This window comes from Mus caroli, unplaced genomic scaffold (assembly GCF_978045245.1).
Source record: "Mus caroli unplaced genomic scaffold, Mus_caroli_1 scaffold_3, whole genome shotgun sequence".
In the NCBI taxonomy this organism is placed as follows: domain Eukaryota; kingdom Metazoa; phylum Chordata; class Mammalia; order Rodentia; family Muridae; genus Mus; species Mus caroli.
This window is the reverse complement of record NW_028227258.1, coordinates 51,613,780-51,730,291: the sequence shown is the minus strand read 5'-3', so window position 1 is coordinate 51,730,291 and position 116,512 is coordinate 51,613,780. Positions and strand designations below refer to the sequence as shown.

The 116,512-nt window shown below is 44.7% G+C and overlaps 2 protein-coding genes across 5 annotated transcripts; both read left to right on the top strand.

Annotated features, from left to right (window-relative positions):
* Nucleotides 1-7,630: 7,630 nt before the first annotated feature.
* Nucleotides 7,631-29,795, top strand: Psma5 (proteasome 20S subunit alpha 5). The gene is made up of 9 exons (XM_021157860.2): nucleotides 7,631-7,795; nucleotides 11,694-11,760; nucleotides 14,587-14,713; nucleotides 15,975-16,042; nucleotides 17,540-17,647; nucleotides 17,780-17,838; nucleotides 18,577-18,679; nucleotides 22,057-22,143; nucleotides 29,556-29,795. Exons 1-9 carry the CDS (start codon nucleotides 7,767-7,769, stop codon nucleotides 29,631-29,633), a joined length of 726 nt encoding a protein of 241 aa, XP_021013519.1. The 5' UTR covers nucleotides 7,631-7,766; the 3' UTR covers nucleotides 29,634-29,795.
* Nucleotides 29,796-34,118: 4,323 nt separating this feature from the next.
* Nucleotides 34,119-114,279, top strand: Sort1 (sortilin 1). Of its 4 annotated transcripts, none has more exons than XM_029475194.2 (21): nucleotides 34,119-34,604; nucleotides 60,640-60,699; nucleotides 62,290-62,363; nucleotides 76,844-76,946; nucleotides 77,923-78,087; nucleotides 80,065-80,138; nucleotides 84,145-84,194; nucleotides 86,764-86,891; nucleotides 90,010-90,154; nucleotides 91,068-91,223; nucleotides 93,111-93,217; nucleotides 97,299-97,401; nucleotides 98,164-98,332; nucleotides 99,115-99,305; nucleotides 101,251-101,440; nucleotides 104,353-104,469; nucleotides 106,805-106,913; nucleotides 108,153-108,251; nucleotides 108,907-109,013; nucleotides 109,242-109,353; nucleotides 109,903-114,279. In XM_029475194.2, the coding sequence occupies exons 1-21, from the start codon at nucleotides 34,134-34,136 to the stop codon at nucleotides 109,915-109,917; spliced, it is 2,745 nt and encodes a 914-aa protein (XP_029331054.2). In that variant the 5' UTR covers nucleotides 34,119-34,133; the 3' UTR covers nucleotides 109,918-114,279. The 4 variants fall into 4 exon arrangements, with proteins under 4 accessions (XP_029331054.2, XP_021013395.2, XP_029331055.2 ...); XM_021157736.3 differs by having other exon boundaries at nucleotides 86,761-86,891; XM_029475195.2 differs by lacking the exon at nucleotides 108,153-108,251.
* The last annotated feature ends 2,233 nt before the right edge of the window (nucleotides 114,280-116,512 follow it).

The following is a 116,512-nucleotide window of genomic DNA, read 5'->3' as shown; positions in this document are numbered from 1 at the left end:
CAGTGTCTAATTGACTCCTGTCTTAAAACAAGAACTGGGAGGATCAATGGCTTAAGTCTGAGTCTGAAAGCTGGAAATCCTGAGAACCAAGAAGAGCTGATGTGGGGGCTGGAGAGATGGCTCAGTGGGTAAGAGCACCCGACTGCTCTTCCGAAGGTCCAGAGTTCAAATCCCAGCAACCACATGGTGGCTCACAACCATCCGTAACGAGATCTGGCGCCCTCTTCTGGAGTGTCTGAAGACAGCTACAGTGTACTTACATGTAATAAATAAATCTTTAAAAAAAAAAAAAAAAAAAAAAAAAAAGAAGAGCTGATGTTTCAGTTCAAACCTAAAGGCAGATTCTCACCCTTAAGCAGCCAGGTCATGGCTCCCTCTTATCGGCCTTTTTGTTCTAGTCAGGTTTTCCACTGATGAGGGTGGTGGGGAGGTTCATCACAGAGGGAAGGCAAAGTACTGTACTGGGTCTACCAATTCAGATGTTAATCTTATTCAGAAACACCCTCACTGATACTCTTCTAATAGTATTTTATTGTATATCTGGGAACTCAATGGCCCAGTCACACACAACAATAGGCGCCACAAATTTCAAAGTGCATCTTTTCACACCTCTGATGCCTTCCGTATAAACACTCCTGGAAAATATGGCCAAAGTGGGGATGAATCTCTAACAGACAGTAGGATAGCTTGGACATTTCTACTTTGTTTCACTGGCCAGATCTTGCTGGTCTTTCTGGGACCTCGAATTCTGGGACCTAGAATCTGGTGAATCAACAGTACCATCTGGTCTCCAGAACATGGACAGAGGAGTGACACCACTCCCATAATTATGCATGGGTCCCAGCTCTGTCAGGGGTTCCCCAGTTATTGGCCTAGGACAGGAGAGAACTTAGTGATACTGATGTTCCTCTTACCAGGACATTTTTAGTGGCCTTGATAAATAGGTATCTTTTGGACTCTTCTATGAAACAATGATCTAGTCTTATGTAAATACTAATTCCTGCACAGCAAACCCTCCTATGTTTCTATTTATTCCTTTGTGAAGTATTAGGGTGTCTTAGTTAGGGTTTCATTGCTGTGAATAGACACCATGACCAAGCTCTTATAAGGACAACATTTGATGGGGGCTGGCTTACAGGTTCAGAGGTTCAGTCCATTATAATCAAACCAGGTACATGGCAGCATCCAGACAGTCATGGTGCAGGAGGAGCTGAGAGTTCTACATCTTCATCTGAAAACTGCTAGCAGAATATTTGCTTCCAGGCAGTTAGGATGAAGGTTTTAGGCCCACACCCACAATGACACACCTACTCCATCAAGGCTATACCTTCTAAGTGTGCCACTCCCTGGGCGGAGCATATACAAACCATCACATGGGGCAACTCAAAAACATTTCTACTTTGATCATAATTTCTCTGGGCTTCTATGGCAGATCTACTAGAGACTTTCATTCCCTGGCCCTTGTTAGGGTATTAAATCCTATGTCTGAAAAAATGCCCCCAAGTCAATGAATCTTGATTGTCAAGTTTTAATTTCCAGCTTTTTTGATCAAATGACCTCAAAATTCTGGAATATTTCCTTGTTTTCTGCACATTAGTTAACTCACCTAGTTCTTTGGTAGAAAATCTCCTGTATCAGGTCCCAGCTGGGTTTCACTTGTGTTTGGCTATTAATCTGGCAGCCAGGAGAGGAGGGAGGGACAACTCCTGTGGTTTTATTTGTGGGAGAGTGACTCTGTAGTCATCCTTATGACAGCTGTTTTAGAGAGGCAGACAATTTCTGCCATCTTTGGAAGTATACAGGGACCTGTAGAGCAAGTATAAGGTTGTTCACCTAGGCATCCTAGCCATTGTTTCAGGGTCTCTGGCTTTTTCAAATAGGGGTCTAACCTGCCTTAGCTTCTGATTATATGTCTGAAGCTCTGTGACTATCATGTCTTGAGTCTGAGGCTCATCTGTCTCAACTCTTCAATTACAAGGATAAAATCTCTTTTATCCTTACGAGCGACTTAAGAGTTTCTCAGTAACCTGGAGGGAGTAGGGACTCTAAAGGAAGACCAACAGTCAACTAACCACTTGTGGGCTCCCAGAGACTGAACCACCAACCAAAGAGTGCATACAGGGGCTGGAGCTAGGCCCCCCTCATATATGGAACAGATGTGTAGCTTGGTCTTTATGACCAACTGGAGTGGGGGCCTACCCTGACTCTGTTGTCTGCTTGTGGATCCTGTTTCCTGAACTGGGGTGCCTTGTATGGCTTCAGTGGGAGAAGATGTGCCTTGTCCTGCAGTGGCTTGAGGTGCCAGGGTGGATTGGTATCAGGGGTGGGGCATAGGGGGTGCATTCCCCTTTTCAAAGGTGAAGAGGAGGGGTAGGTGGAGGGGTCCTGTGAAGGGGGTACAGGGAGGGGGCTGCACTCAAGATGGAAAGTGGAGAAATAATTTAATAGGAAGAGTTCCTCAGCCTTTCAAACTTGGTCATTCACCAAAGGAGATTAGTTTTTTCATTATTCCTCTTCAGAGCCTGGTTAGCAGTCGCCAGACAACCCCACTGTCCTTATAACTACTACCTGCCAATGTATTTCACATTCCTGAAATATACTTACAAGGGCTTTCCCTCTACTGGAATATTCTCCAAGTGAGTTACCACCTTGTGCTAGGGACCACTTATCTTCCAATGCTGCTTAGCATGGTGTCCTCTTTACCCAGCAGGAGAAAAACAGTCATTCAACTTAAATTTTTTTTTATTAATTTACTTATTTACATCTCAATCACAGTCCCCCACCCCTTCCTCCCAGTACCTTTCTCACTCTCCTCAACAAAACCATCCCACAGGCTGCCATTTTTTTTTGTTTTGTTTATTGACAATGTCCTTTACCTTACAGAAGCTTTTGTTTCATGAGGTCCCATTTATTAATTGTTGCTCTTCATGTCTGAGCTGTAGATGTTCTGTTCAGGAAGTTGTTTTGTGTGCCAATGCATTCAAAGCTATCTCCCACTTTCTCCTTTATCAGATTCAGTGTTTCTGGTTTTATGTTGAGGTCTTTTTTCCACTTGGGCTTGAGTTTTGTACAAGATGATAACATGGATCTATTTGCATTTTTCTATGTGAAGACATCCAGTTTTACCAGCACCATTTGTTGAAGATGCGTTTTTTTTCCATCGTATAGTTGGCTTCTTTGTCAAAAAATCAAGAGTCTGTAGGTGTGTGGAATTACTTCTGGGTCTTTGATTTGATCCCATTGGTCAATCTGGCTATTTTTATGCAAATACCATGCAGTTTTTATTACCATTGCTCTGTAGTACAACTTGAAATGAGGGATGGTGATATCTCCAGAAGTTCTTTTATTATACAGGATTGCTTTAGCTATCCTGGGATTTTTGTGTTTCCATATGAAATTGAGCATTGTTCTTTCAAGGTCTGTAAAAAAATTGTGTTGGAATTCTGATGGGAATTCCATTGACTTTGTAGATTGCTTTTAGTAAGATGGCCATTTTTACTATTGTTGGGGTTCAGGAGTCACCCCCACAAACCACACAAACACTGATCTTAGTCAGACAGGCTGTTTTAAAAGCTCTATATCCAAAGACAGCCACATCTGAGGCACTGAAGTCTAGGGTTAAATTTGGAGGACTCAGTTCAGTTCATAACAACTGCTATTACATATACTGTGGAGAATATATGTGCAAGGTAAAGGGAAGAGAACAGAAAATGCAAGATCCTGCAGACCATGATCCAAGTCTGATTTGTATGAAAGAAGCAATGGTGGTTTGTCTTCAGCCAATGGCCTCAAAATCACGGAGCCACAAGTTTGTGTGAGTTCTCCTGCTACACTCAGTCACCAGCGAGGAGTGTCAATGACTATTTCTGAAGAAATTTGCAATAATCAAAGCTAAATAAAACTCCCAATGTCCTTGCATTAAAGCAGTTATTTTTAAGTATTCCTACAAAATGATTGAGGTTAAAAAAAAATCTCATATAGGGAGGCAGCCAAATTTAAAATGTCTTATTATGTAAATAACAAATCGTAGCTAGAGATAAATGTGGACAGATGGATTTGCAGAACATAATATTTAAGAAGAGCAAAGAGATTTCAATTGATTTGAAATCACTTAAAAAATTCCCTGCATATTTCCTGCATTTTGCCCAGAACTATCTGACACCAAGTGATCCTGTTATTAATAAATGTTTTTCTCTAATATTTACTGAGCAATCAGCTTGAGAAAAGTATGTACTTTCAGTGGAATGACAAGGCGTCTAGTGTGTACTTGGAAAGGTGCCATGCTTTACTGTAACAGTGCAGATCTTAGACTGTGTCTTCAAGTGGGAACTTAAAGGTTCTTTGGAAAGTCAGATGGATGGTGTTTTGCTGGGGCAAACATGTGAAGGAAACATTTAGCTGAAGCAGACACAGGGAAAAGGATGTTTTGCTAAAGCAAGCATGTGAAAGGACACGTGATGAAGGATTCTTTGCTAACACCATACATGTATTGGTCTGCCTTACTTTGTGTAGTTGAGCTGCATTTGTCGGAACTCCATAGAAAGAAAATACACCAAAAAACTTCTGGTGGTGTGCTGCAGTTTCTTGCTGAGTTTCTTCAGACTTGGGCTGATTGGCAGAGTGATGTCAGCTGAGACAGATTCAAGTGCTGAGGCAAGACCAAGGAGGACACCTGATGTTTAGAGGGATATAAATAGGACTTGATGGACAATGAAGGAGGCTGAACTTCTCCTGGTGTCCCTCAGGGTCCTTCCTGCTGCCTTGTGCTGAGGTTTGGCTGTTCCTAATAAGTAGTGCCACCGCTACTGATTTGTGTTTGCTATCCTGACTCTACTGAACTGGACTGCTGGTGTATCCCTGAAGTGTTTTCAAGTGGATCGAGCTGCCGCTGCCAATCTGTGAACTGAACTGCTGATTTCCAGACAACACAGATGGGAATTGCTCCACAGGACCTTTCTAAACAGATCCACTTCCCCCATATCCTTTCTTTCACACTACCTCTGTGGGTGGTGGGCTAAAAGGGAGGTTATAGCGTTTAAGAACCATCATTAAAAAGGCAACTTGGGGAAGAAAGGGTTTATTTGGTTTATACTTCCAGGTAATAATTGATCACTGAGAGAAGTCAGGACAGAAACTTAAGCAAGTAGAAGCAGAATCATATTAAGAATGCAGCTTGCTGGCTCGCTCACTCTCAAGCTCAAGCTCAGCCAGCTCTATTACATAGTGTTCTACAGACATAGCTATGGGCCAGTTTGATTTAGGCAATTCTTCAGTGGAGGGTCGTCTTCCCTGGAGACTATAGGCTGTGTCAAGTAGACAATAAGTGTGTGTAGAGGTCAGAGGAAAATCTGCAGGAGTTGGTTCTCTCCTTTAACCATGTAGGTCTTGGGGATGGATCTCAGGTTGTCAGGACAGTGGTAGTGGTAAAACTAGACCATCATATTCCTGGTCTCCGTGACTGTAGGTTTTAGCCAATAAGAAAGTAAGGATACAAACCAAACCTCTACACCGTAAAAGTTATTTTGCCAGGCCTTCCTTGGATTCACATATATACTATCACTCTATACGACATTCAGACTTGGAGACCCATGCATGGTTCAGGACCCAGGATCCAGACTTGACCCTTGACTTTTCTGCTACTCATCAATGAGAATCTTTCCCTTCCCATCTACCTTCTTCTGGCTCCTTCATTACTTTCCTGAGAAGGACATCTGGCTCCACTGTCCACGAGGGAGTCATTTATTGAATAATTATAGGCAAGACATTCTGTGATGTACTACAGTACAAAAACGATGTGACTATGTGTGTGAGAGCACATACAGATTCTGTGACATCCCCGTCCTCCTCGATTACCTCCCACTTTATTTTTTTGATATACAGTCTCTCACTGAACTCAGAGGTTGAAAGAAAATAAGCTTTCCTTTTTTTTTTTTTTTTTAACCCACAATTAGCTAGAGTTACATTTGGTGTTGCCCATCTATAACCCCAGAATTTGGGAGGCTGAGACAGGAAAATGGCCTGGTGTTCTAAGACAACCTAAGCTACATGGTTTCAAGGTGGAGTAGGCTAAAAGTAAGTACTTTCACTAAAAGCAAAACAGAGAACTAGCTTTCCCTTTCAGACAAATATGGCTCATTACACGGCCTCTCCCTCCCTCCTATGCCTTCTCCTTTATGAAGGTATAATTGACGAACAGTAGTTACTTACATTTACATTATAAAAAATGATGTTTAAAAATATTATTTTTGAGACAGGGTCTCTCAACATAGCCCTGGCTGGCCTGGAACTCACTTGGTATACCAGGCTGGTCTTGAACTCACAGAGATCCCCTGCCTCCCGAGTGCTGGGATTAAAGGAACTATCACACCCAACCCAGAATGGTATTTTTAAAAAGACTTTTCAATGTGTGTGTGTGTGTTATATGTGACACATATATAGCGGCCAGCAGAGACCAGAAAAAGGCAGTGGATCCCCTAGAGCTAGAATAAAGGGTAGTTATGAGCAGCCCGACTAGGATGCTGAGAACAAATTTGGGCATCTAGAAGGGAATCAGGTGCTAAGCTATCTCTCCAGCCACCAGAATTATGTTTTGATATAGGTATATATCATGATTAAGTTAACTTTCACTAACATTTGCCCTTTTTGGTAGTGATTAAAATCTACCTTCTTAGAAAAATTTCAAGTGTAAGATTTCAACTCTAGTCATCCTGGTGTATCATATATCTCCATTAGGTATTAATCTTACCTGAAACTTTGTACTCTGACCACCTCACACCCCACCCCGCCAAGCCTGAGCAGAGGTTCATGCACGCTATGAAAGTACTCTGTCACGGAGTTACATGCCTAGAGAGTCAGGACTTCTTAACCACCTAACTTTCTTTGATAAATGATTCATTTACAATGTTTCTTTTAAAAAGCTCTCAAGTTGCTCTTCTACCTTTAGGAAGAGAAAACAAGAAGCACACACACAAATGAAGGTCCTTAAAAGCAGTGACTAATCTGAAGCTCAGATACTGAACTCCGGGTCTGGGTCTGAAACTTGGATAGTTAGGGTGGTGGTGGTGAAGTGTACGAATCCAGGAAAGACTTGATAAAATAATCGTACCTATGCAAGAAACTGAAACACGTTCTTGCTGATTAGAACCTATCAGCTTTTAAAACTTTTTCTTCAACAAGCCCGGCTGGCAGAACTGCCGGGCACGCTGGTAGAGGCGCACACATCTCTCTACCCAAGTCAAAAAGTCCTCAGCAAAGCTGGTTCCGGCTGCCACCGAGCCGGGAAGACAGCGAAGAGTTGGGCAGGCGAGCGCGAAGTCTCTCTTAAGACCAGTGTCCCCCGGCTGCAATTATGCGAGCTGGCGAGACTTACGTCACGATTCCACACCCCAGCTATCAGGCCAAGTCTTCAGCCGTCCAAAGCGCGGCGTGCTCACTCCTCGACGACGAGGCTCACTCTCACCGGTTGCCTCGAGTCCCGGCGCCCGTAGCAACCAAGGGTGACGGAAAGCGGAAGTGCGCTCTAGTCCCGCCCTCCCTGTTAAGCCAGGTCCGGTGAGGAAGCTTGTTAGCCCAATCATTGCGGCGAGAATATCAATCAGCCAATAAAAGGGAAGCACGGGAGGGCGGGCTGAAAAGGTCGCGTGCGCACGCGCAGAGGGCTGCAGGGTCCTTGGTGCTGTGGCGGTGTGGTTGATTAGGGTGCTGCTTTCAATCGTGTGGCCTTTGGGAACCCCGCGTAGCCACTGCCGCCTCCTTCTGTCCTCGCCATGTTCCTCACTCGATCCGAGTACGACAGGTTCGTACGGCGGGAAGCAACAGGGTCGAGATTTGGGTGGGCGGGCCTGGGGCCCGCGCCGCGGCCTGGGTTCTGCAGTGTCATGGGGCGCCCGGAGAACCTAAGTCTGGCGGGACCCGGGGAATCTGGTTCCCGAGGCGCCTGGCGAGATTCCCCAAGCTACACTGCAGCGGACCCGTTGCACTTGTCCCGCTGAGTCACCGCTAATCCTGACTCCCCGCGGAAGCGAGAGGCTGGGGCTGCTTGGGGCAGGCGGCGGAGAGGGGTCGGGACCTTTAACCTGGAGTAGATTAGGGGGACACCAGCCTTGCGTCGGTCTTTTCAACCTAAGTATGACTGCTTAAGAAAAAGAAAAGTGAAAGGAGTTTCCTTGAATAGAAGCTACCAGAGACTATTGGATGAGTTTGTAGGAAACCGTGCTGTGCTGTACATTTTAATCTTTTTTGAAGAGCGAAGGCAGTTATCAGCTATGCTCGGATATATTGCCTACAATCTGGTTTTGTGGGAACTAGAATGTACAGTGGTTCTCAGAAGAGTTTTAATACGCTGATTCCATTTGACCAAAGTGTGTGTGTGTGAGGGGGTTTGAAAGCAAGTTAATTTTAGTGTTGTGTTGAAAGCTAAATGTTTTGTAAAGTCAAAGCTGTGTGGCTGTGTTTATTAAAAGAGCAGACAACCTAAAAACTTTCAAGTCTCGAAAATGCTAACTAATACTGTCATAAATGTTGTATATACTGTAACTTTCAGTTTCTGTTTTGAGCAGTTTTGCAAACCACTGGGTTCCTTTAAAAGTTAGGGAAAGCAGACATTTTCTTAGTTCCAGGTTACCACCTGAGAAATTACTTTTCTTGGCAAGTATGTATTGAGCCTGTCAAAATTGTGGCACCTGGAATGGCACACACACACACACACACACACACACATATATATATAATCTCCATCCTTTTGCTGACTCAGAAAATATCGGTGACGTTTTAAAACTATTTCCTGTTGTCAAGTAAAATGGTGGTTAACACTTGGCTTCCAGAGTATTGAAGAGAGTCATCTTTAGGTGATAAAATGTTAAGAAAACAAAACTGTGATCCTCATCTGAAAGGCTTTATTGAGCTTTGCCCATTTATTTATATGAACTAGTTGCTTTGTGGATTTTTTTCTTTTGTATTTGCTAAGACTAAATAAAGCCCAGGCCTCTATTTAGCTAATGTTCTTGAGCGTTGGTTGTGTTCAAGGAGCGCTGTGTAGGGAGCTGGTTTTACAGCAGTGAGCAGAATCAATATCTCTGCCCTCCTGTTTGCAACAGTAACTGTAATATGAGACAGAAATGTATTGATGTTACTAGAGGAATCTAAGGCAGCACTGGACATTCTGATGAGAGGCTGCATTCATTGTTGGAGGTTGGGGAAAGCTTCACAAAGAAGCTGATAATTCAAATAGGTCCAGGGAGAGTAGAATTTCTAGTAAACCAAGACCATGAGAACGAACAGATAATAAAGGATGAACAAAGGGGGACCAGTGGGGAAAAGGCATAACACATTTGATGCATGTTATGGGACAAGTAGGTGCTATGGAAAAACCAGGATGGTGCCAGATACTGACAGTTCAATAGACTTAGAATTTGGACCTTACTCTGTAGGCACTGTGTGCTATCAGTTGGGGGTGACCATGTACCATGTATATGCCTGGTGTCCTTTGAGGCCAGAGGGTGTTGGATCTCCTAGAGCTGGAGTGACAGGTGGGTTTTAGCCAAGATGTCAGTGCTGGGAGTCAGAGCAGCAGCTTCCTCTGGAAGAGCCCCTAGAGCTCCTAACTGCTGACCCAGCTCTCCAGCTCGCTCGCTCGCTCTCTCTCTCTCTCTTTTTTTTTTTTTTTGATCTTTTTTGGTTTTTGTTTTAAAAGACAAGGTTTCATCTATAGCCCAGGGTGACCTAGAGATACGAGGCCTGGAGTTTGGGACGATCTTTTCTGCCTGAGTGTTGTGAGTTCTGGAGTTACACTCATGAGCTGTGTCAGTCTCTCATATTTTCTTTAAGGAGTTGCCTCATGACAGTTGTTTTTTATAAAGATTAATTGATTGGAAGAACGAGTTGGCACCAGTCAGGAGGCTTTTACAATAGTTAGGTAAAGGGTAACAAGGACATAGGGATGGAAGTGATGTTACCATGGAGGAGGAGCTGATATGAGTTAGTATGACTTAGCATATGGCAGGACAAAGGGGAAGGCAGGGAGAGTGAGTCACCATCCAGAACATTCTATGGTGGAGGAGCTGAGAAGCTGGGGCTGTTTTAAAATGATGGGAATGGTATGGATGAGTTGATTTTACGGAATGATTAGACTTAAAGGGTTCTATTTCAGATTGGAAAATGTTGGATGTTGGTTGTAATTGGGCTATTCAAGGGGACTTGTTTCAAATTTAGATTAACTGAGTAAAAGTCAAACTGGAAGTAGAAATTTGGAATGATTGGTTTTAATTTATATGCAGCAACCCAAGTAAGCAGGAAATTTGGGAGGATGAAGGCAGAGCTTACTCGGATGATGCTTCCAAGGCAGGGTACGGCAACATTTAGTCACATACATTTATAGGGTTCTTTCATGTCTCTGCAGTTTACTTAGATTAGCACAAAGGCAGGGCCATTTCTTATTTTTCCTGAAAGCTAGTGGTGAGTCTGGTTCTCAGTGTCGGGCGTGCGTGCGTGCGTGCGTGCGTGTGTGTGTGTGTGTGTGTGTGTGTGTGTGTGTGTGTAACCTGGGGCTTATACGTAGTGGGCAAGAGCAGAGCTCTACAACTGAACTGGTCCCCAGCTCCATCTCAGATTTTTCTGACACAGTTTTTCTCTCAGTGAGCTTTCAGCTGTGCTTTAGAACCTCCAACTTCCTTCTATGGTGTTAGCGATCTGTTGGCTGAGGAGAGAGTGAGGAGCTGGGTGGGGAGAATAATTCTCAGTGAAGTAGAATAGTTGAAACCTTGGTCTAAGTAGGATTTCTTGAACTGATTCTGCTTTTATGCTGAGGAGTAACTTTGAGCAGTTTATTTGATTCTCTCTCTCTCTCTCTCTCTCTCTCACACACACACACACACACACACACAATTCTTTTGAAGAAAGTTTTGGTTAAACAGATTTTGGAAGCTGGGCATGGTGGCACACACCTTTAATCCCAGCACTTGGGAGGCAGAGGCAGGCGGATTTCTGAGTTCGAGTCCAGCCTGGTCTACAGAGTGAGTTCCAGGACAGCCAGGGCTATACAGAGAAACCCTGTCTTGAAAAAACTCAAAAAACAAAACAAGAAAACATAATTTGGAAACAGTAGTATATGTATACTGTTGTGAAGTTTAGAATTCATGAACTAAGAATTACAGTTATTTGTATTAATTTACTCACAAACTTTTAAAATTGTAATTGTGTGCTGAAAGCTTCTATAGCTAACAGTATGCTTGTGTCTCTTCTCTGCAGGGATCAGCAACCCTAGTGTAAAGGAGGGGTGCATTAATGTAGTTAGTATAGTAGTCTGGCATAGCTGTATAGACTTTAGCACCTATGGATCTCAGTTTGCAGTGATACTATCTCATACGAATAGGTAGAAAAACGTACATTAACTACTACAAAAAATAGCAACATCAAATGCACATAATGGGAAGGGTGAAAAAAGTCCATTTTCTTGGAAATTACCTGATAGCTTTGGGGCACACATTTATCAAAGGAATTGGTTGGTTGGCTCAGAATTCATCCCGATTGATTCAAGTCACCTGCTTTCATTTGTTCAGTTTGGTAAAACTTTGGTCAGGTGTGGGAATTGGACAGATTTGTGGACCTTGAAAACAGTTGGTACACCAAAAGACTGAAAGGTTTGCTGGATACTTCTGACAGTTTCTAATATAGTTTTTATTCTTTTTTAATTACAGGGGTGTGAATACTTTTTCTCCTGAAGGAAGATTATTTCAAGTGGAATATGCCATTGAGGCTATCAAGGTATAGTAGCCAGTAGTATATTTTTGGAAATTTCATAACAGCCTTACATAGTGCTAAAAGGAGTGTTTTAGCCATTCTTTTAGAAAATAGTCTCACATTCCTTTAACCAACTACTGTTTTTATAACAGTTGTAATTACTCCTTCCTTCCTCCCTCCCTCCCTTTCTCTCTTTCTTTCTTTCTTTTTTAATTTTTAGGACATTCACATATGTAGTTTTAGAATCAAAGATTAAGATGTCTCTATAAATTATGTAATAAAAACAGAGTCCTGTAGGCTACACCATCTAATTTCAACTTCTCTGAGGCAGCACTTAAAGCTTCTTTTTTTTTTTAAGATTAATTTTTATTTTTTATGAGTATGGGTGTTTTTCCTCACCTATATTTACATGTGTAGTGTGCCTTCAAAGGCAAGAAGAGGACACTGGGACCCTTGGAGTGCTGATTATGTATGGTTCTGTTCCACCCAGCGTTTGGATGCTGCCAACTGAGCCCAGGTCCTCTGCAAGAACAGCAGGTTCTCTGACCGCTGAGCTATCTCTCCAGCCCCCCTCTCAGTTCCTTTATCACCTTCTATTGAGAACTGGGGCATCATCTGATAGGCATCATCTACACACTTTTCATAATGGAATAAATTTCTGCATATCTGTTCTCTGGCCACCCACAGATGCCTAGAGGATTGGAAATAGTCACTGCAACCTCTCAAATAGCTTACACATAGCAATTTCTGTCAAATTTATCAGTAGTTGTGTTGGTAGAACTGTTCATTCATGGTTGAGCCATTCTGTGAGCATTTGAGAGTAATATATATGCATGAGACATGATGTACTTGTTAACAGGTCTAGAATTACTGAGGAGGAAAGCCTCCAGTTAACTGTGGTGGGGAGGCCTGCCCTCACTGAGGGACACAGTAGCTGGGCTTTGCTCTTGTGCTTGATAAAAAGAGAAAGCTTGCTGTGCACTAGCACTCACTGTCTGTCCTTCCTGATGGTGTGCGCAGTGTGACCAGCAGCTGCCCTTTCCTGCCACCAGGACTTCCTCCTTTAAGGTGCTTCATGTCATGTATTTTGACTGGGGCTGGAGAGATGGCTCAGCAGTTAAGAGCAGTGACTGCTCTTCCAGAGGTTCTGAGTTTAATACCCAGCAAGCACATGGTGGCTCACAACCATCTGTTATGGGTTCCGATGCCCTCTTCTGACATGCAGGTGTGCATGCAGATAAGAGTGTTCATATACATAAAATAAATTTTTAAAAAATCAGAACTATTTTGAGCACATTCAGTCTAAAACATGCTTTTTGTGTGGATTCCTGGAGGGGCTGGAGAACTCTTCTAGAGTTCTCTAGGCCTCAGGATCTGACATCTTCTGGCCTCTGCAGGAATTTCACACAAGGGAATGTACACACTAAGTAACACATAAATAAAAGTGAATTAAAACTTTTAAAAAGATTTATGGAATTCTGTGGGTTTTTTTTTTTTTAACAATATCAGGTTTAATCAGTGTTCACAGTTGGCGGGTCATTGTTGTATAGAAATAAGTAGATGTAGTGGGAATCCAGAGAATAAAGCATGGTCTTAGGACACTTTATGACAAGTGGATACATTTGGAGAGGCAGAAGGAGAGTACATTCCACAGGAGACAGCTCCAGGAAAGGTGGTAGTGTTGCTGCTAGTAATGTAATACTTTGAACAGTTGTGTTGAGTTGTACCTAAGGGGTTAGTTAGTCAGTTAGTAGTGAGTAATAAAGTTGGAGGTGAAAGATAGCATTAGATCATGAGAAGCTCATTTGGTTTTTAATTAAAGGCAATACAGAGAGCATCAGTTCTTAAGAGAAATACAGTAAAAATCACAGTTTTCCCCTCAGTGTATCAATAAAAGATACATTCAGAGCAAAAGACTAAAGATGAGACAAAGATGCTAAATGTGGCTCATGCCTTAGGAGGCAGAAACAAACCTAGTCTACACAGAAAATTTCAGCCTGGCTAGAATTCTATGAGACCATTTCACAAGGAATAGATTGGGCGGTGGGGGCATGGAACAGGAACACTTGTTTATTATGTGGTAGACACCATTTTCTCTATGGAGCTGTCAGGACTGTCTTCATTCTGCAGATAGTTGAGTTCATAGTGCTGAGGTTATGGGTGACACAGGCGAAACGGTGACTTTACTACACTGGACTGCTAGTGACTTTGCGTTGTTAGTATTTCTCTGTGGTTACTGAGGGTGGTCGTCTGTTCTGTCCCTGGGTGACGTGGGTTTGGGGAGCATAACTAACTATTGGATAGACTCGTATAGCTGGCAGAGGTAAAAGCCACCAGTTCCAGAGGAAAACAAACAAAAACCTATGATTAGAACTTTAGAATTCTTCCTCCCAGTGCTAGTGTTAACATAGATAATTTTTCAGATGTGTTCTGGCCTTATTGGATTGCCCCTTTTTTTTTTTTTTTTTGTTTTTTTTTTTTTGGTTTTTTGAGACAGGGTTTCTCTGTGTAGCCCTGGCTGTCCTGGCACTCACTTTGTAGACCAGGCTGGCCTCGAACTCAGAAATCCGCCTGCCTCTGCCTCCCAAGTGCTGGGATTAAAGGCGTGCGCCACCACGCCCGGCCTGGATTGCCCCATTTTTGACTGGGGACCAATCCTTGCTCATTCGAGGTAAGCACATGTACAGGATTCTGTAAATGCTTTTGCTATTCAAGGGGACAGTTAGGTGCTTTCTGTTCTTCCTGCATCCTAGGTATGGATAACTGAGTTTCTGCTTATGAAGGTGTGCAAGGATTTCTTTAAGCTGTATGTGATAACCACAGCATGGTTTTTGTTTTGTTTCATTTTAGCTTGGTTCTACAGCCATTGGCATCCAGACCTCAGAGGGCGTATGTCTAGCTGTGGAGAAGAGAATTACCTCTCCACTAATGGAGCCTAGCAGCATTGAGAAAATTGTAGAGATTGATGCTCATATAGGTAAGTGATGAGTGGAAGCTACTATAGGGTCTGGTGTGGGTTAGTTAGTCTTCTGTGATCCAAGGGAGGTCACACAGTACATGGGTTATCTTTTGATTTGCTCTTCTGTTGAAGGCAGGAGGCCAGGACGTAAATTTAGGCAGTGGAAGGCAGCCTCAGGACCCAACAGAGGCTTAACCTACTCCCAGAAAGTCTTTCCGTCTTTCTGTCTGTTTTACCTTTTGTAGTGCTTGGGATTGGACTCAGGATACTCTCACAAGCTGGGCAAGCACTCTACCACTGAAACATAACCCGATCTTTGGCAAATATTATATTTAAATACATAAAGGTTGGATCTTTGGCTAGTTCCTGTGATGGCTGTGTTTTAATTCATGCATGTTACCCTAGTAGTAAGCTAGTTGGAGCGGAAATAGTGTTGAAAAATGTAATGTCCACTGAGAAACAAGTAATTCTCAAAGATTTCAGAGTGTATAAGGTTCAGAGTGTTAAAGGAGTCATGTTAGACCAGCCTGTTCTGTGTGAGAGACTTGACTGATCTCCTCCTGCCCTCTCTGCCTTTTCTCTTGTCTTTAGTATAATTTTCTTGTTTGGCTCTTGACAATGTAACATTAAAAGATGCATACTTTTACAGTTACAGCTTTATGTTGTAAATGGCTATCCAGATTTGCTTATCTTACTTACTCAACCCATTGCTACAACATTTGCAAAGTAATTAATTGCTCAAAGGCCATAAGAGCTAAATGCTTTGGTAACTGGGAGCTTAGTATTCCCTTTCATAGCTGGAGAAACAGATCTTACAGTTGGAATGTTGTCTGCCGTATCTCAGGTCGACTGTCTTTTGGAGGTAGGTTAGTGTCACTTCATTCAACAGAGAAAGATTTTGTTAGACTCCGTGGATATATAGAGGGAGGCATGGTCCGTGTCTTCCGGGAACTGATGGTCTTATTTATGGCGGTGCACAGTGTGTACTCAGTGAGGATGTGATGAAGGAAAGAGTTTTGTCTGGGTCCAGTGGTCATGAGTTCTAGTTACTTTTACTACACTGTGACCAGCTATCTGACATCTTAAGAGAAGGAACTTTTCTTGTGGCTTGCTCACAGTTTTAGAGGGTTTACTATCATCGTGATGAATCCATCGGTGAGCATCTGTGTCCACAGCAGAGAAGACCAGGAGTAGAGAAAGGAGAGTGTTTACTTCGTGGATGGGCATGAAAAACTCTAGAGGGTTTGGCTGATTGGCCACTGTTGCTTTTATATTGCAGGTTGTGCCATGAGTGGGCTAATTGCTGATGCTAAAACTTTAATTGATAAAGCCAGAGTGGAGACACAGGTAAAATCAACATCTTCTCTGCTTTTCATTGTGATGCATGCAGTCCTTGTTTAGTGATGACAGAGCTACCAAGGCTACATTGCAATGTCTGTGCCCGTATTAGACGTGGCTCTTGAGAGTTTTGGGTCCATTACCCTGCTAAAACACCTCGGGACTTAGGATTTAGCTCTCCAGCCATTGCAACAGAAAGCAAGCTCTGGTTAATAGGGCCTACAGTCTCTTACTTCTTCTAGGCTTACCTTGCATAAAGCATACACTGTATCCTCTGATTAACTATCTGTGGGACCATCATAGAGGGATGTGGTCATAGAAAGAGGATATCCTGGCAGCTGCCTTTTCTGCCAGGCTTATAAAATTGTTCTCATCTGGTAAGCAATGATTTGTACCAGGTGACAAGTTCAGGTTAGGAATGCTGGGTTGTTTTGGTTTTTTTAATAAAACAACAAAAACCCATATGCAAATCCTTGGCTATCTGTGCTTTGACTGTAGTAGGCTAATAAGGGAAACAACCAATCACAAGGTAGTTTTTGCACATATTTCCAAGTTTGTCCTTTATACTTAGTAATAATTGAACATAAACTCTTGACAGGGTAAGGTGAGTGTCTAAAGAAAATTGACACTTGGATATTTACACTGACTTTGTGAAAGAACTAAACTTGCTGCCTTGTTTTTAGGTGTCACTGTTTTGCATGGGTAGCGGCCTCTAAGTCATCCTTATTTCCAGAGCTTATCAGTGTGTACCCTCTCCCTCTGTCCTCCTCCTCTTCATTTTCCCCTGCTCCCTCTTAAGACATGGTCTTTCTGTGACCAGCTCAGATTGGCTTTAAAGTCACCATCCTCCTGAGGGTGGGGATCATGGGCATGTGCCATAGTATCTGGCAGTCAGAGCTGTTCCTCTTCTGATATAATCCCAAGCACTCAGTGGCTAGTGTTAATCAAGAAAAGCATGTTGGGCTGGTGAGGTGGCTCAGTGGATAAGAGCACCCGACTGCTCTTCCGAAGGTCCAGAGTTCTAATCCCAGCAACCACATGGTGGCTCACAACCATCCGTAACGAGATCTGGCGCCCTCTTCTGGAGTGTCTGAAGATAGCTACAGTGAACTTACATATAATAAATAAATAAATCTTTAAAAAAAAAAAAAAAAGAAAAGCATGTTAAGCTGGGCAGTGGTGGCGCACGCCTTTAATCCTAGCACAGGGAAGGCAGAGGCAGAGGCAGGTGGATTTTTAAGTTCGAGGCCAGCCTGGTCTACAAAGTGAGCTCCAGGACAGCCAGGGCTACACAGAGAAACCCTGTCTCAAAAAACAAAAACATGTTGATCTGGGCAGGTGGTCTGTCTTAGCTCTTGGGAGGCTGAGGTGGGAGGATTGTAAGTTCTGGGTCTGATATTCAGAGAGACCCTGTCCCAAACAGAAGAGGCATGTGAGCCTGAGGTGATGGTTGGTGTGAGTTTCCTTTTTACCAAGAAGCAGTATCATTCTGTATCCTTTTTATAGAACCACTGGTTCACCTATAATGAGACAATGACAGTCGAGAGTGTGACCCAGGCTGTGTCCAATCTGGCTCTGCAGTTTGGAGAAGAAGATGCAGATCCAGGTGCTATGGTGAGTTAGTTCTGATGCTTTTGTTGAGCCTGCTTGCTGTTCTGTAGGACTGAGAACATTTGTCCTCTGCACACATATCTGAGGACTCTCATTATTTGTAGCCTCTTCTAAATTAATTCTTTTTGGTTCCAGTCTCGCCCCTTTGGAGTAGCATTGTTGTTTGGAGGAGTTGATGAGAAAGGACCCCAACTGTAAGTACCATTTCCCACCCCAGCTTTGGGATGGCAGGGCAGGTGGATCTACGTGAGTTCGATTCCAGCCAGGGCTACACGGAGAAACTTTGTTCAAAAAAGCAACCAACCAGTGAATGAATAAATGAGATAAAAAAATAAAAGGAAAGAAGCAAAAATTGATGAAAAGTAGGACTTCTGAGCCAGTGTTTCTGTGCTGTTTATACCAGCGTTGGGGGTCCATGAAGAAGCCTCTGTCTTAGCCAGCGCTAATTCTCTAAAGACGTAGACATTACCTCATTGCTGTTACCATGTGGTGCTCACTCTCACACTGGTGTAGCACAGATAAGATTGACATAGGTATACATGGTCATTCTCCTGTTGATGTCTTAGGTGGACATAGGTGCCATGGTGATGTATACCCTCTGTCATTCTCTCACCCAAGATCCTGAGGAAGTTCATGATTTTATTAATGTTTTCTTTTTCAAAAAATTAGTTTAATGTTTAAATTTTAATGTTAAATTTGAATTTTTTGTTTAGCACATAAAATAGGTTTTATTGTAACATTTCCATATGTACACAGATGTGTATATCATTAGTCAGGACCCTTTAAAAGAACTGTTTTTTCAAAATAAAAAGTCTTTAGGGGCTGTGCCTCGGTATTGCAGTGGCATGTCCTGGCTCCAGGGTAACATGCTTATACTTCTTCTAGTGAGGTATTTGTGGCTTAACACCTCTTAAACACTGATGTCTTTTCAGGTTTCACATGGACCCATCTGGGACCTTTGTACAGTGTGATGCTCGAGCAATTGGCTCTGCTTCTGAGGGTGCCCAGAGCTCCTTGCAAGAAGTTTACCATAAGGTAATCAATCATTCTCACTGTTCTTGTTATCTCTAAAGTCAGTGTTTAGCATCTGTGTGAGTAAAACTATAGACCTGGAATCACAACCTAAAACAAGACGCAGAACACAATTTATCTGCCAAAGTGCTTATTCATCTTTCTCCTCATTTGCAACTATTTACCAGTATAGATTTGTCTGTTCTTGACCTTTTCATAAGTGAAATTAATACAGCTTTGTCACTTTGGTTGTTGTGAGTTTATGCTGGAATTGAAGCCAAGGCTTTCCACACTAATGTGCTTTACCGCTGATCTGTTTTAGTTCCTGAGACAGGGTCTCTCTTTGTGGTTCTAGATGTACTGGTACTTGCTAAGTAGACCTGGCTGGTCTCAAACTCATTGGGATCCTCTTACTTCTGCTTTCCTAACTCTGGGATTAAAGGCAAATGCCACCAAACCTAGCTTTCTTTTTGTGCTGTTAGGTTAGCTTTTATTTTTTTTGCTGAATAATATGCCATGCTATGACTATAGCACAATGTTTGTCCTCTATCCTGACAGCTTCACTTAGCAGTTAATAATGCCTAGTGTGGATATTGAGGCAAGTGAGTAGTTGGTACTTCCTTTCTAGAATAGGAAGATTTGGGTTTTTGTAGTTCATTTCTATGGTTGAAGGCTGCCACGCCCAGGTGGGTCACATAGGGAATGTCTGCTCACATTAGCACCTAACATAGGCATATTTAAGAGGTATTTTGGGTTTGGCATATAAATAAGTCTATACAAAAATTAGGTTTTCATTATACTGTAACTTTTAGTTACTTTTCTGTCACCATGATAGAACATCATGACCAAGGCAGTTTATAGAAGGAAGGATTTACTTGGGCTTGTGACTCCAGAGGGTTAAGAGTCCATCATTGTGGGAATACATGGCAGCAAGTGGCATGCAAGGCTCCAGGAGCAGGAGAGCTCACATCTTCAATGCAAGCACAAAGAAGAGAAAGCAAACTGGAAGTAGGGTGATGCTTTAAGCTCTCAAAGCCTGCCCCCAGGGAATATTTGCTTCAGCAAGGCTACCTCTCCTAAGCCTCCCCAAATAGACCACCAACTGAGCACCAAGTACTCAGATATCAGAACCTGTGGGAACATTGCTCATTTAAATCACCACAGTGTGTAGTAAGTAGCATTATGTCTGAAAGCTTTTCATAATTTAATTGCAATTTTTTCCCACTACAATGATAAGCAAATTGTAACTCTTCTGCTGTGGTGCTTCTTACCTTTGTGTTGACGGCTTTTAAAGGTTGGGTAGCTGTGACAGCTTCTTAAAGGGACACAGGAGCGTCTGTGGCATCAACAAACTGTTGTTTTCATGAAAAATTAGGTGTAGTATATGATAGTGTGTGATAGTGTCTATGCACAGAATTTTCATTCCAAATTGTGATTGATGCTCAGGCTTTTCTATGCTTTATCAGCTAAACTTATGTTAATATAAACAGGAAAAGGAGGACTGGGACTATAGCTCCCTGGAAGATCACTTGCACAAATACATGAGGCTGTACACTGTTAAAATTGCTTTTCAAAAAGGGGCCTTTTCTTTCCCTTTTCACAGCTTGCTTAACTATTTGGCACAAGAGGCCTAGCTTTCAGCCTAACTCAAATCTTGATAAACTGTACTAAGCTTTCTCATTTTCAGGTTTTGGTTTAAAGCGGGAAGCATGGGACTCTTCCTTTTACTGTAATAACACCCTTAGATTGACCTCGTTCAGTATTATTGTCTTGGGGATGTAGAAAAATCCCTCCAAAAGATGGGCAGTACAGCAGTGAGGACATGTGCTACATTTGTCAAGGTTGATTCCTGTACTGTGGCTTGTGGGACTCCAGCAATTACGGCATTAGCACCACAAGTGACTTGCTAGGTTTCCAGGATCTGTCTTAGTATAGTGCTTCTCTTATAAGCATGATCCCCAGAAACCACATTAATAAAGCCACGGGAGCTGTAAATATGCCTCAGTGGGTAAGAACAAACTGCTCTTACAGAGGACTGGAGTTTGGTTCGCAGAACCCATGTCACCTGTAACTGCAGCTCTAGGAAATCTGATACCCTTTTTTGGTCTCTGAAGGCACCTGCACTCCTGTGTATACCCACACAAAGATGGACATCGTTAAAAAAAATTCTTGGAAAATGGAGGGGGCAGCCAGGCGTTTGTAGTACAAGCTTTTAATCCCAGTGCTGGGGAGGCAGAGACAGGTGGATCACTGGAGCTGACTTGGTCGGCAGCCTAGCCTGCTTGGTGAATTCCAGACCAGAGAGAGATTGATTTCAAAAAGGTATCTGAGGAGTAACATCCAAGTTGTCCTCTGACTTCCACTTGGGTGCATGTGCAAACCCCCCACCCCCCAACACACACACACGCACACCCCACATCTGCACATACCTGAAAATACAGACACTAAAGAGAGGAAAAAATGGCTACCAAACAGATCACACTGTTGTGAGAATTAATCAGAAATAACAGAGACACAAAATAATCCTATGCTTTTAGAAAATGTTACCAGTAAGCTTGTTCAATATAAGGTTGCCACTGACCTGCAGTATTTGCTAAGTGCAGCAGAACAAAACACAATAAAATGCAGTTTGCTTGTAATGTAGCTCTCATATGTAGATAAAATTAAATGTTAGTTGGTGCTGTGTGTGCGTGTGTGTACACAAGTGAGAGCTATATAGGAAGAGGAATTTGAAATGAGAGAATACCTCATCAAATTAGCTTTCGGGCAAATCTGTAGGATGTTTTCTTGATTAGTGATTAGTACGGGAGGGTCTAGCTCACTACAGGTGGTGCCACCTCTGTGCAGGTGGTTCTGGGATGTATAAGATAGCAAACTGAGCAAGCCAGGAAGCAGCATTCCTCCATAGCCTCTGCTACCTTTCCTTCCTCTACTTCCCTCAGTGACGGAGTGTGGCCTGAGAGTTCTAAGATGAAATAAATCCTTTCTTCCAAAGTTACTGTTGGTCATGGTGTTTATCACCGCAATAGGAACCCTAAGACAGGAAATAAAATGAAAAGTGAATTTTCTGAATCATTGGATTGCCCTCTTTAGGTCACTTGGGTATTACTAGGCTGTTCACCAGGTTATATCATCCTCTAAATCGTGGAATTGAGATAAACATATACTAGGGATGCACAGCCCTTTCCTCTTTCTCAAAGATGATTTACTAGATGAGCGTTAGTGAGACATTTTTCTTCTAAGTATATATCCTTGAATATTTGCATTATTATATAATGTACTACATTATACAAATAAAGGTGTAAGGTTTATTAATATCAGCTAAGTTGTTTCTGCAGAGAGATACGGGGAGGGTTAAAGGAAGGAATCACGTTCAACTAACAGCTCCTCTCTCTCTGAAGTCTATGACTCTGAAGGAGGCCATCAAGTCCTCGCTCATCATCCTCAAGCAAGTCATGGAGGAGAAGCTGAATGCGACCAACATCGAGGTACTGCTCCCACCCGCCCGCCTCGCACCCTTGCTGAGACGACTGTGTCCAAAAACAGTTGGCCTGATCTGTGTTTTCATCATTGATAGCATTTGCATCCTAATCAGTGCTAATGAAGTGGTGATGATGGGAGCCAAGTACAGTGGATTTAAGAATGAAGGAAAGGACTGGGTCTGCTTCTTTCTTAGGACTGATTAATGTCAGCAGAAACACTGACAAAAGCCGGGCAGTGGTGGCGCACACCTTTAATCCCAGCACTTGAGAGGCAGAGGCAGGCGAATTTCTGAGTTCGAGGCCAGCCTGGTCTACAGAGTGAGTTCCAGGTCAGCCAGGGCTACAAAGAGAAACCCTGTCTCAAAAACAACAACAACAACAAAATTTATTGTTCTTGAGACACTAATATATGTAGCTAGCTTTGTTTTAGGTAGTATGACAGGTACAGGGAAAGAGTATAAGAAATCCAGTCCCTAGCTAAGAGCTGTGCTATGCTACACATAGGTAATAAGGGTGTGGGTAGAACTTCTGGACTCATCAGTAAGAACAGCTTTCCATGTGAACATGGGCCTAGAGAAGGATGTGAGGAAGCATCCTGAAGAGCTGATGTCTGGAAGAGGGAGCCAAAGTGCTACCCCAGGAAAAGAGACCAATAGCATTGCCAAAGGTCACAGGACTGGGTGTGGCTTTACAGTAAAGTGCACAAGGCCCTGGGTTCTCACCCCAGCCTAGTAAAATCAAACAGGATTTTTTTCTTTTCTCTCTTTGGTTGTGGAATAGGGGATGTGGCAAATAATAAAAATTAGGAAGGCTCACAGGGCCCCCAATGGAGGAACTAAAGAAAGTACCCAAGTAGCTAAAGGGGTCTGCAACCCTATAGGTGGAACAATATTCACTAACCAGTACCCCCTGGAGCTCGTGTCTCTAGCTGCATATGTAGCAGAAGATGGCCTAGTCGGCCATCATTGGAAAGAGAGGCCCCTTGGTCTTGCAAACTTTATATGCCTCAGTACAGGGGAACGCCAGGGCCAAGAAGTGGGAATGGGTGGGTTGGGGGCGGGGTATTGGGGACTTTTGGGATAGCATTGGAAATATAAGTGAAGAAAATACCTAATTAAAAAAAATTGGGAAGGCATGGGTCGGTTTCTGAATGTTGTTATTACAGTGTTAACAGATAGGAAAGGAAGCAATGGCCAGTACACATGTAGGTTTTGAAATAAAGCGGAAGAAATGTCCTGTATTTGCCTAGAAATTTTGGGGTCATTTGCTGAGTGGGTGAGTGTAACTATGAAGGAGAGTGGGGAACATTGAGGTACAGGGCATTTCAGGTAGGAAAAGGGAGATAAGAATGAGGGAAATGGGGGGCTGGAGAGATGGCTCAGCGAGTAAGAGCACTGACTGCTTGCTCCTCCAGAGGTCCTGAGTTCAATTCCCAGCAACCACTATGTGGCTCACAACCATCTGAAATGGGAGCTGATGCCCTCTTCTGGTGTCTGAAGAGAGCAATAGTGTACTCACATACATATAAATAAATGAATGAATGAATGAATGAATAAGTAAATCTTAAAAAAAAAAAAGAATGAGGGAAATGATTGCTGGACTACACTTAAATACTAGCTCAAGCTAGAATAGCAATTACCCCGAGAGACATAATATATATGTGTATTTCTGATTTTTAAAAAAGTTTAAAAGGCACTGACTATTATAACTGATGCTGTAGTCACAAGTTAATAACTAAACCAAATCAGCACCAACCAGGATGTTTGTTGGGCTGAGTGGTAGAATTAATCCCATATGAGCAATTGATCAGTTAAAGACAGGCATGGGAGTCTTGGGATCTTGTTGGTGTCATAGACTGCCATAAAAGGGGAAAGGTGGGTACTAGAAATGGAGTCCAAGGAAGATGAGGGACCACTTTATCTCTGAGCAGAAGTAGAAAGGAGCTTTAATTTAACATGGTTCCTAGGTGGAAAATGTATGGAAATTGCATTCTAGAATCCATATAACGGAGGTTGTATAGTGTGTCCTTGTGTCTTGACTCAGCATAGTTTTAAGGTCACCTGGTTGTATTAGTTGTCTCTTCACTGCTATGGGGATCCTTGGTGGTTTTAAAATTTACATTTTAAAATCCTTCCTTTTGCTAGTCTCTGAGATGTGAGATTCAATAACTCACGATGATCTTGACCCTTAGGAGAGCGATCAGTGCCTTTCTGATGTTCTTGGTCCTGGATGAGCATCTTGGCACCTCAGCAGAATTCAGATGTTAGCTCTTGGTTTCACAGCGAAAGCCTTGAGGCTATGGGGATAGCTCTTTGTTCTTTCAGTGTAGTGCTTTGAAAAGAGTGTCAGTCTGCCTGGTCTGGGCTCAGTGAACACAGTAACTCCCGGTCAGACAGTCAGACTCCTTCCTCTTCCACTGCAGCTACGCTCTTACTGCAGGCTTCTGAGCCCTGAGTGTCTTTGGAAAAGAGGCCTGAGACTTAGAGCTTCAAATCTCTGATTCTGATGGCCCTGTAATGTCAGCTGTGAGAGAGCTAAAAAGAACGTGGTCGGACACAGCTACAACCTCAGCCTGGTACCCTGTAATCACAGCACCTGAGGCAGAGACACAGTGATCCAACAGTCCAGTCCAGTCCAGTCCAGTCCAGTCTGCGTAGCATGTTCCAGGTTGGTGAGGACTATAATAAGACCCTGTTTCCAAAAACAACAGAAAGTCTTCCGTTTAATGTATGTCCTGTCTTTTTATAGATCTCATCTTGATGTACAACCCTTTCATCTCTGCAGTTAGTTCATGGAGCTTTGACAACTGTAACTGCCACTGTAGTTAAGAGAGAAGCATTTTGTCCCCCTCTCCAAAGCTCCTCCAGCCCTGCTGTACTCATTGTCCCAACACTGACCTCTACTCTTGGAACATTCTAGAATTTTATACAAGCTGGGTTGTTTAATGTGTGCTGCTTTGCACCTTGATGGGCATAATTTTGAAGTTTACTTGGTCATATCAGTTGCCTTAGCTTTTTATAGCTGTGGGGTATTCCTTGTAGCCTGCTTTTTAACATTTATTGCTAAGTCTTTTTTTTCCAAACAGAAGCTATATTGAGTATCTTTTTTCTCTTTATTTATTTCTTAGTTATTACCATTCTCCAGACTGCTCTTGGCTGTGGTAAATCCAGCTTGTCAATGGTTTTCTGACCAACTCTAGAATTATCATTTGGCCATCTAACATTGTCACTCCTGCTCGACAATCCTAAATTAAAACCATTATCTTTCCAAACAAACAATTTTCTTGTCTTAATTTCTCTCTCTCTCTCTCTCTCTCTCTCTCTCTGATTTATTTATATGAGTACATTGTCCCTCTTCATGCCAGAAGAAGTGTTTGGATCCCATTACAGATGTGGTTGTGAGCCACCATGTGGTTGCTGGGACTTGAACTCAGAACCTCTGGAAGAGCAGGGCCATCTCTCCAGCCTCTCCTAATTTTTTTAAACATGTTTTTTGTTGTTTTTGTTTGTTTGTTAGTTTTTTATTTATTATATGTAAGTACACCGTAGCTGTCTTCAGACACTTAAGAAGAGGGCATCAGATCTCATTATGGATAGCTGTGAGCCATCATGTGGTTGCTGGGATTTGAACTCAGGACCTTCAGAAGAGCAGTCAGTGTTCTTAACCACTGAGCCATCTCGCCAGCCCCCTAATTATTTATTTACTTTATTTTTATTTATCTATTTATTTATAAGATTTATTTATTATATTTGAGTACACTGTAGCTGTCTTCATACACTCCAGAAGATGGCATCCCATTACAGAAGGTTGTGAGCCACCATGTGGTTGCTGGGAATTGAACTCAGGACCTCTAGATGCGCAGTCAGTGCTCTTAACTATTGAGCCATCTCTCCAGCTCTCTAATATTTCTAATCCTGGTTGGTAACACCAGCCTATGTACTTGTCATTCACACTAGAACCTCCAAGACTTTGACCTCGTAAGCAAATCTAGTCTCTGGTGCCTTGTAATATCTGTGTGGGTGGTTCTTCCCTTCCGCAGTGTGTAGTACATCCCCTGCTTCATGACGGGTGTTCCCAGGTCTATTTTAAGTCCTGAGTGTTTTGTTTTGTTTGTTGTTGTTGTTGTTGTTTTTTCCAGACCAGGTTTCTTTCTCTGTGTAGCCCTGGCTGTTCTGGATCTCATGCTGTAGACCAGGCTGGCTTCGAACTCAGAGATCCTCTTGCTTCTGCCTCCCAAGTTCTAGGATTAAAGGCATGTGCCACCATGCCTGGCTGTTTTGTTTTTGATAGGGTCTTGTTAGTTGGGCCAGGCTGTCCTGGAATTCTGTGTCGCCTAGGCTAGTCAAAGTTACTGTCTTGCTGACTCAGGAGCTGAGTGATTGAGTTTATAGATGGTTTCCACCACAGCTTGGGTTCTGTACTTTAGACTGCTATAATATAACTGCTTGAGATGTGAGCCAGTATTCCTCTTCACTTCACCTATCCTTAATGGAGTTACCTTGTCATAGTCTCTCCAGTTAATACACAACTCATAAATCCTTCCTTCCGGGACTCCTCCCAGGACTCTTGGAGCTCTCCTTTCTGAACACTCAGCACTCCTGTTCTAACAGTAGGTGACATTGAAAGCCTCTGGCATACTTAGTAAGTGAAGAGCAGGACTTTATCTGGAGTCCTATTTTCTAGCACCCATAACTAGTATACACATGAATTATTGATGAGCAAAAGAAAGCATCTGTGTACCTGCTTCCTGGAGGTTTTATAAAAGTAAAGGGAAGTAACTAGGAAAGAATCTTATTCGTTATGTAAATGCATATCATTGTGCGAATGATATGGGGTATTTTTACTTGAGTAGTGATGAGTAACTTCCTGAAGGCAGCACAGGCTTCAGAAGCCCCCTGCTTCTGGAGGGTCTTCTTGTTCAGTTTGCCAAGTTTCTGTTTTTAGTTCCAGTAATCTTTTGGGAGCATGAGTGACCTCACAAAACAATCCTGTAGTCTTGATTCCATTTATTGATACTGCATCTCTGTCCTCACTGACATTGTTTAAGCAATGCTCCATCTTAAGAGAAGTGGCAATGCTATTTATATTTATAGCACCTGTATAATGGAATTCATAGGCTATAGTGATAGTACTCTATCACTAGAGTATTTTGCCTAATACAGGCTTGTAAATTATTTTTGAAATTCTTCTAGCGTTTTGTGTGATTAGATATATCTTTTAGGAGACTCTACTAGACAGGCTTTGTGAGAAAAGCATTTCTTTTCATCTTTTCCAGATCAGTTTATTAGATGTCTTCACCCTCTCCCACCCCCAAATTTTACTTACTTAAAAAGAATAATAATTGTAGACTAGATTGTGCTAATTTTGTCTGCAAACTTTCAAAGCAATCCTATTTTTAAATGCTGTAGACTGGGGTTGGGAGCTAGCTAGTAAAATGCTTACAAAGATTTGAGTTTGATCTTCAGAATCCATGTAAAATTGCCAGGCATGATGGTGTGTGCTTGTAATCCCAATGTTTAGGAAGTAGATTTGAGGACAGACTCAAATCTGTTCCCAGAGGACAGACAGACAGACATTCTAGCCTACTTGGTGCATTCCCAGCCAGTAGATCCCATGTCTGAGCAAAAACACGATAGACAGCACCGAAGGAACACCAGCCAAGGCTGCACTGCCGCCCTCTGCACATGCACCTAAATACATGAACACACATGTCCACACATACAGAATACACTTGTGTCTAATTTTAAAATTAAAAATGACAAAAAGATTTTAAAACAAGCACACATGCCTGGAAAGATGGCTAAGCAGTTGAGAACATCTTACTGGTCTTGCAGAGAACCTGGACTGGGTTCCCAGAAACCATATGATGGCTTCCAGCTGCCTATAACTGCACTTTCAGGCGGTCTGACTCTGACTTCTGGCCTCCAGGCTCCTACACATGTGGTGCACATATAATCATGCGGGCCCACACACATTAGCATACATTTTAAAAAATAAATCTTTTTTAATTAAACAAGCACCAGAACCCTTTGAGGCAAATGTGAAGTAACGCCTCTTTGTCAGGGTTGTTCCCAAACACGGGAGTCCATGCTGTGTAGGGATAATGGTGTCAGTTGAGTGAGTGTGTGTGTGTGTGTGTCTGTCTGTCTGTCTCTCTCTCTCTCTCTCTCACTCTCTCTCTCTCACACACACACACACACACACACACAGAGGAATGCTTGAACTTGCTGCTGGTTATTGCTGATACTCAGAATGCTTCCCCACTGTACTGCTACTGGATTCTCTTCATTCTCCCCTTAACCAAAATAACTGGGTTTTGGTTGTTAGGTTGCCACAAAGATAGCTATAGAGAAAATACCTAACAATGATAGCTAACAATTATTTGTTCCTTATTAATATCCTAAGCACTGTTTAATCCTCACTGCTACTCTGGATATTTAGTGTTCCTATTTCACAAGTAAGGAAATAACGACACAGGATGGGCAAGTAACTCATTGTCACACAAGTTCATTTGGGGAGTTTATAAATATGCTTTAAATGTGTTTCTTTGAAGCTGGAAATAATAGCTCAGTGGTAGGGTACTTGCCAAGTACATGTTGGATCCTAAGTTCAATTTTTATGTTCAAGTGTGTGTGTGTGTGTGTGTGCGCGTGCGTGCGTGCGCACGTGCTTGTGTATTATATATACATTTATTTTCTATGTATGGTATGTATCTAGGCAGGCAGACATACCACGGCATGCTTGTGAAGGGCAGAGAAAAACTCTTGAGTCAGTTCTGCCCTTCCATAGCAGGATCTGAGGTCCAGAGTCTGGCAGTCAGGCTTGGGTGACAGGTGCCTTCACTTCCTGAGCCATCCTGAGGGCTGGGCCCTACTTTAAACATACTCCTAGGGGCTAGAGAGATGGCTCAGAGGTTAAGGGCATTAGCTGTTCTTCCAGAGGTCCTGAGTTCAATTCCCAGCACCCACATGTAAGCTCACCACCTATAATGGGATCTGATGCCCTCTTCTGACATGCATGCATGCAGACAGAGCACTCATGTACATGAAATACAGAAATCTTTTAAAAACAACAAAGTTTTGTATGTGTGTGTATGTATGTGTGTATGTATGTATGTATGTGTGTATGTACATTGCTGCTGCTTTGTAAGCTTACTGAAGTAACTTTTAAGAAGTAGCAATGATGTCAGTTTGATTGTTACATGGTGGATTAACCTTAAAATAGAAAAGTTGGTCAATAAGAATTTTTATTTTTGAGTCAAGAGTTATTTTAGGGACCTGCTGGCTGTAAAGGATATCCCAGGACAGCAGATCCCTTAGTTCCTAACAAACAGCTGCCTCACTAACACTTTTGACCGAGCTAGGGCCATCGGCAAGGAGCCCAGCCAAGCTTATTAACCCCTTTCTGTTTCTCTGCAGCTAGCCACGGTGCAGCCTGGTCAGAATTTCCACATGTTCACAAAGGAAGAACTGGAGGAGGTGATCAAGGACATTTAAGAAGGAGCCGTTCTCAAACTTCTGTGGGACACTTTCAGTTCCAATTGCCCTTAGACTTTATTTCCAGCTCTTACGTCATGGAAAATATCCAGTATATGTGTTTGTGTTTTTTTATGAAGTCTGTACATAACAGCAATTCTGAAATAAAAAAATTTAAAAATATTTGTTAGTAGTCTGTGATCTTTAATTTTAAATGTTTATGTTGGTAGGCAAAAATGATAGTAATTAATGCCCTTAACGCCTTTCCTGTGAGCATGACTATCCTAAACACATTGTGGTAGTTCTCTGCAACTCAGACAGCTGTAGCCTTAGATACTGGAAGATTAATTCAGACTAGTCCAGCTCCTCCCAGTGGTTAGTCGATGTTAATACGACTGGCAATCCATTTTAAGTCTTTGAGTGGGTTGGTGTTGTTGGTTAGTTGGTTGGTTGGTTTTTGAGAAAGAGTTTCTCTATGTAGCCCAAGCTATCCTGGAACTAGCTCTGTAGCCTAGGCTGGCCTTGAACTCCGAGATCTGCCTCCCGAATGCTGGGACTAGAGGTGTACACCAGCACTGCCTGGCCCTTGAGTGTCTTTTAAGGAAACATACACTCTTGCTTCCTTTATATGAGAACACTGCTCATTGACCATCAAAAGACAACTGGGGCTACTTCTTTGTGTAGGAAGAGTACCCTTTGTATGAAGTTAAGAGCTGCAAAAAAACTTAGAAAGGGGACTTAAAAAAAAAAAAAAAAAAAGGAATGACCTTGGTTTTGATCTCAGTCGCAATGAGAGTTACATACCTAAGCTGTATAAGTAAGAGAACTGTAAAATTCAGAAGGAGTTTCTGTTGGACTTTGGAATGCACTATAAACTTCCTCCACTGGAGCTGTTCCCGTATGGCTGCCACACATAGTCATTCCATTTGAACCTCCGAACACTCCTAACAGATAAAGAGCTAAGTCGTTGGACATAGAAAATTAAGTTGTTGCTGGAGAGATGGCTCAGTGGTTAAAAGCATTTACTGCTCTTCTCGAGGACCCAGGTGTGGTTCTTAGCCACCACGTGGTAACTCAGCATCATCTATAACTCCAGTTGCAGGGATTCGCTCTCTCCTGGCTCCTCAGTTGCAGGGATGCACTCTCTCCTGGCTCCTCAGTTGCAGGGATGCACTCTCTCCTGGCTCCTCAGTTGCAGGGATGCACTCTCTCCTGGCCTCAGACACCAAGCATACACCCGCTATGTAGACATGAAGACAATATCCACAGGAGTTTTAAAAATTTAAAAATTGTTTTAAATTAGCAAAAACCTGTTGGGACTTGAGCTCAAGATTTTCAAGGTTTCAGATCACCAAGTCTTGAGTAACCAGAAAGTCTCAACAGCAATTTGAGATGTGGTTTGCTTTGGTTGAAGCATGGCTAGTCCTCTAAAGAGTCAATTGTGATTCATTTGATGGCTTAGGAATTATTTGCTGGGCTTTGTGTAATCTTTCATTAGGAAATTGTACTCTGATATTAAATAGTAATAATATGGGGAGCTGATTTTATACAAAATTCATAGTGAGGTGTAAAGTAGCGTGTGCTGAAACACATTTGAAAACATCAGTTCAGCAAAGGAAGTTTTGCCTACACACAATGAAAGCAACTTGGGTTTATTTTCAACATTCTGCAGATTTCTACTGATGCTAATCCTGTTATAAAGTATGATGTGAGATTTAGCCCCTGGAATCTTGTATCAACTTAGTCATTGTCTTACGGTTTCACTGCTATAAAGAGACACTATGACCAAGGCAACTCTTATAAGGACATTTAATCAGGGTTGACTTACAGGTTCAGAGGTTCGAGCATGGCAGCATCCAGACAGGAATGGTGCAGGAGGCCTTTATTTAAAGGCCACTAGAGAAGACTGACTTCAAGGCAGCTAGGATGAGGTCTTAAAGCCCACACCCACAATGACACACTCCAAGGCCACATCTCCTAATAGTGCCACTCACTGGACCAAGCATATTCTAACCACCAGTCATTTAAGAATTTTATTGGGAAGCTGTCATAGCTGTGAAAGGCCATCTGTAGTCCCTCACAGTCTAAGAAAAGTACCTCTAATGGGAAAAAGAGGCAATCATCTCTAATTTGTGTGTCTGTGTGTGTGTGTGTGTGTGTGTGTGTGCGCGCACACACATGTACCCAAGTATATATGAGGAGCCTGAGGAGGTCAGAAGAATGCATTGGATCCCCTGGAACTGGAGTTACAGGTGGCTGTGAGCTGCCACGTGGGTGCTGGGATCTAAACCCGGGTTATCCTGTAAGTTCTTAACTGCTGAGCTGTTGCTTCAGGTCCAGTACTTCTTTTAACACTATGGATTAATGCAGATGTGGAAAAGAATACGTTGCTTTGAAGAGGTGTGTCACTCAAGAATATACAGAGGAAGGGAAAATATAGTGTACCTCTCCAGCTTACAGTTCCTCCTATTGCTAAGGCAGGATGTCTGTATCTTATAACTGAGAACAGTATCATTATCTGCTATAATTACAATGTGAATAATTCAAAGAGATGGTTACTTTTCTTTAAATGTTAAGGTTGTGTTCAAGAAATGATCTTACATACAAAAAGGTATGGCTTTGTGATAATTACTTCATATTGATATTTTTGCGACAGATAAATTTGGGGGAGATACAGTTTTTAGTAACTACATATTTGTAAAATGTACATACTTCTGGGGGCAAAGTAAGATCTCATGTATAGTATTTCACATATCGAGTGCAGAAGTACAGGGCTTGCCCAGTATGGGTAAGATTCTGGGTTAATCTCAGGTGTTGCAAAAACAAAAACAAAAACAAAACAAAACCGGTGTGGGCAGGTTACCAGTTTGAGAAAACTCCAGGATCCTGTTAAGTATATAACTGAAACAACACATTACAAAGTGGAGGCTGAGCCAGGAGTGTTAGCACATATCTAACTTGAGAGGCTGGTGAAGGAGGATCAAAGACTCTAAGCCACCCTGGGCTACAAAAAAGACTCCCCAGTTCAACAAACTGACAAAATCTAAACGTTAATTGAACTAAATAGCTAAAAGATGTATCTGGTAGTCTCTCCAGCAGGTAGCACTGTTGAGTTAGCTTTCTTCTTTCCCCATAGTAAGACAATAGACCATTCATCTTTGTCACCCAAACAAAGAAATATTCCTTTGTAGCCCCCCTTTTCCCCTCCGTAACTGGTCACATGCTACTGTAACTGACTGCCTTGTGATCTAATCCATACTTGGCACGAATTAAAAATAAGTTGTGCTTTAAAAAAATAATGTGGTGTTTATATTTCTGGAAAGAAAACACACTCATCAGTTTTTCATCTTGTTCAGTGGCTCAGAAACTGAAGGGCTTTTCTGTTGATTTGCCACCCTGCTCCGCTTTCCAAAGTTTCACATCTCCCCTCTTCCTGTGGTTTTGGGGAGAGGAAAAACTCCTGAGTACGTAAATAGTTTTGTTTGTACTATTCCATGTGCATACTCGGGTAGGCTTGCCATTTGAGGTTTCTGTTAAAGTTAAAAGTAACTTCCAATGGCTTCCACTCTGGTATAACATTTTGCATACTTTGTATCTTTTTATCTGGCTTCCTGAGTTCCTACTGAACAACTTGAAATGTTGGGAAGAGGTGGAGCGAAGTTAAGGATTTAGAACTGGTTTTACCAGCACTGCGTGTTCTAAAAGTTGTGTGAGCAGCTCCTGCGGTGTAGGGAACAGTGGGGAGGTTATTTACTGGAGGTGGGTATTAATTTAGGAGGCATCATATTCAGTGAGGGAATTGGTGTGATGCACTTACTGCAGGGTTAAGGGTGCTTTAGGTAACTAAAATCAGTATGTGTCTGTACTGAAATGATAATATATAAAGTGGGCTTTAGGCAATTCTCTTCCCGTATACCTACACTTGGTGGCAAAGCTACCTACATTTCCAAGTCCGGGGAAGCCAAAAAGTACTTTCGCCTCTGGACTACCTCCCTGCAGATGAGGAAGGTGACTGAGGCCAAACATGTTGGAAAGACTTCTGCGGCTTCCATGAGTCACGGGTGTAATGATGTTCATCTGCCCCATAGGATTTTCGCATTCACCTTCTTGGTTCCTTCAGCAGACAATGGGCGAGCCAGCGAGCCGGGGTTAAAATCCTAATGTACCAGTTTATGTCGGAGCCCCCTTTTCAACTGAGAGTAGTTCAGGGATTCCCTGGCTTTTCCAGGCGCGGTTTCCACCGAAGGAAATTTTTAGGAACGTTTGGAGGGGGGTTGGGAGGAGAGTGGAGAAGGCAACGTGACCCAATCCTAACCCGAGGGTCTCCGGAGGCGCCGCAAACCTGCAGGCTGAGCGGGGAGGGGAGAGGGGTAACCCCTAGGCCAACTCCGGGAGCCCAGCCCGCAGACGCCGAGCGACGGTGGAGAATGACCTCAGCCGTCCCTGCCACGTTCCAGCCAATCAGTCCCGCATCTTGGCATCCGAATCCAGGACCCCCGAAGCCGGAGGCGACGCGAGCCAATGAGGAGTGGGCCGGGGAAGAAGGACAGGCGGCCAGCCTATTGGGGAGGAGAGGCCCGGCTGCGCGTATCCAAGCAGCGCCGGGCTGAGCTCGGGGGTGTGGCGCAGCGCCGGCGGGGGTGGGCGGGCGCGCCGGGTGGCAGGTGTCAGCGGCGTCTGCATTCGGCAGCGATGGAGCGGCCCCGGGGAGCTGCGGACGGCCTTTTGCGCTGGCCCCTCGGCCTCCTCCTGCTCCTTCAACTGCTGCCTCCGGCCGCCGTCGGCCAGGACCGGCTGGACGCGCCGCCGCCGCCCGCGCCTCCTCTGCTGCGCTGGGCCGGTCCGGTCGGGGTGAGCTGGGGGCTGCGCGCCGCCGCGCCCGGGGGCCCCGTCCCCCGCGCTGGCCGTTGGCGCCGCGGCGCGCCCGCCGAGGACCAGGACTGCGGCCGCCTCCCGGACTTCATCGCCAAGCTGACCAACAATACGCACCAGGTGAGCGCGCGAGGCCCGGGCGCCCGCCCCGGTTGGGTCGCCCCTCCGGGCCCGCGGCCCCAGGCGGCCGCTCCGCTCCCGTTGCACGCTTCGAGGCTAGCGCGAGACCCCGGTTGCGGGAGGGCGGCGAGGCGCGGGGGCGGCGGGGGCCGGGGTGGCTGCGGCCCGCGGGGCTGTGTGTCGTCATAGCCGAGGCAATCCGAGACTTTGACTCGCTGCATTCTTTGCTTCTGCTTAAGTTGTCAGAATCTCCCGGTCATCCCCGTCCCCCCCCCCCCAACCCCCACCCCGAATATAGAACGTCGGGTCCACCAACGCTGGTACCTACCAGGAAGCTGGAGGCATAATTACCCCTTGAGTGATCGCAGAAGTTGGACAGCCCAGAAGCAGAGGTGTGCCCTCCCTGGGTCGGTACTTTTGAGGTTGACGTCCAGAAATCCCACAGCAGTTGTTAGGTCACGGCTTGTGTTTCCATAGTTAAAGGAACACGCATGGAAACGAAAATGACATTGAAACCCACCGTGAAATGACATCTCCGCTGCTCCCTAAAATTAAAAACAAAAACAAGCAAACAAAAAACTAGTTCAAGATGTTTCCTCAGGATGCAGGCTCAGAACCCTCTAACCTGACCCAAAACGACCTTGAGAGGCATTCCGAACCAAGATCCTGTGTGCAGAACCCAGAGAACAGAAAACGGCCTCTAGGACCTAGATTAGAAGCAATTGCAGAACAGCTCGAATCATCCAGAAGTTCCATCAAATGGCTTTACAGAGTTGCCAGCTGTCCCAAACAAGAGTCTGGGTTGTAACCAGTCAGCCCCCTCTTTCTGCACACTACAGGCTCTTTAAATCCCTTTGCTCCAGACCCATTCTGGAGATTGGCTTCGGTGTGCTTTGTTTCCTTGTAAGTTGACCTAGGAGACTCTTTTTGCACAAGAACTGGTATTGGCTTCTGTGTGTGACCCGCAGCCAGCTGAGATCCTGTCATCTGTCTCATTCCTTCAAAATTGACTTATAACCTTGTGTTGAACCCTTACCGGGACACCTCTATCCTGTCCTAATTTCTAATAACTATGAAACACTGCAGATAACCACTTTAAGCCTGCTCTTGTCAAGACTTTCAAAGATTTGGTGCTTCTGTTTTGGGCACAAGAGTCTGAACCTTGACACACTGCTGCATTGAGAAATTGTTAGGAAAGTCTTGGTTTCAGCAACTAGGACATCTTCCTCCTCCTCCTCCTCCTCTTCCTCCTCCTCCTCCTCCTCCTCTTTTTTTTTTTTCCCTAAAATTAACAATTGTTGCAACCCATGCATGAGAAAGGCATTTTCAGTTCAGTGTATTTTCTGTGTTATGTCTTTCCTTTTTTTCCAAAGAAAGACTGTTCATGGAGGTGGCCGTGGGTGGCTGGAGTTCTGTACCTGTTCTTTGTTTACATTCCATTCCATTCCATCCCCCCAAATCTCAGTGTCCCCTTGGGCTTTCTTTTGAGATCCATACTTGTTAGTTGTGACCTAATTCTCCAATCAGAGAGAGTGGAATGAGTACTGGAAAGTCTTCCTATTTAATGAAAAAATAAAATAAGCTTGTGTAGACCTCTCTCTCTCTCTCTCTCTCTCTCTCTCTCTCTCTCTCTCTCTCTCTCTCTCTCTCTCTCTCTGTAGGGTGTTGAGAAAGGATTTACCTTTGCCACTGATACTTCATGCCCATTATCCCTGGCTCACAGCTCCCTGCACCAGCAAGCCCCGACATTCTTCAATTCTTCTCTTGCTGGATGACCCATCTTCAAATCCGCAACAGTTGAATGTCACTTAGAGTATACCAGTTCCAAAGAAAGGGATGGAGAAACCTGATTCTCCTTTGAAGTGCTTACGCAGAGGACTTTCTCGAGTTCATTTAACTTAGTTACAGCTTGTTTTCTCCCCTTCAGTCTTTATTTCAAATGATTTTCCCACCCCAGTTGTTACCCTTCCAGAGTGGAGCCTTCAGCGTAGAAACCATTGCATTAGTTTTCGAAGGTTCTGCTTCCTCTCAGGAATTGGGAAATAATCTACTGTTTTCAGATGTCATAATTCATCTTTATACATCAGACTGAAGAGACCTGGTGTTGGGGGATCATTTGTAACAAGGAGAGACAAAATCATCAGCGTCCCAGAATAGCGTGTTTACTTATCATCAGAGACACTGTATGGTCTCAGACAGTTGAAGTAGGAAGGTGTTCTTTGGAGTAATTTTTTTTACCTTTCCCTAAAAAAGCAGAAGTTCTTATTTCCCACAGCCTGGTGTTCTTTTTGTGTCCTATCATGAGTGTACCTGAATGCTTTCCAAAGGCCCAGAGATGGGGTGGGGAAAGGGGCTGCCAAGTTATAAAGGTAGTTCAGACTTGACAGTACATAGCCGCTAAAGATTTCAGCATGCGCTGGGGATTGAATCCCATGCCTTGCTCATACTAGGCAAGTGCTTGTTCTACCACCAAGCCAGATGTTCAGCCCTGGCATTTAATCTTAAGAAATCCACAAAACAAAGTGTATGCCTGTCTAATGACTTTCGGAGACTTCCACCCTATGCTGTGGGATGGGCTCTGTCACTCATGAAATCCTCTTCCCGGAAGCTCCCTTGCTTCTCTCTAGGTCTCCTTTCAGCCTTTCAAGTGGGCCAGTGTTTATTTTCAAGGCGTGTGTTGTTCGCAGTGAGGTCGTAATGATTCAGTTCTCTGTGGGATTTGAGGGAGCAGAGAAAATACTTTTTTCTAGTTACAGTATTAACAATAGGAACAGGAGACTCGTAAGAAAGTGACAGAAGAGCTGGATGTCACTAAAACAGGAAAAAGAATGGTAAAAAGACGCAGGCCGATGGTCACCATTTACATCTTACAAAAAAAAAAAAAAAAAAAGATACTTCCTGATCTCTTTCTGAGGGTTCGGCATGACAGGGAAAGGCACTGAGTGCCACGGGGCTTTCTGTGAGGCCAGCCCTGCCTGCATGTGGGTCCTCGCTGTTATTATGTTATCTTCACTAAGTTACTTAAGCTTCCATGTCTCAGTCCTAATCTTTAAAATGGAGCTAAGCATGCAGGCTTATGAGAAACAAACAGGAGTGTATAAAAATACGCTCTGTATTAGTGGAGTCACAGTACCTGAGACTCACACCCAGTAAGTTACAAAGCGCTTGCTCTCCCTGTTAGGGATCATCCACAAACTCTCTTAGACGCAGTAGCCTTCATTTACCCATAGCCCCAAACTGGTGTCAGGCCCCAGCATTAACCGATTGTGGCCTTTGTGTGCTTGGAGTGTTCACAGCACATATAACCTTTGTACATGGGAGAAACTGAGCAGGCCCAGAAAATTTTTATTAATGTTGGTTGCTAAGTTGGGTTGCTTCAAAACATGCCCCCCCCCATAAGCACCCCTTTGAGGGTAGGCATGAAAGTCAGCCTTAAAGCAACAGCAGAAATGCCTTGGCCGGAGTTGCAGCGGTGGCTGACATCATTCCCTTCTCATTCCTGTGTTACAGACCATTGGATAATTTCCTTAAAAGTTCCTGAAGTTAGGATTAATAGGCCAGAAGCTGTTGCTCACTCTCCCTTCTCCCTCTCCTGCTCCTGTCACTAACTACTGCTTTACACAGAGCTTCCCAACTCCTACCCCGACATCAAAGCATCTGGTTTCTTAAGTAAACAGGCCCTGGAGAGAGGCTGTTGTAAGGCCTCAGCGCTGAGAAGAATGCTTGTGTTTGTTTGCCCCTCTGGCAGAGCTGAGTCCAGGCTGACAGGACTCAGTGTGTCTGCTGGCTGGTTCAGGGAGCTGCTGCTCTCTGCCTGTTGGGGATCACCAGACCTTTGTAACACCAGGAGAGCTGAGGGTTGTTTGTTGCCTTTCACTATCCCAGAACTTCCTGCCTGCCTCATTTTCCCCAGCGTGACCCCATCTTCATTCCTGCTCCCTCCATTTCCCACACTCCATGTCCATATCTAGTTTATCCCACGTTTTACAAGCCCCTTTACTGCTGCTCAGGTTTGGGTCAAGGCATGGGAGGGAACCTAGGAAGGCTGGCCTTGGTCCTGGTTAAGCAGAGAGAGCCATGGCCCCCGGCCGCCGGGGAAGAGCCCTCTGCCATGCAGACTGCTTTGAGCGGGATGTTAACGCTACAGACCCTTGGGATTCTGGGAGGAACTATCATCAGCTGGGAGGATTTCTCCTCCACCGCAGGAAAGGTTGCTCTGCAGAAGGGCTGAGCATTTGGTTAACATGAGAGTAGAAGGCCAGCCAGGTGTGACAGATGGCTGAAAGGGAATGTGGCATAAAGTTAAGGAAGTTCGCTGCTGCCTCAAACACTTGCCTCTATGAATTGCAAATTGTAATTAGAAGTTGGAGTTGTGCCTTTGCTGGGGAAGGTCACCGGAAGCAGCCCTGTTCTGGCCAGGTCCTAAAGGGTCTTTCTTTCTGCAATAATGACAGCCGACACTCTCTGCCTTTTCGAGTCAGGCTAACGCACGTTCTTGAGCTCTGCCATTTGCAAGCAGCTCTGGTCAGCAGGCATTGGACTCCCATGGTAACTACCATGCCTGTGCTCTTCAGTTTCATCACTGGTGAGCTCTTGGCTCTGTGGGCATCAGCCGGAGGGAACATTTCCTCTTCCTCCTCACATTCTGGCCAATCTCCCATCAGCTCAATCATCCGGGAAGTTAGAACTTCATTTTGAGGCAGGAGAAATGAGGCTAGGCTGTTTTATATGATGAGGAACTAATGCTGAGGCAGACAACCCATCAAATTGGACATGCAGCCAGGTCTAGAAAGAGCTATATTATGTTGTCCCCTGACATATAAAATAGCTACTGCGTTTGTCAGTTTCTAGCACTCCCAGTTCTCTGCCAAGCTTGTTCATCCCACTTTGTGGCCTCCAGGTCTATGTGTAGGTCGGTTTCAGGGGTAATGGTGCTTGAAGAACAAAGCATTCTGTATGTGTCTGGTCTAGGTGGTCCATTGTTAAACTGTGACTCCCTTCAGAAATGGGTTAGTATATGTAGTTTGTTTGTTTGTTTGTTTGTTTCGTTGTTTGTTTCTTGAGACAGGGTTTCTCTGTATAGTCCTGGAATTCACTCTGTAGACCAGGCTGGCCTCGAACTCAGAAATCTGCCTGCCTCTGCCTCCCAAGTGCTGGGATCAAAGGCGTGTGCCACCACTGCCCAGGCATAAATGTAGTTTTGAGAGATAGTTGGATTGAAGGCAGACAGACTCTTTAAATCAATAGACTGGTAGGTGAAAGCTAGCCACATGAGGTCTATTTACATACTGAGGTCATTGTGCCCTCTCTAACTCTTAATGCAGCCTCAAGAACCCACTTGTTGTGGCACTCTGCTGTAATACCGTGTGCGTTCTGTTTGGTGTTCCAGTCTCTGTTCCCCAGTTCCCCATCTGCAATGATGTTAGAAGTTTTGGATTAGCATAAAAATGTTTTGTTTTGTTTTTAAATCCTGTGCTCCTCGTGGAAGAAGAGGCCAGAGGTTGGTGATCACAGATGTTTATTGGTTGATTCCAAATTTAGAAGCAAGTCTTGGCTGCTCGGCCTGCTGGTTGAGCTTGCACACAGTGTGGATTTCACATCTGAGGTGGTGGCCTGCCACTCTCAGAAGTTTCTTCCGTGGTGTGTGAGCATTTTCAAAAAACAGTAGGATGTTTTCCAGGCAATTACGAAGAATCTTTGCCCCTTATTTTAGGGAGAGCAGTACTTTATCACCCCTTGTTGACTGGGAATTTCAGTGCTAATAAAAGCTACTAGCTTGGATAGCCCAAACATAGATCCAATAACTACATAGTGATAAATGTGCGGCTTGTCGCAGTCTGTTCCTTTTCTCTTTTCTAAACTCCAACTTTTCTTCATCTGTCCACTTTGCAGCAACATGAGTACTTGAAAGCATGTGGCTGGCTGACATTGAGTCCATGCCCCTGTGAAGATAGCTTGTGATTAACTTGACTCGATTTACTGTCATCGGAAGAAAATGGGCGTTGGTTGCTTCAGGACTCGGCTGCTCGCCCTCCTGTGTGGGCTTTAGCTAAGGTTTTGCTCTGGGTGTAGTTAGTACTCCTGCCAGTTTGCAAGTCTGCCTCGACTCCCTGAAGGACCAAGAGCTTAAACTAGAAGAGGTAGTCCCATTCCTCTCAGACAAGGTGACTCTAACCTGATGTTTATACAGCACTTGCTTTTTGTCATGAGGAATCCAGAACATTCATTTGTTGCATACAAAATGCCCAAGACATAGACATATCTTATTGCCCAGATTTGAGTCGTGGCTCTCCTGCACTCGTGGCTCTGTGATCATGGAGAATTATTTTACTTCTCTGGCCTTCATAGTTTTTTGTTTTGTTTTGTCTTTTTTCTTTTCTTTTCTTTTCTTTTCTTTTCTTTTCTTTTCCTTTTCCTTTTCCTTTTCCTTTTCCTTTTCCTTTTCCTTTTCCTTTTCCTTTTCCTTTTCCTTTTCCTTTTCCTTTTCCTTTCTTTTCTTTTCTTTTCTTTTCTTTTCTTTTCTTTTCTTTCCTGAGATAGGGTTTCTCTGTCTAACAGCCTTGGCTGTCCTGGAACTTTGTAGATCAGGTTGGCAGGGAACTCACAGAGATCTGCCTGCCTTTGACTCCTGAGTGCTGGGTATCCTATCAGGGCCGTTTTTGTGTTGTTTTGTTTTGTTTTTGTTTTTGTTTTTGTTTTTTAATTGGAGAAGCATACTCTAGTTGTTCAGAGGGTCAAATGGGAAGTTCTATCAAAGTATCTTGTCTAATGTATTAGGTAGGTGCTATCTATTTAAACAGTTCATGAGCCCCCTACTGTGTGCTGAGTGGAGCCCAGGGGTGGGTCTTAACGAAGCTAAACTACTGATGCCAGTGAACAGATTTTGGTATTCAGAGGTGGCTCCCTAGGAGTAGGCAGGGAAGACTGCAATGGCGCAGTGCTCAGAAGGCAAGATGGAGAGATCCGTAAAGGCTAAGATGGGAAGAGATGAGAGCAACTCTGTGGGATTGGTGCAATGTGCTCCTTGAAGAGAGATGATGGTGAGAATAACTGATATCTCCATGAAAGCATGTGAGAAATAATCTTGATAGCTGTCTAGGGAGGAGGAACAGGCATCAGGCAACATGGGCGAAAGGTCATCAGTGGAAGTGTTTTAACAGAAAGTATTAGACCTGGGGCCTGATACTGGAAAGGAAACCAGAGGTAGCATTGGAGGAACAGAAGGAACATCCATCCCTTTCAGAGGCTGTCCGTTGCTGTGGGCTGGAGAAATATGCCCAACCAGAAAGATGATTGGAGGACGGGGTAGCCCTGAGGTTTGAGGGCACTAAGGAATACATTCAGACTCTGTGCTCATGCACACGCGTGTGTGTGTGTGTGTGTCCGTCCAAGTGCAGGTACACACATGGCATGGCATACATGAGAAGATTGTGGAACTGCTCTGCTCTCAGGAGTTTTCCTTCCCTGCCCTCTTGTAGGATCAAGCTCAGGTATGAGAGAGAGCACCACTCTCTACCCTCTGAGCCATTGCACCACCCCAACTCTGGATATTCTTAAAGGAGAATGGGAAGCAAGTAGGAGCCCTGGATGCCCATGACTGCATTTCTTCTGTCTGAATATTCACGAGCTCCAGGAGGAGGCTGACTGCTGGCTGCTCCTGTGTTTAGCAGCCTGAATAGATTGTTAGGCTCATTTGCATGTCACCACCCTTGTGTCTAATGTTGAAGCTAGATGACCTGCCCAGTCAGATTGGTAGAGCCTTCTGGTCACATGCCTTACTTAGCTCCCTGGCTGAGAGCTGGGGGTGTACCAGATGTCCCGACACGATGCTGCACTTGATGCTGCACTTGGAACTTCACTAACAGGTTTTAGGTCAGTGCATTTGCCTGTCGTAGAGGTAAGGCAAGGCTGTAGACTCCATTTCTTCATTGTATAGTTGTGAACTCCTTTCTGCTCCTTAAGGTCACAGTGTCCTCAGTAGAGCTCAGTCAGCCTTTGTAAGCCTCCAGGCCCCCCTTGTATAAAATGTAACATCACTTTGAGGCTTTGGAGAGAAAGCATTAGTAGATAGACTTTGGAAACTTTTAAATACCCTGTGAGTGTGACTAGTATAAGTTTTTCTTTTTTTCCTTTTTTCAAGATAGGATTTCTCTGTATAACAGTGACTCACAGAGATCCACCTGTCTCTGCCTCCCAAGTGCTGGAACTAAAGGCAGACACCACCATGCCCAGCTATGATTTCTTAATAAGCCTGTTGATCTGTCGCAGCCTCCACAGGGCCCAACTGTCAGTCCTGATAAATACAGCCCTGAACCAATTCCCAAGGAACATGTGCATTAAAGGAGCCTGCTGAGGCATAGATGCCTTTTGTTTTTCTCTCCTGGCAGGGTTGGCTGCCGTGTTTGGTGGGCACAAAGGGGGTGAGTGAAGACTGGACGTGTAAGAAGCGGATGTTAGAGTTACTCTGTTTTTAACCTTTGTGATTACATCAGGTTTTAACCTGTTTGAGTTAGTGCTTGCCTGATGTGGTACAGAACCCAGGTATTGAACCTTCGTGCTAAACATGAGCACACTAATCTATCAATCTATCTATCTATCTATCTATCTGTCTGTCTGTCTATCTATCTATCATCTATCTTCTTTCTTTCTTTCTTTCTTTCTTTCTTTCTTTCTTTCTTTCCTTCTTTGTTTGTTTCTTTCTCTCTTTCTTTTCAAGACAGGGTTTCTCTGTGTAGCCCTTTGTAAACCAGGCTGGCCTCGAACTCAGAAATCCGCCTGCCTCTGCCTCCCAAGTGCTGGGATTAAAGGCGTGCGCCGCCACCGCCCGGCCTCACACTAATCTTTCTTAACCCCATTTTTTTTTTTATTTATAAAAAGGGAAATCTAATATCAACTTCTCAGGGTCAGTTACAATTTGAGATTTATTATGGACCCATCTCTTACTGAGAATATCTTAGAGTTCTATCTACAAACGTCTAAATGTGTCACTAGCTAGATGCTTAAATATTTGTTTACATAGTATTCCTGGGGAATTCAGGGTACAGTACCCAACTCTGTATTAAGAAATACATATATTGGATTCTCAGTATCTGTGCATTCCGTATCTATGAATTTAAAATATTTTTTCTTTTTTTTCTTTTTTTTTTTAAGATTTATTTATTTATTATATGTAAGTACACTGTAGCTGTCTTCAGACACTCCAGAAGAGGGCGCCAGATCTCGTTACGGATGGTTGTGAGCCACCATGTGGTTGCTGGGATTTGAACTCTGGACCTTTGGAAGAGCAGTCGGGTGCTCTTACCCACTGAGCCATCTCACCAGCCCTAAAATATTTTTTCAAATTGTATCTATGGGCTGGGGAAATAGTTCATCTCACAGAGTACTTGCCAGGCAAGCACAGGGCCTGTTTGATCCCCAGAACCCACACGAAAAGCCAGGTATGATGGCACAGGGAGGCAAAGACAGGATCCCTGGGACTTCCTGGCCAGCCAGTCCACTTAAAGTAGCAGCCTCTCTGTTTGAACCCTGTCTCAAAAATAAAGTGGAGAGTGACTGTGGTAGACACTGGCTATCAACCTCTGGCCTCTAGGAGTGTATGGATGGACACACCTTCTCACAAGCACATACATACCCATGCATCAAACCTACACATACACACATACATACACACACACACACGTACACACGTACACACATATGTACACACACTCTCTCACACACACACTGTCTCTGTCTCTCTCTCTCTCACACACACATGGGATGTAGAACGAACATCTATGGACACTATTTTGTACTTACTATTCTCTAGACAAAAATCACAGCTGGTATTGGTTATTGTAGATAGAGATGCTTTTAATACTGGTGGGAAGAAATTGGTAAATTCTATGTAAACATTCCTTCATTTAATGTAAAGAGCCTGAGCTTGGTGGATTTTATTATCCAAAGGAGACAGGACAGTCTCCTGAGCAGTGCTCCCTGGCAATGATCCTGGACTATCCCTTCTGGAACACCAATGAGTGACTACGGTTTTGGACTTGGTAAAGGCAGAGATGGGTAGAAGGAGGAATCTATCAGCCTGCCTGCCTGCCTGCCTGCCTGCCTGCCTGCCTGCCTGCCTTCCTTTGAGACAAGGTTTTTCTATGTTGCCTTGGCTGTCCTGTAACTTACTTTGTAGACCAGGTTGGCCTCAAACTCACAGAAATATATCTGCCTCTGTCTTCGGAGTGCTAAGATTAAAGTCATATGCTCCCACATTCTGTAGTGTTCTTTCAAAGTGACTTTATCTTTAAAATATTTTTTATTTGTTCTTTGGCAATTTTATACTTGTATAAAATGTATCCACCACCAGACATTCCCGCAAACTGACTTTCTTCAAGCTATGGATGATGGAGAGGGAATAGAGATCAAACCAATAACCAGATACAAATCACCAGATACAAATCACCAGATACGTGCTCATTTGGTTAAGACAGTTGCAGGTAAGCAGTGAGTTTTAAATAACTTACAGTTCTGTAGGAAGTCTGCTTGTAGTTTAATAGTGACTTTTCTTCTCCTTTGAGTTTCAGTTTATTGGCGTTAGTGGCTGGGGGATGGGGTGGGGGTGGGGGACAGCCCCTAGCACGTTTTAACCCTTCCTCTGCCAAGTAGCCAAGGTAGCTTTCCACCCAGCTGGAGAAATATCAATGTGGTAGGCATTCTCAGGACCTTTGCTTGGTAGGGTGTTGAAGGTTATCATATGCATGTTTCTTTAATGTGTCACAGCTTCTGGGCTTATGCTAATCCTCCATCCCAGTAAAAATGGCAGTCTCCCAAGCTCTGCTGTCTTCCTGCTTTGTTCTTGGGGCTCCCACCTTATCTGAAGGCCCCTCCCACCTCTCTGCTTCCTCCTGTTCTCTCCTTGTAACAGCCAGCCAGCTCTACCACCTTGCATAGTACTTAGTGTTCTGCCTTAGGTTCAGTTTGGTTTATTTAGGCATTTGTCTTCAGGCTGTAGACTCTTTAAAGGTAAGGACCAGCTCGTGTCATGAGTTCATTTGTCTCACATGGTGTTGAAGAAAAAGTAGCATTTCGATGTGATATCTGGAGTTGGACAGATGTAACTTAGAAACCATGTCACTCCACTTACCAGCTCTGTGACTTTGGGCAGATTATGTAATGTCCCTGAGCAACTTTCTTAGTTTATAAAGTAGAAATGATGCTTTATAATAATATTTAATACTGCTTTAGTAAATGCTTCTTCAGGGGGCAGGAGGATATACCTCTGCTGATAGAGTGCTCTCCTAATGTGCAGGAGTAAGGCCCTGGGCTTGCTCCTCAACCACACACCTGTCATCCCAGCACACTAGAGGTGGAGGCAGGAGGACCAGAGGACCAAGCTCCAGGTCATTATACGATGTGTAGGGAATTCAAGGCTAGCCTGGTACACCGAGACCCTATTTTTAAAAAGTTACTACTTTTATCCATCAATGGTTTAATGGGCTCACATGTGTTAGGATGCCAGTTCCTGGTAGCTGATGTGAAAAAAGAACAGATAGCCTCTGCCTTATATTTTATATCTGTGTGCTTTATGAACCGATAAGAAAATGGCCAACAAACAATGTGTAGCTATGAATATGGTAAGGAAAGAAGCCACCACAGGAGAATGGCTGGCAGAGGCCCTTTTATCTGGGACACCAAGGTCTTGCTGAGATATTACTCGATACTAAAGATGAATAGGATTTTGCCAGGAGGAACACTCCAGTCCGAGAACAGCATGTTCATAAGGCCCGAGGCGAGGAAGAGCCTCCTGTACCCAAGATCTGGACGAAAGCCAGGGTGCTGGGGTAGCAGAGTGAGGAAGTAAGTCCCCACACCCACCCAGAGGGTGAGCAGCCAGCTTCTGGTTCTGGCAGAGTGGCTCACAACCAGCAAGAAGCTCGCTGACGCTGGCCTTCCTCTGAGTCAGGACTTGGATGTAAAAAAAAAAAAAAAAAAAAAAAAAAAAAACCAAAATGGTGAAAGGAAGCCTCATTTGTTGGGTAGGATTAGATTAGAGATGAATGTTCCATAAAACTGGATCTCTAAAAAAACAAGCCCACTCCTGGAAGTGCCAAAGACTTTATTGCTTTGAATGAATTTTTGTTTTCTAAAATGTTGTGGCCTTTCTAGTCTTTTCTATGGCCCCGGAGCATTCAGAGACTGGGTCAGACTATCCCAGAACTCATGTGACTTTAATGTTGTGTGTTGTTTAGTGCCTGCAGGGCTGGCTACTCAGAGACCCTGGGCTGTTTTCTCCCATATCCACTGGCCTATATTTTTAGGCTGCAGTCGGCTTGCTTAAGGCCTTTTGTTTGTTCGTCCTGCAGAAGCTTTATTCTCTCTGCAATGTCCCACCCCTTCCTGCTGCCGTCCCTGTCTGTCTCTCCATGCACCTTTCCCCAAATTTCATCTATTTCCTCCATAATCTACAAAGAGAGATGTTGGTGCATTGATTAGAATGATGGCGTGCAGTTTTCTCCCAGAGGTCTAATGTATAAGACGTGCATTCCACTGCATCAGAGGTCTGTACACACAGAGCTTCCTAATGCATGCATGCTGCTGTAGCAGAGGTCTGCACCACCCCCTCCTCAGAGTGTCCTGCACCTCCGAGACTCCAAGTAATGCAGGGTCACTCTTGTAGCATGGCTATTGGAATTATGGAGCTGTCTTGTTGATTTAATTTCCCCCCTCCGGCCCCCCAGCTCTGGAGCAGTAGGAATGAGAACAGAGAGGCTAAAGTATTGCTGAGTCACAGAATTGCAAAGCTCAGAGACCAGGGAGAGATCTTGCCACTGCAGCGCCCGCCCCACCCCCACGGTGAAGTTAGGCAGCATTGCCCAAGTTCACAGGGCTTCTGGCAGAGCTGAAAATAAACCCAGGCTGCCTGATTATTAGCCCAGTGTCCTCCCTATCATCCTGCCTCTCAGAGAACTCTGAATAATTGAATAGATTTTTGAAAACTTGTATTTTTTTTTTCTTTCTAAGAATAGCTTCCATGAGAACTGGAACATTTGTGATCTTATTTTTGGCCCGTGTTTTCTGATTCTAGCAGTGCCTCCTTTAAATTCTGTAAAGATTGTCTTCCTGCCCGTGTTGTGCTGCAGATTTGGGTGTCATGCATCCTGTTCCTGTGTTCCCATTGGAATTTGGAAGCTTAGCTCTGGAGTCCCTCCCGGCCTTGGTAGGCCACGAAAACTGTGCCCCTGGATCCTTAGCTCTGAGCATGGAGAAGGATGATAGATTTTACTCTCTAGGCGGTGGGTTCCCAAGAGAGAGATTGATTTGTGTTTTCTCTCCTCTCCAGTTGGTTACTGAAGTAGGCCGCATGCGCTTTCGTAGCACTGCACTCCTGTGCACAGTGACAGGCATCTTCTATAGATGGTCTGCCATGTGGAGCCCTAATGTTGACATTTCCCAGTGCACAAACTTGGAGCCTGTGTTATCCCTGCTTGCCCCCTGGGCAAACACAGGATACACTCCAGCAAAGCAATGGTCAGCCCTTTGCAGTTGTGTTTTCTGCATCCATAGATTCAATTAATTTTGAATTTTAAAATTTCACAAAAACATTTCTTTTTTGCCTGTATTGAACACACAGATATTTTCATTGTCATGTCTTTGGTAACCCAGTGTGACTGCTTTTCCATATTATATGTTTAATTTACATATTACATATGTTAAAAGTAATTTAGAGGTGATCTAAGGTGCAGAAGATATGAGAGTTATATGTAAACATGATGACATTGGATTTAAGCATCCTGGGCACCATGGATGTGGTATCCATAGGGGTCCAGGAACCCATCCCCCACAGATGCTGAGGAACGTGGTTTGTTGAAGGAAAGCATGTTTACAGTCTACCACCATTGTCTTCTCCTCTCTGCTTGCCAGAAGAGGCTGCTCCTCGCCTTAAGACTGCAGAACCATCTGCATGTGCCTCAGTCTGCAACCTGCAGCCCTCTCTGATAAGCTGGACTCACGGGGTCACTGGGGCATGTGTTAATTCTCAGTATTTGACTTTTAAGTCAATGTAACTAGATAGGCACAAATTTCTCATGACTGAGTTTTGCCAAGCTGTGTGACTGTTTGGACCAGCCTCAAGTTCTCCAAGCTTATAGTAACAGTGACTTAATTAGGCTTCCAGCTTAATTAGATGTGAAGATGAAGTTATTTCTGTGAAGGTTGTGTTTCGTGGGTCTCTCTTCACCTCTGCCAGACCCACTGATTATCCACATGACTGCAGAAGTGGGCATTGAGGGGGCTGGAGAGATGGCTCAGCGGTTAAGAGCACTGACTGCTCTCCAGAAGGTCCTGAGTTCAAATCCCAGCAACTACATGGTGGCTCACAGCCATCCAAAAAATGAGCTCTGACGCCCTCTTCTGGAGTGTCTGAAGACAGCTACAGTGTACTTATATATAATAAATAAATCTTTAAAAAAAAAAAAAGAAGTGGGCATTGAGTTACCCATGGTCCGAAGTGTGTGGGCCTCCCAGACTAAGACTGCAGGAAGTGGGCAGCAGAGGCTTGCATCACCAGCTCTCAGATGGACATCCTCAGAGAACAGGGTAACCAACTGTCCCCTGGTTTCCTGAAAACCTGCTCCACAACCAGATGATAGTTGCTAGTGACGCCAGCCAGTGACTTCCTGCTTCCCAGAGTTCCAATGGGGTGAACAAAAGCTCTGAAAATGACTGCCAGGAAGGCAGGCCAGGGCTTCCGTGAATGTTAAGGTCGGGGCGTGGATTAAAAGCTGCCTTGCAGCCAGGCTGCCTGTGTTCTTGTGGCTCTGGGTGGCAGGCTCTTTTAAGATCCTGTCCTTAGCTTTCTGATGCATCTGTCTATTAGCCAGGGTAACATAACTAGGAAGAAACTAGTATGGGGGGATGGCTCAGTGGGTAGAGCACTTCCAGCCCATTGGGAGCGACCAAGTTGATTCCGCAGCACTGTGCCTGGCTGCTCACAAACCCAGAGATACAGTGCAAAAGAAAGCAATGAAGAGGAGCGTGTCCCCGTAAAGTCTACTATTGGTGTTTTTATTTTATTATTTTATGTATGTAGGTGTTTTGCTGCTGCCATGTGAGTGCTGGCAATTGAACCCGTGCTGTTCGTATTTTAAATGGAATTCTTCCCAATAAGCTTTTTCCATAAGGAAGGATTGTGCAAAACACCCATGGAAGGAGTTACAGAGACAAAGTTTGGAGCTGTGATGAAAGGATGGACCATCTAGAGACTGTCGTATCCAGGGATCCATCCCATAATCAGCTTCTAAACGCTGACACCATTGCATACACTAGCAAGATTTTGCTGAAAGGACCCAAATATAGCTGTCTCTTGTGAGACGAAGCCGGGGCCTAGCAAACACAGGAGTGGATGTTCACAGTCAGCTATTGGATGTATCACAGGGCTCCCAATGGAGAAGCTAGAGAAAGTACCCAAGGAGCTAAAGGGATCTGCAACCCTATTGTTGGAACAACATGATGAACTAACCAGTACCCCGGAGCTCTTGTCTCTAGCTGCATATGTATCGAAAGATGGCCTAGTCGGCCATCACTGGAAAGAGAGGCCCATTGGACTTGCAAACTTTATATGCCCCAATATAGGGGAATGCCAGGGCCAAAAGAATAGGAATGGGTGGGTAGGGAAGTGGGGGGCGCTATGGGGGACTTTTGGGATAGCATTGGAAATGTAATTGAGGAAAATATGTAATAAAAATATTAAAAATTAAAAAAAAAATACAAAAGGAAGCAGGGAGACCTGGGTGCTCATGATCTATTATGGCCACCTGCCTGCTATCCACATACCTCCTAAAAAAAAAAAAGGAAGGATTGTGGAACAAGTTCTCATGGATAACACAGTGTCCACATCTTCAGATACATTGCTAATCATGTATCTATACAGAGGGGTCTAAAGAAGGAGCCAGGCTGGCTTTGAACTTGTGATCATCTACTCTGTAAATGCTATGACCACAGACCTCTCACCAGACATCTAAGGAGACCCTTGTTTTGATTTGAAAACTCTTAATCTAACAATATTTTTTCATAGTGTCAATAATTTTTCCAAGCTTTTATCAACTTTCTCTTTGGAATGTTAATATATAATTTAAAAAAGAGTCGCAGTAAATCAAGAGTCGCAGTAAATCCTCCTGAGTTCTAATGTGTCCAGTCTGTTTGAGCGTGCTTGCCTTTGGTCCATTTAGAGTGTGAGAGGGAAGTTAGCAAACAGCATTTGACTTAGTCCCCACTCTTTGGCCACTGACCGGAAGTGCTAACCTTGCCATCTGCTAAAAGAAACCTTGTCTGTCCTGCTTTTACTTTTGTCCATTGATCTATCTTCTCTTCTCTGTCCCTAGGCCAGTAGCAGGGACAGGAAATTAATAACTCTCACTGGAAGCTGTGACCATTTCGTGTTCATTTGCTCCTAAAAGAATTAAACTGGTTTTCTGTCTAGCTGGCTGAAACTTTTTATGCTGTTTCCTTTGAATACTGGTTTTGGCCTGGTACTAGAGAAACAGCATATTTACAGAGTTTTAATTTTATTTTTTTATTCTGGTATCTTTCTAATACATGTATTTGGCTTACCAAACAGCTTCGTGTTCTTTGTGGTGAATAATTTACCTCTTCAGGGGTCTAGGTTAGACTGAGAACCTGTTGTCTGTCAGAACAGGATGTCGCCCCACATTTTAGGGACTTGTGTACAGCTCACATGTAACGTAAAAGAGAAACAAAAATCAGAGATCAGGGCCGTGTTACTTAACTGAAGCTGGCTTTGAACTAATTCCTTCTGCCTCAGCCCCCAGAGTGCTATCACAGGTATGAGCCACCTCAGGTAGCCATGACATCTTTCTAGTGCTGCTTGAGATAGACATTCATTTATCTGTTTGCTGGCCTTTCTACTCCTAAATGTTATTATGTAGTTTGGAATTTTACTTCTAGAATATTCACTGGAATACTACGTTTTAGTAAAAGAATTATTCTGTCTTTGAGGGTTTTTTCTAGGCACAAAGCTTTATTCTCTCTCTTTATATATATATATATATACACACACATATATACATATATATATAATTTGTATATACAATTTTATATATAATTTTATTATAAAATTCTTTCTTGATTAGAATAAATGGGCCAGTAAGTTAATTATTTTCAGCTCTTTATACTGCTGGCTGATAACTTATGTATGACCTCATTTCAATGTTCTTTGGGTCTTTCAAGACAAAATACTATTTTTCAAGCATCAGACATTTTCCCCTTTTGTGTGTGTTTATTCTTTTTTTTCTGGTTTAAACTTAACTTGAAATTATTTTAGTGAGTGTCTATTAGCATTCACTGTATGCTTAGCTCTCTTCGGTGATAGTAATAACATTTTCCTTATAGTTTCAGCATCGGTTCCTTGTCTTGTTGCTCCCAGAACACCTGCCAGAGCAACTTAAAAAAGATTCCTCCCAGTTGGAGGGTACACTCCCACTCCGATGGGGAAGTTGTGGGTGGCAGGAACTTGATCACACTGCACACCGGTCAGGAGGCAGAGAGAGAGAAGAGTTGGTGCTCAGCTTGCTCTCCCCTGGCATTCAGCCCCAGCCTCAAGCGCAGGAAACAGTGCCCCCACATTGGGTTGCTCTTCCCAGCTATACTAGCCAAATCTAGAGATGTCTCAAAGATAAGACCTAGAGATTTGTTGCCTTGCTGATTCCAAATCCCTTGGAAGGTTTTCAGAATACTTGCATTTATGTTCCTGTGGGTTCCACCTGTGCAATTGCCTTCTGCCATCTGCTCCCACTTCTGTCTATAAGGTCTTGTGTCTTTGTATACAGATCTCCATTTGTACCACATTGTGATATCTACCATTAAGAATTCATGGCATGGAGCAGAGGTGTAGCTCTGTGCAAAATACTTGCATAGACAAGGCCCTTTGTCCAATACCCAACACTGAGTTACAACAACAAAAGTAACTTGGAAATAGACAAATATGTGAATAACCTTTTTTGGTTTTTCGAGACAGGGTTTCTCTGTAGTCCTGGCTGTCCTGGAACTCACTCTGTAGACCAGGCTGGCCTTGAACTCAGAAATCCACTTGCCTCTGCCTCCCAAGTGCTGGGATTAAAGGTGTGTGCCACCACTGCCAGGCCCTTTTTTTTTTTAAATCTTTTTTTTTATTAGATATTTTCTTTATTTACATTTCAAATGTTATCTCATTTCCTGGTTTCTCCTCTAAAAACTACCTCCCTCCTCCCCCTGCTCCCCAACCCACCCACTCCTGCTTACAGGCCCTGGGATTCCCCTACACTGGGGCATAGAGCCTTCATAGGACCAAGGACCTCTCCTCCCACTGATGACCGACTAGGCCATTGTGAATAATCTTAATATAAAAATGACCATAAGAGCCATGAGAGCCGTGCCTGGAAAGAGATCACGTCGAGCGTTGGTAGCTGTGGACTAGAATAGCCTTTTTTTTTTCTTCTAAAGATTGCACTTAGTTTCTTTCAGATCTTTCCACTGCTTTAGTCCCTTTTGTTGTAACTTCAAAAGGAAACATCCAAGCCGGACAAACTGGTACATGATGTAATCCCATTACTCAGGAGGCCAAGGCAAGAGATGCATGAGTTCCAGGCTAGCTTGGACCATATCAAGAACTTGTGTTAAGTATATTTATATTAGATTGTAAGAGTGTTTTGACTGGAGCTACAGGTCTGGGTCACCGTGCTGGAACCTCGATAGCTTTTCTGATGCTGCCTTCTTTGGAAGAAAAAATATACTGCCACTCTTTGTTCCTTCGTGTGCTGACATTTTGAAGACTTTTCTCCTCAGTTGCGTCAGACAGTGTGGGTATGGTGAGATTTGATGTAGTTCACATTACGTAGCCTGTCTGCCGAGGGTTTGGATATGGTGAGCTGTGATGTAGTCCCTGTCACGTAGCCTGTCTGCCGAGGGTTTGTGAGATTTTCTAATCTCTGATTTTATAGCTTTACTCAAAATGAAAGAATTTGTTTGGTTTCTGAGACAGGGCCTTGCTATGTAACCTTGGCTGGCCTGGAACTCAGAGAAATCTGCCTGTCTCTGCCTCTTGTATACTGGGATTAAATTTGGAGCTCGCTTGCCCTTTTTATCTCCCTCCCTTCCTCCCTTTCTTTCTTTTCCTGATCCCCCTACTCCAAACCTTCTCTACATACCAAGTGTGTCTGTGTGTCTATCAGTGTGTCTGTTAGAAGGCTCCATGTTGCTGGCAGCTCTCAGTGCTGCTCTCTCCATGTCCAGTGCGCTCTCTTCTCTCTGTTCTCACTTCTGTTGGATCATACTGGTATCTCCTCAAGGGCCCTAAGCTTGTGTGAGGTGTCTAACCTGTTTGATTATGTCCGGGATTATGTTTTAGTGTAGTCCTGGTAATTCTCATTTCTACTCATCTGGCTTGAGCATTTTTCTTTTCTCTTCTTTTCTCTCTTCCTTTGCACCCCTTTTCTTTTGTTAGACATTGTCTTCCTGTGTAGTACAAGGTGACTTCAATCTTGAGACGCTCCTGCCTCCATCTCTCAGGTGCTGGAATCACAGGCTTGTGCCATCACAGCCTCGGATGTGTGTGTTTAAATACATCTTTTCTGCCTATACTTAACATAGTCAACCTGTTCTCTAATTCTTGAGCATCTGGAGTAGAGCTATAACTGTTTTGATGTCATGTATACTAATTATACTTCTGGGTAATTTTGATTTTTTTTTTCATTATTGGTTATGTTTTCTTCCTCTTTAGATGCCTGGTAATTTTTTTTTTATTGAATCTTGGATATTGTAATTTTTTAAAGATTTATTTCCTTTTTAAAAATTTATTTATTTATTATATGTAAGTACACTGTAGCTGTCTTCAGACACTCCAGAAGAGAGCATCAGATTTCGTTACAGATGGTTGTGAGCCACCATGTGGTTGCTGGGATTTAAAGTCAGGACCTTTGGAAGAGCAGTCAGCTCTCTTAACCACTGAGCCATCTCACCAGCCCCTAAGATTTATTTCTCTAATTTTTAATTCTGTTTGTTTGTCTGTGTGAGTGTGTGTGTGTGTGTGTGTGTGTGTATAGAGAGAGAGAGAGAGGAGAGAGAGAGAGAGAGAGAATATGAATGAATTAATGTAGGTTTCCCACAGAGGCCAGAGGCATCAAATCCCCCCTGAGTTAGAGTTATAGGTGGTTGTAAATCATCTGACATTGGGGCTGGGACTCACACTCAGGTCCTCTGGAAGAGTAGTGTGAGCTCTTACCTGCTGAACCATCCCTCCAGCCCAGAATATTGTGACTTATATTATCTTGATGGGACTTAGGCATTTTTGTATTATAAATAGTCTTTTCTAATTAAAAATATATTTATTTATTCATGTGTGTGACTACATGTGCATATGCAGAAATCAGAGGACAGCTTGTGGGGAGTGTCTTCTCCCCTTTCAGAGTGAGGGTTCCAGGGATTGAATTTCAGTCCTCATGACTGGGGGTGTCTGTATCTACTGAGATATCTGTTGTCCCCGTAAATATTCTAAACTGTGCTCTGTGACACAGTTTTTCTACATACTATAGTAAATTTTCTACGTGCTTAATCCCCTTGCCATGTGAAGTTATTCTCTGTGTCTGTGGAGAAGACGACTTGGTGGTTCTGGGTGGGGTCCAGACCTTACAGCTGACTCCCTGCTCTTGGGTATTTTCCTCACAGGTATGTGTACTGGTCAGTCTTCAACAAAGACTTAGCTGGCTGGCTGGCTGGGAAGCCCCTGTCAGTTTTCTGTTGCTATAACTCAGTGCCACAGCCTGGATAACTCATAAAGGATAGATGTATATTCAGTGCACAGTTGTGGATCCTAGGTAGCACAAAGGCATCTGGTGATTGCTTCCCGCTGAGTCGCAGCATGCTGACATCACGGTGGAACAAGATGACGTCACCGTCACCGGCTTACAAGCTCTTCCTATTCTTAGGGAGCCATTAATGCCATCACAGGCCTCTTCCATTGCTATCTTCTACAGGAGCTCTCAGGGATGGAGGCAAAGCCCCACAGCAACTCTGGAGGCTTCTTCTGTGCCCCTCCCCCTCTCTAGTCCTCTAACCCCTCAGTTTCTCCACATTAACATGGCTTCTGTTTTCCAGCCACTACCAGTTCTGGAAACTCTGGTTCAGCGTACATCCCCTTGCTAACACCCAGGGAGCAAGCTGTGGCCTTCGTAGGCTCCTCTGTTCGCCGCCTTTTGTGGATCCTTGTCCTGCACCTCCTGATGTGTGGCAGCTGGAAAACTTATTTCTCATAGTCTGAGTTTCTTTAGGGGTTTCTCATCCTATTGGCCAGCAGCAGAAAGCCCCTCTAAGAGCAAAGATATCATGTCCCTTCCTCACTGTTACTGTCAGGAAATTAAATAGATCTGGCCTTAGTTTTCACTTCTTCCACCTTTTAGGGCTTCTCAAATGGTTCTTAAAGAAAATGGATTGGCTAGCCATGATGGTGCCCACCTCTAATCCCAGCACTAGCAAGAGGCAGGTGGGTCTCTTCGAGTTCAAGGCCAGTGGTTCACAAATTGAGTTTCAGGCCAGCCAGATGCACACAGTGATACCCTGTCTTAAAAAAAAAAAGAAAATGGAGTCCATATTTGTTGAGTGTTTCCCACACAACTGTGTTTGTCAGTTGTTAAAATGTAGATGGCTCTATCTCTGCACCAGATGAGCTTCAGACCCAGTGACAAGGCACTGAGGGGGATAAGATGGAGATGGATTGGGAGAGACTCCTGATGTCAACCTCTCTGGACTCTGTACATGCCTATGCATGAAGGTATACAAACACACATACATATTCATATAATACACATTCATATAAATACAGACATACATATTCACATAGCATGCATACATACTCATATAGTGCACATATATATTCAGACAACACACATTCATGTAACACATGCATATTCATATAATACACATTCATATACCACACCCACACACACACTGGATCACTGGTTAGATTAGAATCTCTGGCCTTTTGCTTGCAGCAGTGCGTTGTTCCCTAGCTAGAGCCAAGCTGTTCAGCCTTTCCTTGACATCGTGTTTCTTCCCCGTGAAGGAGTGGGCCTGAATCTGTACTCTTGGTGCCTACCCTAGTTTGTTTTTTGTTGCAAACTAAAATAACCAAAAAAAAGCAAAAGGAGGAAGGAAGGGTTCCTTTCACCTCACAGTCCACAGCCTGCGATCAATCGATCGAGAGAAACTAATGCAGGAATTCGGGCCAAGAGCTTCAAGGCAGGAAGCAGACCACATTCAGCTCCCTTTCTTGTATAGCCTGGGGACCACCTGTCACCTCAAGTGATGCTCAGGGGTGGCATCACCCACAGTAAGCTAAGCCCTCCTCCATCAATGAGAAATCACAAAGATGTCCCACAGACCCACCGACCGGTCACTCTGATCCATGCATCTCTTCCACTGAGGGTCCCCCTTCCCATGTGCTTCCAGTTCATGTTAAGTTTACAAGATCGAGCCACCAGAGCTTTTTAATCTCCTGGATTTGCCTCCTTTCCATGTGAACTCCCTCTCCTTCCCCCCGCTTGAGCTCCTGTTATGTTGTCTGATCTGATTTCATTTTCTCTTTTAACTTCAGAAGGTAATAGGTATTTTAGAGTGTGAAATACGACCGGTGAGTCACATCTTATGTAGGTAGGTGAGTGTTCAGATGAGCTTGTACATTTTCAAAAGCAGATGTTAAATGGTTAATGGGAAGGGTGGAGCAGGAGGTCAAGGGTAACAGAAAACCACCATTATAGCTAATAAGTCTGGCCTATATTTTCAAGGGAGCTCTTAAAATAAGCTAGGTCAGTTCCCATTTTAGATGTTTAGATGAAGCTGAGGTTGCTGGTGGCATCCAGTAACCCTTGCTCCCAGGCTAAGCAGCAAGATATGGGGCGATGTGTGTTCATGGACTGAGTCACGTGTGCAGAGAATTGTATGAAAAATGCAAAGTGCAGGTCCTGATTGGCTCAAACTAACAATGCTACTGTCTGATGAAGACAAACGGGGACTCCAGTGTGGTGGTTAGTGGGACTTTTTATTTTTTCTAGTCAGTTGCTGCAACCAGACCCTCTCTAGGAAATAAACAAAACAAAAACCTCATGTTTATGTGATGACCAATACATGTAGTAGCCCTGGCTAGCCCTGTTCCTCTTCAGGGGACTCATGGCTTTAACTTCAGGTACTATCTTGTCTCCCAAGAGAACATGCGGTCATGCTCTGTGTGAGATATCTAAGGCACACTGGTGTGCCATTCTGTAAGCTGCTGGTTCCAGGAGTCTCTAACAGCTCCACTTTCCCTCTGATGCTCAGCAAGTCCGTGTATGAATAGCCCTTCTGTCCCTCGGCAGCTTCCAGCTCAGCCTCTGCTTCTGAGAGTTAACCAGCGTTTACTGAGCAAGCCCTGTGTGCCGCACTAGTACTATTTATGGAGAGCGTTCAGAGGGTCTTTTGACCTCAAAGGCACTTTCCATCCAGAAGGGAAATAGCACAGACAGACTCAGAAGCCCCAGTCAGGAGGACCACAGAGAAAATTAGGAGATAAGTGAAGCAATTTGTGTTCAGAGTTCTTTCCCTTCCAGCTTCTCTCTTGGGATTGGTGGCTTGAGTGACCAAGTAGCTGGCACCAGACCATTTATAGGCAGACTCTATTTTGAGATGGGAGCTGTGGTTTGGGAAGAATATGTTATAATCATTTTCAACACATGCTTATTGAGTGTGCACGGAGAACATCAGGGAATACAAAGCTCCTGTCACATCCAGGAAGGCTGGACGTGTTCAGGGTTCATGGAGGAGCTGGATCTGTCTTCCCAAGAAAAAGCACAACCGGGGCTGGTGAGATGGCTCAGTGGGTAAGAGCACCCGACTGCTCTTCCGAAGGTCCAGAGTTCAAATCCCAGCAACCACATGGTGGCTCACAACCATCTGTAATAAGATCTGACTCCCTCTTCTGGTGTGTCTGAAGACAGCTACAGTGTACTTGCATATAATAAATAAATAAATAAATCTAAAAAAAAAAAAAAAAAAAGAAAAAGCACAACCAACATTTGCAGACGAGCGTACTGAGCTACTCTGGAGGACGCTCATTATATATATATATATAATGTAATTTCTGTACGCTGAGAAGTCTTTTCAAGTAACAGTAGTGCCTCTGTTGAATTATTTTATTAGTTTGCTAAGTGGTGAAGGCTAGAAGGTTAAACATTAACCTGGATTATTTTTGTGTGGTGAATTATGAGTGACTTTTATTTCCTTTAGTGTACTTCCTCATATTGTTTACATTTTCTTTTTTTTTTTTTTTAAAGATTTATTTATTTTTATTATATCTAAGTACACTGTAGCTGTCTTCAGACACACCAGAAGAGGGTGTCAGATCTCATTACAGATGGTTGTGAGCCACCATGTGGTTGCTGGGATTTGAACTTCAGACCTTAGGAAGAGCAGTCAGGTGCTCTTACCCACTGAGCCATCTCACCAGCCCCCTTGTTTACATTTTCTGTGGTGAACATATATTATTTTACAAATATAAAATATAAATATGGGCAGGGTGCATGCCTTTACTCCCACCACTGGGAGGCAGAGACAGGTAGATCTCTACGAGTTTAAGGCCAGCCTGGTCCAGGACAGCCAGGGCTACACAGAGAAACCCTGTCTCGAAAAACCAAAAAAAAAAGAAAAGAAAAGGAGAGAGAGAGAGAGAGAGAGAGAGAGAAAGAGAGAAAGAGAGAAAGAAAGAAATAGAAGGTAGAAATATCTGGGTGGAAAACAGCCTGCAGAGATGACTGTCAATTTTGTATGTGTTCTGGGTTGTAAATGTAATATACCATCTTTCTCAGTTTTGTTTCCCAGTTCCCAGTGGAGCTCCGATAGGTTTATTATTAATCTCTGTGACTGTTGACTAGACAGACAACACAAAGCCATTCACTCTTTGCCTCTGCCTCCTGCCATCTTAGCAGTTCTGCCTGGAAGCAGGAGGAACCCGACCTCTAACTGTTCATCCATACTGTGAAGACTGCTTAGCGAAACTTCAATTATGCCGATTGGATTATAATTATGTCTGTCAGTGTGGGCTCTGATCTCTTGTTTTAAAGCACCCTAAGAATACTTTGCTGTGTCTTTATATTTAGTTCTGTTTGAGAAAGCAATTAGACTTCCCCATCTCCCATCTGGTGCAGTGAAGATAACTCATCTGCTTGGCTTACTTTGTATGAGAGAATTGAAATTTCTAAGTCATCTGTGATTTGGATGAAGTAGCTAAATCCCATCTCTCCCAAATTTGATTGTGGGACTCTGTGTCCCCTTCTCATTAGGAGCTTAATTACACAGAAGAGTAATAAAGGATTGGCCAACGTCAGAGCTCATCCCTGGGGAGGACTGGCACTCTGTTTTCTAGCAGTCACTGATTGCCCGTAGCTCTCCCTCTAGAGACGGAGCCCTGTGAGTCTTCTTCCATCCATGTCGGGATTTCAGCCAGTGTTGTCATTGTGGATGGAGGCCTTGTTTAGGTGGACATGTTAAGATTCCGTGGTGCAACTCCTTGTCACATAGAGAGGATGCTGTCTCGTAGCAAATAGCATGGTTCTCTGGCTCTATCAGTCCTCCTGTTCCCTCTGTGTGATGTTCCGTGAGCCTAAGGTTTGGGTCTGGGTTGTAGATGTGTCAGCTGGGGCTGCGCACTGTTTGGTTGGTTATCGAGCAACAAAATGGTCTCAGCAGCTCCTTCTCCCTCTCCCTCTCCCTCTCTCTGTGGTGTGTGTGTGTATGTGTGTGTGTGTGTTGAGCGTGCGCACACATATTCACATTTAAAGGAGTTGAGGGTGTGAAGTTGAGAGGGGATGAGAGGAACAGGAGGCGTCAGAGAGGGGAGAGTATGAAATGGAAATGATGTAATACAGTACTCAGGAATGGCATTCTCAGAATCATATATGTCAAAAGGTGATAAAGGTCCAAGGATGGAAAAAGAGCAGGTGACATGTCTAAATGAATTTCATTTCCTTTTCTCTAATAGCATGTCTTTGATGACCTCAGTGGCTCAGTGTCCTTGTCCTGGGTTGGAGACAGCACTGGGGTAAGTAATATTCTAAACTCTTTTATTCTAGCAAGACGATGGGCTTTGGAACAGGCTGATACTCTACATGTCACTATTTCTGAAAGGGTCTTCAACCTTAGTCACAGAAAGTTTGTGTTTTCAGGTCAGACTTTGAGGAAATTGTAGTTGTTTTGGCTTTGCTTTAGAACTGGGAACCAGTTGAAAGCAGTCTTCAGACCACTGTTATCCTGCCTCAGGGTGCGGGGGGGGGGGGGGGCGGGTAGATGATGGCTAGGTAGCCCATTAATGCCTACATTAGTGTGAGGTACATGGTAACAATTCCAGAAGCCTATGGAAGCACAGCTCTGGCTCCTGACAGCAAGTTTTCCAGGCTGAGGAGATGCTCCGGTGAGTTCGGACCCGCACGTGGGTTGGAAAGATGGCTCTGCAGTAAGAAACACACTTGTGATCTTGCAGAAGACCTGCTCCCACATCAGCAGGCTTTCAGTCGCCTGTGACTCCAGCTCCAGGAGATCCAATGTCTCTGTCCTCTGAGTTATCTGTGTCCAAATACCCCCACACAGGCACACATACACACGTAATTTAAAGTAAAATTAAAAACAAGCAGCTGGGTGTGTAGCACAAGCTTGGAATTCTGCTGCGGGTGAAGCAGAGGCAAGCAGGTCATGCTGTCCAGTCAGGCACTGTCAGGTTCCTGAGAAGCCCTATCTCAACGAGTATGTGATGAGCAATGGAAGAAGACACCACGCTGACTTGTTGCTGCTACACATGCACATCTGCACACACACGTGAACATGGACAGACATATGAAGTCTATCCGTTCATACGTACATACGTAAGCAAAACAAAGCGGTTTCTTATAATTACCCTTTAAACTTCCCGGTGGAGTTTTCTTAAGTGTGTATTAGTTTTTCTCAATTTTGACATATGCCCTAATTCCTATAATCTATTCACTTAGACAAGATCTTGGTAACTCTAAGTTTTCTTTTGTTTTTTTCCCCAGAGACACAGTCTTAAGTAGCCTGGCTAGCTTTAAATATACAGCATGGCTAAATTGGCCTTGAACTCCTCCTGGTCCTCCTACCTCTGCCCCCTACTGCTGGGATCACAGGTGTGGACCACCATGCCTAGCTAGGATTACGTGGATTTTTGATACTCTAGATGCCTGTACTAATTTATCTAGATTTTTTTCTCATGTATATTTTTGCATAGAAAATAATTGTTCACAAAAATGAATTACACAGAGAACTAGCAACCTGAAGGAGAAGATGCCCAAACATATGTGGAATGCTAACCTCTGGGGGGCAGAAAAAGGAGATTTTTTTTTCTTATATAGATACAAATTAGATGGCTCCTTCATTATATGCACTTGAGCATCTCCGACTCACTGCTTCAGGTGTAAGCGATGGGATGAGACAGGAACTTTCAGATCTTCACAGACCCATGTTCCTTGGCCCTTCCTAGACTTCAGCTATGTTGCATTACAGGTTTCTAGAAAGTGGAGCTGTCACCATCAGTCTTTGAGACGAAGCTTATCGTCATTGTCTATCAGCTTATGGTTGCCCTGTCTCTCATCTCTTATCAACAGAATGCTTTTGTCCCCTGCAGGTTATTCTCGTCCTGACCACTTTTCAAGTGCCTCTGGTAATTGTGAGCTTTGGACAGTCCAAGTTGTATCGAAGGTGAGACAGATAACACATCCCAGGGACATTTGACTAGGCCACGCAGGAACGACAAAGGTTCTGCCTTAACTGTCACAATAGTTCAACAGTTAATTTTGATCTTAGAATTCCAGCAGACTAAGGTGCTCAGCCCACTTTTGGATAACAATGTAGCAACCTTAAGAAAAAATGAGAAGGGACTTAGCTGGAAGGAGAGGAGGTTGATAACACCAGGTAAAGGCCGGTGCGACAGGCGTGTGTACCCATGTGAATCTCATGGATTCTTACTGACAGAAAGAAAGGCAGTGTGGTTTTTCTGCATCTATATGCTATGAATAGCTTTAAAAAAAAATTCCAAACAAACTTTTATTTAATGTTTTGGAGTCTAAATGGGTTATTTTTATGATGGTGCATGGTCATTTCTGCCTAGGAAGGGCCTTTTAGATCACCCTATTTCAGTCTACCTCGTTACTACAGTTCACACTAGGTGATGAGGGTGGGAACATGTGTGTCTTCTGCAACTTGAAGAGTAGAGTCTGTTCCTCAGCAGGATGCAGAGCTGCTAGCACTCTAAAGTAAGTCATTACCATCTTTATCCTGTATTTCTGTCCCATCTCTTCCCAAGGGACCTAAATGAATCACAAAATCCCAGCAGCCTATTCTAGAAACACCACAGGAGCCAGAGGCCTCTGAGAGCCCTGCTGGGCCATAACTGTTCTTCACTTGATTGTTCTACAGCTGCTCTTGGCCCAGGTGCAGGGAACTGATGCTGAGGCTCTGAAATGCTTCAACCCCACTTCCCTCCTCCAGCAGGTGTGATCTTTGACTTCTCTGCCCAGGGGCCTAGAGCCAGAGCACTCTATTCAGCACAGCAATGCTGGCTTAAAATAAGCAAATACTCCTGTAGGCCAAGGAGTCAGTCACATGTTGGAATTGCCAAAGCCCCGTGAAGGCTGGGCACTGCACTACTGGAGATTCTCTAGCTGCTGGCCAAGTTATTAATACAGAGCAGGCAGGCAGATGTTAGTTGAGTGAACAAATGGCTGGCTGGCTGGATGCCTTGACTTCTGTGAGTTTTTATACCAAGAATGTGGTTTTCCTGGCTTCTTATGGATTGTCAGTATATTATAGAGTCTGGGTATTAAAAAGGCCCATAGACGGTGCCATTGTTTATGTAATTAGAACAGCAGCTAAATAATCAAAGCTAGTCTCCTGTTTGGAGAGGAAAAGATATATTTAAAACTTTGTAGATTGAATTTAGTACCTGTTTCTAGCACTTAAGAATCCTTGCTCTAAGCCGGGCAGTGGTGGCGCACGCCTTTAATCCCAGCACTTGGGAGACAGAGGCAGGCAGATTTCTGAGTTCAAGGCCAGCCTGGTCTACAGAGAGAGTTCCAGTACAGCCAGGGCTACACAGAGAAACCCTGACTCAAAGAACCAAAAAAAAAAAAAGAAAGAAAAAACAAAAAAACCAGAATCCTTGCTCTAATGAAGTCCTGCCCAGTGTCACCGTCTTTGCCAGCAGAAGTGTCATCATCACCTTACAAAGCATTTGGAAATCCTTCTTAGTTTGTTTACAGTTCTCCCTGATTTCCCCCTCCAGTGCTCTATCTACCATGCAGCTGTATAGTCTTGGGAAGCAACATAGAAAAGCAAAGGGCTGCCAAGGTTTAGTTGGCAGGCAGGCCAGGGGTTGACTCTCTGCACTGTCATTTGCAGAGTAACCTTGAACAAGTGTTGAGTTTGGTCTCTTGCTATGTATTGCAATGCTAAATACTGGCCCCCCCCCCCCCCGAGCTCTGGCTGCCCCTAGGGGTGAGGAGATCCTCACAAAAACCAAGTGATGCTGTGTAACCTGTAAAACTATAAAGATGCTCACAGCCTAGAGCTGGGCAGAAGAGAGGTAGGCGGGGCTTTGGTTCCCAGCATGGGGTCGAGGAGAGGACCACAGAAGGAAGAGAGAGAGAGAGAGAGAGAGAGAGAGAGAGAGAGAGAGAGAGAGAGAGAGTGGGGAGAGGAGAAGAGGCAAGGGGGTAGGTGAATCTTCATATATTTTAGTTAGGGTTTTACTGCTGTGAACAGACACCATGACCAAGGCAAGTCTTCTAAGGACAACATTTACTTGGTGCTGGCTTACAGGTTCAGAGGTTCAGTCCATTATCACCAAGGTGGGACCATGGCAGCATCCAGGAAGGCATGGTGCAGAAAGAGCTGAGAGTTCTACATCTTCATCTGAAGGCTGCCAAGAGAAGACTGACTTTCGGGCAGCTAGGATGAAGGCCTTAAAGCCCACACCCACAGTGTGACACATTTCCAACAAGGCCACACCTCCAAATAGTGTCACTCTCTGGGCCAAGCATATTCAAACCATCATATCATATCTTGGGGTTATTGGCAGGGAAGTAGTCATAATAACATAGAGGGTTGATATCTACCCAGCTCTAGTGCTGTCTGAGGCTTATTGTAAATACAAAAGTGTTGTGTCTTTTATCTGGGAACTGAAAGATAGAAGGTGGAATAGAAACCACCAATTAATATTGATATTTACTACAACAAACAAGTCATGCAGCCTCCTAAGTGTTAGCATTTTTTGTCTAGGCTCCGCCCACAGTTACCTGGCAACAGCCAGGTGTGCCTGACTCACTATAAAAGGGGCTGCTCACGCTTCCTCTCTCTCTTGCTCTAGCTCTGTCCTCTCTTCCCTTCTCCCTCTCTCCCCATTCCCCATCACCACCACCACATGCTCATGGCCGGCCTCTACTCCTCTGCTCTCATTCTCTGCCTTTCTCTTTCTCTACTAGTCTCTCAGCTCCCCTCTCCTGTGCTGAATAAACTATTCTATACAGGGGGAAGAGATGCCTCAGCATGGGCCGGCAGAGGCACCCCTTTTTCCCCCACACCTTACCGCACCTACACCAAACATATTCCTTCTCTCTTTATCTTTATAAAACACAATACAAAGACTTTCTATTAGTTTTAAAGGAGGATGATAGCAGTGCTCACCTCAGGGTCACCATGAGGTGAGGACTCTGCAATGCATGGCATGGAGTGACAGAGAGAGCTTGGTCTAGAGTAGGCAGCTACCAGCATTGCTGCCCTAGTTGTCAAAGTGAATGGGAAGTCTTCCATGGTGGATGGTATAAAGCGATGGCCCCCAAATTCCTCCACTTCTGTAATGCAGAAGGGGCTGCACAAGCTCTTGTTCCCTCAGTAGCTGCTAGTGGGTCTTGTACACTAGCTATTCTCATTTTTGTCAGACTGACACAGTTTATTTAATTGTTACTCTTTTGGACAGCTAGTTAAAACGTAGCCAGTTTTTCACTGAAACTAATGGTTCTAGGATGCACCTTGTCTCAGGGATGCTCCTTTCCAGTTCATTCTTCAGTAGCAAATGGAAACCTCTGATTATTGATGACTCTATGTTTTGAAGGCTGTTTATTAAGCTCCCCCCTTTCTGTATTGGCTTGTCTTCCATACATAATGCTTCAAGCCAGTTTTCTCTTATGCCTAATAATTTTTTGTTTGTGTTTGCTTTGTTTACTACAAAGATCTTGCCCCAAGTGGCTGCAGTTGGAGCTAATGAGTTCCTGAGTCTGCCCATGGCGATGAACCCCATCCTTTTCCTTTTCAGTAATGTGCTTAGAGTGATAGGCACTGTTTAAATACTGACCACAGGCCGACTCAAGCCTTTCACCTGATTTTTGAGAGAAAACCCGCTTTGCTAACACACCCTTTACTAGAGAGCTGCCCTGCTTGTTTGCGGCATGGTGTCCTGTTAACAAGGCTCTTTTTCTTCTTGGCTCTGTGATATTGCTGCCATAGTCTTTACCAGACATTCTGAATATTCATTATCTCTCCTCGCTGTGAACTGAGATAGGATTCTGTCTCCCGTCCTGGAGTTTAGGAGGAAACTGTAAATACGCCCTGCTGGCTCTCCAGCTGAGCTGGCTTGCCCTGGCCTGAAATGACTTTGTTGAGCTCACCAGCCAAAGTGCACCTGTTGCTTCAGAAATGGAAAAGGGAGGGGCCGTTTACTCGCAGTGGGTCCTGAGTAGGTTTCAGTTGCCCAATCCCGTAATAAAAGCTGGCAGAGTCTGCTCTAACAACTCTTCTGTTTTTCACAGCTTTGATGACTATAGTTTATTGATTTGCCTTTGTTCAGGAAAGCTTCATTTGGAATGCAAATTACAGGATAGGTAAATGTGTGCCTCCTGCTGGGTAGAGTTAGGCATGAAGGCTCACCAGAATACCAGGAAATTGTCTCTGCTGCCTCCATAGAGAAAGGGTACCAGGAAGGAAATTACTGAAGGACTAGGCACGGCTTGTCATAGGTGATAAGATCAGATTCTCTCTCCAGTCTCTGCCTTTTAAAACATTTGTGTTAATTCTTTGAGAGTTTCATACACTATTTTGATCATATTCATTCTCCTCCCCCAGTTTCTTCCAGATCCATGCCCCATTCCATACCCACCCAACCTTGTGCCCTTACTAAAACAACACAAAACAAGAAAACCCAAAAACAAAGCAACAACAACAAAAAACCCAAAACAACAACAACAAAACCACCTTGCCCTATTAGTTCTGGATATGTGGCATCAACTGGAACTTATTTGACCTACCCTTAAGGAAAAATAACTTCCTCTCTTTCAGCAGCTATCCGTTACCAATAGCTCCTCAGCTAGGTGTGGGGCTTCACCACCACCACCTCTACACTAGGATTTCTGATGGCTTGAGCTTGCACAAGCCTTATGCGTGTTGTCACAACTGCTGCGAGTGCATATGTACAACTGACATTCTCCTCCACGTTCATTGCTGCTCTGATCACAATAGGCAGGAAATGGAAACAGCCTAAATGCCCATCACTGGATGGATGGATGGATGGATGGATGGATGGATAGATGGATAATAAGTGTGGTACATTTACATAATCGGATAATGTTCACCTGATAGGAAAAAATGAAATTATTAAATGTAAAGGTAAGTGACTAGAGCTTAAAATTATTATTCCAAGTGAGGTAACCTAGACCCAGAAAGACAAATGCTGCATGTTAGCTCTGAACCTTCAGCTATGTTTGTTTCTGTTGGAATCCCCAGATGTCAGGACATTAGTAAGGGACCATGGCAATGGGGTTCCAAGGGAGTAAAGGTTGGACACAGATATATGAAAGGGAAAGTGGGAGCAGGAATGATGAAATGGGGTATAGGATGGGAGGCGGAAGAGGGAATACGAGGAGGGATATGAAGCCGGTGTCGTGGTGCACGCCATTAATTCCCAGCACTCAGGAGGCAGAGGCAGGCGGATTTCTGAGTTAGAGGCCAGCCTGGTCTACAAAGTGAGTTCCAGGACAGCCAGGGCTATACAGAGAAACCCTGTCTCAAAAAAACAAAACAAAACAAAACAAAGCAAATAACAAAAAACAACAAAAACAAACAAACAAACAAACAAAAAACAAGAAAAGGAGGGATAATTAACACTAAAAATCTTCTGAAAAAGCCATCTGAAAAACTACCACCATAAAGCACCCTAAGACATCTAGAAGGTTTGGCCTAAAGCTATATAGGCTAAAGTTATATAGGCTAAAGTTATATAGGCTAAAGTTATATAGGCTGCTGCCACTATTCTTGGTTACCTTCCAGAACTTATTTATTTTTTAATTTATTTCATGTATGTGAGTACACTGTTGCTGTCTTCAGACACACCAGAAGAGATCATCAGATGCCCACTATAGATGGTTGTGAGCCACCATGTGGTTGCTGGGAATTGAACTCAGGACCTCTGGAAGAGCAGTCAGTGTTCTTAGCCGCGGAGCCATCTCTCCATCCCACCTTCCAAAACTTTACAGCAAGATCCCAATGCTAAGGGTACCACATACTTGTTATGTGAGAGATCAAGCTGGTATTGACCTGGAAGCTTCATCTCTACGAGGTAGCTTTTATAGTGCTGGAAAGTGCTATGCATTCTATTAGAGGACAAAATTGTCAGTCTTATAGTGTGACCCCTGCATGCTACAATAATGACCACCAGCTTTGAAAGATATGGCCATTCATGCAATAGAGGGAGTAATGTCATAGGATTATCCAAGAAGGTTTTAATTTAATTTGAAGCCCACTCTTAAAGATAGAACCCACACCAATCCTGCACTGTTACTGGGGCCAAGAACTTGTGCCAAGATAGATTATAGGCCCTGGGGAGAAACTGCTACTATTAGTCTGTGTGTCTTAGTTAGGGTTTCCATTGCTGTGAAGAGACACCATGACCAAGCCAACTCTTTTTTTTTTTTTAAGGTTTATTTATTATTATATGTAAGTACACTATAGCTGTCTTCAAACACACCAGAGGAGGGCGTCAGATCTCATTATGGATAGTTGTGAGCCACCATGTGGCTGCTGGGATTTGAACTTAGGACCTTCAGAAGAACAGTCAGTGTTTGTAACCGCTGAGCCATTCCTTTAGCCCCCCCAAGCCAACTCTTTTTTTTTTAACTTTTTAAAAAAGATTTATTTATTTATTATATGTAAGTACAGTGTAGCTATCTTCAGACACCCCAGAAGAGGGCATCAGATCTTAATACGGATGGTTGTGAGCCACCATGTGGTTGCTGGAATTTGAACTCAGGACCTTCGGAAAATCAGTCAGTGCTCTTAACCGCTGAGCCATCTCTCCAGCCCCCCAAGCCAACTCTTATAAGGGACAGCACTTATAAGAGGTAGGCTTACAGGTTCACAGGTTCAGTCCATTATTATTAAGGTGGGAACATGGCAGCACCCAGGCAGACATGGCTCAGGAGGAGCCAAGAGTTTTACATCTTGATCCAAAGGCAGTCAGGAAAAGACTGACATCCTCAGGCAGCTAGGAGGAGGGTCTCAAAGCCCACCTCCACAGTGACACACCTACTCCAACATGGCCACACCTCCTAATAGTGCCACTCCCTGGGCCAAGCATATTCAAACCACCAGTTTGCTAAATGGACATAGAATTTAGCCTATTTCTAATGACTTACTATTAATATTAAATCTATAAAGTAGTGCATCTCTCAGGCTTCATCAAGGATGAATCCTTTTGCAGTAGATGGCAATGAACACAGAGACCTATAACTGGTCAGAGTGTAAAGAATGAGAGACTGTGGCAAGCGGAGCTCTAAATGGGGCGTCTGTGTCATGCCCCCTCTTAGGGTACAGGTATCATGGTGGAAGAGGGGGTGGCTGACAGTGAAACAGCTTTCTGTGCTAGCCTTTAAATGAGAGGCTCAGTTTAGTTTTACCACAGCAGATAGGGAAAGGCAGAAGGATCATGTGTTCAATGCCAACCTGGGCTACATAGTGGAACACTCTCACAAGCAACAAACACGCATATGGGCATATATGTATACATACATATATAGAAAGTTCATCGAACTATATAATGGCATATTGCCTTTAACACAATTTCAATTTTACATACTCAAAACTTATCAAGCAAAGCAAATACAGGTCCAAAATATTCAAATTTTCTTGATTTTATAGTTCTGTAGCTTTATTTCCTATGCGTTATTCTATTTTTGCATGTATATTTTTATGAGTTCCACGAACACATACATTTACCCAATAACTACAAAATATAACAAAATATTAAAAATAAAAACGTAAAGTTGCATCAGACAAGGGGAAAACAGATTAGAATAATGGGAATTAAGTTTAGTATGTGTTGTGTTTATAAAAAGATAAAGAGAGAAGGAATATGTTTTGGTGGATGTGTGGTAAGGCATTGGGGAAGGGGATGTCTCCGTGGGCCCATGCTGACGAATCCCTTCCCTCAGAGGGACCAGCCACAGGACAGTATAGTATAGAATAGAGTTTATTCAGGGCATGGGGAGGGGAGTCAGGAGGGTAGTAGAGACAGAGAAAAGCAGAGAGAGAGAGAGAGAGAGAGAGAGAGAGAGAGAGAGAGAGAGAGAGAGAGAGAGAGAGAGAGAGAAAGAAGAAGAAGAAGAAGGAGGAGGAGGAGGAGAGGAGTATAGGCCTGCCATGAGCACATGGATCGAGAGGGGAGGGGCAAGGGGGAGGGAGGGGGAAGGGGGAAGGGGATAGAGCTGGTGCAAGAAGGCAAGAGCAAGAGAGAGAGCAGAGAAGGGGGCAAGCGGCTCCTTTTATAGTGAGTCAAGCACACCTGGCTATTGCCAGGTAACTATGGGACGGACAAAATGCTAACAGTATGAATTCAAATTCTGCCATTTTTTACCTGGCTTCTGTTTCAGATCCATTATCCTTCTGGCACATTTTAATAAGCTACATTGACTGATATTTTAACTGAAAATCTCAGTGTAATTGGTTTAGATTAGCTGTGATGGTTGTGTTTTGTAAAATTGTCAGAAATGTGAGTCACTGAACATAGTGGCACACAGTTTTGATGCCAGTTCTCTGCAGGCAGAGGTAGGCAGGTCTCTGTGAGTTTGAGCCAAACATGCTCTGCACAGCAGGTTACAGCCAGCCAGGGCTGCATAGTGAGACCCTGTCTTTAAGAAGAAGAAAAAAAGCAAAACCAAACAAAAACAGGTGCTGAGCCAGCTGAGTGCTGAGTTCTTGCTCCTACAGGAAATACATGGTGAGCTTCCTTCAAATCTGTTCATAATATTTCCAACCAATCAATAGATAACCTTGTCTCACTGTGTTTCTGTTTTAAAATATCTTATTAATATGTGTTGTCCCTTTGTTAGAGTTAAACTTATGGCCAAGAGTACCACAACTCTTATTCAAATGAAGTTTACCAAGGCACATGTTGCCTGCTTGAGGCACATCTAAGTTTCTTTGTGTTTAGAAACAACAGTATGTCAGCACAGTATGACACAGGAGAGCAACAGCAGATTGCCAGCAAAAAGTACAACAATGTAACACCATGGCTCTCTGAAAAGGATGCTTGTTCATAGTGTGAAAGTGGGCACTGCAGGCAGAGCGCAGTCTTGTTGGTTTGGGTGGTTTTATGGGGAGGATGGCAGGGGGGCTTACACTAGGCAAGCACTATTATACACTGAGCTCTGTTCTCAGGCCAAACATTAGCTGGTGTAACTTCTGCTGGCTACAAACCACCAGGATGGGTTTCATTTGTTTCTTTGGTTTTTGTTTTGTTTCCTGTAAATGTCTGCAGATAGCCACAAAAGCACCATGAATATTGAATTTGAAATTACAAATAAATTTAGGTGCATAGGCAGTTTGCAAATAATGTGTGAGAACTAAAGACCAACTACATAAACATTTCCAATTAATGAAAACTACAAAACCGTAATTATTTTTGAATTAGTCACCAGCCTTACAGTTTTCCTTTCAGGATCTGTAGAGTAATCACTGAGGAATGAGTCAAAGCATTAAAAGCACTAGAGACCAGATTGAGGCTGAACACGTGTGAGCTGCTTGCTGGGAAAGCCTGGGTTGCTGTGAGTACAGTTGTGTAGGTGATTCTCTTAAGGAGTCAGAAAGAAAACAAGGAGACCTTACGTCTTAGAATGCTTCTATATTTCACGACAGACACTGTTGAAATGTGGATGCAAAGGCCACTATGCTGAGGTCTCAGACAGAACAAGCGTGTTATCAGACAGTGGAGAAAAGGCAAAGCTGTCTTAGGCTGTGGCTGAGCTGTGTTCCTGATGTCCTGTGTTGTTAATATGGAAGATGGAAGTCACTAAGAGGAAGAAACAGGAAATACATTGATGCATTTCTAAGCAAGGTGCTGAACTCGGAGCTCAGCTTCCTGACAGCACACAGTGTGCCTGACAGCACACATTGCAAAGGGAGAGAAATGACCTAAGACAGAATTGTTAAGAGGTGAAGCAGAATTTAAGGACTAAGAACTTAAGCAGAAAACCCTCACTCAGTCCATCCATACTCCAGTGACTGTAACGTGAAGGAAATGGTCTAGAGGCCATCTGATGAAGGGGATTAATATGCACATGCAACACTTAACTAACCACCAGCAGGAAGACTAACAGATGTGAGCTTGAGAAGAAGTGGAAAGGGATGGAGGAGGGCTGACACTTCTTGGATTTGATAGGCTAGGGCTGGAGTTATTCAGCTAATATGTACTGTTCTTCAAGACCAGGAAGAATGAGCCCAGAAACCATTCAGAGATCATCAAGGTGGCTTCTTCAGGTTCAAACTGGGATGGGGGCAGGGGGTGGGGGCAGGGCTCACAGGCTTAGTGGGCCAGATGTCTTTCACCTGAACTGCAGGTGCAGCGCTTCCAAGCCATTACACGTAGAACACACTTGTTAATCTCAAGGCTGGGAAAACATTTGCTGCACAATGCACTGTGCCTGGAGTCTCACCCATATTTGATTTAGATCTGTCATCATTTTAAATTGTCAACCTAACACAGCAGAATTATCTGAAAATCTATTTATCCACTCACACTCACTTATTTTGAGAGAGGGTCTCACTTTGTAGCCCTGGCTGGCCTAGAACTTGTTATGTGTAACAGGCTGGCCTCAGACTTTCAGAGATTTGTCCTAGGTGCAAGAATTAAAGGCATGCACTATCATGCCCAGCAGGAAGAAAGTCTTAAAGAGTCCTCTAGATCAGGATTGCCTGTGGAGGATTTTCTTGATGATTAATTGAGGTGAGATGATCCACCCCACTATGGGTTGCACCATTCCTTAAGCAGGGGCTCCTGACCTTAGGTAGGGACCTTAGGTAGGTTAGTGTTTAGGACATGAGAGCAAGGCCCTAGCTGACAGGATTAGTATCATTTAAAAGACCCCACCCCCACCCCCACCCCCAAGACATCTGCTTAGCCTTCCTGCCCTACAACATTGCAATGATAAGATGGAGGTTTAAAGCTAAGTGTGATGGCATATGCCTACAATATCCACACTTAGGGGCTGGAGAGATGGCTCAGTGGGTAAGAGCACCCGACTGCTCTTCCGAAGGTCCGGAGTTCAAATCCCAGCAACCACATGGTGGCTCACAACCATCCGTAATGAGATCTGGCGCCCTCTTCTGGAGTGTCTGAAGACAGCTACAGTGTACTTACATATAATAAATAAATAAATCTTTAAAAAAAAAAAACTTTTGGTAAGCAGAGATATGGCTGATACTTAGAACTGTTGTTAAGAAGACTTACTTCTAAAGCAGGTGGTCTTACAGGGTTTTCATGGTTAGCAATCATTTGGTTACTATTTATAATTATATTGCTGTATGAAGTTTAGAAAATAGATTTCATTTTCAGGATGTTTTATTGGTTTCCAGTTCATGCTGATGTGTATAATATACCAGCAGTACCTACTTAACCCCCAAAGGTTAGCTCTAGTCTATTTTCTCCTCTTGCTTAGACAGCTGAAGTAGTGGAAGGTTGTCGTGAATGATGTTTGTTCACTGGCGTTTCTAGAGGGCAGGGATAGGCTCATTGTACCAAGTTCTTAAAAAGCAGGCAGTTGTGCCAACAGGTTTGTGCAGGTTCCCTGGGGATGTTAGAAAGGAAGGAAGATTTGTAAACCAGAGAAAATCAAGCTGCTACAGCTCCAGTTGTCTGAGCTGTTGATGGTGTGCACCCTGCAGAGCTGGGCACTGCTTATGCATCTCCTGCTGGCTGCCTAGAAGATAAAGATCCTGTACTCCAAAGCCAGAGATAGGGCAGTAAAGGAAACTGTTGGATGGTATCCACTCTCGGTCTTATTAATCTAGGGAATGTGTGTGTGTGTGTCTCTGTGTGTGTGTGTGTGTGTCTGTGTGTATGTAAGTAAGTTGTCCTAGTCACTGTCAGACAGTGTGGTTTGCGTTATCATCCTTGGAGACTGTGAACAGGCATAGACGCATTCCTTATGCCTCTAGCTCCTACTGCCAAGCAGAGACTTTGCTCAGAGAAATGATGATTCCCTAGTAATAAGATAAAAAAACTCCCCACAAAAAGTTGTCTCTAGTTTGGGGTTAAGAATGAAAAGAACTGGACTGTGATTTCAATTTTGTCTACTTGGCTTTTGATAAGTTTGCCTTCCTTGCATCTCCTGTGAATCACAGCAGCAGCACACGACGGTCTCCTTGACTCTATGCATTTCTTATGTTCCTCAGTTGTGATTATTGTGGTTTTCCCCAAATCTATGGTGCCTTATTAGGTGATAAATGTGAACATTACCACAGATTTCTCCTGGCTCTAAGAAACTGGCTCGCAGTGTCTTCACCAACAGATGATTTAAAGTTTTCTTATATTAGTTATTCTTCCATAATTTCATACAGATATAAAGGATCACATCCCCTCTATCCCTCCTGCTGCTCCTTCTCCTCCCCCTTCTCCTCCTCCTCCTCTTCTTCCTCCTTCCCCTTCCCTCTCCCCTTCTCCTTCTCTTCCTTCCTTTTCCTTCTCTTCCTTCCTTTTTCTTCTCCTCCTTCCTCTTCCTCCTCTTCCTCTTCTTCCCCCTGCTTTTGCCCCTCCTCTCCTCCTCCTCTTTTCTGTTTTTTTTGTAGATTTATTTATTGTTATATATAAGTACACTGTCACTGTCTTCAGAAGAGGACATTAGATCTCATTACAGATAGTTGTGAGCCACCATGTGGTTGCTGGGATTTGAACTCAGGACCTTCAGAAGAGCAGTCAGTGCTCTTAACCACTTGTGATTAAGTGTGATTAAGGCAGAGGGCAGGCAGATTTCTGAGTTTGAGGCCAGCCTGGTCTACAGAGTGAGTTCCAGGACAGCCAGGGCTACACAGAGAAACCCTGTCTCGAAAAAAAACAAACAAACAAAAAAGAAAAAGTGTCTCTGACAAAGGTTGAGAGCAGCCCAGGTCTGCACCAGATCCAGCCCAGGTCTGCACCACTGAGCCATCTCGCCAGCCCTTCTGTTTTATTTTTTGATAAGTCAGACCAGTGATTGCTGCCCCTATGTGCATGGGTGTGAGGCCATCCACTGGTATATTGAGAAATTTACCAACAAACCAACAAAGAAGCTTCTCTCTTCCCCAGCAGCTACCAGTTGCCAGCAGCTCCTCAGTGAAGGGTGGGGCCTGGAGATCAGCTGCCCCATCTGTTTGGCTGGTGCAACATTGTGAGCATGATTGCCACAGCCCCTCCCCACCCTGCAGCTCTGACATCCTTCTCATGTTCCCTGAGCTTGGCAGAGGGTGGGGATAATAAAGATGCCCCATTCAGGGCTGAGCCCTTAGTCTCTCGTCAGCCTTTTAGCCACTTGGCTGTGTCTGCATCAGCTGCTGCCCACTGCTTAGAAAAGTGTCTCTGGCCGGGTGGTGGCGGCGCATGCCTTTAACCCAGCACTTGGGAGGCAGAGGGCAGGTAGATTTCTGAGTTTGAGGCCAGCCTGGTCTACAGAGTGAGTTCCAGGACAGCCAGGGCTATACAGAGAAACCCTGTCTCGAAAAAAAACAAACAAACAAAAAAGAAAAAGTGTCTCTGACAAAGGTTGAGAGCAGCCCAGGTCTGCACCAGATCCAGCCCAGGTCTGCACCAGATCCAGCCCAGGTCTGCACCAGATCCAGCCTCTTTAAATTTAATAAATCTTTTTTGGCATGATGTATCATTTAAAGAGAGTTATGCACAGTATTAGACCTATCAGACAGCTACTGATTCTGTTGTTGTTCTTATTTCTCAAAAAGATTTTGTTGATATTTCTCACAGATCTAATCATGAAGTTAAGTGCCTCCCAGAGGCTTTGTCGAGATGGAATTTTAGGGGAAACTCTGAGAAACCAAGGGTTAAATTTGGCCATTTGCCTTCTCTAATTGTAGCTGTAACATGAGTTAGGATTTACACCCAGGGACGTTAACCTCTCTCAGGAAAGCATCAAGGTCACCATTACCTGACCACCGGCTTTACCATAAGTAATGTAAACTTAGAGGTTCATTAGGAACCCTTTGGCTACAGTTGGCAGCAGCTCAATTCAGACCGGCTTGACTAACAAGGACATTGCTGGTTCACATAACTAAGCACAGAGAAGCAACAGATTTCAGGGTCAGGTCTGTCTTTTGTTGTGTGCTCTGTTTTTCTGGGATTCTAGAATTACCTCTGTTGCCCTTTCATTGTGGAAAAATAGTAAATTTTTTGCATTATATTCATTTGCCACTTGTGGGGTTTCTCAACAATGAAGCTTCAGCGTTCAGGGCCACATAATTCTCTGCTGCAGGCTCGCCTGTGCACTGCCGTGTGCTCAGCATTGGCTTTGCCTAAGTAGTGTCTGGATTGTGATCATCAAAACTCTCTCTGGAGAGTCCACAACTGGGGGTGGAGAACAAAACCACCCCATTGAGAACTACCAGCCTAAGAGAAGACTGGCCATATTCAGCAAGCAGCTTATCTGGGAGGAAATGTTTTCCCTAGAAATTCTCAAGGGAAGGAAGGCCCTCTTCTCTTCTTGGCTCATAAGTCACCTCACACCCTCCTCTTGAAAGCTATCATTGGTGAGGAAGTGAAATATCCCTCAGGCCAACCCCTCCCTAACTGAGAAAATCATGAGAGAGGGATAAAGACTAAGGATTCCGGCACATCTCCTTACCACATGTTACATGCTTCTTTCTTCTCTCCCCGTCAGTGAGGATTATGGAAAGAACTTTAAGGATATTACAAATCTCATCAATAACACCTTCATTCGGACGGAGTTTGGCATGGCTATTGGTCCTGAGAACTCTGGAAAGGTGAGACTCATACCTGCATGTGAAGTTGGTGTTCCACAGCACCTGCAATGTGTTAGTGTTGGGGCAACCCAGCGGTTCACAGCGTCGAGTCTGTGGTGATTAGGTTCAGTTGTCAACATGACACAGCCTAGGAAGAGCCTCAGTGAGAGGTTGTTTGGATCAAATTGGCCCGTGGCATGTCTTGGAGGGATTGACTTGATTGCGTTAAGATGCATGAAGACCTAGCCCACTGTGAGCAGCGTAATTCCCTAGGTAGAGGATCATGAATTAAGTATGGAAAGGACGCTAAGCAGAAGTAGGCATGCGTACACGCATGTATTCACTCTCTGCTTTTGACTGTGGATGGGACCAGCTGCTTCAAATTCTTGTCCAGGAAATGATGGGTTGTAATATGGAAGTGTAAGCCAATTAAACCCTTTCTCTCCTGAGTTGTTTTCTGTCAGGGTGTTTTATGACAGCAACAGAAATGAAATTAGGACAGCATTTTAGTTTGGTATTGCTATATTTTAAAATTAGATGTAGTTTGACATTGATCATAAAAGAATTGGATTTAGCACAGTTTATTTTTTCCTGGTTCACATCCAAGATACACAAAACCCCTTCATACATATGTGGTAGATAGTCAGCATTGTAGCAGGCACTCCCTATGACACTGTAATCTTTGTGAAAACTATATCTCAAAACTAACCAGAGTCAAAAACATTATCACAGGTTTGGTGCATTGGCCCAATTCAGGATATCTTTTTTTTTTTTTTAATATATAAGAATGAAACTTGGAGTAGTAAATAATGTATCTTTATAATTTCTCTTTCTTTTGGATCTAAAATTTCCTTAATACATGTGTATGTGCACACACGCATGCATGCACACACACAGACACACACATGAGCACACACACACTCACTCATACCAGCTTCCCAGGGGAGTTCACATTGTTCCTCTCTAACCCTGATGTCTCCTCTCTCTCCCCGGGCAGGTGATACTAACAGCAGAGGTGTCCGGAGGAAGCCGAGGCGGAAGAGTGTTCAGGTCATCAGACTTTGCCAAGAACTTTGTGCAAACAGATCTCCCCTTTCATCCTCTGACGCAGATGATGTACAGTCCTCAGAATTCTGATTACCTGTTAGCTCTCAGCACCGAAGTAAGTCCAGATGAACTTGCCTTTCCTTGTTTACAGTGTCAGAATATACAGACTTTAAAGAGTCTTCTGGCGTGTTAACATTAGACTTCTTTCCAACGTCTCCTTACAATGAAATGTGTATTTTTACACTCTGTTCCTATCTGGGTGTGACTTCTGTATACTGCCTCTTCCAGACATGTATGATGTATCATTGCTGTTGTATGCTTTTTAATGAACGGATGTCTGCTGCTGGAATAATGAACCAGAGAGTAGTTTGCAGTCATCTCTTTTGAGCTGCAAAGGATGAGTATAAGCTGTCATCCTCCTAAGGTTATTCGCTACCAGAGGAGAAGAAGTTGAGAAGAGCCCGAAGACTGATGAGCCCCAGTCACTTTCTGCCCCCCCCCCCAACCCCAACTGAGGCTGCTCAGTGAGCTCTAATGCTGAATTGAGATCTACAGACATCTTGGTCTTAACTGCACTGTTTCAAAGCAGTGGCCAATCCCACCTTGAGGACCTCTTTTTGCTTGGCTCTGTGAACCCATTTTCTTTGGCTGTTCTACCTCTCTAGACGGTCTTTCTTGGCCTCTTGCATAAGCTCCTATCAGCTTACCTTTAACTGCCTTCTGTTCATCTGACATTGAGCGGCCACTTCTCCTTGATTCTCCACTTATAAAGGTTCTCAGATCTCGCTTCCTGCTCTGGCTTGCCCACGTGCCAGCAGATTCCTGTCTTGCTGACCCTGGGTATCTTCAAGTGTGTGTCCCACAGGCACCTCAAGCTCCACCCTGCCTGAGCTTCTCTGCTCGTCTCTCATGCATGCTCCTATAATATGTGTAGTAATTAATGACACAATGTACCCCTGCTCCCACCCTGATGATATTAGTGACTTACAGAGAGAGAGAGAGAGAGAGAGAGAGAGAGAGAGAGAGAGAGAGAGAGAGAGGAGTGTTGGAAGTCAGTTCTGTCTATTCTGGCTTCATTTCTGGCTGATCCCATTCCTCAAGACTGAGGTTAAAGACCTCGCTAACTCTTACTAAACTAACTCACACATACTTACTTCATGTTCTACTTTTAACTGTGATGCTCTAATATCCATCTTTCCCACTCACATCTATGGTTGTCACCTAAAAAAGGTGAAGCTGTGATCCCCCTCTTAGAGTCTCATCCTGCGGGGGCTCACAGTGAGAGCCAGGTCTGTGGGCCTGGCCAGGACGGCATCCCCTGAGCTCTCCTCACCTCTCTGAGTTCTATTAGCTCCTCAGTCTTCTCACTGTGGGATTTCACACCACTGTTTTCTTATCTTCATACTCCGTGTTTGTGCTCTTCCCGCCTTTGCTAGTCTTCTATACTCTTCTTCACTAGTGCTCCTGCCTCCCTTTAAGCATAGCACTCATCACTGCTGTCAGTGTGGTGTTCTTCAGTCAACTGTCACTGTGCTGTTCGCCTCCTCTTCCACACTGGACCCGGTCCATAAGACCATATGGTAGTGAGCTTTCTTAGTCATATCCCTTGATAAACTTCAAGATCATTTCGAGGTGGGAATGCGATGTCTAGTATGGTGCCTGGCACTCAGGGTGCTTTATATGATTGGTTGTTCTCAGTTCTAAGACCAGAAGGAGCCCGAGTAATCTGTGTGCATGCATGTGTGTGTGTTGTGCACGTGTGTATGTGTTTGTACATGTGTATTCATGTGTACATGTTTGGGTATGTATGTGTTATATGTTTGGGTGTGTATGTGTGCATGTATCTACATGTGTGCATGTGTGTATGTGCGGGTGTATATGTGTGTATACATGTGTATGCATGTGTACATGCTTGGGTGTGTATGTGTGCATGTGTGTACATGCATGCACATGTGTGTGAGTGTGCTTTGCTCAGGCAGCTCCAGTGTTTGTTTCTCCTGTTCTTACTGGTTGATTGTGAATTATTAAAGTTCTTGTAAACAGCTGCACAGAATAAAGCTGGAATTTTGATAAGTCATTTATAATCTTTCAGAATGGCCTGTGGGTGTCCAAGAATTTTGGGGAAAAATGGGAAGAAATCCACAAAGCAGTATGTTTGGCCAAATGGTGAGTAACACAAGACTCCATCTGTCAGAGCCCTAAGCCTTAGAGCTGCCAAAAGTCACATGAATAAATAGCAAGTACTTGCTATGTGCCAAGTGCTCTTCAGGGTCTTGTGAGGGATAGACAGAGGTCTGGGACACAGACCTGGACCTGGAGGAGCTTCTAATTGTTCTGGAAAAAGTCTTTGTCTCAGTGAATGTTGCAAGGGCTGTGACTGCTGTCTACAAGCTTTTTTTCCCTCCATAGCTGGTAACATCAATTGGAACAGAAAGTGGAGCTTTTCTGTGGGGTCTTTGGTACTTCTGTGGAGTTGGGCTTGCACTTCCTTGTCTAGCACTCCATTTTAGTTGAGTAAAACGCAGTGCTAACTCAGGAAAAGCTGAAAGGGCTTCCAAACTGCACAAGTGCCACCATTTGCAGTGTGAAAACACTCCCTCCCCTTGGCAGCATGCCCTGCCCCTCGGTGCCCGCCCAGAGGCCATGCAGCAGAGGCAGCTCTGACTTTGCCTTTGTTCCGGCCTGGCTCTATTACTGGTCGGTGGCTTACCCTCTCTGGGCTTCAGCTCCCCCCTCAGGGAGGGGAGGCTTCTCAGCAGAATATGGAGGGTGGGGAAGCCTCAGACCGCTCACATTGTGCTTTCAGAACTGTGTTCTGAGTCTCTTTTCCTCTGAGGAATTTTCTCAAGTCCAGTAATCTGGTTTCCCAGTGTCTAGCAGATTGCTGCCAGACATGAGCTATGGTGCTGTTAGCAGCAAGCACACAGTAGCTTTAGAATTATAGTCTAAAAGCTGGAAGCAGGCAGGAAGACCATGAAAAAAAAAAACAAAAAAACAAAAAAAACAACAGACAAAACTCAGAACAAAATTACTGTGCCAGATCAAGGAAAGACACGTATTTCAGCAGCAGCTAGCTGGATATGATTAATATCCATGGGGATGAACCATAGTCTTAAGAGTTTAATGCATTCCACTTAGAGAACCAGAAGAAATAAATCATACATGTTTAAACTGTATCTACCCAAATCACTTAAAATACTAGTTATGCTACTTAAACTAGGTGGGCCTTTTCTAGAAGCAGTCATCAAATGATTTTATAGTGCTATCGTGTGCATGCACATCTGATTTCCTGGTCTGTGTTTTAATCAGTGGTGTTGGTACTAGATAGGACTTAACAGGAAGGAAGTCATTTTTATGGTGACTAAGTTAACAAATCACTCTCTTCTCTTCTCTCCTTTCCTTTCCTTTCCTTTCCTTTCCTTTCCTTTCCTTTCCTTTCCTTTCCTTTCCTTTCCTTTCCTTTCCTTTCCTTTCCTTTCCTTCCTTCCTTCTTCCCCTTCCCTCCTTCCCCCTCTCTCTTTCTTTCTTTCTTTCTTTCTTTCTTTCTTTCTTTCTTTCTTTCTTTCTTTCTTTTTTTCTTCCCTTTTTTCTTCTTTTGGTTTTTCGAGACAGGGTTTCTCTGTGTAGCCCTGGCTGTCCTAGAACTCACTCTGTAGACCAGGCTGACCTCAAACCCAGAGTCCCACCTGCCTCTGCCTCCCAAGTGCTGGGATTGAGGTATATGCCATCACCCCCAGCGTTACACAAGGTTTTTTTTAACCTTAATTTTTTTTTCTCCTGAGAGTTCTGCATACGGTTATGTGTGTGCACCATGTGAGTAAAGCCTATGGAGGCAAGGTATCAGACCTTCAGGCACAGAAGTTACAGACAGCTGAGAATCATGAGTACTGGGAACTGAACCCAAGGCCTCTGCAAGAGCAGCACTGTTACTGCTGAGCCATCCTCCAGCCCTGACATTTTACTTTTTTAAGAAGTTTAATTGCTTAGCTTCAAACTCAAAGCAGCAAGGCTACTGATGCAAGTCACTCACCTTTGAGACCTTTGATCTCTTAGAACTTACAGCCTAAAGTCCTGAAAAAGCATGCTCAAACCCAGAACCTTTAGCTGATGTAATCTATAAGTGCTATCTATCAGGGCCTAGATCTCATTCCTTGCAAACTGCCTTTCCAAGTTTCATTTTAAATAATTCAACCTCTGACCTAGTTGTCTATTTGAGATGGAAGAACTAAATTATTTAGCTCATAAAAAGCACTGAGCTAAATTCAGATGGGAAACCACAAAGCCTAAAGCCCGGCAACTGACCTGAAGGCGCCAGTCCATGTGACAGTCCATGTGACAGTCCATGTGACAGTCCATGTGACAGTCCATGTGACAGGTATACCATGGCACACGCGCTAGTAAAACAACCCACTAGATGACAAGTGAATGGCCAGCGGTTAGTGTAAGAGGACACAGGGCTCTACAACAGGGCTTCTCACAGGCTGACATCTTATCCACTGGGCCACAAAGTCATTCCAAAAGAGATTCTTACCTTCATTATCAATGACATATTGGGCTAGAGGAGTCATTATTAAGGGAGCTGTTCTGTGCTCTTTGAATGTTTAAAAGCATCCTAGCTTGTACCTACTAGATGCCAGGAGTCATTCCTGCCTGCCTCTCTCCCTTCCTCATCTGTGCCAACCAAAACCACTTCGAAGTGTTCACAGCAGGTAGAACTTCCCTTGTTAAGAATCCACTGCTCAAGCTGGGCATGGTGGCGCATACCTTTAATCCCAGCACTTGGGAGGCAGAGGCAAGCGGATTTCTGAGTTCGAGGCCAGCCTGGTCTACAGAGTGAGTTCCAGGGCTACACAGAGAAACCCTGTCTCGAAAAACCAAAAAAAAAAAAAAAAAAAAAGAATCCACTGCTCTAGCTTTTAAGAAAACAAAAACAAGAACAAGAACAAGGCTTCCAATCAGAGTGATAAGGAGAGCCTCATAAGAGTTTTTTAACTAGTGCTGAAAGATTGTGAGGCTATGAGGTTATGGTTTAGTAACACGAGAGAGAAGCACTTCACTGGGGGGGAGATGGTGTGACCCCGGAGGCAGATTTAGAGTGTACATACATCACTGTGTCTAGAAGATTCTCACAATGAAGTAGATGATGGTAGGAGACAACGGAGCCCAGGCTGTGGGCTGCCCCACCAGTGGACCATCAGAACACAGCTTCTCTACTTGTCCTTTTCAATTCTCAATGTAAACCTGACTAATCACAGTGAGCAGCATGCCAGCTGTTGTCAGTGGGTGTGGGGGAGAGAGGGAGTGGGAGAAAACCGCAACCTGCCAGAGTTCTGGTGCTGAGGCGGGCAGACTCAGAGGACTGCCACATGCATCCTAGACGCTGCTGGACACAGAAGAAGAGCTGAGAACAGAATGTGGGCCCCAGGAGCAGCTCAGTCAGCCCCAGGGCTGAAGGGAAGAGAGGGCAGGGAGAGAAAGGGGGTGCTGTGTGGTTCCCACGTGGGCCAGAGTCTTTGGTCAGATCCGTGGCTGGAGTGCAGGAAGGCTTTCCAGCGGGAGGTTAGACGAAGCTTGTTAGGGGAAAGCCTAGCCCATCGTTTAAGCACAGTAGGCCTTGATGAGCAGAGACAGTCTGTGGTTTTAGAGCTTTATTGTAGAAAGGCAGGGAGAAAGAGAGAAGGTAGAAAGAGAGAGAGGCTGGCCATGGCCATGTGGAGAGAGGGGGGAAGGGGAGAGAGAGAGAAGGAGGGAAAGAGAGGAGAGTAAGAAAGGTGAGAGCTAGAGAGTGAGGAGGCCAAGCAGTCTCTTTTATAGTGGGCTGGGCTATCTTGCTGTTGCCAGGTAACTGTGGGGAGGAGCACACCTGGCTATAGTCAGGTAACTGTGGAGGTGGAGTCTAGCCAGAATGCCAGAAGCTTGGGACTTTGTCTGTGTGACTTATAGTCACAGAATTACGGAGTTGGGGGCTCTGTGGTGTAACATGGCTCTCTTTTCTGTCCCTTGTAGAGTTTTCTACTGGATTGCTAGAGCAAGCCTCATTCAACCAAAATAGGCTGCCTATCACGGCCCCACAGGTGTGGCTGTTACCCACGCCAGGGACTTTGTGACTAGGCCAACATAGTCTCTTAGTAGCCTTAATCCATTTTTTATCCCTGTCTTTGCCTCTTTCTAGGGGACCAAACAACATCATCTTCTTTACCACCCATGTGAATGGCTCCTGCAGTAAGTATATTGTAGTCCCAGAGAAGAGTGTTCTGCTGTCCATTCCGGGTAGACCATTCTGGGTTGTGTATGGTGAAACATTTTTCTCACCCTCCTGCAAATTCAGTAGCTTTATAGGAAATTCAAAGCTGCTAATTACTTTTAAAATCTTGAAAGTACAATTAAATTCCTTCATCCTGCATAGGTCAATAAAAATGTAACTATATATGAAGATGATACAGTTCCTCTTAGCAATTGTATGTTACTTTTCTCATTATTGTGACCAAATACCTGATAAACACAACTTAAGGGAAGAGACGTGACTTTGGCTCTCAGTTTAGTGGGAACAGTCCATCATTGTTGAGAAGATGTGGTGGCTGAAGTCGTCCATGACAGTGGGGTCCTGCTGTCTGACTTGTACAGATCTTGGTGTGTCAGGAAGGAGAGCTCAGGTCATAATGAGAAACAGAGTTCATCAGCAAGGCTACCTTTAAGCAACCATTTCTGCTAACCAGGCCACAGTCGTAAAGGTTCCACAACCTCTTAGAACAGCACCCCAGCAGATACTCAAGCATCGGAGTCTACAGGGGACACTTCACATTTAGACTATAACATTCCACTCCAGGCCACTGTTGGGTGGCATTGTATAATTCAAACTACATTTAGTCCAACATCAAAAGTTACCATTGTCTTAATAGTCCCAACATTGTTCTGAAATCCCATGTCTCTTCCAAGACCCAACAAGGCAGTCTCTCAACTGTGAGTCCTTATAAAATCAAAACCCAAGTTGCATGTTTCCAGTATACAAGGGCATGCGTATACTTCTAAGGAAGCTATAGGAGGGCAGCATGGAAAGACGGGGCAAAAGACCAAACCCATCAGAGAAACAGACTCTGTAGCTCCATGCCCACATCTGGGCATCATGGTAGCATCATTGGAGCTTCTGAGACCTTGAATGGCCCTTCTCCCAGAACTCCTGTTAGCTGTGGCATGTTTCTTGGGACAGTTCCAGCTTTCTTTAGCATATGTCTGCATTCTTAGTATTTCCAGCATCCTGGGGTCCGCCCTCGAAGCTTAAGCTTCACTTTCTCAGCTGCATGCATTGGTCCCCAAGGGTCTCCCTGAAGACATTCCAGCCCAGCTCACACTGCCTGGACTCTGGGCTCTTTCATGAGATGGATCTTGATAAGTCATTGCCTTTGCATTCTGCTTACGGTAAAACCACCACATGGACAATGCTGAAAGTCTGCAGCTAGCTAAGGATGTATCCACCCCTCCCACCTCGGTGCCTGCAGATAAACCAAGTGGCCCTGGTTTTTTGTTTTTTTTGTGATTTTTTTTTTCAGGGTGTCCCAGAGGCTCATGTTTTCAGCATGCTCTTTTTGAAAGAAAGTTTGCAAATGACTTTGTGGGTTTGCCCTAGAGCCTTCGTTGGGTGGGGCCCTGATATCCTGGCACTTCCCCTGTTCTCTGGGTACAAGGCTTGCCTTCGCTTTCCTGGCACCACTAGTCTCTTTAACAATCACAACCACATTGCCTCATCTGTCTTGGTCATGTGTCTTTCTTCAGCAAACTAAATATTTTTCACATCCTTTTCCACTGTTGCCTTTGAACTCTCACTGTAAACCTGACTACACACACAGAGTAACCATAGCACAGTATGACTGTTAAGCTGCCTATAGATCTCTGCCACATAAATTAGTCCATTAGCAGTCTTACCCAAATTTCAGATCATAGGCAGACCACAGTAGATTTTTTTTTTAAAACTAGAATGTAGAACAAATGCTCTCTAACCCAGTTCCCACTAGAGCTCTTAAGTCTGGCCTTCATATCTATATTTCTCTCAGGATTCTGGTTTTTATGAACTCCCACAAGAATGATCCACTGACCTGTGCTTATAGCATCCTTGTACTTAGCTGTACAAGAGTTCCAAACTCTTGCACATTCCTCAAGCATCAGTCTATCACTACAGTACACACTTACTCTTTGATACCAGATTTCTGTACTAAATGCTTTTCTCATCACTGCCTGTCTCAGTCATTGTTTTATTGCCTGTGCATGGTGATTCCTGCCAAAGATGGATTGTTATCCTGATGGCTGAGCTATTGGTCTCCCAATCCAAGCTACAGTTTCCAAGCAGAAAGCAAAATCATTTTTAAATTCGTGCAACAAGTATCTGGGTCCTTGCTGTAGGCTAAACACTAGTCTAAGGATAGAACAAAACACTTAGGGCCTGCTTTCATGGAACAATAATGTAGGGGTATTAGATGATAAGCAGTGAAGGAAAGACTCAAACAAGGTCATTTAAAACAATAAGATCATCTTAAAGCGTGACATGACGAGAGTACAAGTTGTCACTTGTTATACAACACTGCATTTGAGTCATGAACACTTAGAAAACCTCACAGAAATAAAACCTAAATGCAGATTCTCTGTGTATGATGGCATGCCGTATCCATGCTCTCACCTGATCAACACACACTTGATTTAAGATGCTTTTTCTGTATTAAAATAGCAGTTCTAGAGCAGATATGTGAAAACCACTTGCCAGTAAGCGAAATTTTAATCGACATTTGTCTTGTTTAAGAAGCTGATCTTGGTGCCCTGGAATTATGGAGAACATCCGACTTGGGGAGAACCTTCAAAACCATTGGTGTGAAAATCTACTCCTTTGGTCTTGGGGGCCGTTTCCTTTTTGCCTCTGTGATGGCTGATAAGGTGAGTATTTGCCTCCTTGGGGTCTGATGTCCCTGCTAACACACACCATATGGAGATTTTTCAGTATGTAGTCCTGATGGTGTTTCTTGTCTTCTTGTAGACCTGTATTATTTTTATATTTATTTGTTTATATATTTATTTATTTGTTTGGTCTGTGTGTGATATATGTGTTGGGCACATACATGCCACTGCAAATGTATGGCAATCAGGGGCCAGTTTGCAGGAGTCCATCCTTTCTGTACACCATGTAGATCCAAGGAATCAAGTTTGGTGGCAAATACTTTCACCCACTGAACCATCTTGCCAGCCCTATGATCTTAAATATCCGTGTAAAAGCTTGGGAGAGATTCTGTCTGCAGAGGCTGACTGGTTCTCAGGGCCTCCTATGGGCTTTAGCCTTTTGTAACTAAGTCTTGTTTTTGGACTTGTAGGTCCAGTGTTTGGCTTTACCCAGACATGAATATCTGGAGGGGGAAGAAAGTAATTCATGTGCACATTGTTCTATAATCATAATTAAAAATATATAATGCTGAGTAGTAGCCTAGGTCCCATAAAATAGTGAATTCATAGATACATAACCTAGTCTCTGAGCTTATATTCATGTGGGGAAGCCTCTGCTAAGCAAGTGTCTTTATTAATGCTCTATTGCTGTGAAGAGACACCATGACCATGGAAACTATTATAAAGGAAAACATTTCATTGAAGCTGTAACCATAAGCCATTACCATTCAGAAGTGTAGTCTATTATCATCATGGCAGAAGCATGGCAGCATGTAAGCAGACATGGTGCTGGAGAAGGAGAGTTCCACATCTGGATGGGCAGGCAGCAGGAAGAGAGAGCAAGACACTGGGCTTGGCTTGAGCTGCTGAAAGCCCCAAAGCCTACCCCAGTGACACATTTCCTCCAACAAGGCCATACCTCCTCACCCCTGTCAAGTAGCACCACCCATGGACCAAGCATTCAAGCACATGAACCTGTGGGGGCCATTCCTATCTACACCACCACAGCAGGAAGTCTGTCTAGGAAGAACTGCAGCAGCTTGGTGTGGGTGGGGAGCAGCAGCAACTGGCTGCACCACTACAGACTTGTGCTTGAGTGGGATATTGATGACCTGAGTGACCTGAGGAGGACATCCCTGTGTGAACATCTGGGAGGAAATAAAATGTGGAATCAGCAAGGACAGAGACACACCCCAGGCCCCCTGAAGATGAGGAAAGTGGCAGTGTAGCCGGAGCCCTGGGAAGCATGGGAGGTGGGCCAGAATGGAGTGGGATGCTGTAGCCCACAGGCTTTTATTCTTCAAATGGGCTGTATTATGACTTAGCTTCCACTGTGACAGAACAGGTATAGCTGAAAGTATAACTGCAGGCTTTTCCACTCTCCCCCGAGTTCCCCAGAATAACAACTGAGACTTCTTATATATGAATAAATGCCTAGGCCAAAAGCTTTGGCTCGTTTTCTGCTAGTTCATGACTCAATATCCTGTTTAAACTAGTCTAAGTCATGCTTTATAGCTAGTTAGCTTATCTTCAGTTTCATGTGCCCATCTTCCTCAGAATTCAGGGCAACCCCTTCCCAGCCCCCAAGCTGGACTCTGTCCCAGAAATCCTCTCTTTGAACCGGAACTTCCACCACCCCATTTTCTGCCTAAGCTAATAGGCCAACAGCATTTAATTGACAAGCGATATATCCGTACGTTGCATAAGAGATCCTACATGAGAGAAGGCAGGGGTGGAAGCAGCAGGAAGAGCAGCTGAAAGCATTCAAGGCTCTCAAGCATTCAAGGGTCAAAAGAGGAGCTGGAACCAGGCTGTTAGCAGTGGGTGAGGAAGAAGGGAGGAGGTTTTTATGTATGTGCTTATATGTATTGCCAGCTGGGTGAGCCTTAGACATCCCTTGTGAGACGAAAAAAGTAAAACTGCAGGAAACTTTTAAGTCTTTGTATAAATGGCAGGGCTGTTTCCTGCCATAGCAAAGGCTGTAGCAGGAACAGGTTTGTGGGAGAAAAAACAGAATTCACTGTGTTGGCTAAGAAATGCCTACTATATATCTGAGATGAAATGTCAAATTGGCATTCGTATTTATGAATCTTCCCCAAATTACATGGTATTTAAAGCCATATGACTGGGTGCGTTCTTCTGAAGAATGAGGAGGTAGAGAAGAGATGGGAGAATTGAGCAAGCCCTGAAGCACCTCTCCACTGAAGGTTGCAAAGAAAAGAAGAATCTAGCTGAGAAGCCTAGGTGGAAGGAAGGGGTGAGATAGGGGACAACAGGACACGGTGCTGCTGCAAAAGCCAGGTGAAGACAGTGTTTCTGGAGTCAGTGGTGGCCAGTTTGGCAAATTCAAGTGAGATGTTGACTTATAGTGAACTCTGAGAATTACCCAATGGGCTGGAGGGATGGATTGATCAATAGGATCGCTTTCATTGAAGTAGTGGGGTTAAAGAGGGAACTGGGGATGGAGAACCAGATACAACCGTGACCGCTGAGCTGTGCCTGCTGGTCTCTAGCAGCTGTTTTAATTAGCAGAGACTAGGATTTAATAGCCTTCTTAGCAGACCCTTTTACCAGCCAGATTCTCACAAAATTACAGGAGTTTTGGACTCTTTGACCTTATTCTAGCCTGTGCGTATCTCCTTCATTATGACTATGGTGAGAATTCCTTAGAAGCATCTCTCATCTTAACCGTCGTCCCCTGTGGTCTCCCAACATGGATTTCGTCTTTATCTTTTAGACCATCAGGTATCTAATCCTTTGGATTAATTATCTAAAGCCAGGGCTATCTTAAAGGCACAGAACATTTAAGTGCCAATCAAATCATCATTTTGAGAATTCCAAGCAAGTATTTGCAAATGGTATAGAGCCAACCTAGTGGTGGTCCAGTTTCATCCTTAGCTCTGTGGAAGGAGATGGAATGCCAGCCATTGGGAGTACTATACCAGAATGAAGGAGCCAGAGAAAGGCAGGAGAGAATTGGCACTGTCCCTTTGCTGCCATTGTACCCACTGAGGAAATGATTATTAATATAACTGTTTTAAAAATGTTTCTATTCATGTCCTTGACATGACACCTTCGCAGAAGATTATAAAATTAAATGTTGGTACATTTATTCTAGGACACAACAAGAAGGATCCATGTGTCAACAGACCAAGGGGACACATGGAGCATGGCACAACTTCCTTCTGTGGGACAGGAGCAGTTCTACTCCATCCTGGCAGCCAATGAGGACATGGTCTTCATGCATGTAGACGAACCTGGAGGTAAGAGCCATGTAGTGCCCACCCTTCAACTCACCCTTGAATTCCTTTTTATGTGTTAAGTTTTCCTCTTACCCTGGAAGAAGTTTATCCTAGAGAGAATGTGCTGCGTCTGAAAGGCTGCTTGTTCTGGTGCCTAGGGTAGACTGTGTGTGAGGGTGGTGAATGCTTTAGAGCAGAGCTTCCCAGAGCTGTGGGCACCTGTTCAGTGGTTCTGAGTTGCAAGCTTGTCTGTGACCAGGGAAGACCAGGAAATATTCAGGAGGCATTTTTGGTTTGTTTGTTGTTTTGTGGAGACAGAGACGTACTCATTCCATACTCCAGATGATTTCAGACTCACAGTGCTCCTGCCATAGCCTCCTGGATGCTGGAGTTACAAGCATGCACCACTTTGCCCACTTTAGAAATGCACAATCATTTGATAAAGCAATTTTATGTCTTCTAAACATAATGCTAAAAAGTTAGGGCTGACGTTTTGTTTCTTTCCTATTCTACTTTTCTGATGATAAATGTTTTTAAATAAAACTATCTGTGATAACATTGTGATATATTGGAATTTTTTAAAGATCCGTCAACAAAGACGGTTTGAGAAGTATTCTAAAGCACAAAGATTTAGAATTATGAGGTGGAAATCTAAATACAACGCATACGCTGGCACAATCTACCTGAGAAGAGCTTTTCTGATCATGTCAGGCAGCAGATGCATCATCTCCCATGTTCCAGCCTCTACGTCGGATGCTAGAATTAAAGACAAACTTGAAGACTTTGAGTGTGAAACTGAGAGTCACACTTAGGTCTGAGTCTTACTGTGAAGGCGATTAACAGATGTGCCGGGCTATGCAGTCATGACTAGACTACTGTTTTGTTCTCTGTTTCCTCCCAAGTCTCAGTGTTCTTGTTTGTTTGCTCATATCAGATACCGGGTTTGGCACCATCTTTACCTCTGATGATCGAGGCATAGTCTACTCCAAGTCTCTGGACAGACATCTCTATACCACCACAGGAGGGGAGACAGACTTTACCAATGTGACTTCCCTCCGTGGAGTCTATATAACAAGCACGCTCTCAGAAGGTGAGGCTCGGCTCAGCTCTGGCTCCTTCAGCTCAGTGGGCTAGGGTTTGAGGTCTACAGGGGAACCTGACGGTCCTTCCCCCGCCATGTGCTTGCCTAGCCAACAAGCCTACCCTTTTTACATTGTGGCTTCATCGTGTAAAGAAATTATGCTAGAAGCAGCAGGCAGAGCAGAGCAAAGCACAGTGGGAAGAGGGGTCCATATTGGCGGGTGTGCAATGGGAGTCTTCTGTATTGGGAGGGCCAGGCCTAGCGGACTGAACCTGCACTTGAATCAGTCTATTTTTGTGTAGAGACTCTAGTACTAGGCCAGCCAATGTTCTCTAGTGTTCTGCTGTAAGGCTCTCTGTGCTAAGGCCTGTGTTAAGCACAGGGAGCTAACACATTACTGCCAAGGACAGAGACCCTTAAAGCCTCTGTGTATGTATGTTTTGTCAGGAGGTAAGAGCTGTTTTTCTTCCATATGTAACTGGCAATGGCCTATGAGATCCCAAGCGACAGTGATTCCTCTTTCCCTCCCTCACCTCACTTCCTGATTTCTCCTTCATTTGCTCTGTGGCACTCACACTATCCCCTACCAGTCTTCAGATGGGCCAGGTACACACATTCATCCTTCACAGGTCTGCCAGGCAGCTCCATTGCCTCAGATGTCTGCCAGGCACAGCGCTTCTTCCGGTCTCTGCTTCTGTGTTACGCTCTGAATGGGAATTACCTGTATTAGCCTATTTTAATTCACATCTGCTCCCAGCCTCGTACACGTTTCCAGTCCACCTTAGATGTCCCAGAGGTTTTCACGAGCACTTAGTCTATGTCATTTGCTCTGCATCCTGTGTAATTTCACAGGTGCACCATCTCTGTGTCTGTTTCATCCCGCTGGAATGAACACTTTATACGCTTTTGCTGCTGATGGTGGCGGTGATGATGATGATGGTGTGTGTGCTCCCCCTGCCTCTGATTAAAGGTGCGCACCACCGCCGCCCAGCATCGAAAGCTTACCTTGGCTCACAGTTCTAGCAGTTTCCTCCTGTGGCTGGTTATCCCCACTGCTTTTGGGTCTCCAGCACCACATCATGGTAAAAGCGTGTAACAGGGGCTGGTGAAATGGCTCAGTGGGTAAGAGCACCCAACTGCTCTTCCGAAGGTCCGGAGTTCAAATCCCAGCAACCACATGGTGGCTCACAACCATCCGTAATGAGATCTGACGCCCTCTTCTGGAGTGTCTGAAGACAGCTACAGTGTACTTACATATAATAAATAAATCTTAAAAAAAAAAAAAAAAGTGTGTAACAGACAAAACCCAGCACCTCAGACATAGTAAGAGAGAGATCCTGACATCCCTTCAAGGACACAGCCCCAATGACCGAACTTCCTCTCACTGGCCTAATCTCAGCTTGGCAGCCATGCTGTGAATACCTGGGCAGTAGCCAGGAGGAAGGAATGTAAGATCTAAATTATAGCGTACAAGAGAGCTTTGGGGTTTCTCAGTAGCAAGAGTTCCAGGTGGTTTCTGGAGTTAGCTGAGTTAACTGAGTTCCTGTCCAAGTGCTATACCTTCTGGTCTGTTAGTCACCAGTGCTGAGCTACTGTGTAAGGTGTTAAAATGGGACTCCAGAGTCAGAGGAGTGGGAGGGGGTAAGAAGTGGGGCATGAAGGGAAACATGTTCAACATAGAATATGCATTTATATGAGAACATGGACGGCTGGATGGATGGACGGACAGACCGATGGATGGATGGATGGGTGGGTGGGTGGATGGCGTTTCTCAGGAGAGCCATTGTAGCTGGCTGACTGAGACCACACCCCCCACCCCGCCCCCCGCCAGTGGGTTGGGCTTACATCACTTTTTCTTCAACACACTGGGCTTACGTTACTCTTTCCCCCATTTAGATAACTCTATTCAGAGCATGATCACTTTTGACCAGGGAGGACGGTGGGAGCATCTGAGGAAGCCGGAGAACAGCAAGTGCGACGCGACTGCAAAGAACAAGAATGAGGTTTGTTGGCCCCAACCATCATCTGTGTGTACAGAAAAGCAGCCAGCCTGCCCCGTGCCTACCAGTGCTAAGGTTTTCCACGATGAAATCTCATTCTCAGTCAGGGTCCACAGGCAAAGGGGGACGGCTTGGAAATGAGAATAGGGAATTCACTTAGAATTTGTGAAGTAGAAACTGTATGGAGAAGCCATGGTCGGCTTACCTGTCTTTTAAAAAGAAAAACAAGATGGAATAACAACCATTTGTTTTACCAAATTTCTGAGGGACGACAGAATGGACAGATGTACTGATTGTTAGCTAAGTGACTACATGGTGGGGATGAGGCCTTAGAAGTCCTTCAGGAGCCAAAGAGCAGCCATTCATAACATTACCATGTTATATTATATTTATTATGTTACATATATTATAGATGTGCATAGGCACAGCCTGGGAGAACTTAGTTCAACAACAGTGAGCTGGTTGCTCCCACATTCCTCTGGGATCTGTTGCACACAGGGCCACTCTGCTTCTCTCACCTGGAGTTTTCTGTGGGGAGTCTCACATGGCGTGACACCTCCTCCTCACACACTCCCTTGGTATCCATACTTAAAGCATCTGCTTCTATCTTCTTCACCCTGCTCCTGTTCTCCTGCCTTGGGATTGCTCTGCCCCTGCCCAGCTCAATGTGCCCAAGGCAGGGCTGATAGACTCTTCTTGCCTGGACACCCTCTGGCTCCTCTACCTCTCCCTTAAAGATCTTCTCTTGCTTCTGCTTGCTGGGGCGCCTCTCTAGTGAATGAAGGCTTTGTCCTGTCTGGCTCTGTCCACCTCGCCTCACTGACACACCCCTGCTGTTCACACACCCTCTGTGGCCTCTCAGTGTCTTCACAGAAGCCAGGTCTGTGTCCCCAAACCCCGGCCAGTAATAATCTACAGGAGTCCTAGCCCTCTTTATTGCCCATCCAGTTAGAACCAGCCATTATTCTTACTTCACTAATAGTTGGCTTAGGCTTTTGCAGAGTATGAAAACATGTTTGCTGTTGTGACCATTTGAGATGTATCTGTTTGTTTGAAACAAGATCTCATGCATAGCTCTGAGTGGTCCTGTGTAGACCAGGCTAATCTTGAGCTCATACACACCTGTCTGAATCTGTGAGTTCTACCTTTAAGTGCTGGTGTTACACGCCTGGCTCGTTTGGGCACCTTGAATGGCACTAGTTGTTAAACTGCTTTCACACACTTGCCTGCTTCCTGACATTTGTTTTATTCCCTTAGCTTTATTGAGGTATCGTTGATAAATTGAAATGGCATATATTCATAATGTATGGTTCGACCTTTTCCTGTAAGTCATACTTGTAAGACGCATGGCCATAGTCAAGCTAATAAATGCATACATCAGTTAACTCAGCTGTCGTTTTCTCGTGTGTGATGCGAGAATTTAGATCTATTCTCTTAGCAGATTTCAAGTATGTTGCACAGTTTATAGGAGGTTCACTAGCTCTCCAGAACTCACTTGTCCAAAATGGAAACTTTAGAACCTTTTGGCCAACATCACTCCTGCTCGTCTCGCCTCCTGATCCCTGGCAGCCGCCACTGTGCTCTCTGCTTTGATGAGTTTAGTGGGTTTTGTCGATTCCATATTTAAGTGACATCACGTGGTATTTGTCTTTCACGCCTGGCTTGTTTTGTGTACCGTCAGCCTCCTGGGTCCATCCCGTGTGACTGCAGACAGCAGGCTCTCCTTTGCTGAGAATGCCTGACACCCAGTTGTGCATGTGCTGTATTCTCCATGCATTCATCTAGCAGAAGAAACATAGATGGGGGGCTGGAGAGATGGCTCAGCAGTTAAGAGCACTGGCTGCTCTCCCAGAGGACCCAGGGTGAATTCCTAGCACCCACATATGGCAGCTCACAACTTCTGTAACTCCGGCTCCAGGGACCTGACACCCTCACACACACATGCATGCAAGCAAACACCAAATGCATATAAAATGAAAATAAATCGATCGTTAGAAAAGAAGGTGCATAGGTCGGTTCTCTGTCTCGCGTTGAGCCACAGGCATGTAGACTGCAGTTGTTGCCTTGAGGTTCCAACGTCATTTCTTTTAGCTAAACACCACTAAGTAGACTTGCTGGCACTCCTGCCTTTACATGTCAAAGAAAACGGCACAATGTTTTGTGTGGTGATGGCTTCAGTTACCTTTCCCCAACAGCACGAGAGGGTTGGCCTTTCCCTGGGACTTTAAGCAGGATTTGTTATTGTTAAGCAGTAGTCGTTTGTATTTTTGGTGATAGCGTTTTAGCGAATGTGACTTGACATGCTTTTATGTACTTTTCCCTGAAAATTAGTGATGCTAGGCTCTTCTTCAGTGACCGCCTGGCTGTTTGCTGTTTTTTGAAGAATGGCTGCATTGTTCTTTGCCCAGTTTTAAGTTAGGTATTTGTTTCTTGCCCTGCAATCCCTTGTGCCACGTGTAGTGTGCAGGCAGCTGTCTGTTCTGCACACGGGCACCTCGCCCTTCTGCCGTTCCCATTGTGGAAGCACTTTATTCTCATGTGGCTCATTTGTACGTGTTTGCTTTTTGTTACGTGTGTTCCCAGGATCAAATCCAAAGTTACTGCCTAGACCGTCAGGAAGCCCTCCCCGTGTTCTAGTCTTACATTCACCTCTAACTACTTAGAGTAAGTCTGGCAGGTCACATGAAGTCACAGTTCAAATCCTTCTTTTGCACGTATATCCACTTTCCCCAGCAGCGTTTATTGAAGTTATAATTTCTTCATGTGTTCTCAGTTCCTTTGTCAAATATTAATCAGACATACATGTGTGAATTTGCCTAGAATGTCATGTTCCTTTGGCTCGTATGTTTGTTTTTATGGCACCAACATGCTGTTTAGATGACTGTAGCTGTGTAGCACTGTAAGGCTAGGCAATGCGGCCCGTTTCCCCTTTCTTCTTTCATTTGATTGCTTTGGTATTTCACACTCCCTGAGGGTTCCTTTTTATCACAGAGGAATATTGATTTTTATCAAACATCTCTGTCTATATAGAATTTTATCCTCCATTCTTGCTAGTCGTATAAACTGATTTGCATGTGACTGAACCATCCCACCATTCCGGGGAGACTCCTACTTGGTCATGGAGAATGATCAAGTTAAATGCTGTTAAATTCAGTTGCTAGTATTTGTTGAGGATTTTGGCATCTGTGCTCAGTGAAACTTTAACCTCTACATCATTTCCACTTCTGGATTCATATAAAACAATAATTGAGCTTGGGAGTGGTCTCACATGTCTGTCATCCCAACCTCAAGGGACGCTGAGGCACAGCCAGCCAGCTTAGGTGATTTATTAAGACCCAATATCAAAATAAATTTAAAATAAGGATTAGGGATGTATCCTGGGTGTAGAGAACTTGCCTAATCAGTGTAAAGCTTTTGGTTTCAGTCCCCAGCTGGGGGAAAAATGAGAACAGAATCTTCATAAAATAATCGTGCCAGCCATCTATGGTTACTAGTTATAGTGACCAAGGCAGTGGAAGCAAGGCCATCAGTAGTTGAATGGGCTAATAAAGTATCGTATACACTCCCCACCCCGCCACCACCCAAGATGGAATATTATTTTGCTTTATACAGGAAGGATATCTGACAAATGCTATAATATAGATCAACCCTGAGGACATTGCTGTAAGTGAAATGAGCCTATTACAAAAATATGGCTTCTGTACAATTCATTTCTATGAGTGAATATCCTAAAGGGAGCCTAGAGTAGTCAGGTCTACAGAGACAGAGGATGGAACGTGATTCGTCAGGCGCAGGAGACAGAAGTGGAGACTTGTTGCTTTAAACGTGGTGGTTTCAGTTTTACATGGTGAGAAGGTTCTGAAGGCTAATTAAGCAAGAATATCCCTAAATTATACTTTAAAAGCCAGATAGTACATTTTATTAAATGAATTCTACCAGGTTGTTTTTTGTTGTTACTGTTTGTTTGTTTTTCAATCATCCCACTGAGGTTTGACTTAAATTCACAGTTTATGGGGAGGCTCTGTGAAAGGACTGAGGTCATCAAGTCTTTGGTTTTAATCTGGGCTTTGGTTTCTCTTCACAGTGCAGCCTTCATATCCATGCTTCTTATAGCATCTCCCAGAAGCTAAACGTTCCAATGGCCCCACTCTCTGAGCCCAATGCTGTGGGCATAGTCATCGCTCACGGTAAGGAGCCCTCCCCGTCACAATTGTGGACTGAGCCACCAAGCACAGGGAGACAGCGCTGCCTTTGGGCTTGTGCGTGCATACATGCATGCACACACACACACACACACACACACCCCAACACACACCACAAGCTCACCCCAAATAGTAGGTAGCTGCTATGCTTTATTTCAGTTTCCTTTCTGTTGCTGAGATAAACCACTCTGACCAAATGCAACCTGAGGAGGAAAGGATTTATTTCATCTTACCCTTCCAGGTCACAGTTCATCATTGAGGGAAGTCATGCCGGGGACCCGGGAGGAGCCTGTTTGCTCCCGGCTCACCTTTTTCAGGCTCGTCGGCAGCTAACTTCCCTATACAACTCAAACCAACCTACCTAGAGGATTGATGGTGCTCGGCAGTGGGCTGGGCCCCCCCACGTCAATCATTAATCAAGACAATCTCTCACAAACGTGGGTATAGCCCACTCTGACCTGAGCAGTCCCTCACCTTGTGATTCCCCAGAGTCAGTGCTAAGCTGTGTCACATGTCCAGCTTGAGGTGACTAGAACAGGATCCTTTGATAGAATTTCCAGTATTGCAACAACTCTTTGGGCTCTTTTAGACTCTCATTGGCAAGAGCAGCAGCTAGGCCTTGATGGCCATCATTCTACTACAACAGGCCTGGTGACAAACACAGTAAACTCACTCAAAGGTTTCCTCTTGTCAGTAACTCCTCGCGGCTTCATTGCTGATGGATGCTAATGGTCAATTACTTTTCAGGTAGTGTGGGAGACGCCATCTCGGTGATGGTCCCAGATGTGTACATCTCAGATGATGGGGGTTACTCCTGGGCGAAGATGCTAGAAGGACCACATTACTATACCATCCTGGACTCTGGAGGCATCATCGTGGCCATTGAGCACAGCAACCGTCCTATCAATGTGATTAAGTATGCATGCTCGAAGCTCCCCACACATTATCTGCATAGAAGGCAGTGGTGGGGAAGTTCTTGGGCTTACTGCAGGGAGAGCCCGACCCCAACCCTGATTTACATGGTTAGATTCTGCAGACCTCTGGCAAAGGCTCCTTCACAGGGATTCTGTGAGGAGGCAAGGCAGATTGCTTGACACCACTTCCCCTCTCACTCCTCCCAGCTGTAGATTTTATCACTTTTTGAGACTCTTTCTCTTGGGCCAGCAAGATGACTAAGCACGTAAAGGTGTTTGCTGCCAGGCCTGACGATCAGAGTTCAATACCCAGAATGCACATGGTATAAATTAAAAACAATCCTTCCATACCCACACCCACGATTAAATGACAAATACCAGTCTTCTTTCTCTCCACTGCCCAAAATGTAGAAATGCCCAAGCACTCTACCAAGTTAATTTCTAACTTCAGTGCACATGTTATAAAGTAATTTGAGGTATTTTAAGTCTATCTTAAGTTCTTATTAATTTAGAATTAACTTATTAATTTAGAAACTCATTCTTCCCTGGGCCACGCCTCTGTCTTCCTTTGAGAGAGGTATTCTCTTCCATGCCTTCTATGAGTGAATCCTTTCTCATACCCTGCTAACTAGAGGTATTGGAAATTAACATAATTTTCAGACATAAGTCACCCTCTAACTACAAGGGTGTCCCCTGGTCTGGGACCAAAGGGCTAGATTGCTTTCCTGATATCCCCAGTCCATGCTGGTCCTCTGTCATGATCCTTCTCTAACTTGGGTTTCAGGTTCTCCACAGATGAAGGCCAGTGCTGGCAGAGCTATGTGTTCACACAGGAGCCCATCTACTTCACTGGGCTTGCTTCCGAGCCTGGAGCCAGGTCCATGAACATCAGCATCTGGGGATTCACAGAGTCTTTCATTACCCGCCAGTGGGTCTCCTACACAATCGATTTCAAAGACATCCTTGAGCGGAATTGTGAGTGTCTCCTTTGGAATTTCCCACCAGAAATCTGTAAACCCCTTTTCCCAAATAACCCATTCAGAGAAAATCTCTTTCAACCAGGGTACTCAGATGCATATGCATATGAAAGTCAATGGAGGATGGAGCAGAGAAGTCATGCTGGGGCTAGTGCTGTCCACAGGAAATACAAGGGGCATCTGTATAATTTAAATTATTCTGTTAGCTATGTTATAAAATAGAAGGTGAACTACATCTCCATGGTAGAATTATCTATAAATGTCTAAAACATTATTGTTTCAACATGTAAGCGATAAGAAAGATCCCGGATAGTTCGCTTTTTTCCTTTTTTTTTTTTTTTTTTTTTTTTTTTTTTTTTTTGGTTTTTCGAGACAGGGTTTCTCTGTGTAGCCCTGGCTGTCCTGGCACTCACTTTGTAGACCAGGCTGGCCTCGAACTCAGAAATCCGCCTGCCTCTGCCTCCCGAGTGCTGGGATTAAAGGCGTGTGCCACCACGCCCGGCTTCGCTTTTTTCCTTTTAAGACAACATTCCTGAGCAAGTCTCAACTCATCCATCCATGCTTGGCAGGAGTGGGGGTGAAGGAGCGGGGGGGGGGGGGGGGTCCGGGCTGCCATATAGGACAGTGTACTTACTCTGCCCTGCAGGAAAGATCTTTTGTACCGTTTATGAGACATTCTTTTGCCTTGTTTGTCTTAAGTGATTTTGTGACATTTGGGGAGAGGGGGTGTTCCTCTGTAGGACATCGGATGCATTGGGACTGTAGAAAGCAAGCTTTGGAGGGGAGTGTTTGAAAGGACCTCTCTCTGATCCTGTTACTCAAAACACTGAAGGGAGGGGTTTCACATGGAGGTTTACTTTAGATGTAAGTCCTAGTGGAGACTCTAAACCCTGGGAAGGTATGAGCACTTCCAGAAAGAAGTCTCCAGCACATGGCACTCCCAGAGTGTCGCAAACAAACCCAGTGTAGCATCTCAGTGAGAAAGATGTAGACTAAAAGAAAACACTGTGGGAAAGGTGCCTGCGTTCACTGTCGGCATCATACAATCAAGGGCTTACAGGAGTCATTTTAGAGACGGGTGTCCCCTGGGTTCACCCTGCAACACCTGTAATGCAGGACTCTCAGCCTGCCCTTCCTTTTCTATAAGACACTTAAGTGTGATTCATAACCTGAGTGCACTTGGCTTCTAAATGCAGTAAAGAAGGTGGACAGAGCTGGCTTGTGAGTTCATCCTCAGCAGGGAACTCTATATTAACTCTCAAAGATCTGTTACACACCTGTCCCCTAGCAGGCTGGCTCACTGCTGGTCCTCAAGTCCTCCAAAAAAAACCCAAAAAACAAAACAAAACAAAACAAAAAAAAACCCAGGCAACACTCTAGGTTCCAACCTAGGAGCATTGTCCCAGGAGCAGATGATGTTGCCTACTGAAGCAGAAGCAGATGTTGGCCGTCGGGGAGCCAGTGGGCTCTAGAGAAAAGCTAGGAAGAGGCCGGACTTCCCTTCTGCTGGAAGCCAAGTAGGCCTGGTAACACTGAATCTGGGCTCTTGTTGGTGTCTTATGCTAAACAAATGGCCAACGTGTGGGAAACATGGCTGCTTGTCTCTGACAGCTCCAGGGATGGAGGGACCAGACCATCAAGGCAGACAGCAGCCTCTTGGTTTGGGAAGACTCTAGTGCTCCCTGTACAACCTCACTTTAAAACAAAGATTTCTCCTCATCCCCCAACAGAAGGCGATACAGAGAGTGTCTTCCTTTGCTATGAGGAAGTGCAACTGCTAGTGGGTTCTAGACTAAAGTGACTTTGTGTTTGAAGCAAGAGATTGAATAAGACAGCTCACCTGCCTTCCCTCCCCTCCTCCTCCCCTGAGCCTGACAGCTGCCTCTCTCTTGTGGGTGGGCTGTGTGCTATGCCGACTCCTGAACATTCTGTCTGTCCTTTAGGTGAAGAGGATGACTATACCACGTGGCTGGCACACTCCACAGACCCTGGAGATTACAAAGATGGCTGCATTTTGGGCTATAAAGAACAGTTCCTACGGCTACGGAAGTCATCCGTCTGTCAGAATGGTCGAGACTATGTTGTGGCCAAGCAACCATCCGTCTGTCCGTGTTCCCTGGAGGACTTCCTCTGGTATTAGCATTTCTCAGATCCCTCTGTCATTCCCTGTCCCACATTCGGGGAGGTGTAAAATAGTTGTCTTATCCAGCTAAGAAATTCTGACATCCTCCCCACCAGACTAAATAACTCTTGCCTGCTGTCCACAAAAGTGAAGCCCAGAGAAAGGGGACCAAACGGTACTAACACTTCACAGATTACTTTATCATACTGGATAGTCACTGGACACAGAGACTGTCCAGCCTTAGAGGTAATGACATGGACATGGTGGGAAGGACAGAAATTAAATAAGAAGAGGTGGTCTGGCGTGTAACTCGGGTGGTACAGGGTTTGCCTAGCATGCACGGAGCTCTGAGTCCAATCCCCAGCATCAAATAAACCATGTTTGTTGGTTTATGCTAGTAATCCCAGCATGTGGGGGGTAGGAGCAGTTCGGTAATAGCCTGGAATACATAAGACTCTGTCTCAAAACTAAATTAAGGGTTGCAGGGGCAGTCTACAAAATGATAAACTAAAAACAACAGGAACAGTAGCTCAGGGGCAGGGAGGAAATTGGACTTGGCAGGTGGCTTCTGGAAGGCTTTGGATCATCTGCAAGACTGAGGACTGAAGGTTGGTGATTAGGTCCTGAGACTAGAGGTGACATCATTATGTTCATGGTGCCTAGGTCTCAGTGAATGTAGAGGCCACCAGAATGTACTCCCTAAAGTTCAGGACCATCAGAGATCAAGAGTTAGTTACTTATGTGGTGGTCTGGTGTTAGTTGATATGCAAGAGGCCAGTGTGACTTAAATGAGGACATTTGGGGCAAATAAGAGCTGCCTCCTATTGCAGGTGATAACTTGCTGCTTGTGACAGACAGGAAGTAAAATTGGCTCCCCAAAGCACTTGGACAAAGAGGACAGCTAGTACTCTTGTCCCTTTGTCATAGTCCCCTGAACTACAGGTGACAGCTCAATGCAAGTCTGAAGGAAACTCGGGTCCAACCCTGGGTGGCTCTTCCCATCCTCATTTCCACAGGAAACACATCACTCAGCTCACCTTTGGCTGCCAGGCAAGCGTGGGGTCACTCTGAGGGGTTGTCCTGTCCTTGCCCTGGCCTCCGGGGCCTCTTTCCCTGAGCTGCTGTCTCCTAACAAGCTGGGGTCCTGCAGAACGCAGGATTGTGAGAATGTTTCCTATGTGAGGAAGATCTGTCCTCACCCGGTACCTCCCCCTTGGCCTTTAATGTATAAGATGGATAAGACAGACAGCACAGTTTGAAAGCCTCTTCCATTTTCCCCCACCAGACTCACACACACAGGAAGCCGTAGTGAGGAGAGGAGAAGGGTCCCCTGTGCTGAAAAGGAGGGGGACCTCGGAGCAGCTTGTTGAGGTGGTGGCATCAAGCTGAGTGCTGATGAGCAGGTGGGGCAGAGAAGCCAGAGGCCTGCTGGGAGCTTAGACACCCACAGCATACCAAGGAAGGCTGAGAGGAGTCAGAGAAACATTTGGCAGGCAGAGCCCCGTGAACTCCAGGCTAGCCTCATCTATAGTGTGCCCGCTAGAGCTATATTTTAAAAAAGAGAAATCTGGATCAGAGTCCAGGTCAAGGACATTCAAGCTTAAGTTTCCCTTTCAGATGGTGGAAGAAAGGTGCTGCTGTAAACAGACATAGAACCAAGGAGGAGACAATGTTAGGTTTGATGATCAGTAAGCCTCATGGGACCTTAGGCCTTCATTCCCAAGGTTGCAGAAGGTGTTGAAGTCAAGATACAGGAACTAAAACATAAATGAGGAGCTAGAGATGTCATTTGGTTTAGTGGTAACAAGTTTGCTTCATGTGTGTCAGAGTCTAGTTAAGTCCCCAGCACTAGGGGGTGGGAATGGCTAATAGTCTAGATGAGCAAAATAAGGTAATTAAAAGTATTCTTGCATGAAATATGGCTAGACACAGGATATAGCTCAGGACTAGAGCACTTGCCAAGCATATATCAGGCCCTGTATTCAACCCTGAGAGGGGTGGGGGGAGGAAGGAAAGGAGGGAGAGATTTGCCCAACTAAAAGATAAGGGATGATTTATAGGGTAGAGATGGAGGCTGAGGAGAAGACACTAATGAGTGGAGGAGATCAGTTGTCCTTTCTTATAGTCTGTGTGCAAGGACTTAGGGTGGTGGGACCAAAACATGGATGCTATCCATGTCAAGGGTCAACCTTGGAAAAGAGGCAGGATCTCACAGAAGGGAAGGGAGGGTGGATGAGAGGTACTACAAAGAGACGGCGTGGAATGGATGGGGCTGGCAGGGAGCTGGATCAGTGGCCTGCATGCTTGCTGTACAGGCATGAGATGATGAATTCTGACCCTCAGCACCACATAAGGCAGCACACATCTGCAACTTCAGTGTTAGTGATAGGGGAGAGACAGGCGGATCTGGAGTTCACTGGCCCGCCTAGCTAGGCTTCAGTCAGTGAGCTCCAGGTTCATTGAGAAACTCTGTCTCAAAAAAATCGCCAAGGAGGAGAGGCAGAGAGGAAGACACCTGACTTACCTTTTGGCCTCCATGCTTGGGTATGGGCATTTACACATGCTAACACACATGCAGTGTCTGAGCATGAGCAGCACTGCAGGGCAGAAATGTGAGTCAGAGCAAGTCAGTCCATGGGGGTTGGGGAGTCCCATTAGGCCCTAACCTTTAAATGCTCCACCACCTCTCAGTAGCTCCATACTGGGGACCGTGCCTTTAACACAGGGACCTGTGAAAGACACTTTAAGATTCTAGCATGGACCTGCAAGGACGACATAGCTTTCCCAACCCATTCCCCGTAGCTGTTCTCACCTCAGTTGGAGCATCCACTATGGGAATGTCAGCTGTCCACTTGACCTACCAGTCTCGTGCTGGCTTGTAGGCAGGCAACTTCAAAAGTATCCTTATTGTTGATTCTTACAGTGACTTTGGCTACTTCCGTCCAGAGAACGCCTCAGAGTGCGTGGAGCAGCCAGAACTGAAGGGACATGAATTAGAGTTCTGTCTGTATGGCAAGGAGGAGCACCTGACAACAAATGGGTAAGGCGGCCTCTCACAGCACTATCTCACCTCCCTGAGCTGAAGTGGTAGCGCCACACGGTTCTGAGTGAGCAATGTTCCGGACATTTGTGAAATCACCATCTAGTAGACCTTCTGTGATGAGAAATATTCTGATAAACTATTGGCCTCCTGGGGCCATTGACTCCTGTGCAAATTAGTTTTCATTAATCTTCTATTCAAATGGCCTCCACAGGAGCCAGCGCAGCGCTCTCCCAAGGACTCCCCGCTCCCATTTTTATGCTACTTGTTAATAAACTTTCTCCAGGACTCAGCTTGGGGTGCAGTCTAAAGGCACAGACAGAAATGCTAAGTCTGTGCAGGCCCTGAAACCACACAAAATCTCCCCATGGGCAGTGCCCTTCCCTGCCTCCAGCCCTGGGCCCAGGCCCGTTTTGCCTACCTCCTAATATTTCAGTCAACAAAACAATGCATTTGCAAAACAGAACTTCCCAAGGAAGTGGCCAAGCCTGCTGTCCTAAGAATAGGGTTTAGCGACATTTGTAGGGAAAGAGGATGAAACTTGATGGGGCAGCGTATGTCTGTAACCCCAGCACTCAGGCTACAGGGTGGGAGGGAGGTCCCCTTAAATTCAACAGCAGTTTGTACTACACACCTAGTTCTAGGCTAGCCAATTCTACTTAGAAAGCCCTATCTTGAGAAAGGAAGAGGGAATGGCTTCCATGGGCATAAATAAATATGGGCACATGTGTAACTTAGCTTCATAGCTCCTCACAGAACACATACACACAAACACTCAGAAATGCTGCTCCCATAGTCTCAGGTTAGAGGTTTTAGATCCTTTAATGTCAAAAAGTTACCCATTGAATTGTCCTGAGTCATTCAAAGGATCCCCTGAATAGTCACTTGAGTTGTGGCCATTTAAGTCCCTGAAAATTGTTGAGTATGGTGGCGCACACACCTTTAATTCCAGCACTTGGGAGGCAGAGGCAGGCTAATCTCTGTAGGTTCAAGGCCTGCCTGACCTACCTAGTGAGTTCTAAGACAGCGAGAGTGACATACTGAGACCGTGTCTTAAAAACAAAACAAAAGCCCCTGAAAATGAACAAGAGCCATCATGATGGTCATGACCCAGCGTCATGACCCAGCGTCACAGTGCTACAGCTCAGCTAGTGAGAAACAGCTGTGTGGCCTCTGAGTTGGGGCCTTTAAAGTCCGTTAGAGGCAGAGGCTAACAGCAAGTGAAGCTAGAGCTTTGTTCAGATGTCCTCAATTTCCCAGAGACAAGAACTTTCTGCAGTTTTCAAATCTGTTTTCTGGAAAGAGACAGCCCAGGAATATATTCTGGTTTTAAAAAAAAATGTATTCTGCTTTTTAAAAAAAATTACCTTCTTTCCACCCCTTCTTCCTTTCCTTTTTCTCCTCTTCTCTATTTTTATGTGTGGTGTGTGTTTGTGTGTGTGGTTTGTGTGTGTGGTATGCATATATGTGGTATGTATGTATAGTATGTATGTATATAGTGTGTTTATATGTTGTGTGTGTGTAGTGTATGTATGTAATGTTCTTGCACCTTAATATAGACATTTACATGTGTGTGATGTATATATGTGGTGTGTGTGGTATAGATATGTAATGTGGGGTGTGTATGTATGTATGTAGTGTGTGTGTGTATAGTATGTGTGATGCTTCTTGCACATTAATACAGATATCTATCATGTGTATGTCATGTGTGTAGTATGTGGGAGGGTGTGTGTGTGATGCTTCTGGCACATTAACTAACATAGTTTTTTATCATGTATGTGTATGTGATGTGTAGTGAATATTGTTTGTGTGTGGTATGTATGTGTTGCTTCTTGCATACTAAGACATTGTGTATGTGTGATGTGTGATGTATGCATGTTTGTATGTTGTATGTGTGTGTGTGGTGTGTATATGTGGTGATGTGTGTGTGGTATTTATGTGTGAGTTGCTTCTTGCACACTAACTAATACAGACATTTATCATATCTTATCTACTGCTTGGCTTAGCCTTGGAGTCGCTCTTTGGCTTCTCTGCTGCTGTGTGGAGATCCCAGTTTGCTCACAGGCATCTCCTAGTCTTCATTATCAACAGCCGGCCTCTGCCTGACATTACTGCTGCTTCCAATTTGTCCTTTTGAGATTTTGGGAAACTTTCATAAACTTGCTTCTTTGAGGCTCTGTATACTTCACAGCCTATGAGACAGGATGGCTGGAACTCCTGCAAAGCAGTGGTTGGGTGCACCCCAGACAAGAACCCCTGGCTACTGTCTCTGTGCCTTCCCCCAGACACCAACACAGTCACTGTCAGCCTCTGACCAAGCTCTTCTGCCTTTCAGGTACCGGAAAATCCCAGGAGACAAATGCCAAGGTGGGATGAATCCTGCCAGAGAAGTAAAAGACTTGAAAAAGAAATGCACAAGCAACTTCTTGAACCCCACAAAGCAGGTATGTTGAAAACAAACCTAGGTTCTGGGTGTAGGCGGGATTTCACGTTCTGTCAGGAAGAACCAAAGTTATACTTAGGAACCAATACGGGATGGCCACAGTGTCCTGCAGAGCTTTGCAGGGGAAGCTGTCAGGATGCCGGACCCATCACATCCTATACCCCAGTGACAGGCTCATCCTGCTAAGAACTGGTCTGTGCTTGGGAGAAAATGGTATTATGTAAAGTTATAAAAGTTTTAGCAGCATGGAGTTCTAGAGTTTCTGAGGCCCAGAGTCATTCAGAAGAAAAGATTTAAGAGTTGTGCTCAGTGAGTGAGGGATACACATGTAGAAAGGACAGAGTAGGGCACTGTAGCTCAGTAGGTAGAGTATTTGCCTAGCATTCATAAAGCCCCGGCTTCAATCCCCAGTAACACATGGACAACCATGCACAGCCACAACTCAAACACCTGGGAGCTAAGGCAGGAGGATCCGAAGTTCATGGCTACGTAACTAGTTTGAAGTCAACCTGGGATACATGAGACACTGTCTCCAAAACAAACAATTGGGGATAGAGAGAGATGACTTGGCATACTGTCCCTGCACAGGACCCCAGTGTGGATTAGTTTCCATGCCAGGCCACTCACAACTACAGCTCCCAAGGATGTAACACTGTTCTGGATACTGTGGGCACTGCACTCGAAGGTGCACACACACTCATGCACACTTGACACACACACAACTTACAAACAAAAATAAATATTTAAAAACAAACGAACCTCTAGAAAAAAATAACAAAAAAGGGCCATGGACTAGAGATTCACACACACGCAGGAGAGCCCTGTACAGTAGGTAGTGACTTTTGTGCTGACGCATGCCAAGTCAAAACAAAAGCTGAGCTATGATCTCATAATGGACCGTCTCTCACATCAAGTCATAGGAAGAGTGGTGCCCATCTGTCTGGTGGAGCTCTACAGATGAGGTATCTGTTAGGGAGACCTCCTCGTTAAGCATCGCAGGGCCAACAGTGACTTGGGAGATAACCTGAGGGCCCATCTTCCTAATGCCTGACAGTCCCAGCACCTCATCCCTGCTGTTCAAAGGGAGGAGACACTGACAGGGGTGGGACCCTGAAGGCAATGAGGGAAGAGTGTGTGGGTGTGTGTATTGGTAAGGGGGGGCAGTTCCCCCTTCTCTGCACCCCTGCCCTGGACTGCTGGTGGCTGTCCTCAGAGTGTTTGTGTGTGTATGATTGCACAGGACTCCCGCCCACAGGGACACAGCTTGTCCCAGAATCCAGCTCCGCCTCCTCTTGGATACACTGAAAACACACACTTCCTATCTCCTACCCAGAAGCAGGTAGGTTACACGAAAACAATGATCTGATAAGGCTTATCTGTAAAAACATGCCAAAAGGTAGTAACAACAGTCATATAGCTGCCTTCCTGGAACAGCATTGACACACGTCTTCAAAGAGGACAGTCTAGTAATAGATCCATTCAGCGCCCCCATTCTCTCAGCCTCCTTTCCTGCGCCACCCATAGCCTCTAGGAGTTGTAAATGAGGGACAGGGAACAGGTGACCAAAGCGATCTTCTAGGCATGTCCAACCTGTGGCCCCAGGCCTACATACAACCAAGAATAGCTATAAAGGCGGACTGACACAAATTTGTACACTTATTTAAAACATGAATTCTTCATGCGATTTTTTTTCCCGTAACTCAATTGAGCAGTTCTCAAGCATGAACTTTACAGATGACAGCATCACGTTGCAATGTGAAAAGGTTGGACATGCCTGCTTTGAGGCAGTGGCCAAGGCTTCCACTGTGACTTTGACATTGAAGGCCCTGCGCTACAGCTTCCAGGCAGCTGGTGTTCAGATTCCCCTATGCTGGTGTGCTAGCCCCGTCATCTGGGGGGTGGAGATGTACCCTGGTTAAGTGTGTTGGACCATATGAGCGCAACCGTAGATTCTGCACTCCTAACTCCTGGTCTGTTTGTTTTAATTTATCAAGAATTCCAAGTCAAATTCTGTCCCTATTATCCTGGCCATCGTGGGACTGATGCTTGTCACAGTCGTAGCAGGAGTCCTCATTGTGAAGAAATATGTCTGTGGTGGAAGGTAAGAAGTGCGGAAGTGGGTCAGATCTACTGAATCCAAACCAAAAGCCACCCCAGCCCATGTGGTCCAGTTTTCTTAGCGGACACTAAGGAGTTAATGATAACCCTGAAGATCAGGTCTAAATTGTGTATTGTATATCTGCATGCAGTGTGGAAAACTGAGGAAATTCCATACTACAACAAATGCTCCCTCCTCAGCTCAGGGAACTAACCAGGGTCCCCTCTACAGGTTCCTGGTGCACCGATACTCTGTGCTACAGCAGCATGCAGAGGCTGACGGAGTAGAGGCTTTGGATTCAGCCTCCCACGCTAAAAGCGGATATCACGATGATTCAGATGAGGTGAGGCACTTTCTTCTTGAGGAATTATCCAAAAATTTTAAGTCTTTTTTTTTTTTAATCTGTTTGTTTTTTGAGACAGGGTTTGTCTAACCTTGGCTGTCTTAGGACGAGCTCTAGGTCTAGTAGATCAAGCTGCCCTGGAACTCACCAAGGCCTATGTCTGCCTCTCAAGTGCTGGGAATAAAGTCTTAGAAAGAGTTCCTTTTATACTTCTGATCAAGACAGTCTCCAGAAAGATGGTGCAGGGATTAAAAGTACTTGCCACTCTGACAACCCAGGTTTCATTCTCTGCAAAGACATGATGGCTCACCACTCACTAGTACTCTGGTTCCAGGGAATCCAATGCCTTCTTCTGGCCTCCCATACATACATAATGAAAATAAGTAAATCTATTTTAAGTTAAAAAAAAAAAAAAAGGATACACCTGGGACCAAGTTGTGCATGAGCCCAAAGCAGCACTGGAGTGACAAGAGGCGCAGAGCAAGCAAGTGATTGCTTTCAAACTAGCTTCCTAACTTGTCAGTAACTCGCACGTGTCTTTCTTTTCAGGACCTCCTGGAATAGCTCTTCAGAGGAGCTGGGACTGTGTGTGCGTGGAGCCACAGTACCTCCTACACTCCCTGAGGTTCCGACTTGGGGAAATAAATTTCCCACCTCGTCGGCCCCAGCTCTGTTTCTGCCACTCCTGTCCAAGCCCAAAGGACCTACACTAAAGAAAGCAGGGTGGGGGTGGGGGGACCCCGACCGACCTCACAGTTGGCTCTAAGGAGAGGGGGGACATTTTAAATTCTTTAACATTTTTGTTTCAATTTTTGTCTTTTGTAAAAGTGTGGGCTTTAGGCTTCTCTCAGTTTGTTCTGTGCATTAAGGGAATGACTTGGGATACAAAGGGATTGTTTCACTGACCCCGCTCTCGTGTGTTCCATCTGGTGCCCACCCCAGGGCATCTGCCAACTCCAGCATCAACTCAACTCCCACCGAATACCTGGTGCCGTCCCTGGGCTCTGCTGGTCACGCGAGGCAGCCTCGGAGAAGGAAGCAGAGGGTGCAATGACTGGCACACCTGGACAGCTTTTCTCCATCCGCAGACAGCCCTGTTCAGAGAGCACTGAGCACCAGCCCTGTGCGGCTTCCTCATCCCCACCTCACCCCCCAACCACGACTGTAGGGCACAATGACTTTTCTTTTCCCGTTTAATTAGGCAGTACCCTCATTAATTGCCCATTGGCAACTAACTTAATCATGTGCTTCCAACACACTAAATAGGGAAAGCTTACAGGGCAATATTTTTAACTTGTGGCAAGAGGGAGGCAGAGAATTGACTAGCTCTGACACCTATTAAAGACAAAACTGGCTGCTTCTGAGCTCTTTCAGGCTATGCTTTGTGCTGTGCCAGTGGCTCTGCCCAGGCTCCGCCATCCCTTTCCTGGAGTTCATTGGTCAGTGCACAGTGCAGCCACAGGACTGACCGTCGTAGGCTTCCATTTTTCCCATCACCCACTGTAAAGGCTCAGAGTTGAATTACCACCGTGGCTGCATATTGCTTCCTCCTAAGTTGCTACTGTTCATAGAACTGGGACTGGGAATGTTTTCAGGTTGATGGACTTTTTCAAGCTCAAAGTTACGTTCCCAGACTATCCTCACCCTTCCTTCCCACAGTTTTGCTGAGTTATTTGTTGTCCAGAACCTGTTGACTAACCCCACTGAAGGCACATTTCTAGATGATGCCTTGTGTGGTCAATACATTGCTTTCACGTTTTAAATCTAAGGAAAATTTTTATCTGATATTTTTCCAAATTAAATAAGTTAGAGAATGCAATCGGCGGATGTGGGGGCGGCCATCTGGTAGTGGAAAGCTGTAGCGATCTGAGTACAGCTTAGATGTTAGCTGGAGAGGAAGATGGTGTGGCAGGTCTCTGGTCTCCCTACCCCTGCTGTGCTGATCACAGTCCCTCCTGGTTACCACTAGGACATTCTCTAGTAGATCCATTTTGCTGTCACTTTATTCTGTGGCTACAAAGTCAGTGGAAAGTAAATGTGCCAAACTCACTTGTCAGAGCGCACGAGCAGATGGCAGAGTCCTCCTCCCCAGCGGGAACAAACAGCATCAGGGAAAGAGGGGGAGGAAGAGGAGGCCAGAGAGATGCCGACTGCAGCTCAGTGAGTCATGGAACGTCAGTTAGAAAACGAAGTTAGGGTCGTTTCTGGGAAGAGAATCAATATCTGTTAGAGCCAGAATGCTCCAAGTCTTTTAGCTTGTTCATTTTGTAATGATTCTAAAATAATTCCAAAGATATAGCAGCTCATAAATTTATCAAAAGTTCTGTCCACCCTCACCTCCTGCCAAAGGGGAGAGATCTATTTCTACTACACGCTGTCTCTCCCAGTACATCCCCGGGTTGGTGTGGGTAGATAGGCCAATGTATGGTGATCTCCCCTAGTGTCTGGATGGACTTAATGCTCATCCTGACCATCAGAGACTAGGGTGCTCTGCCTCTAGTGGTTTCTGGGATTTCTGTAGAGCGTGGCAGTTTCTGGCTCATCTCTCTTGAGCACCGCACTATTCTTGCCATAGAGAGAGCCCAGGAGCCAACGTTGAGTCAGCTGCCCGGAGTCTTCAGAGCTCTGAAACTCTTGGCTATGCAAGACCTCAGGGTCCTTGCAGCAGAGCTTCTCATGGGTGGCTTGCTGGGGCCGAGGACTCCTCAGAGACGTTTCCTGCAGAGCCATTATTTTGACACCTTTTTGTTTTCTTTTTGGAAAACAAATTATTATTCCCCTGCTTCATGGCTGAAATAAAAGGTGATGGTAACTGGGGGCACCCCCTCTCCCTGGGATAGCCACTGTTGAGGAGCACAGGACCAGCCTCTGGATCAGTCCTCGCTGCCCCTTCGCTTCTGTCTCTCTAGCTCACTGACTCTGTGGGCTTGGGCTCTGCCCCTACATCGGCTCTCAGAAGCATTCACACGCACAGATGTGCAACCTCAGCCAGCAGTTGAAGCTCTTTAAGCCATTTTTTTTTTTTTTTTTTTACAGAATTTGTGCTTTGGTTTGCCCTGCGCAGCCTTGGAGCATCATAAGCCTGGCTGGTCGGCATAGTTATTTTCAGCATTGTGGTGGCAAATGATGTTGGTTCTAGAGACTTAGAGTCTTGGGCAGTAGGATTTAACACTGCTAGGTAGCTCAGACATATCAGAAAATCCATAGTGGCCTGAGTTGTAAATCCAAAACATATTTTTGTTGGCTTGGGACCCTAGGGGCTTGGGGTTTTCCTGAGGCAAGAGGTCATGGCTGAATGGGCCTGTGCCATGAATTGAATGGAACACTGCTTTGAGGCCCTTGGAGAGTGACAGCAGCTTTAGGGTGGACTCAGGAGCTGTCAGGTTTTTTTTTTTTTTTTTTTTGGTTTTTCGAGACAGGGTTTCTCTGTATAGCCCTGGCTGTCCTGGAACTCACTTTGTAGACCAGGCTGGCCTCGAACTCAGAAATCCGCCTGCCTCTGCCTCCCAAGTGCTGGGATTAAAGGCGTGCGCCACCACCGCCTGGCGGAGCTGTCAGTTTTAACAGCTGAGCCTTGGACCCTGCTGCCTCTGAGTCTACATTCTGGCAGGCAGTCCCATGCTCTGGGCCTTACCTCTAGTCCCCTGCCTGCTCACACCTGGTCCCCTAGCCTTTCCTCTCAGGCACTGTAGTAGTATGGTTGAGCCACCCTCAGCTCTTTTATTGGTCGGGCCTATAAACCATGGCTGGGCATAACTATTCCAAACTGTCCCTTCATCGGGATATAAGATGCTGAGAGGGCTGCAGGGCCATTCCAACACGCCCCAGGGTGAAAGGGCTGGCATGGCATCGCTCATTTTATTGCTCTGCAGGTAAACTGTATAGGTATAGAGTCCTCCAGTGCTCTGAAGAGCCCTGCCTCTATGCATGCCCCGGCAAAGGGCTTGTCAGTAGGGCCCCCTCAACTCCATACTCACCAGGGATGCACAGGATTGCTAACAGAGGGCGGGGCACACCTCAGTTTCTATCACCTTCGTACCAGAGGGGAAAGTAACCTGAACTTTAATGTCTTTTTGAACAAAACCAAAGCTTAAGATTTGCCATATGACGTGGTGACAGGGAAGTCCAGAGTCGGCAAGCAGGTGCCAGATTTTCTGTCCCATCAGCCCGTGCTTCACCAGGTGCAGGCTGCAATGGGCTTGTTGAAACCGCAGGTGCAGGTGGGATTTCATGGGTCCATGTGTTATAACAATAAGAATTGGAGCATTAACTTGAAATTGTCTTCAAGGACTTGCTATGTGCACTTCTTCACACCGGTACATTCTCTGCATCTGTTTATATGAAATAACACAAGCTAATCTGTACCTTTATATATATGTGTGTGTACATATATACATGTATAAACTGTATAGTGTACATGTTAATGATTTATCAGTATGCCCCGAATTCCGGTGCAGCTCTCATTCTCCGCATGCCCTCAGCTGTGGTCAGGTGACTTCCTGTCCCCTGGCGGCTCTGCTGAGTCCCTGTGTTTGAGCCTCCAGGGAGAAGGGTTTGGGCTGCATTCTTCTTATCCCCGTGCACAGAAACGCTCAGGGTCCCCACGTGCCTGTTGTCCTCCCCTCTAGTCTTTTGTTCCCTTTCTGAGCATGTGGCCCCTCCCCCGGCTGTGAGGGGCAGCCTCCTTCCTAGGAAAGTGTAATGCAGGATCAAGACCACCACTGCATGTGTACTGAAAACTGCAGACTTCTGCCCGCTTGGGACAGAACATTGCATGTGAGGTGGGATTATCAAGTTTCAAAGACCTGTGTCAACCATACAGCAAAGGCAGACCCCATAACGACGTCCCACAAAATGGAAATAAAACTCAAAATCTCTTTAGCATTGTGTAAATAAATCTGGATGTGTTTAACTTTGTACTGGTAATTTTCTGTATATTTGCAATATTTGGGTTAGAAATAAACAGCCTGGACTTTGGTACCTAACCTACTAAGATGAGTAAGCTACAGTTTTGTTTTGTTTTGCTTTGCTTTGTTTTTTAGCGTTTCTAGCTTTCTGCCTTCAAAAAGCAAAACTCCAGCAATCAAAGAAGCATCAACTTGAAAGTCAACACTGAGCCTTTCTAGCTTGAAGGGAGGGAGACAGTTTATGAGGAAATGGCTGCTTGTTTATAAGTTTCTAACTCGTCTTTTCTTTGTCTTGATCTTTATGCTGTGGAGGTCTGCCTCCCTCCCTCCCTCCCTCCCTCCCTCCCTCCCTCCCTCCCTCCCTCCCTCCCTCCCTCCCTCCGTGGAAACCTAACAGCACACTGCACACTTACTCCAGTGTCTGCTTGTACACGGCTGGACACAACAGCAGATGGCTACACTCTGGAGTTGTGTGCTCCCTGCAGCTAGTTTGTCAAATGAACATTGGAAGGCCTTAGCTCTACATGTATCTCTCCTTCCCTTGCTCCTCTCGCAGACCTGCGTGCTCAGCCCCCATGTCACCAGAAGGAGCTCCCTGCCTTCAGCCATTAGCCATCCATTAGCTATCCCACTGTGCCCTGGGATAGCATTTTGAACCAATATTTCCATTCGGTGTTCCCACACCACAGTCTGGAGATGGCGGGACACAGGCCTTGTTCCCTCCAGCAGGAGTTTTTACCCCAACGATCGATCCAATCAGGTCTAAGGGATTCTAGCACATCCCAAGACTCCTTCACCAGAATCAGGCTGGCCTAGAACTTGTGTAGCTCAGGCTGCCCCAAAATTGATGGTCATCCTCCTATCTCCACCTTCAGAGTGAGTGTCACTATGTCCAGCTCTGAATTGAACTTTATGATGGGCAAACTGAGGAGTCTGTAGTTTTAAATTTGATTCCTTAAAATTCTCTACATGTGCAGTACAAGTTGGGGTGGGGCTAACACAAGAGGCTTAGGCCACTTTCTCCACAAAAATGGCTAAGAATGGATTAAAGAGGTCCCCCTAACCTGGAGAGAACAGTCAGTGAATTGTCCACCACACAAACACGAAGGCAGTCTCCAAGCCCATGTTAAAATCCCAGTGCCCAAGAGGTGCACACAGGACAGTTCCTGGACCTCAATGGCTAGCCTAGCCTGATCAAAAGGCCCCAGGTCAAAGTAGGACACCTCTCAAAAGCAATATGGGGGGACCCTTGGGGGTTCTCAGAGACTGAACCACTAGCCAAAGAGAATACACTAGCCAAAGGACCTAGGCCTCCTGCACATATGTAGCAGATGTGCAACTCTTTCTGCAGTGGGTGCCGAACAACTAGAACATGGGCTGTCCCTAAAGCTGTTGCCTGTCTGTGGAATCCATTCTTCTAGCTTGGCTGCCTTCCTTGTCTGGCCTGAGTGGGAGAGGATGCACCTAGCCCCATAGAGACTTGATGTGTCTGGCAGGGGTGTGGGGGGAGGGGAAAGGTGGGGGTGGATAGCTGGGTGGGGCTCCACTCTCTCAGAGAAGGGGAAAAGGGATGGGAGGAGGGACTGTGGGAGGGTGGACAACAGTCAGGATGTAAAGTGAATGAATGAATGAATGAATTAAGAAATAAGGAGGAAGCTGGGCGTGGTGGCACACGCCTTTGATCCCAGCACTCGGGAGGCAGAGGCAGGCAGATTTCTGAGTTCGAGGCCAGCCTGGTCTACAAAGTGGGTTCCAGGACAGCCAGGATTACACAGAGAAACCCTGTCTCTAAAAACCAAAATAATAATAATAATAATAATAAGGAGGAGGAGTATATAGGAGTATATATATGGGGCTGATAAGATGGGTCATTGGCTCAAGATGCCTGCCACCAACCCTGGCTATCTGAGTCTAATCCCTGGGACCCACATGGTGGAAGGAGAGAACTGACTTTGGAAAGATGTCCTCTGACCTCAAATGTGTACTAGAGCTCCGAGTTTGATTCCAAGCATCCTGTGGAGGCTCACTTTGTCCCAGAAGATACAATTCCCTCCTCTGGCCTTCATTGGCACCAGGAATGCACATGATGCATGGATACACATTTTTTTAAAAAGCAAAAATGGAATAAAGAAAAAAACAAAAGAAAAAAAGAACAAAAAAGAAAAAACAACAACAACAACAAAAAAAAGCAAAAATGGTTAGATAAATACAGTTAGGAAAGGGGGGCTATGATAAGAAATCATACAATTTGG

Excerpts from the sequence above, each read along its gene's own strand:
- Sort1 (XM_021157736.3), top strand. The coding sequence starts at position 34,134 with ATGAGGAGTGGGCCGGGGAAGAAGGACAGGCGGCCAGCCTATTGGGGA. Across the intron at positions 80,139-84,144 it reads GCAGTATGTTTGGCCAAATG|GGGACCAAACAACATCATCT; the intron begins GTGAGTAACACA and ends GCCTCTTTCTAG. Across the intron at positions 108,252-108,906 it reads TATCTCCTACCCAGAAGCAG|AATTCCAAGTCAAATTCTGT; the intron begins GTAGGTTACACG and ends TAATTTATCAAG.
- Psma5 (XM_021157860.2), top strand. The coding sequence starts at position 7,767 with ATGTTCCTCACTCGATCCGAGTACGACAG. Across the intron at positions 17,839-18,576 it reads GATGAGAAAGGACCCCAACT|GTTTCACATGGACCCATCTG; the intron begins GTAAGTACCATT and ends ATGTCTTTTCAG. Across the intron at positions 22,144-29,555 it reads TGAATGCGACCAACATCGAG|CTAGCCACGGTGCAGCCTGG; the intron begins GTACTGCTCCCA and ends GTTTCTCTGCAG.